The sequence below is a fragment of the Eublepharis macularius genome, chromosome 4, assembly GCF_028583425.1.
Source record: "Eublepharis macularius isolate TG4126 chromosome 4, MPM_Emac_v1.0, whole genome shotgun sequence".
Taxonomy (NCBI): Eukaryota; Metazoa; Chordata; class Lepidosauria; order Squamata; family Eublepharidae; genus Eublepharis; species Eublepharis macularius.
In genome coordinates this window covers 80,540,738-80,656,580 of record NC_072793.1, presented here as the reverse complement: position 1 = coordinate 80,656,580, position 115,843 = coordinate 80,540,738, and the positions used below count along the sequence as shown (strand labels likewise).

Sequence of the window (115,843 nt, the reverse complement as noted above, 5' to 3'; positions counted from 1 at the left end):
CAGATGTTCTAAATTATATAAAGACAAGTGTCCTGACTGACTCATCAATGCCCAGCCCAAACCCCTGGACCTAGAAACATGAAATTTGGGGAGAACGTTCCTTTCATGATGTAAACACCGACTACAAAGAGATTTTAAGAAATCCACCCCATAAGGAGGGTAAAAAGAGGTAAAATGTGTTTTCCCAAAGGGATACAGCTTCCCTGTGTGGCTGGCAGGCTGCTGCCTGCTTGCACCCCCGCCCACTGCCAGCTCAGCCACTCTTCCCTGATTGGACCAGCCTTTCAAGGTCATTTGCATATGTAGGCTGATTGGGGATCACAACATTCCACATCTCAGTCCCGTCCCCCCCGAGACAGTTGGAACACAGAGATCATTTGCGTAAGTGGCCTGATTGGTCCTCACCCCCCACATACTAAACAGTATGTGGTTGCTACTGGGAGTCATTGAATGTGTCCTGAGGTAAAATGCACTTGCCAGCGTATCACCTAAAAGTTCACTAGAGTTGCCAACTCAAAAACACACACACCAAAAACTGTTACATAACCATAAGTATTATAACTGGATTTAAAATAGTTAAATACTATAGCGAAGCATGGGTATTAAGCTAGTATATAAATAAATAAATGTTGGGATAACCAAACACTGCACGTAAGAAGTGTGAACATTTTGTTAGGATGAGATGTGAATTGAATATAGGATTGGCCAGTGGCGCTGGAGGTCTATCTCTTTTTTATTCTGCCCTTCTTACAAGGATCTCACAGTACCATACATGATCCTGTCCTTCATTTTATCTTCTCACCAACCCTGTGACAGTTCATGGCTTAATGAGGGTTTGATCCCAGGTCTCCCCAGTCCCAGCTTACCACTTTAGGTACAAAACCATTCTAAGTCAGGTGCTCAGGATCACCTGTCATATTCAGTACCCCTGCAGCTGGAACCAGGCAGCTGAAGCTCTTGCTGTTGAGGTGATTCTGTCATTTGAACCCAGGGTGGGAAACTGAGAAAGGGAGGTGTTCCTGTTGTAATCTCTCATGAGTCTGGGAACCTGCCTGGCCTTGAGAAGTCCATGAATCACACAGCCTGTTTTTCTGCTTGCAGAGTTAGAGGACTGTTAGGAGAAAGGGAGGGGGGAATTAGAAGTAGGCTACAGTCAATCATCAAGCCAGTCTACTTGATGCTTGACTGTAGCCGCCAGTCCTGGCAAGGATGGCATAAGTGTATGATACTGGCATCTTATCAATAAAGAACTTTTACTCCTTAAGTGAAGTCTCTTGAGAGTTGCCTGGCATCCTTACAGATTGCTGGGACTGCCTTCTTTAACACTCGGACCTGACTCAGAGTAAACTCCTAACTCTTGAGCTATGGCAGCTGAGGGAGGCAAGGGGACCAGTGCAGCAGAGCCTACCGAAGGAAGCCTTAAAGACCCTGCCAAAGAGCGTGGGCCCAACATGTGAGCATTGGCTGGAGCTGGCACAAGACTCCGCACAGGTGTTTCCTGGCAGTCTATTGACTACAGAGCTTGGGTGGAGGGGACCCTGATGGAGTGGACCCTGCAATAGGTGTTGGCCAGGAGGGAACTGGAAATGAGAGATCGCCAAAGAGCTTAGCTCCACAGACGATGTCTGATCCAATGGGATGATTTCCCCGAAGAAGGATGAAGAATCAGGAAGGAAGGGAACGCTGGAAGCACCCTCCGCTGATGAAGTGCAAGAGATCTGAGCTGAGAAAGGTGTGAATTGTATACCTTCATGGAGAATATCCAACAGATGATGCAGGCAGTCTTCCAACCTGGTCCGCCTAGAGGCCAGGGCGGCCAGCTGGATAAAGCTGCCCAAGTGCCACAAGGCCAACCGACCATCCCTCCCCCAGATGGACAAGGAGCCCCAGAGCCAGCTGGCCCACTGGCCCAGCCCATGCGCCCAGCAGGAGTCCCAACTGGGCCAATCCCTGGACCTCCGCTGCAGCCACTGTATGGGCCGTGGAAACTAGAAACCCACTTTGAAGGGGACCTGGAGGAGTGAGCCAGCCAGGTGAGCTACCTGGGCTCTTGGTTGGGGGCAGAAGCGGCCAAATGGTATGGGACTCTACACAGCTTGAGCCTTGGAGCTTCAGCATGTGAGAGCCTTCATGCACACAATGCAGGAGCAGTACAAATATCCCCTTAATGGGGAGAGAGCAAGAACTAAACTAAAGTGCTTGTGGCACGGAAAGTGCCCGGTTGCATAAGTTTGCAGCCGAATTCAGAGGGTGCACTGCCAAAGTTCAAGATTGGACTCAATTGGTGAAGGTGTTTTTCCATACCGGCTTGAATCCAGACTTAGTGGCCAAGGCCATGGTTCAAGATGACCCATACACCCCGCTGGGGTGGATACAATTGGCATGTGAAATTGAAAACAGAGAGGAGATGACCCATGCACCCTGCTGAGATGGATACAATTGGCGTGTGAAATTGAAAACAAAGAGGAGGTTGTAAAGCTACGTCACTTACACCACCAAGCCAGGCAACAGCAGAGAGCTGCCAAGGGGAGAAGAGGAGACAAGCCTCGCATGAGAGGACCAATCCCAATGGGTGAGATGGAGAGGAAGAGGAATCACCGCCTTAAGTGCGGTGGAGCAGGCCACTTCACCACGGAATGCCAGAGGGTGAGAAGAAGCTCCTCTGAGAGAAAGTTGGAACCCTGGAGCAGCCTGGCTGGGAGGCCAAGGCAAGGAGGAGCAGCATCCAAGTGCGCAAGAAAGCAGTGGCAGCCAGGATGGGAGAAGCACCCAAGAGGCCAGGAGATGGATCTCCCTCTAGCAGCGAGGGGGAAGAGCCAGCAGAAAATGGCACAGAACTGCTGTGATAGGCACCCATCAGCGGGTCAAAGAAGAGCAGGTGCCAAGCATGGTGAGAGCAAAGGAAACCTTATTTTTCCTCCCCATTACAATAGTACACCCTAGAAGGGGGATGCATATGAGGGTGAGAGCCCTGATCAATTCAGGGTGCAGCAGGGACCTAATTGCCTCAGTCTTAGTCACAGGTCTGGGACTGGATCTGGTTAAATTAACAGAGCCTATTAGATTTGAGCAAATGGATGGTTCTCCTATGAAAGGGGCTCTCTGCACCTACGAGACTGAACTGACCCAAGTTGGAATGGGGAGTCATTGCGAGGAAAGAGCTTTTGTAGTAGGCCCAACTGCAAAATTTCCAGCAGTTTTAGGGGTCAGATGGCTATATGATCATGGCCCATACATACAATGGAAGATGGGGTGATTATGTTTCCCAGCTGAGGATTGTCAGAAACACATGTGGAACCCCCAATGGGGTGCCGCCACCCCCCTCCCATACCTGAAACTGTATGCCTAACTAGAGAAGAAAATTGACATAATCCCCCCTGAGTATAAAGACTTAAGTTGAGTGTTTGAAGAAGAAGAGGCTGATGAACTACCCCCTCACAGGGCAATCGACTGTGCTATTGAGTGATCCCTAGGCAGAACCTTCCTAAGGGGCAGTTATATTCCACGAGCCCAGCTGAGCGAACAGAGCTTCACAAGTTCAATGACAAAAACCTGGAAAGGGGGTTTATTCAACCTGCAAGTTCCCCTTGTGCTGCCCCAGTGTTGTCTCGCAAAAAAGAAAGATGGGGGTTTATGTTTGTGCACTGATTACCGAGGGATTAATGCAGCGTCAATGTCAAATGCATACCCTCTTCCCTTCATTAGAGATTAGAGTGGTGGCCAAAGGAAAGATTTTAACCAAACTGGACTTAAGAGATGCTTACTTCAGAGTGTGCATCAGGGAGGGGGATAAGTGGAAAACAGCCTTTAACACCCCCCTGGGACAGTTTGAGTACCTAGTCATGCCGTTTGGACTTCAAGCAGCTCCTGGAGTATTCATGAATCTGACTAATGAAGTATTGCGTAAATATCTGTACAAAGGGGTGGTTGTTTATTTAGATGACATTTTAATTTATTCTAATGATTATGACTCACATGTGAAGCTGGTACAAGAAGTTTTGAGCACCCTTTATAAGAACAAACTGTATACAAAATTGTATACAGAGTGTCCAAGGAGGGACTTGGGATGGACCCCCCAAAGTCAGAGATGTGCTGGGAAGGGAGGCTCCTAAAACAAGATGGCACTTACAATCATTTCTGGGCTTTGCAAATTTTTACAGACCATTCATTAAAAACTTTACCCAAACTGCACTACAAACTTGTTTTTAACAAGTTTTAACTGACTTGTTAAAAACAAAGGGGGAAAGACCAGAAGGAATAAAACCAAGTGCTAAGCTGGAGTGGACCAATTAATGCCAGCAGGCATTTGAAAGGTTAAAAACCCTGTTCACCTCTGGACCTGCATTATGCCACCCAGATGAAAACAAGAAGTTCATTGTGCAAGTAGATGCAAGTGATGTAGCGGTGGGAGAGAGTGATTTTACAGTAGGGCTCTAGTGGAGAGCTACACTCCTGCACTTAGGTATCCAAAATGTTTTCAGAGACAGACACTGGTCGGTTTGGGACAAGGAGGCAGCAGCTATTAAGTTAGCCCTCTCCACTTGGCAACATTGGCTGAAAGGGGCAAAAATACCCTTTGAGATTTGGACTGATCGTAAACATCTAGAAGCACTTAGATCACCCTGCCACAGGTTAGGGGCAAAGCAGCTCTGTTGGGTGGAGTTTTCCTCAAAGTTTCAATTCACACTCAAGCACCTCCCTGGGAAATCAGATTTCTTGGCAGACAGTCTGTCCCACCTCTTGTGACACAAAAGTCAGAGGGAGGAAATTGTTGACAGTATATTCACACCCACACAGTTGGGAGGGGCAGTGCTGACACTCCAGCAAGTGCAGAAACTCCTTGCTTCCCCATCGAACTGGAGACAGTCACAACAGGAAAAGGAGAGGGAGGAGGGTTTGCAAGAATCTCTTGAGAAGGGGGAGAATGGATGCTGGTACCGACAGGGCAAATTGTACATACCAGCAGCCTTGAGGAGGGAGGTGTTGAAAAAATTTCATGATGACAAAACGGCAGGACATTTTGGGTTCGTAAAAATTTTGCATTTAACACAGAGGCACTTCTGGTGGCCGGGAATGAGAAAAGACATATCTCAGTATGTGTCAAGTTGCCCCATTTGTTTGATGGGGAAAAGACTGGGGGGAACCTCCAGGTCTCTTACAGCTACTAGAGACACACACACACACCCCGCTGTGACCTTGGTCTACCATCCGCATGGATTTCATCACTGACCTTCTCCCTTCCAAGGGAAAAACTGATTTTAGTAGTTGACTTATTCTCCAAACAAGCACATTTCATCCCCTGCTCCAAACTTCCCACAGCAAAGAAACTAGCCAACCTGTTCATGCAGAACATGGTATGTTTACACACTTTCCCAAACAAGATAATTTCTGATGGGAGCGTGTCAATTTGTTGCCAACTTTTGGTGGGATCATACAAAGGTAACAGGAACAGAGCAGGGGTTAAGCTCCAGTTATAATCCTGAGACAGATGGACAAACAGGACATACTAATCAGATACTAGAACAGTTTCTGAGATGTTATATCAACTATCAACAAGATGACTGGGTGGAGTTCTTGCCATATGCAGAATACTGCTACAATAATAGCCTACACAACTCCACAGGGGAAACATCCTTCCAAGTGACTCAAGGTTTTGAAGGAAAGCCTATGTCAATTCTAGGCACAGACCCAGACATGAAGGGGGGTGATTTGAAAGACTGGTGGACTAGAATTGTATCGCAGTGGGATGTAGTGAAACAAACTTTGGAGAGGGCCAAACATGATTACAAATTCCAAGCAGATAAGAAACATTCACCCCCTTGGGACCTGAAAGTGGGAGACAGGGTTTATATATCCACCAGGAATTTGAAAGAAGCATAACCCAGCAGAAAACTAGGTTGGAAATACCTGGGCCCTTTCAAAGAGAACCGTATGATCAACGATGTTACTGTTGAACTGGAATTGCCAAAAAAAACTTGAGGCATGTGCACCCAGTTTTCCATTTCAGCCTCCTCAAGAAAGAGCTTGGACCTGACAAGTGGCACCCTGACCCCGTGACACCGCCTCTTGTCTTTATAGACGGACAACCCCATCAGGAGGTCAAGCTCATTTTGGACTCCAAATGGTGCTGTACTACCTAATTCATTAGAAACATTTTTCAAAAAGCCAGGCTGAATGGGTTACGTCTACTGATGTGAGAGCTAAGGTTGGTTTGGGCTTTCCATAGAAAATACCCGGAGAAACCAGTGGGAGGATTGATCAGGGGGGCAGGATGTCAGATGCTCAGGATCACTCGTCGTATTCAATACCCCTGCAGCTAGAGCCAGGCAGCTGAAGCTGTTGCTGTTGAGATTATATCATTTGAACCCGGGATGGGAAACTGAGAAAGGGAGGTGTTTGTTCCTGTTGTAATCTCTCCCGAGTCTGGGAGCCTACCTGGCCTTGAAAAGTCCATGAATCACACAGCCTGTTTTCCTGCTTGCAGAGTTAGAGGACTGTTAGGAGAAAGGGGGGAAATTAGGAGTAGCCTTGGGGAACCTATGTCTGCTTGATGCTTCGCTGTAGCTGCCAGTCCTAGCAAGGATGGCGTAAGTATATGATACTGGCATCTTATCAATAAAGAACTTTTACTCCTGAAGTGAGGTCTCTTGAGAGTTGTCTGGCATCCTTACACTCTATCTCTTAGTAATTTACTGTCTTTCTCTAGTGGTGGTTTTTGCTTGTGTGCATTTACAAGCTATTGCTCAAAAGCACATGCTTATTTATTCTTTGAGAGTAAAATATTAACTTGGTATTAAAAATGCACACTGGCCTTGTCATTGAATGCAGAATTGCTGAGCTCTGGTTTTGAGCCAAAAACTAATGTCCAGCTTAATAAGATTGACTATTGAATCAGGCAGACAAAAGGCATAAGTTGACCAAAGCCTGAACCTTTTATGTATTAATTTAATCAAAATGTAACCTACTTTTGAATTTAGGACTCCTTTAATTAAAATATACCAGTTTGTTTTTACAGCTATCAAAAAGAAACCAGTATTCTTATAATAGGATTTGCTTTTTAAGGAATATTGGGGAAAGCTTGGGCACTTTTAGAACTTAGGAAAGCAGCCAAAATCTATATTAAAATAGTAGTTTGATTTGTAGTTGTCAAGAAAGCCTTCGACGGAGAAAGCAGCTTTCATAATTAGAAAGGAAGTACGTAAAGTTTCTGTAACGTAATTGAAATTTTGAAATATTGTGAAATGTTGCAAAATGTGGCAGTGACTGTACTTCAAATTCTTTAAAGAACTTACTAAAGGAAAAAGGAAGCAAAACTCATACAATTTTTCAAAACTGTTTTTGTATTAAAAAATAAGTGATGTTTTCATAATGTTCAATGCACTTCACATACTTTACCTTAGCAATTTGTACTATGATCCTGCAAAACAGGCTGGCATAATTTATTTCTATATTTATAGAAATAGATGGAGATGGTGAGATTGTCGCTTCCTTAAGGGCATCCAGTGAATTCATAGCTGGACCTTGATTTGAAGAAGGAACACCATATTTTTAAAGACAGCATAATGAAGTATAAGGACAGCTTCAGACATTAAGAATAATGGAGGATCAGAAAGTGCAAGCAACTCCCATTACAAAGATGTGTGTGAATACTGAAACTGCATGTACTGCCTATCATGCAGTGAGATGTACAAGAATCATTGTGGAAAGCATTGTATACATTACAGCTTGAAAAAGAGAGAGAGAAAAGAACAGATACATAAAATGGGGGAATTGACTTTCTTTCTTACAAGTCACAGCGTGCAAAACTATTTGATAATACAGCCCAGTGAGTCCACAAAGGATGGCCATTCTGCTCTGAGTAGGGCATCTAGAGATTCCTCCTGGCTGTATGTTAACATATAAATGTTGCTCGCTAGTGTTAAACATAATTTCCAAGGGCATGTGTAGAAACCTAAATATTCCATCCATATTTCTTCCATGGTCTTTGTGTATCACACTGATAGACTTTGCAACTGCATGGAGCTTCAATTTTAGAAATTTCTAGAGCTAGCATTTAGGCTCAAGAACCTCTTGTTCTCAGAGAGACAGAATAGACTGCATATGCCTAAACAGGAGGAGTCGTGCCTGCTGGCTCAGTTCCTTCCAAAACCATAAGCAAGTTTAAGGGTACCTGTTGTGGGGAAGGTGAGCAGGTTGTGTGAAAACACACATGGCCACTCAAAGAACAACCGTTACAGGTAAACAGTCAAGAAATCCTTTGGAACTGTTAACAGAGATTCGCTAAGGATGTGGGTGCCCATGCTTTCCTTCAAATGACCTGCCTTGAGATTGTTTCTGAGGTGGTTGGCTTAAAAGTTAGAGCCATAGAGACCACCTTATGTCAAGCTCAGTTCTTCAAAGCTGGTCTTGTACCAGCTTTGGTACAAGACCAACTGGTCCCTGGTTCCATTGGTCTCTGACAGTTTCTCAGAACCATCTTTTAGAAAATCTCAGGACAAGACTAAACATCTGAAGAGATCAGCCTCCACATCATCATCCTTGCCACAAGAAAAGATGCCACTCTACCTCGGCCCCAACCTTGGTCCCAGTCCCACCTGTTTGTGGGGAGGAGGTGGTTGAACTCTCTCTACTACACCTCTGCCCCCAACACCCTCACTACACGAGGGCAAGGAGAGCCTCTTCTTGGCTGAAGACATCATCCATAACCCAATATTGGCTTCATCCTCAATTCCAAGCACCTCTAACATCACGGGTGTTCAGCCTCAGCAATCGATGACAGCGCCAACTGCTTGGTCCTCTCAACTGGTTCTGCCTACCATGGTTCCATGGCTGTCCTGCATGACTCCATCTTCCACCAAGATGGTTTTGTGGCAGGATTTTATGGGTTGGCTCCAGTCTATGATGACTCCCTTTCTGGATCCGCCACTGGTTTTCGCCATGCCTTCAGTTCCAACATCAGCTCCTGCCCCTTGGATCTACCCTGCCTTAGCTACCTTCTCTGAATCAGAAGAGGAAGAAGTCACTTCTCATTCAGACCTCACTGAACTGGCCTCAGATCCTTTACCAGAGGAGTCCGTAGAAGAACTGACATTATCCTCTCCCACTGACTATTATTGCCTTTTTGTGGAACAAATGATTCGAATGGCCAGAACTCTGTAGTTAGACATCTCTGCATCAACACCTAAACCCAAGAGCAAGGCAGTTCAGGCTTTTTATTCAACCTCACCCTAGCCTGGAAGATGGCTGATCTGGCCACCTGGATCCATGCTATGATAACATCAAGACTTGACTATTGTAATGCACTATATATAGGTCTCCCATCCAAAGTAACCAGGAGACTCCAACTGGTGCAAAATGCTGCAGCGCGACTGCTATCAGGAGTGCGCAGGACCATAAATATCACCCCCATTCTGCAGTCACTCCATCAGCTACCTGTCAGCTACAGTGCTCAGTTCAAGGTATTGGTTATTACATACAAAGCTCTTCATGGCCTTGGCCTGGCATACCTACAGGACCACCTCCCACCCTATGTTCCTCCATGGCAGTTTTGCTCATCTGAACAGGGCCTCCTGTGGCTCCCACCCAGCACATGGGCAAAATCAACAGCAGTCCATACTTTCTCTGTAGTGACCCCTACCCTGTGGAATGGCCTGCCTGAGGTGGTCAGGAGAGCCCCCAGTCTCCTAGCTTTCCACAAACAATGCAAAGCTGAATTATTAAAAAAGGCTTTTATTTGTAGGGAGGGTCTTTCAGATGCATCGCTAATGAGTTAGAGACCATAGACTTCACCACTATGTTGCCTTATGTACTACCTGTTGTCTTAAATATGTACTCCTGTGAGCAACCTGTGCTTCATGTGGTCTAATGGCAGCCCTAGAATTGTTTTTGTTCTTTTTCAGCAATTCTTAAACTCTGTATTGGACTCTTACTAATGCTATGTCTTTTTAAAATTGTGTTTACTTACCCTGTTGCATTGTTTACGGAAATGTCCTTGAAATTGACTGTACTAATCTCACACTGCGTAATCCACCTTGAGTCTCAGTGGGAAAGGCGGACTATAAATGACATAAATAAATAAAATAAAATAAATATCCCTACAACTGGTGCAGGCATGATATCATCAATGGGTCGCAGTCAGCACCTGCTCTCAAGGGGGATGGTAGCTTGACATGTTGGGTAGGAAGGCCTACTCATCAGCAGGCCTCAACTTCTGAATCACCAAATATCAAGCAATCGTGGGATCTTACAGTGTCGTCCTATGGGAACACTTTTCAACTTTCCTCCAACACTTGCCAGGTGACTATCAGGCCTTAGCCAGGGTTCTTCAGGGCGAAGCCTTCCATCTTGCTTTCAGCAGAGGACAGCAGGCAAGTGTATGACAGATTGCTCAGCTAGATCGATGGCCTCCACAATCTCGATGAGGTGCCACACCTGGCTCCATTCCATTGCCCTGACACATGAGGAAAGAGCTGAGATCAAAGATTTCCCATTTGAAGATCACCTCTTATTCTTTGAAAAGGCAGATGAATCACCTGTCACAGATGAAAAACCACCTCCAGGCAACCAGGTCCCTGGGAGTCATCACACTTTCCCAGCAACAGCAAGCCTCCCAGTATCAATACTAAGGCCAGCAATAGCAGCAGCAACAGCACTGCTCTTCTTGCTTGCTTTATACTAGGCACTGTGTTCCTTTAACAACAGTTGGAGATACTGGCTGAAGCTCTGGTCATACAGCAAGGCCCAAAACAGGTTAAGATAACAGAATAAGCTCATGGCAAGCATTTCTTTCCCTCTGTTAATAGAAGCAATAAAGAACAGAGGCTTATTTTATGAGAACATTTTTCATCAATGCACTCAGAGAGTAGGCATAGTTTTCACTGCAAAGTTCAGGGAAATTGGACCAAATTATAGACATGTCAAGAAGCCCATGACCATGTTTTTAATTTTAGCCTATACTGCTGCTTTCTCAGCAGTGAAAAGCAAACCTCTGACAGAAATCAATTCAGATTATCAGTCAACTTCCTGAAGAAGAAATCCCAGAGTCGAAAGGCTCTGGATATCAAGGATTACTTAATAGGTATTGGACATGATGTGTATAGACAGAAGAAATGGAGAGTGTACTTTGTGGGCATATGTAGATCTGTAACCAGATAGTTTGTTAGATAGCAAAAAGTGGACTGAAATTAATTTTTAAAAATGCAGAACCAATGCAAATTGGAGTACTGGCTTTTCATCTAGTATGTTCTGCCATCTCATTAATCTTATGTACTCTCCCCCCCCTAAAATAATACAACTAACACTGTCATTCAAAGCAGTTAACTGTATTCTTTCCATGTCCTTTGCAGGACCTCCTACCCTTTCCTTGTCATACATATTCTTCATAGTTGGTGAGGAAAAGTAAATGTTGGTTTATATGGACAAGATACATGGATACACAGTGCATAGGAGAGGATATGTAAATGCATAACTGAAATTTTTGAAGGAAGTATGTAAGTTCTCCAGTCAAACCTTTTACTGCCCAAAGAAACAGCTTTGCTGGACCAAAGCAGCTCTGAAAAGATGTCTCTTGAAAATCTCAAGCAATATCCTGGGCAGCTTATTCTGTTGCTAAATAGCTTATATCTGCAGCATTGTTTCCCTAAGATTCCATCCTGTAGTTTCTGCACCCTGCTTTGTTCTGTATCTTTGATGGATGGAATGAAGCATTTTCTTCATATATGTACAAAAGATGGCAAAAATAACAGTAGATGCTGTATCAAGCGCCCTTCTGGCTTTCCTGATAGCATTTGCCTTCTAGTCCCTTACCATCTTTTTACCTCTTTTTCAACTTTCTCAAAAGGCTTTGTTGTGTTTTAATTTCTAAAAATTAACAATGGTACTGGGCCAGAAGCCAGCCCTGTTGTTTATCATGGAGCTACATAACCTAAAGAGGATTGGAAGATGCCTAGAAAGATGTCGGCAGAAAATTTGCACTGAAACTGATAGAGCATGCTGCAGAACCCTTTGAAGTGGAAACGAAAGTGGCAAAGAAATGTTATTTCTCAGCAAGCTAGTTCAGCTAGTTCATGACCATCCCAATTGTTAAAGGTATCTTGACATCTTCTAACCACTAGATCTGAACTTTTAGAGCCTCAAGAACAGATAATTAGCTGTGATGCCTTTGCTAACTTTTTTTGCTGATAAAATAGCACACTCTGATCTGGATGCTACCTATAATACAGATGAGATGGAAGAAATGCTTAATACACTGTCTGGCTCACATATGGACCACTTCAAACCAGTTACAATGAGAGATCTTAACAGGATCCTGACATCTGTGAAAGCTACTGCTTGTGCACTGGATCCTTGCCCAGATTGGCTGTTAAAATCAAGCAAAGACTACATAAATGAACTACTGAGGTGTATGGTAAATTGATCGCTAACTCAGGGCATCTTCCTCCAGCTGCTCAAACCGGTGATTATCCATCCACTAATTAAAAAGCATCCCTAGACAAAAATAACATGGCCAATTACTGTCCAGTCTCTAATCTGCCATTTCTGGGCAAAGTGACTGAGAGGGCAGTAGTTGACCAAGTCTCCTTGGATAACTCTAGTGCTCTGGACCCTTTTCCAAGCAGGTCATGGGACAGAGAAGACTCTAGTAGCTTTAGTAGATGATCTCTGTCTGAATATAGAAAAGTCTTTGTTATTGCTCTTCTTGGATCTGTCTGCAGCCTTTGACATAGTAGACCATGTCATACTGTTGACGTGTTCAAAGACAGAAGTGGGCATCAAAGGATATCCCTTGCACAGGTTTAAATCGTTTCTAATGGAACAGACCGAAAGGGTTGCCGTCAGAGATCAACTGTCTCCAGAACGGGAATTATCTTGCAGAGTTCCACGGGGTGCAGTCTTATTTCCCATGTTGTTCAACCTCTACATAAAGCCTTTAGGATAACTCATTCACAGCAATGGAGTTGGATGTCATCAATATGCAGAAGATACTCAATACTATATCTCACTATCCAAATCACCAGAAGATGCAGTAGAAATCTTAGGTCACTGCCTGACAGCTTTGGTCAAATGGCTGAAAATGAACAAATTGAAACTGAACCTAGACAAGATGGAAGTGATGCTTGTTGGGAAGGCAGAGAGCTTGAAGGACATTGCACTCTCCATTTTTGATGGAGTTTGTCTGACCTCTGCAGACTCAATTAAGAGCCTTGGGGTTATACTGGATCCAGCACTACTGCTAGAAAAGTAAGTTAAGGCAGCTGCAAAATGACAACCTCACTCTAGCCCAGAAAATGGCTTTCCACCTCAACATGACCGCTCTGGACACCTGGATCCATGCTATGGTAACATCAAGACTTGACTGTTGTAATGCACTATACATAGGTCTGCTGTCTAAGTCAACTAGGAGACTGTAGTTGGTGCATAACATTGCAGCTCAGTTATTCCTGTGAGCAAGCAGGAGCATGAATATTACTCTGTCTCATTCCTTTGGCTACCAATCGCTTACTAGGCTCACTTCAAGGTATTGGCTATCACATACAAAGCTCTTCACGGCCTTAGTCCAGCATACCTGCAGGACCGCCTCTGTCCCTATTTTTCTCCACTGCAGCTTTGTTCATCTGAACAGAGTCTCCTGTAGGAGCCACCCTGCACATGGGCATAATCAATAGCTGCCCGTACATGTGCATTCTCTTTGGTGACCCCTACCCTATGGAACAGTCTACCAGAAGAGGTCAGGAGAAACCCCACTCTCCTGGCTTTTCACAAACAATGCAAAACTGAATTATTCAAGAGGACTTTTTTACTCAGAAGGGCTGTACTGCAAGGAGGTCGTCTCAAAGCAATGCTTCACTAAAGAGATAGGGACCATAGACTTCGCTACTATGTGCTATTATGTGCTATTTGTTACCTTATGTCCTATCTGTTGCTTTAAGTATGATCCAATTCATTTAATGTCAGTCTTAGAATTGCTTATGTTCTGTCTCAGCATTTCTTCAACTCTTTATTAGATTTTTGCTGATGTTGTGTCTGCAAATTTGCATTTCTATACCCTATGGCATTGTTTATTTAGATGTATTTGATATTAACTGTTCTAATCTCATATTATCTAAGTTGCCTTGAGTCTCAGTAAGAAAAGCAGACTATAAATTACATACATTCATACACACACAACTTGTCTGCTTGTCTGGAATGGAGCCCTCAATTAGCTTTCAAGACCTTGGGAGAGAAGTTTATGCAGCTTAAAATGTTTTATTGATTCCTGTTAATTTAAAATCATAGAATCAGAATCATAGGGTTGGAAGGGGCATGTAGGGTCATCTAGTCCAACCTCCTGCACAAGGCAGGAAATTCACAGTTACCTCCCCCGCATTTCATTGTCTGTTTCAGTTCCACAATAATAATAATATTACAACAACAACATTCAATTTATATACTGCCCTTCAGGACAACTTAACATCCACTCAGAGCAGTTTACAAAGCATGTTATTATTATCCCCACAACAATCACCCTGTGAGGTGAATGGGGCTGAGAGAGCTCTGGAAGAGCTGTGACTGACCCAAGGTCACCCAGCTGGCTTCAAGCGGAGGAGAGGGAAATCAAACCCAGTAGTCCAGATTAGAGTCCCACTGCTGTTAACCACTACACCTAATTTGGAGGTGGTGCTACTACTTGGCAAGATATTCTCATTGCGTGATTTTGTTTTTGCAGTTTTGGTTTGGTTGTCCTGTTTATATTTTTCAGTGCTGAAAGTTACTAGTTGTGATTTGCCCAGCTCTTATGTTTAAAACCATTTTGCTTTTGCTTTCCTTCCCAATTTCATGATTATATGCAAATTAGATAAACATATTTCATACTCCTTTCACTGGAGGAAGACCAATCTAGTTAATGTTCTGGCAGCCTAACTACACAAGAATACAGTAAGAGCAACACTACCAGCAGCCTGCTTGGACAGAGAGTTTCATGTTTTACTAACAGCAAGAGTGACTGGAAGCAGACTAGGATGCTAACCTAAGTGAAAGGTTATTTGTAATGATGATCTGGACAGAAACTCTGCACATGTTGCATAACTTTGACATCAAAAGTATACAAAAGATAGCATGGCAACTATCTATGAGCTGTTTGATCTGTGACCCTTATATTCTCAATCAGCTCTCAGCTCATCTGCACCACCATACAATTCATGTTTTCACGCCATCTTAGTCAGTGTTTCCCAGTTCAATACAGTGAATAGGAAACATGAGCTCCAAAGAAAAAGAATGGTTGTTCAGCCGGTATAGCACACATCTCAGTCATATACATATTATCAAGACACGCGCAAAATCTGGGATGGCAGTCAGAAACGGAGCACCAGTAATTAAAAATTAACTTGTCCTCTGTGCTATTTAACATTTACACGAAACCTCTGGGAGAGATCATCCAGGGTTGAGTCGGTGTAGTGTAGTACTTAAGAGTGCTGGACTAGAATCTGGGAGACCCAGGTTCAAATCCCCTCTCTGCCATGGAAGCTTGCTGGGTGACCTTGGGCCAATCACTCTATCTCATTCTAACCTACCTTACAGTGTTGTGAGGATAAAATGGAGAAGAACAGAATGTTAAAAGCAACTTTAGGTCTCCATTGTGGAGAAAGGCACTAAATAAATAAATTTGGAAATGCAACCAATATGTATATGATACCCAGTTTTACTTCTCCTTAACAGCTGTCAGGTGGGTCTGTTGAAATTCTGCACAGGTGCCTGCAAAAAGTAATGGGGTGGATGAGAGACAATAAATTTAAATTCTAGAAAAGATTGGGGTTGGTCAGTGGAGAAGCTGCCCAGGAAATGTGGAATCAGCTTGTCCTTCAGAGGTTTTCACTTCTACTATAGTAGCAGTTTCATAAATTAGAAGTACTGCTGAGTCCCTGCCATGGTCTCCTCCATGGCACATAGCACCTTTTGTCACCTGTGGATGATAAGCCAGCTGCTGTCCTTCCTCAAAAAGCATGATTGGGTCATGATGGTCCATGTTCTGATGACGACCAGGTTAGCTTACTGTAATGGGGCTGCTTTTGAAAACTGTTTGGAATGTTCAGTTGGTGCAGAATGCAGCAGTAGGTTGTTGTTTTCAGGGACTGGATACAAGGATCATATCAGTCCTGTTGAAAGATGATATGGACTGTCAATCTGTTTCTGGACACAATTTAGAGTGTTAGTTCTTACCTATAAGGCCCTACATGGCTTGGGCCAGAGTACCTGAAAGTCTGCTTCTAGTCCGAGGACTGTGTTTTTAGTGGTGGTTGTTATTGGTGCATGTCTTATTTACTAGTAGCAAAGCGGCTCTGATCTGTGGATTCTTACATATAGAGAGTGGAACTATGAACAGACAAGACAGATCTTCCTACAAACCTGAAAAATGTCCCAGATTTGCAGAAAAATCTGAAATCTAAAAAAAAACCCAAAAGCTTAAAAGTTCCTGTAGCTTTAAACAGAAGCCCTCAGTGGCTGTTGCTAGGCTACCAAGTAATGGGTCAGTATATCAGGCTTGGTTTCTGTCAGGAAAATGCAAAGGGGAAGGGCAGGGTTCTTTCCACTGTTGTTTGGGCCTTTGAGGGAGGACTCATCAGGGCCAGACCCAGAAGCAACTATTGGGCAGCTTGATACCACATAACTCACTCAGGCCTGGCTGCTTGCTACTGCTCAATGGCAGCCCAGCCTAAAGCCAGTGTAGTGTAGAGGTTAGAGTTTCATAGTAGGTTGTGGGTGACCCAGGTTCAAATCACCACCCTGCTGTGGAAGCTCACTGGGTAACTTTGGTCCAATCACACACTCTCAGCATAACCTAACTCTCAGGGTTGTTGTAAAGATAATATGGAGGCAAGAAGCATGATGTAAGCTGCTCTGAGTCCCCACTGTGTAAATGAAGTAAATTAGTAAATATAGATGATGATGGAGGATAGATAAAAGGTAAGTTGTTTAATGGGTTTGAAGGAGAGAAGGACAGGGAAAAGTGAGCATATGGGGGCTGTCAGGAGGAGAGAAAGAAGAAATAGTGTGGGGAAGGGGAAGTACCCCCACATAGGGTTGCCAGCCTCCAGTTGGTGGCTAGAGATCTCCTGGAATTACAACTGATCTCCAGGTGACAGAGATCAGTTCTCCTGGAGAAAATGGCTGCTTTGGAGGATGGACTCTATGGCATTATACCATTCTGAGGCCCCACCCCACCCCCACCCTCTTCAGGCTCCACCCCCCAAATCTCCAGGAATTTCCCAACCTGCACCTGGCAACCCTACCCCCACAAGTCTTTGCAGGCTCCCACCCTGCAACTGGGCCATAGGGGAGGCTTCCTGGGGTGGAAGGAGGAAAGGTGAAAACAGGGGGACAGACAAAGGCAGGTGGAAATGAGAAAAAGAAGCAGAAAAAGAGGAGAGGCTATGGGGGACAAGGAAAGAGGACATGGTGCAGGAAGGGAACATGAGATGCCCCTGAAAGTCCTTGCACGTCCCAACTTGCTTATTACTATTGACTGTTTGTCATGTTTTTACTGTTAACAATTTTTAACACTTTTTTTACTGTACACTTGGTTGTTTTATTGTTATGAACCGCCTTGGGCAGGTCTGGAGAGGCAGCATACAAATTTTCTAAATAAAATAATTAAATGGTATTTTGAAGCTTATTGCATAAGAAGCAATCTGTTTATGCTCAGACATCAAACAACTGTTTCCATGTGATACTTAACAGAAGGAAATTATCAGGGTAATAAATAAAAATAGTTTAATGTGATCCCATTTTGATAATCTCATCTTTAGCTAAATTGTGTTTGTGCATGTATAGACATAACACGATATGTAATATATAACACAATATATATAATTTGCTATCTGTATTGCGAAGATGTGCCAGAGAAATATCTGACTTCCATGTAATTTATATTACCAAATATGTTTTAATTTTTTTTTAGGATTGAATAATTTTCACATTTCTGTGATTTGGGTATGAATAAAAATGAATGGAGAGGCATGGAATAAATTCTTGTCAGGAAGTATCTTGTTTTCTTCCCCCTCATTTCTAATATGATTTTTTATCTTGTTTTGTAGGTGGCCATTTCTTCCACCGTAATTCTCTCTCTCCTCGGAGCCTGGTGTATGAGAATGACTTCTCTTCAATTGAGCCTGTCTTGGACATGTATGATGAGAACAAGACCTGAAGGGGATCTGCATTCTTCTTGCTTTGCTCTCTTTCCCTTTTACTTTTACGTTTCTCATTCCTATTGTTGTGTACTCCTTCCATGGGTGTTCTTTGTCTGAAGAAGAGCTGCCTTTTCCAGAACATGTGCCTGGCTGCCAGGCTGCAAAGGTGAAGCTCAGCTGAGGCAATATTGGAAGATAAACGGATGAAGAATGTGCACCACGAGTCGGCTGTTGGAGGTTGCCGAGTTAAAGTTGTCATTAGCAGTGCCAGCATAATGGTGTCAGTATGCTAGAGGTTTTGCCCTACTCAGTTTTTAATTTTGTACTACAGTTACCTCTATTGAGTAGGCACATGGTATTTCTCTTTTTTACAAAATTGCAGTGTTTTGCCAGCTTAGTTGCCTATTGGAGGTAGTGATGGGATACTGCCCAAAGCACTCCAGCTATTCTTCATTCTGTCCTTAAACTCACATTGAACATCCCAGTTGCAAAGGGATCTATGAGAAATGTATTGACGGTCCAGCTTGCCATTTAATTGGCTGTTGGCGGAACAAGCTAATATTACAGCAGCAGTACAATCATCAGCCTCAGTAGAAGATGTTTGGAGTTTTTCTACTTCATTGCTGAGGATAAATATGGACAAAAGCTGCTTAGAAGGAATGCAAAAAAACAAACAGCCATTTTCCAGCCTTCCTGTTGATGGAATCTCTGACTTAAAGATGCTGCTGAATGCTGATACTTATAAAACCAACATCTGACCTTTAGATCACTAAGACTACTTAAGAAATATTCAGGAATCAAATGTAGGCTATTGCTTGGTTTTTAAAAGATACGTTCTTTTTCACTGATTTTTAAAAAGCTAGTACATTGACTTTATGTACTGTAATGACTGGCAGGTTCCTTCCTACCCATTTTTACATGAGATAACTGTAGTCATAAAGCAACAAACTTATTCTGAATCCATGCCTGCTTCTGAGGACATCGGTTTCATAAATGCAGGGAGGAGGAAGAGAAATGGCAGTTGCTGCTTTGACATCAATTTTTACTACAGTGGGAAAGAAGCGGCTGAAGAAGAAGTTCTGATTTAATGATGCAAACATGGACAGCTAAAAACAAAGATGGTTTTATGCTTTTTTGAAGATCTGTCAACCATGTTGTTTAAGCAAAAAAAAAAACACCACCAGATTTGGACTGTGCAACTAAGGCAGCTTTCCAATGGTTGCTGCGTAAATGTTAGAATTAACGTGTCATTTTCTTCCCCATTGCAATTCTAAGCTGCTGTAGAGTTAGAAATGGTATCATTGTAGTGTGAACAAAAGCTTAATATTCTAGGAATGTTGATTGCAGAAGAGACTGAGAACCAAAACAAGAGGTAAGCAATGTTGAGTGGGTGTCTTGTCACAGGCAGCTTAAGATATAAGCAGGAAGATGGATGGGAGAAGGTTTTTTTTTCCCCTGCAAAACTTGGGCTTTCACAAGATTTTTCCTGCCCTGGAATGCTGTGGCATTAATGTGCTGACTGGAAACTAGCTCTGTGAAGCCAATTGTTAGCAGAATGCTTAGTTTGTATTGCCCAGGTGGCCATATGTTCTGTGATGATTCTGGACTAATGAGCAATGCAGAGCAAAAGAACTTAGTGCTGGTGGACTCTTGTTGTTTATATGTGCCAGGTAAGTTTTAATGTATTCCAGTAACATGAGAAATTCTGAACAGAATCTTCCTAAAAGCACAGTCTACTATTGAGAATTTTAAGTTTGGAAGATTTGATGGAGAATATCCATGATGCAAACAAAAGCCCTATGTTCATATTTTTCCTTTTCCAAGCTGCCAGTATTAGGAAGATACTCAATATGAAAGGCAAATCATTTTATGCTAAGTGATCTCTTTTGGCAAAGTTTAGGGTTGGACACCAGAAGTGATAAGTCAAAAACCTATAAATCCTAAATTGTCCCTTAAGTAATAAATCACACTGTTGGTTTAATGGAAAGTAATTTTAGAACTATAAACTACAGACTCCTGTGGACTTTTCTCATGACAGCCAGAGTTTTAAATGGGGAGAGTGGGGAGATACTCAGAAGTCATTGTTGCTTGAGCAGAACAAGAAATAGAGACAATATTAGAGAAGCAGAAAACCAAACAAAAATCCTTTATGCAGTGAGTCACCCAGAGGAAGTTCTATTGAAATCAAACTCTGATGGGGGAACTTAGATACGATGAGTTTCTTTTGGGCCTGGACCATAAGCAGGGTGGTATAATAGGTTAATTGTTAGTTCATAGATTTCTGTTACCAGCAGGTCTCTATTGTTACCATATTTGTACAGTTTTCAGTAAGGTTCCTGTGTCACGGACCCGGTCCTCCCTGTCTTCATTATATGGCGGTAACTAGTGTAACTTCTATTTTCACTATTTGAATCTTAATTTTATCTAGCAAACAGGGAAGTCCTTCAACAGACAATTGTCCGAGTTCTACTTTCCAAACACTAATGTGATCATATAATCCAACTCTGATAGCAGCTGTCCACTGCTTCAGACAGAGGTCTTTCCTATTTCCCATCCTGCTACCTGAGATCCTTCAGGGACTGGTTTGGCACCGTCTGCATGAAAAGCATATGTTCTGCCACTGAGCTACAGCTCGTCCCTTACCCCCAGTTTATAATAGATGAAGCAGGGTGTTCACATGGCAGGGGGTTTAGACGATTCTGCCACAGGTAATATTTCCATTTGGTGTCTGAGGCATTACGAGCAGTGACTTACCTGATAATATATGAAAAGCGCTGAAAATAGACTATGGAAACTTTTTTAATTAACTGCAGTTTCCTTTCGTGCATGTTGGTCTGCCTCAGTGTTGTATAGTATTGTGTACCTCAAGATGTATTGGCTGATGAAGAGACAGTATATAAAGTAGCCACTCTTGGAGCATGTTCCCTGTTTGGACCAATAGACATGCAGCATTAAAAAAAAATTGTTTAGCTGTCTCCTAGCTTTTCAGATATTAAATTTGCTTTTCTGCTATGCCATAAAATTCAACATCCCCTCTGAGCAATAAAAGCAATATAAGCCTTCAATAAGAAAGCACCCATAGGAAAGGCCTTCTGATTCTTAGAGCTCCATTATGCTACTTCGGATGTCGATGTGAGTGCTGCCTTTTATCTTGTATAAGCACTCCAAAACACTAACTTTTACATTTTGTTATAAAGTTTGAGTGAATACAGTAAGATGAATTAATAACTGAATTATGATTATATGGCTGTTTCAAAATCAAGGGTGCAACTAGGTAGGATGTGGGAGATCTGTGAATGGGTTTCTTGATATCTTTAATTTTATTAAAAATTATCTACTGAGAAAGTGGATTTGGTTTCGAGCAGAGCATTAATCCTTTTCCCCTGCTCCATGTCTTAAGTTGCTATAAACCCCAGTGGGGAGAAAGCTAGATTGTCTATCTACTTTTCACTACCAAGGCTAATAACAACTCAGAGGGGATGGGATTTCTATCATGGAAAGGGGGGCGGAGTAAGCATCTCCTGTTCCCATCCCCCCCCCAGCTACTTTTTAAACAAAATCACATCCAGAGTCTCAGTCAGTGGTTTTACGTGTTTCATCTGGTTTTGTCCCAGATTACAGGCCAGTCATGATGAAAGTAAAATGTACAGTATTCTTAAGACTAGAACGCATGGGCATATTGCCAAAAGCTGGTTGAAAATATTCACTAAAGGGTGGAGGAGTGTGTGTGGATTTAATCTTTTGATTTCATGAATATGTCATGACCTCATAACTGACATCAGCATTGTAGTGTGGATAACAATACCAAAACAAAAAGGTATACAAAATTTGTATTGTATAAAAACCTCCCAAGACCATTTTAGCCCTTGCCACCAAATACATTTCATGCAGAAAGCTCTGGAATCATATTTGTAAGATGCTTGGCTCCTGAAGTTACTCTGTAACTCAGAAGTGCATCAAATACAACAAAATTCAGACTTCGTGAAATATTACACATTTTCCTACATAGCAGTTATTCAATATGTTTTTTAAAGTTATGTATAATGCAGGTCTTCCAAAAATAAGTCAGTTTGCTAAATGTGGACACGCCCCTATGAAAATAAACTCGTATGTTCCTTGTCTTAATCAACTGGACATCCAGTTCAGCATCTTTTGAGGATGTCTGCATTTTATTGGTGTCTGGGCGTGACCACGTCTACATTTTACACATGCCACTAGGACCTAGGGGAAACCATTTTATGGCTCTGCAGAACATCAGTCAGTTTGAAAGACTAGCTAATTGCACACAGCGATTAGTTAAAGTGGCTACCATATATGTGTATATGGTAGCCACTTTAACTATAGTTTCATGTAGGCAGCCATGTTGGTCTGTAGTAGAACAGCAGGACACGAGTCCAGTGGCACCTCAGAGACCTACAAGATTTCAGGATATGTGCTTTTGAAAGTTAATGCTCCCTCCTTCAGAGGAGGAGTATCTGAAAAAGAGAGCTTCGACTCTTAAAAGCTTATACCCTGGAAATCTTGTAGGTATCTAAGGTGCTGCTGGACTCAAATCCTGCCACTTTAACTATGCCAGGTTACATTACAGCAGGAAAAGTGTTTAAGAATTATATTGCTTTCATTATAGAATTCCTTGGATTTTGCATGGGCCTGTGAACCCAGCTGCACAAATCATACAGTGTATAGAATTATAAATAAACTAAATAGTGGCTCAGTAAATGGAAAACATGCCCTCTCCTTTTCCCCATTCTGATGTTTACTGGAAGTAGCATGGTTCATAGATCTGCCATGGTGGAGAGCCTCTTTATGATATGGAAAAGAAAGAAGAGGAGGAGATCTGGACCCCTTCGTTCTACAATACATACAAGTGCTATGTGAAATGGACAGTTTGGGCAGAGACCCATTCACTCATAACTCCAATTCACATGATTCTGTGCCCACTCACCTTTTTTTTTTTTTTTTTGGAGAGTTCCGCAAATTGAGTTTCTGCATGAAGCAGCTGTCTGGTGGATATGTGCAAGGGAGAAGGAATAGGTGCCTGACTGCTCTTCCACTGCATTAACAGTGCAATCCTAAGCAGACCTACTCAGAATTCTTCTAAAGTCTACTTAATGGGGCTTACTCCATGGAAAGTGTTCTTAGGATTGCACTGTAAGATTGCCTGTCTGGTGAGTGTGTATGATTCCAGCCCAGGCTTGCTTCCAGTGTATACAAGCTGGCTTATATTAAGAAATTATTTTACACGTGAACCTTTAGGAGAGTAGCACATGCAAATAAGACAGTCCTGAAAGAATGTGTGATGAAAAAATGTGCTGGACATGAAAAAGAATAGTAACTACACATATTAAATATATCGCAGAGCAACTATGCACATTTTCTGCCCTGCTGCAGTTCATAGAATCATAGAGTTGGAAGGGACCTCCAGGGTCATTTAGTGTCCCCCCTCACCCCCAGTGACCCCTATTCCATGCCCAGAAGATGGCAAAACACCTCCAGGATCCCTAGCCAAACTGGCGTGGAGAAAGTTGCTTCCTGACCAAAGTGGCAATCGACATTATCCTGGGTGTGTAAGAAGGGCCCCTAAGAACTAAACACTGATGTAACCCTTCCTGCCCTCCCTTTCATGATCTGCCTAGGTTCACAGAATAAGCATTGTTGTCAGATGGCCATCTAGCCTCTGCGTAAAAACCTCCAAAGAAGGAGAGCCCACCACCTCCCAAGTTGTCCTTGTGTCCTTTCCTTTTCCTGATACAACCCCTCCTGCCCCAAGTACATAGTAGAAGTGTGAAGAATAGTGCCATTTCGTAGGCAATTGTATGCAATTGTAGAATGTCCTTTACAAAGTTAATCTGTTCATAAGTTTGAAAGAATATATCTGCATATGTAGAAATAGTCTGTTGCTGTTGGAATTGGTCCCAAAAGAAGGGAGAAAGACAGGAAATTGGTAAGATAATAATTTGTTTTTGAACAGATGTTTGGTTATATAGGTGTGTGAAGGTATTTGAGTCTTAATTAGATAGTGTGGAATGGCAACTAGGGTATATGTGCACTACAAACTTACTTTAGTTTTATACCACTTTAATTTTTATAGGTTCTTCCAAAGAATCCTGGGAAATAAAGTCTGTGAATTCTGTTATCAGTCACTTATTTTCCCCAACATAATACAATTCTCAGGATTCCCTGGGAAGAGAGAATAAACCAGTATATGATTGTATTATACATATGCCCTAATTCTTCAGTGTACATAAAAACAAAAGCTGATTAGAAAGATTTCAGGCAAAAAAATGATTAGATTTAAAAAATAGTACTTCAAGCTCATCCATTTTTTTTGCATTTATATCTAGTTTTACTCTGCACAAGACAGAGATTTAATTATGCTTGCATTCTGTGTTTCTGTGGGGCCTACCCTCCCGCCCTTCCTTTAAAAGTTCCTTTTAAAATCTGTAAAGGCTTCAGCCTTTACATTTATCTGAAAACTAATCACCTCTTAACCAGCTCTACTATCTTGTCTTAGGGAACAAGAGGGGGATAAAATATTTAAAATAAATATTAATCTAGCCTGACCTAAAGGTAATCACTGATTAATTCAGGCAGTCAGCATAATTGTGAAATAACAATCATAAGGAAGTGGTTTTAAAGATAAGAATCATTCTGGCTGTTCTTGGACTTGAGGAAGCTGCTGTTTTCTGACAGCTGCCTCAAATCACATCTTCCTTGGGGAAAGGCTGTCCACTGGCATCTGTTCTGATTTTGATTGTGATGTGATCAACCAGAAATGGCTCAGTAGGCATCCTCTGTACAATTTTAGAACAGAATCGCTTTTAGCTATATAGTCCATCTGCCTACCCCAAACAAGGCTATTTATTCAAAAGTCCTCCCTGAAAACATCACTATAACCCCTTTGGGAAAGTGCCCAGTAAGGAACTTAACAATTCCTTTTAGTTGCTTGTAGATGCCTCATAATCATGCTAGATATTTTTTCCACTGGAAATCATCATGTCCTAATCTGCTTAACTCTCATCCAGCAGGTCATTTTATTCCTCATATTAGTTATTGGAACTCCAGCTCTCTCTAAAGAGCAGAATGCCGTCTTTATAACTGGCATGCACACAATGGCTGCTTTTAGTATCATAGAGAGACTGCATTTATGAATTTACCAAGATAAGACAAAGGAATAAAGAGGCATCTGCATCATCCTGCAGTTCCATAATTCTCTGTTATTTATAGCGACATCTAATGAGAGGAACAGCAAATCTCCTCCCCCAATAATTCCTCCACAATAAAGGCTTCACCTGCTTGCTTAGACTTACACTTGGCCTACTCAGAAAAGAAAATCAAATGCTTAGAATGCCTGACAGAGTCTTCAAGCAGATAATTCCCTTTCATCCACCATTTTAATAGAAGTGTCTTCTTTTGGTTCATCTTCTCTAACTCCTTCATTCATCTGCCCTATTTCTTTTTAAAGCAGCATTTTGCTGGTGTGTGTTTATGGCCTAGAGGAACTTTCTGTTAGACGCTATTGAGCTAAATAAAGTAGGCATAGTTTTGTCACTCCCAAAGAACTTGGTGTTTAACAAGAAAACAGTTTGGTTTTATTGTTCCTTTTCAAAGCTGTACTTTTGTAGTAAAACATTTGAAGCAAAGGCTTTGTATACTCTCCTGCAGTCAGACTTGTTCTGTGATGTTTTAATAAGGGCCTGTACAGATTTTGTATCCAACTTCAATCCGTACCTACTTCCAGATAAGGAGTAAACTCCATCACTTGCACAGCACTGGGTTATCCTGTGCCAGAAAAGGCTGGGCTGTGGTCTGGCTTGAACTGATGTATTGTCCTTTGATTTATTTTTGTTGAGTGATGCAGTCACTGTTGTGTATTCTAACCATACTGAAACAGCACAACTGTACAAATGGATGACATAGACTTGCTCAGCTGCACAGGGAATGAAATGAACAAAAAAATGTCCTAGATGGAAAACTTGATGATGCAGCACATTTTGTGTTGGGTAAAGAAAGAAAGAATAGTGGGAAAGATGGGAGTGCCCATGCATAGATCAGTTAGGAGGACCACACATCATAGTCACAGTGTCAGACCAACAGCTTCACTCAGGATTTCTGTCCACACATTTTTGCTGCATGTTCAGTTTTAAATGGGACATTCTTCATACCGCGCAACTCGGACTATGATTGCTTGGATGGCACTCGACTTGTAAAGCTTGGCTTGAAAGCATAGATTGCCTGATATTTCTGTTTAGATGTCACAGGGGCAATTCAGTTTCAAAACTCAAAACTGACCTGCAGCAAACTATTAATATGCAAGCCCAGCTTTTACTGTGTTCTGATTTTACTGTATTCTGAAACCATCACAATTAGCAGAACATACACTGATACATTGTTGTTAGCATACCAGTAAATTTTCTGCAGGAGGGGCATTAGCTTACTTTCCTATAAGAATACTAGAACAAAGGAAGTTGACCTGGAGTGTGACTAACATACCAGACTGGAAACTAGGAATTCTTGAACAGGAGGTACTTAGTTCCATCAAACATCCTAAGTAAGTTATGTTCAATGCCTCTGTTTTCTCATACATAGTATGGGGAAAGTACCTACCTCACAGGACTTGTGTGAGGTTTCTTTCATTCATTAATATTTATGAAAAATGCCAAGCTTCTTGCATGGATGGTGCTTTTGTAAATACATATGTTTGTCTGCTTGTTCTGAAGGTCGCAGCTTGTTTGCTTGTATCTCCACATGCCTGCAGTTTTTCTTATAGGTGCCAGCTACTCCAGAGTGCCAGACCGTGTTGGCTAAAGCTTTTGTAATCTGTTTTTTGTATATTGACTCAGATTGCCTGCCTTTTCCCTTAGTCTTTTAGTGTGTTCGTTCACTAATGCTTTCTTGGCCCTGCTTGTAGCTCTTTAACTGTTATTTCTTTTGGCATATATAGACAATAGAATACAGTGGAAAATCATTTAAGAGGATATTTGCTGACTAATTAAGATAGTGTAGTCCTAGTGACTCCAGATGGTCTACACTGTCAGAGATCAGTGAGTTACTCCCATAGAACTGCCAGTCGTGTCAATCATTGCATTTCAGCAATAACTAACATTGAAAATTTGATTGCTAAAATCGTATGTTCTTGTTACCTTGGAGGTAGTGGTAGCTTGCTAATGACTCCAGTTAGAGGTTATAAGAACCTCAAAATGACTAGCTATCACATTTATCAATAAGCTAATGAGGTTGCTCTGCTTTAATAAAGAGCACATATAAAATAGCTTGTCCCTTACCCAGCTCAGTAGCTTGGTGGATAGCTGCCATTTTCCCAGTGTTCCCACAAATCTGATTTGGAATGGATTTATTTGGCTGTCCCATTTCCAAGGTCCAAGAGATTTTATTCAGTTATCACAATTTGAGAAGAAAGGAGTCCTTATGCTCCAGTTAAACAACTGTCTCAGGGTGGAACATCTGAGAGAGCATTATGACGTTCATTTCATGAAGAATGACTCGCCTCTGGGACTATCTAGGTGCTGCATATCAAAGTTTCTCCCCACTGCAGTGGGGCTCCTGTGCCCTTAGTAGCTTCGTGACAGGCTAAAACTCCTTTTTCTAATGTTAAACCTGGCATAAAGCTGTTATGGGGAAAGCCTATACCTGCTGAGTTCCTTCCTGTCATGAATCCTTTAAAAGCATAGGATCCTTGCCTGTTTTGTGTCTTTTTAAATAAAAAAGAGAAGAAATCCTATGGATATTTATGGAAACCCTTGTTTCTGGATTTGAGAAATACCACCATTAAAATGAAACTGTTTGCCATGCATTATTGTTCTTTATCTGTCTGTACATTGCTTGCTGTGGTACTATCACTACACTAAGCCTTATGGGCAGAAAGAAATTTCTTTCCAAACTGCACAAAGCTAGTGAGTGTTGCAATTATTTCATCAAGTTTGCATCAACTGAGATTAATATAAAACAGATGCCCTTGCTGGTGCCACTCACGGGCTACTCATGCAACCCTTCCCTTTCTGGCTATCCATAGCAAACATTTTGTATGGGCATCCTGCTTCAGATGCAAACTGTGCTTTAGGGTGCCAGTGCCCAATGCAGTGGGTCTGCTGAATCATGACTGGAGCTGCTGAGACTATCATGAGCACTCTTGAATCCAAACTGCCAGCCCAGAAAGAGAATAAAATAAATAGCTATAAGCCTAAGGGTGATGTGTAGTGTGACCTTGTGTCTGCTCAGGATCCCTTAGTTCAGGCTAAGACTAACTATGCACAGAATGCAATGAGTAGCTTGTAGCAGAAAAGGGTCTTCTGAATTTGGAGAGTGAGAGATTAAAATATCAAAGATTAGATTACATGTCTGAAAACATACTGGCAGAGAGTATTATTTGACTCCTTCATTGCCATGTAGTGAATAATATCAGTGTAAACAAAGAGCTGAAAAATACAGAACAGCTACCAGAGGCCTGGCAAGGTACAAAGGACTATTTGCCTTGTTTCTAATCTAGGCATGTGCAGGCAGTATGCCATCCTCTTGACAATCGAAATTTTCAAGCCTGTGTGATAAGCTGTAGCTTGGCAGCCACAAATTCTTAGTCTATATATTTTGATGTCATGTTGTAGCTATGTGGTATATGCTGATATGTTTATAGTGTATACCTTTACGTTAGGGTTTGCTAATGTAATACATTTCAATAAAAAGCTATCTAAAAACAATTTGTGTCTGCTTAGTGTTGTTCAGTGGGTTCTGCATTTTGGTGGTAACCTCACAGTCTCACTAACTGTGCAGTGAAATGGGCCATTTTGAAAGACCTATATTCAAGTCCCTGAGCAGAGTGGATGTCATTTATACACAGAGGAAATTATACTGCAGAAGTTCCATAGCTTGGTTGGAGTTCAGTTGTGCATAATACTATATAAATTTAGATTACACTATATTATATACTGTACTTGGATGTCATTTGACCAGATGGCAGATATCAGTGACAAGTTAAAAATAACCACATCTGCCCGATTTTCTTATCTTGTAAACTCCATTTACATGTATTTTTCCTTTTGTATTCTGCTTACAAAATTTACTGTCAACATAGCTAAAATGGTGATCCAGTAGTAAATAGTATGAACCACTGCTCTGTGATTTTGTGGAATGAGCGCTAACATTCATGCACTTCTCACCTATTTGTCAGGCATAAAGTAGATTGTATGGCACCACACCTTTGTTGTGCCATTCCACTGCTAAATTTCAGCACCAGAATTTGCCAGGCTGTTTCCAAACAGAAGCATGAAACGGTGGGTGTGGCTGCTACAGAAGCAGCAGGGAGTGGGATAGAAGCAGGTAGGGGACAGCATCCGTTTCCATGCCACTCACTACTTGTGAGTTTTTCTTTGAACATGTTTAAAAGTCCCTGAAGCGCCATAAGTTATGCTTACAATGAGTACATCAGGTGGAAGTTTCCAAAAATGCAGGGCATGCTGCTCCTCATTGCAGGGGGGTGGGGGGTGGATCTCTGTGTGGACCTGCCAAACTCCCTCAAAAGGGCAGCTAGGTACATCCTGGCCAGCATTCCTATTATTATTATAAGTTATTAGGGAAGATATTGAAAAAGAAACTATTGTAATGCCCTTGTATGAAGCTCTGGTGCTTCCTACTTTGGAATACTGTGTGCAATTCTAGTCACTGTATCTCAAAAAGGATATTACAGAGCTGGAAAAAGGACAGAAGAGGGGAACCAAGGTGATTAGGGGGTTGGAACACCTTTCCCATGAAGAAAGCCTGGAGATCCTGGGACTTTTCAGTCTAGGAAAAAGACAGCTAAGGTGAGACATGACAGAGGTTTATAAAATTATACATGGAGTGGGGAAAGTGAACAGAGGGAACTTTTTCTCCCTCTCCAATTATTCTAAAACTCAGGAGCTTCCAATGAAATTTTGGGGACAGAGGTTCAGGATAGACCAAAGGAGAGTCTTCTTTGTATTGTCGAAGGCTTTCTGAGAGATCTCTGTCTTTTGGTGCTACACCTCTGAAGATGCCAGCCACAGCTGCTGGCGAAACGTCAGGAACTACAATGCCAAGACCACAGCAATACAGCCCGGAAAACCCACAACAACCATCGAGAGTCTTCTTTACTGCCATGGAGAGGTAATGATGGCCACATGCATCGATAGCTTTCAAAGTGGGTTAGACAGATTTATGGAGGAGAGTTCCATCAATGGCTGCTAGCTGTGGTGACTGAAAGGAGCCTTCATTTGCAGAGGCAGCAAACCTGTGAATACCAGTGCAGGGAGGCAGCAGCAGGGGAGGGCCTTAGCCTTTATGACCTGCCTATTTGGGTCTCAACTGGTTGGCCACTGTGCGCAGGACCACTGGTCAGGTCCTGCTGGCTCTACTTACGGTCTTATGTTCACGTTGCATTTCATTCCACTAGCCTTAAAACAACTTGAGTTTCTTGAGGAACCAGAGCTGAGTAGAAGTAGAAAAAGACACACACACACCCCAAAAAAACAGATAATGTATCTGGAACAAATAACAGGATGGAGCAGGACCAGGATTGCTTATAAAGCTGAAGATTTATTGCAATTCCCAATATGTGCTGCACTGTGTATAAAAGAACAGAAACTATTTAAATAACCAGTAATAGTTAATAATAGCTTCTCTGGGGAGCTACAAAGGAAGATGTTTAATCCATCTACTATCTTGTTATACATACCGCTCTGACAAACTGCTGTCACTCTGGCAAAGTGAACACACGGCATTTTTCAGCTGATGGGCTTGTAGCTTTTATCAATTAGTTTCATGAAGACAACAAGGGGTAAGGAAACACTTGGTATTTCAGGAATTATAACAAAGAAGTTTAAAAGTCCAGCTCTGAAGCAGCTGTTTTTTGTTCCCTTAGAAATTCATGGTGACATTCTAGATAGGTGCTGCTTTGTCCAGTTATCACAGCCACAGCAACCTTTACTGGCATAAATAATACAGACAAAACAGGAGAAATGTTGTGAAATAAATTCATAGGGCAGTTATCAATAGACAGGGCTTTTTTTCTGGGAAAAGGGGTGGTGGAACTCAGTGGGTTGCCAGCACAGGGGGCAACTCTTGGTGGGAGGTAGTGCCCCTGGTACCATATGTGCACGCCCAAAGTGCATGCATGCTCCCAGGGCCAATAATGTCACTTTGGGTCAGCTGGAACAAGGGGGGGAGTTTTTAAAAGTTTAAGTCACCCTTGGCGAAAATGGTCACGTGGCTGGTGGCCCCACCCCCGATCTCCAGACAGAGGGGAGTTTAGATTGCCTTCCGCGCCGCTCCAGCAGCGCGAAGAGCAATCTAAACTCCCCTCTGTCTGGAGATCAGGGGGCGGGGCCATCAGCCATGTGGCCATTTTCAAGAGGTTCTGGAACTCCATTCCACTGCGTTCCAGCTTTAAAAAAGCCCTGTCAATAGATATTACAGAACTCCCAAATGTGCCCTGGTAAAAGCATCAGACTCCTCAGCAGCCTAACAGGGAAATGCTTCAAATATGCTATCATTTGCTTGATATGTACTCTTACAGGTTGGCCATAAGGAAAAGACTGACCAACATGCATACACACATCCTGGGTTCTTCAGCTGCTGGGCCTTTTCTATTACTCATTTCAGGTTTTGGTTGGATGATGCTTATTGTTGCATGGCAAAGATCACCAACATGCCCCTGACACAACATGTCCCTGAGGCAACGCTATATTGAGTGACAGATTGTGTTTATTTGTGGACTTTCCCCTAAAAATTTAAAAGTCCCTCATCAAAGTCCCTCAGAATAAACTTGGCCATCATGGCATTGGTTACTGCTTAAATAACAGGAAGCAGAAGGTAGGAAAAAAGGGGCAGTTATTGTAATGGAAGACAGTGGAGTCTCTGAAGGATCTGTATTGGGACCTGTATTATCTAACTTTCCAGTTTGCAGGATCTGAGCAAGTTTGTTAATGATAGGACATTTTGGAGGTCTTTCCTTCATAGGGTCTCCATAAGTAGAAGGTGACTTGATGGCACATAACACTCATTTGGGAGAAGGGTGAGCAGAACCATGTGTAGATAATGCCCAATAATTCAGGCTAGAAAAGCCTGGTAAATGAGGTTCAGCATAAGTAAAATGGATGCAGTCCTAACTTCACATATGCACTGGTGGGGTCAGTATTCTGAATATACACTAACACATGAAGCTGCCTTACCGTGAATTAGACCACTGGTCCTTCAAGGTCAGTGTGGTGTACTTAGACTGGCAGCAGCTCTCCAGGGTCCAAGATAAAGATCTTTCACATTACCCACTAACTGATCTTCTTAACTGAAGATTGGACCTGGAACATTCTGCCTGCCAAGCAGATAGTTTTAGATGGGTAGCCATATTAGTCTGTAGTAGAAGTAAGGTACTACTGGATCAGAATCTTGCCTGCCAAGCAGATGCTCTATAGCTGAGCTACAGCTCCAATAACTTCGAGTCATTCAGAAATCTCCAAATGGCTGACATTGTTGCTGTTGCTGCTGGGGCTGTAGCTGGCGCTGTGGCCACAGCTGCTTTCCCAGCAGTTGCTGGGGTACTGGGTTTTACTGGAGCTGGAATTACAGCTGGATCTACAGCTGCAAGTATGATGTCAGCCTCTGCTCTTGCTAATGCTGGAGGAGTGGCTGCTGGAAGCCTCGTTGCTACATTGCAATCAGTTGGTGCTGCAGGTGTGTCAGTTGTTACCAATGTTTCAGGCGCAGCTGGAGGAGCACTGCTGGGTGCCTTGAGTTCCCTGTTTTAAGAAAACAGGAAAAGATGGCTCTGGCCTTTGGAAGAGGAGGAGATGTTCTTTATGCTTCAAGATGACACTTTGCCATTAGCTAAGCAAAGCTAGCTCCACACAGGGAACTGAATGGTTTGCCTTAGAAATAAGAAGTATACGCTACTTATCAATCCTATTATGTTTTTTCATAGCTTTGAGGATCCATTTTTTTCCAGCAAGCTTTTAACTTCAAGTTTTAAAAAGGTGTGTCTGTATGGGAATTTCTGCTGCTTTGTTAGTTTTGTGTGCGTGGAAGAAATTCTCCCTTGCCTTGCTGTATTAATGATGTTTTTATTATAATGTAATCCCTACCATTGTTTTATTTTGTTATGTATATTACTGTGTTGTGCTCCGTTCTGAGCCCACTTGCAGGGAGAGTGAACTAACTAACTAACTAAATATATATATATATAATAAAATAAAAATTTAGTCTGCTAGGAATGATTAGCCAGGAGAGAAATCCTGGGATCATGACGAATGAAAATATCAACACACTAAAGATGGTGCATTCTGTATTGGGAATTGTTGGGAATGTAACTGAAAATAAAGTGCCCCTGTAATGCATTACTGTACATCTATGTTGCAGCCACATTTGGAACACTATGTATAATGTGAATACCTAATCTTTTTTTAAAAAAAGGCTATTAGAGAGCTTTTAAAAGTGCAGAAAAGGGCAACCGGATTATCTAAGAAATTAACCACCTTCCGTACAAATGTTTTGGTCTTTTCAGCTTTAAAAAAGTTTATTGACATGATAGAAGTTTACAAAGCAATGTATGGTGTGAGGAAAGCAAATGTTTTAAAGTCCCCTCTCCCATCATGCTACAACACACCATCATCTAATACAGTTAATTAACAATAGATTAATTATAGACCCCAAAAAAGAATTTCACATGATGCGTAATCAATGTATGGAATGAATCTGGTACTGGTTTAAATATTGTTAAAAGGAGATTAGACAAATTCACAGAGGATAAATCTATCAATGGCTAATAGCCAGATAGAACTATGCCACTGAATACCAGTTGCTAGGGTAGGGATAGCGAGGAAGGGCTATTTCCTTTATGTGCTCCTTATATCAACTCCTCTCCTCTGCCAGATACACTCATCTCAGCAGCTCTTGCATGTTGTACCATCTTTTAGAATTATGTGATCTTCTTTAGCCTGACCCCTGGTATGGTTTACCAGAGAACAGTTAGGGTGCTGGATTTCAGAATTGTTTTAGAAGGCGTTTTGCTAAGTTCTGTGCTAGTACATGCACACCACACTTTGTTATGGGACTATTGAGGTTTTGGTTATATTTAGATACTGTTTTATCAAGCAAATTTGTTATTTTATTATTATACTGTTGTATCACATGTCTGTTGGTATAGTCGTATTTAGGGTTTCCAACTCCTGAGTTCAGAAATTCCTGAAAATTTGGGAATGGAATCTGGGGAGGGTGTGGTTTGAGCAGGGGAGGGACCTCAGTCCACCCTCCAAAGTAAGCCATTTTCTTCAGGGGAACTGATATCTGTGGTCTGGAGATAATTCTGGAAGATCTAGAGGCAGCACCTGGAAGTTGGCAACCCAGACTTGAAAATTCCTGGAGATTTGATGGCAGAGCCTGGAGAGGGTGGGGTTTGGGACCCCAACTCTCCAGGAATTTCTCAAGCAGAAGCTGGCAACCCTGTCTTGTGTATGTTTCCATGACTGTTTCCACTTGCACAGTATGTGAGGGAACAGATGGTTTGTGCTGTACATTCACTCCACCCCGAAACTCTAAAATTCAGCTGTGAGATTCGTTTTCAGCGTCCGAGGTCTGCCAGGGACCACAAAAGAAGCCCGAAATTTGGATGTGTATCTTTCGTTTACTTGTCTAGGGCCTTTGTCTCACTACGAACTCACCACAGGCCACTTCCACATAGCTGAGGTAGAGCAGCTCCAGCCAGTGCAGGTTTATCCTGAGAGGGGATAGGAAAGCCAATTTGGCCTAGGTTTCAGGACTTCCAGTAGTTACATGTTTTGCATTCGTTATGTTTTTCAACTTGTTTTTATGTACGTCGTATGTTGTAATTTTCTATTTTTACTGGAGACATGGAAGTTGGAAGCGGATAGGCCCGGTTATAGTGTCGGGCCGGCTCCATTCCCTCCTAAGCAAGGGCAGGACTGCAGCAGCGGAGGGGAGGGACTAGGAGTGACTGCGGAAGGTCGGAGAATCCTGCAAGCGACGAGGCGGATTGACTGGAAGACGCGAAGAGCCGTCGTGCGCCAGCCGAAACGCCAGGGGGCGCAACAGGCAAGCGCTGCTTGGCTCGGGCCGCGACGTAGGCAGCCCCCGTGACCCACCTATGACTGCGGGCCCGGCCCGAAGTGGGGAGCCGGGCCGGGTGGCGGCGGCGCCGCAGCAGCGAGGACGACGGCCTCATCATGTGGCTGGCCCCCGAGGAAGTGCTGCTGGCGAACGCGCTGTGGGTCACCGAGCGGGCCAACCCCTTCTTCCTCCTGCAGCGGCGGCGGGGCCACGGCAAGGGGGGCGGCCTGACGGGTGAGCGAGCGAAGGAGTCGGTCGTTGCGGGGCAGGGAGTGGCAGCAGCTCCCAGGACGCCCATCCCCAGTCCCGTACGTGTGGAGGCGGCTTTCACGGGGAAGGGCCGGGACTCGCCCCTGGGTCCAGGTGGCGCCTTGTCTGGTCACGACCCTTCTTAGCTATCCCAAACTGTCAGCAGTTGCGGGACGGAGGCGTCTGCTTGCCTTGTATTAAATCAGTGTGTGTGCTGGAGGGGTGGGGGGGAGTATCTTTAAAAGCAACGGAGCCTGTTTCTCTCGAGGCTTGCAGGAGGGCCATCCCTTCCGATGGCCTTTTGTGCCTCAGTGGCTAATAACGGCGCCAGTTTCCGTGCCCTCCGCGGAAGAGAGGATGTAATCACCAAGGATATAGAGAGGCTGTGGAGTAAGGCCCGTTGAACGCCTTGGGGCTTGCTTCGCAGGGGACATAGGTAGTCGTGGGCTTGAGATTATCATCATTTGTTGTCTTCCGGAGGCTTCAAGTGCGTAGGAAGCGATAGATGTGACGTCTGCTCTTTCCAGACTTCGGAGCGTTTGGGTGCATCTTTGGGCCGCCCCACAAGGGTGATGTCAGCTAGCTTTTAGCTTCTGAGCAGCTTGCATTACATACAGACTTTGAGAAATCGGAATGTTTGTGTGTGTGTGTTTGGACATGCATCTCATATTTGCCAAAATGCAGAGCGTAGGTTCTGTGGATGTATATGTGCGCATTTGAGATACAGTGTTTCGTGTGAAGGGAAAAATTAAACATTGTTCAACCTTTTATCATCATGCTAGTAATCATATGTATTAACTTGGAAAGTAATAAAGAAATGCGCAGTGGTTGTTAAAAATTGGACTCCAAAATCAGGGGTTGTGTGCTACTTTTAATAGTTTTCTATGTACACATGGGAGTTGAACATTTTTGAGTGAATAATGGGAGTCTGAAGGAATCACTTGGCATCAGCAACTTTCTTTAACTTGGTGTTAAAGAAAACTTGTGAGCTGTGCAGTAAATTTGCAGAAGTTGTAAACCATGAAATCTCATCTCGGCTGTATTAACTGTAGTGTCATAAGCTTTTAGCAGATCCTATTTTACTTATAAGCAAGGTAAATATTGATTTTGTTGAACCCATATTTTCGTACTTATGTCATGTCAACATCTGCAGATCTGTGACTGTCTGGTGCAGATCACATCTGCTCATTTCTCTGCACCTGTTCAGCATGTGTTTGTGCTACAGATAGGTTAGGACATGGCATCAAGACAATAGATAATGCCTCCATTGTCCAAGGAATTGTGTTATCTAAATTCCTATTTAAAGAGGTACATTTTTGTGCGCTTGTCTTACTTAGGGAAAGCGCAACATTAGAAGACAATGAATAGAGGATAGGCCTTGGACTTGTCCGTACCTATCACTTTTGCATTGTTGAGAGTGCCTGCACTTTAAGCTTTGATCTTGCAATTTGTTCCATATAATGGAGGTCAGCAAGTATACATTTATGAAATGTATACATGTTTATTTTGTAAATTTCTTTCAAAAAGCATAGATACTGTGTTTCTGCTTGGCCCAATGTTAGAGCTTTTGTACTTTTTGTATAAGAAGGAAGAGTTTGGCAAGTGCTCTGTGTCTTGTCATGATGCTTCATGGTAAGTAGTTTGAGAAGTTATGCCTGCCAGATTCCGTCATCTAAAGAGCTATTAAATGTGCAGGACTCCTAGTATGGAAGAGTGAGCTTCCTTTCAAACGTGTGTGCAAAATAAAATTAAATACACGATGCTGTTGTCAGAAGAAATGGTTCATATGTGATACTTCAAACTGGATTTTAAAAGTTTCCTAATGCTCCATGTTTTCATCCTACTGACATAAGTGAGGTTTTTAAAGTGATAATTGCATGATCATTATTTGTGATATTGGGGTCCAGATGCCTTCTGCAAAGGAAGTGCTGTGGTAGGGAAAGCACATGTTCCCAGTACTCAAAAGTACAAGTATGATTTCCTTCAGTTCATTGTGTTAGCTAGTGTACTGTTGGCATATAATTATTCAGTTGTCATAAACACCTATTGTTGAATAGTACCGGTGACAACACTGGAGACAAACATGCCAACGTCACTTTGTGACAATTTAAATATCATTTATTTAAGTTCTTGTTTAGAGGCCAAACACTCCCCTACTCTAATGCATGACCCAAACAGATGCTGTATTCCCCATTCTTTTAACACTGGTTAAGAACAGGAAGGTTGCACACCGCTTCTGCTTCTCTGTGCAAATCTCCCTTCCCCTTCTTACAGTATTTTCTCTGCATTAATGGAACTGCTAACCATAGTTAGCTTAAAATCTATTTGAATCCAGTGTTTTAATTGGTTTATAAAGTCTGGTTAAAGTTGCCCATGGTTAATGTTGGTCTCTTTACAGATATAACTCTACTCCATAATTAAGCCTTGAAAAAGTGCAAGACAGGAGAGTTCATTTAGGAGAGGAGAAAGGACTTGGTGGGGTGCTCTCTATCTGTTAATTATGGTTAAGATCAGAAGGCATGATGTCTGTTCTGGGCCTTTATTGTGCAGAAGTGCTCTAACTGAGATTTAACAGCAATTTTAAATAGCTAACACTGTCAAAACTGATCTTGTCAACAGTATGCTCTGCACTGTGAGGAACCAGTTTATTTTCTTAAACTTTTGAGTTGTGTGCCTCTCCATCCAATATTGGTGAATATAGCCTGCAATACAGTTGTTTTTGAAATGTCTCACGTGACACCCCCTCTTCAGCTATTACACACAGTACTGTGCTTTGTGGAACTATTCTGCAGTTCCTATAATTCAGCTGGGAAAGATTTTGACTGACAGTTTGGGATGGCCAGGAGTCAAGTATGCTTGAGCAAAGTGATCCTATGATCACTAGCCTAGACTGCAGTTCAGAGTACTACTGCAAGTGGTCCTACAATAAATAAGCAAAGGTATGCTGAATCACAGTTTGTGGTTATTCGTGTCATAAAATTGCTGTGCAACAACCTATTTTCAGACTAAACCAGAGAAGATTGCCAGCAGGCTCATCTCCACGCTGTCAAGCAGTGGGCACACAGTGAGTTGCTGGTTGAGACTGGATCTCCAGTCTCAGGGAGGGGCTTCACTTGAACCAAAAAGAAACCATGCTGCTAACAGTTAGTGTCAAAAATAAGGCAGAGCAGCTTTTTAACTAAGTCCTAGAAGAAAGCCGACAGGAGCTAGGAAGATTTTGGTTATTGATAATTCATGGAAAACACTTGGGGTTATACTGCTGCGCTAAAGAATGAGAATAGAGCAGTAAATGAGAGCCATATGAGGAGACCAAAGCCAAGGGAGGTAAGGCATTTGGAGAGAGAAATCAGGTACAGATACCTATGTACTAGTGCTTGAAGAATCCAAGCGGGAGCTGAAATGTGTGGTACTAAATGACAATTTAGATGTAGCAGGGATTTTAGAAACCTGATACAGTGAGATAAATCAATGGGATACAGTTATAGCTGAATATAAACACTATGGACAGGACAGAGAAGAAAATGTTGAGGGCAGTGTTGCTATGTATATTAAAGGGGGCATAGAGTCAAGTAACCTAGATAACATAATGGGAATAAACTGCTTCATGGAATCATTATGGATAGAGATTCTGGACCCTAAAAGTGGCAGTGTAGTGTCACCTACTTAACCAAAATTGAGAGGGGGACTTTAATATTGAAATAAAGGAGGCAAATAGTGATAGCACAGATGGCTTCAAAAAGAGATTAGACAGAGTCATAGAGGATATGCCTGTCAATGGCTGTTACAGTGACTAGTTATGGTGAACCTCTGTATTCAGAGGCAGCAAACTTCTGAATACCCATGCTAGGAGACAGCATCAGCTGAAGTGCAACTGAAGTGCAACCTGAAGCCTCAGGGCAACTAGTTGACCTCATGTGAAACAGTATACTTGAGTAGGTGGACCACGTCTTCAGGGCTGTTCTTTTATGGTATGTGGGGAGAAAGGGTGAAGCTTCCTCCCGTGCTGTTGTCCAGCTTGTAACAACCTGTGATGTTTTTAAGTATGTATGTGACTTTAAATGCTTGGTACGGGACAGATGAAGAGTGGGGGTGAAAGAGAGGGGTGAGTGAGTGAGTGAGATGATTGGTTGATAACAGAGAGTGGATGGAGTGAACCGCAGTTTTTAGTTACTGAGTTGAGAGAGAAGATTCAGTCTGTGCAAAGCAGGCAACCTGAGTGGAAGTCTGAGGGGATATGCATTCTAGTTCAGTTAGGCAGCCTGTGTGGAAGCCTGAAATGGGTGTGTCTGTGAGAGTAAATATTCATTCTGTTTGAAGCAGGCAAACTGTCTGTGCTCCTGAGAGAAAGTCTATGTATATTTAAGTGAGTGATTGATCTGTCTGAAGCAGGCAAACTATGTGTGCACCTGAGAGAGAAAGTTTGTGAAGATCTGTGTAACTGTGCCTATGTAAAGAAACTTTAAGAACTGAGAATTATCTTTGAAACCATCAAGCTTAATTAATTAATTATGAATCCGATGCACTTCTTGTAAAAATAAAAGTTTTTTTAAAAAAATACCAGAACATTGAATACAACATGGAGTCACAATGGATACCAAAAAATAAAAAACAAAAATACCAGAACATCTGTTATTCCTATATCCCATTCCTTTCTTCAGGGCCACATAGTCCCACGAAGGAGCCTGACGCTTGGGCACATTATTAAAAGGGAAATTTAAGTTAACTATTTTGGAATATAATTCCAGGTGAAGCAGTCTACCCAGAGGTTATAAGGAGAGGGTCAAAGGCTAAAACCTAACTGGAAAAGAAAGGGGGTCATAACACAGCCCCAGGAAGCAGGTTTTTGCTCCACTGAAGACTGTACGTGGACTGAATGATAGAAAAATGTAGCCCCTAATGAGGCAAGTAGCAGCTCCCCAGGGCCATTTCAGACTGGGAAAATGGGGGGGGGGCGGCTAAAGCCCCTTTTCCCTTTGATCCCAATCTGAATCAGTCTCTAGATGCATGGGATTTAATTATCACATCTTAATTCCCAGTGCCTGTTGTTTGACAAACCAAGGACATTTGCTGTGATAGTTTCTCTTGCAGAGAGGTTTTTATGTAAATGAAAATTCTTCTGGCTCACATTTCCACAACCTCTTCCATGTGTGAGCCAGGCCCAAGCTGCTTGTGAGAGTTGCTACATGGCCTAAATGCCATTGTATGATAAAAACTCTAATCCTCTCTTTCTCCCTTCCGTTGTTCATTTAGGTGAGTGTTCAGTCATACTAACTGCTGTTGCTTGTGTGATCTGGCCTCAGGCCTCAGAATCCTTTCTGTAAAAGGCCTGATTATGGAGTAGAGGCCTACTGGCTCCTCTCCTCTGTTCGTTTCAGCTGTCACTTCCAATCACCATTTTTGCTGCTGTGAGAAGAAACAGAAGTTACTTTTTGTATTTATTATAAGGTCTTAAACCTTGCATTTAAGGTTCTCTTCCTGTCCTTTTATTCTTGATAGATCTAACTCAAGTCTCTCTACATGAGACATCTTACACGAGGATGCTCAAATGTAAGGAGACACAGGCTGTTTACACACACATTGGATAATGCACTTTCAGTGCTCTTTAGTGATATTTTGGAACTGGATTTTCGTGTGTGAAACAAAAGATCCACTTCCAAAGGATCGCTAAAGTGCACTGAAAGTACATTATCCAATGTGTTTGGAAACGGCCATAATGATAGCTGGGAAGCACAGTTTAAAAAGATAGAGCCAAAGGCTCTGTCAATTTCACCTCTCTACATGGGGGTAGTTTTAAAAGACAGGGCCCACAGAGATGGATCCTAAGAGGGTTTGTTAATTTCATCTTTGCCTCACAGAACCTTCCAGGAGGCAAAGATGAAATTAACAAATCCTCTGAGGAGCAATCGCCAGCCCTGTCTTTTTAAACTACGCTTTCCTGCTAACATTGCATCACCCTACACGCGAGTGTCCTCGTGTAAGATGTCTCGTGTAGAAAGACTCTGTGTTGACATGTGTTTATCCTCTAGAAAACTAGGTCACTTTATAAGAGTATTGCAGCCCTCTCAGAATCATTTATTGTTCCTTTCAGATGCCCCTTTCTATTATTTGAGTCTCTGGTAGTGTTATACAACAATATAAGATTTTAGTGCCACATGCAACTTGCTCCAGTTATCTGGTCACCATTGACACAACCATCCCTTGACAACGTGATATGGATACCCCCAAAACTTTTGTTTCTCATAAGGATAAAAGGATGTCTGTATGTAAAGAAAGTGCTTTTGTTTTAGAAGCCCCATGCAAAACATATCTCCCATCTTCTGTATGGACAGTAAAGTCTAAGAGATGTGAACTGATTTAAAAGTGGGGATAAAATTGTAGTCCAAGTCCTAGATATGTATCATGGGAAGCATTTCTCCTTACTTTCATATGTAAGTTAACAACAGGGCCTCTCAGTCTTTGGAATTTGTAGGTCAAGCAGTGCTACTACTAAGCTTCCTTACTCCCTAGTATGGATATCTTAATAACTTACTGTGTTGGTCCAGTGCTTTTTTTTCTTTAAAAAGTGTTGCTGTACTCCTGATTTTCACCATCTTGGGGGCCCAAGCCTGCCTGCCAACACAGGTGACAGTACTGCAGAAAGAGGTGTGGTATGGTGTCCCAGCACCAGAAAAAAAAGCCCCAGGTTGCCCACACTTCACCTCATGTAGGCATTCGTAAAATGAGAGGACGATCACACTGAATGAGAATGCTGCCTCTGCTGGTAAACAAGTGACCTAATTTTGCCATTCTGTTTTATCAAATTGGCCTTGCAGAAGCGGTGAAAACATAGTGTATTCTTCTGTGCTACTCCTCCCCCTTACCATCATTATTGTGTACTGTTTGGTGCTGACCTTAGTTACATTGTAACATTTGAATATTTTGTCTATAGATGAATGACAGTGCTTCCATGTTTTGCCCAAATACTTAATCCATAGATGATCTAAACTTGTCTTCAGTTAGTTTTTGAGACAGGTTGCATTTTGGTATTGATTTTCTCTAAAACTAATTCTCCATTGTTAATCAAAAGCAAACTGATATAGGAATTTCCTGAAAGAAACAAAAACATGTGTGTATCTTTTAATTGTATTGAATAAATATTTAATTAATTTTTTAAAAAGAAACAAAAACACAAGGGTATGAAAACGAAATATAATCTAATTATTTAGAATCTTAGCTATGGAATTGTCAATGGTAGTTCTATACAGCCTGCATCCCACTGGAGTGGATGTGCTTCTGTTTTTTAGATTAAGAAATATGGTCTTTTGGAAGTATATTCAGGATGCACCATCTTTCCTCTCCCTTGGCCAATCAAACTCAACCTGTTTTTCTCTGCATCTTTGTCTTTTTAGGTTTGCTTGTGGGAACCCTTGATGTGGTTTTGGACTCAAGTGCTAGAGTTGCTCCCTATAGAATCTTGCACCAGACACTGGACTCTCAGATATATTGGACAGTGGCATGTGGTAAGTACTGTTGTACCTGAAAACATGCAACAGGTTTTTTTTTTAAAAGACAAATACCATTGATGGAGGTCTGCTGTTGTCCTCATTTTGCTTTAAAAATGCATGCAGTGATTCCTCCACTGCTTTTTGAACAATGAAATTCTTTAGAGGCATTTGGGGCTTTAGGGGTACTTTCTGAAAGGCTAATTCCGTGAAAAAATCTGGGTATGTGTATGAATCACATTTGTGTGTGTGTGAATTCCTGTCTGACTTTTAGTAATGTTCTCATAGTGACTCACAATAAAAAGTAAAACATATTGTGTAAAAAAATACGAAATCCAGCCTTAAGAAAACAAAGTCAATAGCAGAATATCTCCACCAATAACAGTGCAGATCCAAAGTCTGTCAAATGACAATGGTCTTTCTTTGTCTTCTGAAGCTAAAATAAGATTGGGCCAAATTACACCCAGGGGAGAGAAGTTCTAAAGTCTTGGCGCTACTCTTATGAAGTCTGTATCTCATGTTCTACCATATGCGGGATGGCAGTGGAATACAAAGCAGTGGTTGTTTAGCTGCCTTTGGTGTACAAGATGATTCATGGTGGAGAAGGTTGTCTTTGAGGTACCTCATTTCAAAACTATTTAGAGCTTTGAAGGACAAAACAAGAACACTAGATTGGGCAGAAACAAATTGGAAGCCAGTTAAGTTGGGTCAAAACTTGGTATGATCAAAGTGACTTGCTCCAGTCAGCAAATCAGTAGCTGCATTCTGGATCATCGACATTTCTGAGACTGATACAATGGCAGCCCCAAACAAAGCATATTCCAATAGTCCAGCCTGGAAGTTACCAAGGCATGTACAACTGTGACTACATTAGAATTCTCCACGAAGAGCTACATTTGGTAACCCAACAGAGTTGGTAGCTGACATTTCTGGCCATAAACTGCTATCTAGACAACCAGGAGAAGTGCTGGATAAGTACACCCAAATTGCAATCCTGGACCTTCAGCCCCATCCAGCACTGAACGAATCCCACCATGCTGGATTGGCTAATATACCAACCAGCAGCACCCATGTCAGAACCACCACAGCACAGTACTTTCCAATCCTGCCTGAATCTGGCAGTCTAGTGATACCATGATTAATACTATCAAAAACCATGAAGGAGCCAAGAGAACTAGCATAGCTGCATCCCCCATCCACTTCCCAGTGCAAGTTATCAACTAAGATAATCAAGGCACTTTCAGTATCAAAACTGCACCGAGTACACATCTAGAATGTGGTCATTATATCTAGCGTAGAGATGGGCACGAACTGAAATACGAACCAAAGTTCATCACAAACCGGGTTGGTTTTTGGTTCGTGAACCGGTGGTTCTTCTGAGCTCATTTCTGACAAACCACAATGAACCGCTTGTATAACTCTCTCACCTATAAATTTTTATAGATTGTCATATAACAATCCTGTTTTACATGTTGCTAAGAGCCATAACTTTCCCAAAGTCTTGTAGTTGAACAAAGATTTGTACCTGGTTCTTGCTCATCAGAAATTCAACACTGTCTGCTATACCATGCTAATGCAACATGTGCTTTATAATCTGTATGGTATTAAACTTTAAAATAGCACTATGATGTAAGACTCTGATACTGCCAATTTACAGATAGATAAAAATGAATAACTTGCCCTTGTCCATCCAGTGAGTATATGTCAGAGCAGGGAATTGGATCCAGGTCTGACATGGAATTTGTTGCAGTGTAGTGGTACAAACTATGGGTAATCTGTGGGGCTGTGGCCTAGAAAGCCTTTGGGGAAGAAGTGAATTTTGAAAAGAAACTTGTCAAATAGGGAGAAAGTTTTTTTTTTTAACTGTAAGAAATGGCATTTTTTAAAAAACCTAAATACAGTGCTTTTTTTCTAAAAAAAATGTTTAGGGGTACTCTCAGTTTGACTCAAGAAAATCACCATTTTATAGTTCAAATCGGAAAAAATAAATGCAGTCAGTGGACAAAATTACCAAGAACTTGCATTACCTCATATTACACAGCTCACAATAACTTCCAGATTGGCATGAGGTTGTGTTCACTAACATCTTCCCGATTCCTCTGCTTGCTTTTGGTGTCCGTCGCCAGATGTCGTCCTTTCAAAAGAATTTACATACACATATTGGTCGCCACCATCGGGGGTAGCAACAAGACTGAGCAATCACTGTGCTAGATTCCAACTACCAGAGATCCAAGTGGCTTAGAGAAGACTTGTTTGTATTTGTCTGCACCCTAACAATCACCGATTATGCCAGCGATTTCGGTGGCATGTTTGATGCTCAAAGACGTTCCATTTTTTGTAAGATGAACAGCACTCCTAGTGAGTTTAAATATAACTAAACATCTTTGTTGCCAACATACGCTACATAAAACTTCACAAATCACATAAATATCCATAAAACGTTTGGAGTCGGTTTAGCGGGAATTCCAACATTTTAAAATTTTTACTTTCTCCTGTTACATTCACAAAATGTTTAGGGGTATGCGTACCCCTGCGTACCCCCAGAAAAAAAGCACTGGGTAAATATATTATAAAACTCTAGGGAAATGTTTTAAAATCCCAAGCATCTTGTAGTAAGACAGTATTATGACAAAATGTTTGTATTTCTTTATACTAAGATAGCTTTAAAAAGATAGACAATGGTAATAATAATAGGACTGGAAGAAAATAACTGCAGTTTGATAACAAGCAACCTTGTATAGAGCAGGAGGAGTGAGGCAAAGACAGATAAGTAGAAGTAAGATTTAGAGAATATTAAGTGAAAGAATTAGAAGGCTGAAGATTTTTGATGAGTGTTTAGCTGGAAGGTTTCACTGTCACTTGTGTGGTAAAGATCTATAAGCTGTAGTCGTTTGTTCTTTCCTTGGTTGTAAGCCAGCTTTCATAAAGTGGCAGAAGAGGAGAAGGATCACTCTGAGAAGAACATATGTGACATTATTTAAACATTCCATAGGGATGCTTGATTTTGTACCTTGAATTGTAAACTCTCCTGTAGCTGCTAACATCTTATTATCATTTGTTTATTTGCTTTTAGGTTCATCCCGTAAAGAAATAACAAAACACTGGGAATGGCTAGAGAATAACTTGCTCCAGACTCTTGCCATCTTTGATAATGCAGAGGATATCACTACCTTTGTCAAGGGCAAGATACATGTAAGAGGCACCTGTTTTTCTGTAGACTTCCTTTGTCATGGTGCTCAAGACTGCATCTTTGTGTAAAACTCAGTGTGGGACAGATGTCTGCAGTACATCCTGGGTTTGGATCCCATGGATCTGTTCAGCCGATACTGGTGTCTTCCCTTAGCACAAGGCTCACCTCTGGCATCAGGTGACAACTCCTTGCATCAGACAAAAGTGCTGTCATGATCAGAACAGATCCACTGGGTCCAACCCAACATGAGGAAGGGATGGAAGCTTATGATTAACTGGGTATCTAGAAGGTTTATCTTTTTTCCATAAAAATAAAATAAGCTGATTAGTTTAACACTGTACTATATGTTAATTGCCAACAATCGTATATGTTTGTGTAATCAGTTTGAACAGGATTTCAGGAGATTCCCTCTATTCTTGCTTGTAATCAAATTTACTGTTGCTTTGTACCTGGATGTACCTTCACTCCCTTGCAGGTGGCCTCCATCACTTCCTGCATGATTTTCTTTTATCTTCCCATATAGACAATGGAACAACATAAAATGAAGACTTTTTTAAAGGAAGTTCACATAGGAGCATGGGTGGAGGAGTCTGTACGGAAGGCGGTTCCATTGCTTGTCACTTAAAGTATTCAGTGGCACTTATTAAAGTATGTTCCATGGAACAAGCACCATAACAGTGCATAAGCTGTTACATTTTCCCAAGTACAAACTACTGTGCTTTGAGTGCTTAGAAAATTGCAGTACACCCACAACAGAAATACAGCTTCAAGTGATGGGCATGTGGACTGTGTGCAACCAATTAGTTAAGGCCAAACCTTGATTCTGTAGAAGAACATTAATCTGCAGCACTTTTTTTCCTGCAGGGCATTATTGCTGAAGAGAATAAAAATCAACAGCCTCAAGGGGAAGAAGATCCAGGTAAATTTAAGGAAGCAGAACTGAAGATGCGTAAACAGTTTGGAATGCCTGAAGTAGAGAAGCTGGTCAATTACTACTCCTGCAGCTACTGGAAAGGACGTGTCCCGAGACAAGGCTGGCTCTATCTGACTGTTAATCACCTCTGTTTCTATTCCTTCCTTTTGGGCAAAGAAGGTAAGATGTAAGTCTGCTGAATGTTGTGGCCCACACCTCACTTGTTTAACTGACCTGTTCTGATTGCCTGTTTTAAGCTGGGGTCAGATCTGGGGTTAAGCAGTTTACAAAGTCCCACTGTGAGTAATGTTCATACTGAGGTTTAGGGCCAGCAGGTAGAATTCTCATTCTGGAAAGGAGAGGGAGGGAGCTTGTGATTCTGCGGCCTACTTCTAAGTGGTTAATTGTGGTCCAACAGTTGGCATCGTTATATCTGCATTGTCCTTAAGCTTCAGCCATTTTTGTAAAAATGTTCGGGGTTTCTCTATTTTCTTCCTTCTGAGAACTTTGCTGAGTCATGCTATAATTAGAAAAAGAAAATTGGAAAGGTCATACGGATTTCCTCATTTGTTTAAAAAGTCTTTGTTGGAAGTCTGATAGTGATTGCTTGGTTTCCCGTGTTTCTCTAGTAACCTTAATAGTCCAGTGGGTGGATGTAACGCAGCTGGAGAAGAATGCCACTCTGCTGTTCCCTGAATGCATCAAAGTGAGTACCAGGGACAGTGAGCTCTACTTCTCTATGTTCCTCAATATTGGTGAGACCTTCAAGTTGATGGAACAGCTGGCTAACATTGCAATGCGACAACTGCTGGATAATAAAGGTTTCGTGGAGGACATGTTGCTTCCCAAGCCCTGCAAGCCTCTAAAGAATATCTCAGCACTCAAAAGGTGTGTGTGTATATCTTCCAGTGTATGGAGGAAACCGAGTGAAATTAAGGGAAAACTTGTATATTTTCATAAAATATTTATATTCAGTAATATTTTGAAGCCTTGTTTAATTTCCAGTACAAGGAATCGTTTTAAGGGTAAAGTATATGGGCTGTACAGTGTTGATTATGTCATAGGATGCAAAATCTATCTTCTCAGTTCAAAATATTATGCACTCTCAGTTTTGTTTTGCTTTGTTTTTTGGCTGAGCACATTCCTTCCTGATTTAAAGGGGAGAAATCTGGAATCATTTCCTCTTCAAGATGTACTTGGGAGGAGCTTGAGTGTGCAGGTACCCTTGCCCTGCCCTTTCCCAGCAAACCTCAGCATAGAGAGAGCTCTTCCAAAGTCCATCACCTTCTGTGTTTAAGTTCTTGTGACCATCCATGCCTACACTTGGAATTTAGTGGGAACTATACAGCTGTCTTGCTTTTCTTTTTCTTCCTCACATACATTCTTTTAAATCTTTATTTTCAGTTCATCTCTAAACAGATTTCTTGGAAGGAGAATCTTGGATGAAACTATATTGATAAAGGGCAATTCTTTTAGTACTTAAAGATTATGCTGTACTGGAAGAACAGTGGTGTTTTACTCTGTGGATTGGATAGTAGAATGCATTGTTTTCCTAATATGTTCATATTATATTTGCTCTCTGTTTCTTCAGAGATCTGGATGCTCGAGCCAAAAATGAGTGGTACTGTGCTACTTTCCGACTGCCCAAGGATGAACGTCTTGATGGACACACAGATTGTACTTTGTGGACCCCGTTCAATAAAATCCACATCCTGGGCCAGATGTTTGTTTCCAACAACTATATTTGTTTTGCTAGCAAAGCAGAAGAGGCCTGTCATCTCATAATACCGCTTAGGGAGGTAGGAACCTGTTTCTGGTGATGAGTCATCTCAGCATCAGAACTAGTAACTCATTTGTGTTTTGTTTAACATGCTGAATTTGTAGAAAGTTGTTAGAGGTTGGTTTTGTCTCTCAGTGGGTTGAAGAAATAATTTCCCTGGCTGATGGCAGCAAGTTCCAGTTTGCAGATTTGATATGCAGATTTTTGGGGTGTCAGAAAAATTACAAGTATTTACATGACAGGGAATAATGCTATTTTTGTCACAACAGCTTCCAGAGCCTGAAAGCTAAAGCACTATTTAGTTTAAGCATGAGAAGCTAAGGAGAAAGGTATCTTATCTTAGCTCTCTGAATCATAGCTATCAAGATGGGCAGGAAACATGATGTTTAAAGCAAAATTCATCATCGCACAGATTACAAGATTGTAATTTCCCATTTTTCATGAATATGCCAACACGTTCCTGCCTGTAAGAAAAAGCTTCACAGTAGATTTTTTATGGTTGTAATCATCATATGTAGTAATGATGAAAATGTAAACTAGTTAAAATTCAAGGTGGTAGTGTCCGGCGGCGACACTGTCCTTCTGTCCGCCCACCCCACCAGCCCTGCAGCAGCAGACACCATCTTCAGGCCCTGCAGCACAGCCTCTGGCAGTACCTCAGCTTCAGGAGCCTCTACAGGCCCCCAGGCCTCCCTCACCCTTTGGCCAGTCGCAGCCGATGCCCAGGCACAACTCTGGGGAACAGCTTGCAGCCACTCAGCAGACTCACCCTTCTCCTGCAGTTGCCCAGACAGCTCCACCTCATCCAGGCCCAGATTGCCATCAGCACAAGCCAGGCCAGGCCCAGGCAACAAGCTGCCAGGAGAGCCCCGGGGGAGGGTTCAGAAGCAGCAGGGGCGAGCCAGGCAGAGAGCAGACCAAATGCCTAGCCTTAGGCTGGGATGGAGTGGGTGGGGCCAGGAGACTGCAGAGTCTACCCAACCCTCCTATCAGATAGGCTGGGAGCAGGGCCAGTCAGGGAGACTGGGTGGTAATTGGGAGCAGAGCCAGGGAGGTGGGGCAAGGGGAGGCCTTTAAATTCAGGTTCCTGTGAAGACTGAGAAAGATTTTGGAGGGAGAGACAGCTGGAGCATGTTGTTACTCCCAGGGCAGGAGAAGGAACAAGGTGGTGCAACCCCCTTCCTTGCCCGTCTGAGGCCGGAGGACACCTTCCTGGAGAGCTGGTAGGATGGCAAGCTGTCAAGTGGGGGCGCCAGTGAGGGAGGAGCCTCACAGGTAGATTATCCATAACACGCTGAGTATCAGTTTCTGAACTATTCTAATTTTGAAGAAGCCTGATATATCCAAATTTATCCCGTTTTGTATTTTTAGGTCACCATTGTTGAGAAAGCTGATAGTTCCAGTGTCTTACCCAGTCCACTCTCGATCAGTACCAAAAGCAAAATGACCTTCTTGTTTGCCAACCTGAAAGACCGAGATTTTTTGGTACAGAGAATTTCGGACTTTCTGCAGAAAACTTCATCCAAGAAATCACGCAGCAATGGTGGAGCACGGAAGAAAAGCTTTGGTGATCAAGCATGTGAGGTACTAGAATTGAACTCTGGAGGGACCCTGTCAGCATCCCATAAGAGCTTTGTGGGATTTTCTGTACATTTTGATATGCAGCCCCTTCAGTTAGTCTCAGTTTCTGAAGCTAAAAACACTAAATCTAAGTGCTTTTTTTGCTTACTGTATGTAAGAATGAAAATAACTTTTTTGTTCAATTTATTGCAAGAGATTTGGAAAATCATTAGAATCCCTTAACCCAGATTTGATGTATTTACCACTGATTTAAACAGTTAAAGGAGGTCATGCTGTTGTGGGTTGCAGTATACCTATATTAAAAAAAATCTTTTCTGAACAGCTTTTCTTCACATTAAATGTTCTTTAAATTGCAATAGAAGCTTCTTTGTGCTTTTGCAGTTCTATGTCTGTGGAAGAGGGTATCCTTGTGAGAGCTAATGTACTGGCTTTGGGGGGCAGGGCTGTCCTAAATAGGAAAATTGTTCCCCTCTTCCATTGGGAGAAGTTTCCCCAGTTCAGCCCTTTCTGCTGTGTAGAAGCCAGTGCAGAGCTCTGCTACTCAATAGCATCTCAGGAAAAGTCCATCTCCTCCCCACCCCCTATAAATTAGCTAGGGAAATGAGGCAGCTTCATGTCCAGCCTTGTAAATCCACTTTATTCTCTGCATTATGTTGTCTTTTTAGCAAGTTGTTCTCTAACTTTGCCTTTATGTGTGGCTGTGATGGAGGTGCTGTTCCTGCTGCCATCTGGCTGGGGCAGGTTGTTCTTGAACTGAGTTCTGTCCAGAAAGCCTTCAAGGGACTTATGAGGGTTCTCATGGGGTTACTAAAGGATGTGCCTGCTATGCCTTCACAGACCACATTCTCTCCTCAGCTTGCTGAGGTGACTTCTGCCATGCCCACAGAACCATCACCTCTTCAAGGGACAAGTAGCAGAGTCAAGCTATGAAGTGGCTGAGGATGTGGCAAGCCTCTTTATTTATAAGCTTCATTTGTAGTCCACCTTCCTCGCTGAGACTCAAGAACTACAACAAAAGGTATAATACATATAACCAACAACGTTAGAGAGCAACTTGCTAAAAATACAGTATAATATATACTGTAGGTATACAGTATACATTATAGGTATACATTATAGGTCTCTCTTTCTCCCTGTAGCCTAGTTAGAACAAAAACTAAAAAGAAGGCTCCTCTCGGGGCTAAATGTAGCTGTTTAGTGACAGCAAGATACCTTCAGGGAGTTGTCCCCTCCACCCCATCTCCAGGGGAAGTTCCCAGCCTGCATCTGTACAGACTAGTATCCTTGATTCTGGAGGAGTTCATTACCCAAAACTCTGATCCAGAGATAGATAAGCCTGGGGTATTCTTGGGCATGGGATTTCATATTTTTGACAAGGATCCAATTTCATCCAAATCCAAAGTGGTTTCTATCCACTTAAAGGGTGAAATGAGGATTCAAGCATTCTCCAGCTATTTACAAGTAGTAAATAAAACCTTATTTGCATCCAGCAGGACTCCAACAACAGGTAGTACAAAGCAACATGGAAGGCCTTCCTCACATGATGTTACCACGAACTCTTCCTTGGTAGATATAAAAGAGGTCCTCTGCTTTCTGCGCTCTGGACTGGAGAAGTGGCCCTGCCCTAATACTTTTTTTTTTTTTATAATAAATTTTTATTAAAGTTTTGTAACATATAACATATAACAAAGGGAACAACAGTTGCATAAACATAATACGGTGTTATACATAATTATAGTAAGGCAAAAGAGAGAGAACAGTGGTGTAACCCACGAATAGAGAGGCAGGGTGCATCAATAACAGCGTTTAAATACAGTATAAGGTAGACATCAGTTTTGTAAGAAGAGTGATAACCAAGTAAATCCATTGCGTCACATAGCAAGCCTACGAATTAAACCTCAGGGTTTATAATCGTGTAATAAGATAATTTAGAGACCAGCCATGAATTCTGGGATAGATAATCCAAAAAAGGACACCATTTCGCGTAAAATTGTGTAGTTTTAGAGGGGTTCTGCAACAATCTGATTCTGTCTGCTATCTTTTCCATCATAAGGTGATCCCACACCATTCTGTACCATATATCCAGTTTGGGCGGAAAGTGCGATTTCCACCTAAGTGCGATCGCATTTTTTGCAGCTACCAAGAGAGTTCTGATCAAGTCTTTCCTTAGTTGGGGAATTGCTAAATCTTTCCAGAGATCCAGGAAAACAAGTTCCGGACGTAAAGGTATCTTATAAGTTGTGATACGAGAGATTTCATGGAAAATCATCTGCCAGAAATCAGCTATATATTTACACTCCCACCAGCAATGCAGGAAAGTACCTTGCCCTCCACACCTCTTCCAGCAAAGGGAAGACCTGCTAGGATATATTTTCGCTAGCTTTTGGGGAGTGAGGTACCACCTGTGGACAAGCTTAAAGGTTTGGAGTCGCACACTGGTGACAGGGGAATTAAACAAAGCAAATGCCCAGACTTGCTCTCTATCTTCCTGCGAAATTTCTGTCCCGCAATCCTGTTGCCACTTGTCAAACAGTGCCTCAGTGTGCGGCTTTTTGGCATTAATCAGTGTGTGATGGAGTTTTGACAGGAGACCTTTACGGATAAGTGATTGGGAGTCTAGAAGAGTTTCAAGTTTAGTCATCGGTTTGGCTATTATGCTTTTTATATCCAGGTCCTTCAAGAGATATCCCAGTTGAAAATAGAAGAACCAGGGGATTTCCCTGCCCACTTTATTGTTCAGTTCCACCCTGCTTACGATACCGTCCTTAGTAGCTATGTCTAGTAACCTTAAATCTCTTAGTTCATTCCAAGAGCGTAGTGCTGTTATATTATGTTGTTGAGGCATGCCTTTATGAGACGTGAGTACCGAAAATCGAGATATAACTGGGAGGAGGACCTTCTTGTATCTGGCCCAAAGTTTTAGAAGAGCCTTAAGGAATAGGTTGTGATGTACTGTGGGGGGACGTAGGCTTGGCGTGGACCAAAACGTTTCCCTCAATGTTTTTGGCTGAGAAAAGACACACAATATGCTGGCCCAATCAGAATGCCCGGAAGGATGAAGGATTTGAAGGACATCTGACAGCCTGGCCGCATCATAATAGAGCCCTATGTCTGGATAAGTAAAGCCTCCCGCCGCCCTAGGGGCACACAGGACCTTGAAGGCTATCCTGGGGCGTTTATTCTGCCACAAAAAGCAGTTAAAGGTCGTCTGCCAGTGGCCCACAATTTTGCTAGGGACATCAATTGGAATCGTTCGGAATAAGAAGATCAGTTTCGGGAGGACAAAGGATTTTATCAAGTGGTATCTTTCATACCACGCTAAATTTTGCTTGTTCCACTTGAACAAGAGGTGTTTAATTTCTTTCATTTTTTGGACATGATTCACTTGGAGAAGCTGAGCCAGATTAGACGGAATATTTATACCCAAATAGTGAAGATGTGTTTTGGCCCACTGGAAATCAAATTGCCGTTTTATGTTACTACATGTCGTCTCGGGTAAATTTATAGACAGAATGGTAGACTTGCTTTGGTTTATTTTCAAGCCTGATATTTGCCCGAATCGAGAGAGTTCGTCATTCAGAAACTTTAGAGATTCAAGAGGCTTTGTGATGAACAGTAAGATGTCGTCGGCAAATAAACATAGTTTAAAGCTACGGTTATTAACTTCAATGCCTTGAATTCCCCTATCCGTCCTTATTGCCTCTGCCAGAGGCTCTATAGCCAGAGCAAAAAGGATAGGGGATAGGGGACAGCCTTGACACGTGCCTCGGTGGAGGGTGAAGGAGTCGGACGTTATATCATTTAATCTAATTTTCGCATGGGGGCCCTCGTATATTGCTTTAATTATTTGTAAGAATTTAGGACCGAAATTCATTTGGGAGAAAAGTGTTTGCAGGTATGGGATCTCTAGGGTGTCGAAGGCTTTTTCTACGTCCAAAGAGAGGAACATGGTCTGTACATTATAATGTCTACTGAATGCCAGAATATTCAGTGCCTTATAGATATTATCTGAGATGTCTCTATTGGGGATGAAGCCAATCTGATCCGTGCAAACATAATTTCCAATAAAGGAGTTAAGACGGTGTGCAAATATTGAGGTAAAGATTTTGTAATCAACATTTAACAGGGAAATGGGTCTGTAAGATCCAGGGTTCGAAGGATCTTTACCCTCCTTGGGAAGCACGGTGATTATTGCCTCAGACCAGGTTCTAGGGAGGGACCCTGTGGAAAATACATCATTACAGGCCTGCAGTAAGGGTGGGGCTAATACCAGGGCAAATTTTTTATAGAATTCGGCCGGGTATCCGTCCGGTCCCGAGGCCTTGTTCTCCTTTAATTTTTTAATAGAGTCTAATAACTATGTAGTAGAGACTGGGTTATCCATTATTTGGCTATGCGCCAGTGCCAATTTCCGGATGTTTTTGTGGTTTGACAGATAGTTTCTAATTGCCATGTTATCAGGTTTAGTTGAAGTGTATAAGTTCGCATAGAATGTCTTAAACACTCGTAGTATTTCAGGGGATTTAGAGAATACTTGTCCTTTGGAATCTTTTATGAGCCTGATATGCCTATTGATCCTTTTCTCCTTAACCTTCCAGGATATACAGCGTAGCGTCCTAGGGGAGTGATTCCAGTGTTTCTGTTTCAGATACAGAAGGTTTTTCTGAATTTGGTGAGTCTCTAGAGACTCCAAAGCTTTACGCTCGTTTAACAGTTGTTTATAGATTTTTTTGCCACCACTTTCTTTGTGCAGACGTTCCAGTTGGCTGATTTTATCCATTATAAGTTGTTTTTGAAGTCTTTTCTTTTTATTTAGGGCAGCCGACAGGGCTATTAATTGTCCCCTCAGTACAGCCTTTAGAGCATCCCACACTATTTGGGGCGATGTCGTGCCTATCTGGTTGTCTATAAGATATTGAGTGATGTGTTGTTCAATTTTTAATACATTGTCTTCATTTAATATTAGGTTTTTGTTAAAAGTCCAGTGCCTCTCTCTTTCCTGAGGTCTTTCAAGGGATAGTTTACATTCTACCCACGCATGATCCAAGTAGTCTATGTTCCCTATATTAGATAGTTGTACTCTATCAGTTAAGTCTGATGACACCAGAATATAATCAATCCTGGTGTAAATATCGTGGCGGGCCGAGTAATACGTATAGTCTTTGACCAGCTTGTTCATTTCCCTCCAAATATCTACCAGATGGAATTGAGTGAATAGCGCAAGCAGTTTCGTATCCTGATTGGGATTTTGGGGAGTTCTCAGCGGTCTAGAAGTTTTATTGTGGATAGAAGAGGATTTGTCTAAGCTGTAGTTTGCTACATAATTAAAATCCCCCCCCACTACTGCCGGTCCCTCCTGGAAGGTCCTTAATTTTTTCAGAACTTCTTCAGTGAAGTCCAGTTGCTGTGCGTTTGGCGTGTAGATTGTAGCCAGGGTGATTAAGTGCCCATTTAAGTGGCCCTTAACAAACAAGAACCGGCCCCTGGGATCTTTAAGCGAGGCTTTATACACAAATTGAGTCTTTTTGGTCAATAGGATGGCCACCCCTCGCGACTTTGAGGAACCCTTTGCATGGTATTGCATCTGTATCCACGGGGCCCTAAGCTCTGCCTCAAAATTTGCATGCAGGTGGGTTTCCTGGAGTAGGACTATATCTGCATTAAGCTTCGCTAAGTTTGACAGAACTCTCTTCCTCTTCACTAAATTATTTAGTCCCCTCACATTTTGAGAGACAATGTGTAGACCTGGTTGCAATGCCATCTTAAGAAGGAAAAGTCAGATTAGCAGGGGTGATCCTTGGAGAGATGTCGAATATTATCGATCAGGGATTGTATACGTCTAGCCCTCTAGGAGGTGTGTTGGAAGTTCTTGCCCAGTATCCTATGGAAGGTTGGAGTAGGACGGATAGAAATGTCCTAAGTACCAAGTAAGGAGTCGATATGCAGGTGCACTAAGATTCAGATATGGAAATCACTGTCTAGTACAAATCAATTAATCAAACAATCAGAAGTTCATTACCTTAAAAGCATTCATACAATGAGTTCATGGTTAAAAATAAGAGCCCTAGCATACAACATAAATTCAGCAGGGTACTGAGGGTGAAAATCAAGTTGATATGGTAACAATATATAGTAGTTAATCAAACCTCTTTGTCTCTTTGAGAGCGTTGACAATCAGACTGTCAGTGAGCAGAATCTAGAACTGTGTAACTCAAATATGCTGCTATGTTACCTCTCCCTGATGATCGATGCACTGGATATCAGTTAATCCTGGGTATTCAATAAGTTATTTAGTTGATCAGAAATTAATTAAGATTCTCCCTTTTATTAATCTAAATAGAAGCGAATTGACCCAATGGATTTATCTCTAATTCCTAACCACTAACTTGCCTTAACCGTCTATATCAACTATATACAACAAGCACCTAGCACTTTACTAAACTATTTATTTTTCTAAAGGGTTGTAAAGAGAAAATTTTTTTATACACACACACACACACACACACACACACACACACACACACACACACACACACACACACACACACACGTATAACAAGCTTGCCTGACAAGAGATGCACTGGGTTTCAATAAATCTTGGGTATTCAATAGATTATTCAATTGATTAGAAATTAATTAAGATTCTCTGTTTTATTAGCCTAAGTAGGAGCGAACCGACCTAATGAATTTATCTCTAATATCTAACCACTAACTTGCCTTAGCTGTTTATATTAACTATATATAACAAGCGCCGAGCACTTTACTATTGTATTTATTTTCCTAAAGGATTTTGAGAAAAAAGAAAATTATATTTATATACAAGTATAACAAGTTTGCACTAATCAAGTAGTTAGTTCTTCAACGTATTGAGAACAAGTAAGAGCTAAACAGTCCTAAGCAGCCTCGCAGATGGATTCTGTAACGAGGCTGCTGCAATAAAACAGTAAGGAGGACTGTCTGTGGAAAGGGCAAATAGGGAAGCAGCCCTTTCAATCCCACCTCAACCACCCCCATCTGTTTGGAGAACAATAAGATAGGGACGTTCTAACACAGCATACTAAGCCACCTATCTTATATATGGAATCAGATGTCCTGAACGGGTATTTTACTGTTTTTCTGAGGAGACATCGGAGGGCTCCGCTTTCTCTTTTGAGAGCCGGTATCTGTCTCCATGGCAACCTCTATGCCCAGATCATGAAGGAGGCGAAGGCCGTCCTCAGGAGTGGAGATCAACTGTTGCTTGTCGTTCACCTTGAGTCGCAGCATCGAATATCGGGTCCAACCGTACTCTATACGGGCATTTCTAAGTTCTTCAGTTACGCGCTTGAACTGCCTTCTCTGTTCTAGGATCTCCGTCGGCAGATCTGTGTAAACGCTAATCCGCCCTCCCTTGTAGGATAGGAATTTTCGCGCCCTTGCCGTCTCAAGCGTTATCTTCCTTATTCTCCAGTCTGCAAAGACAGCCACAACGTCCCTGGGACCTTTTCTCTTTTCCGGATTTCTGGGGCCCACTCTATAGGCTTTGGTTAGAGACATTACAGGGAATTCCTTCAGTTGCAGCTCTGCCGCCAGCCAGCCCGCCAAAAAGCTAGGGAGATCCGTATCTATAGCGGCATTCTCCTCTATCCCCCTAAATTTCAAGTTAGAGCCCCGCATTTGGATTTCCATGTCTAGAATCTTGTTTTGGATACGGTTATTTTCTCATTGCAGGGAGCGGACCTCCTCCCTCAAGGCAGCATTTTGATGAAGAGCCTGGTCTGATTTTAAGACGGCAGAGTCCATAACTATCTTAAGGTCACTTATCTGCTGAGATAGTGGCTCCATCAAGTGAGAAATTTTGTCAGAAAAGCTCAGTTCAAGCTCTTGCAGTAGGGCTTTCAACGCTGGGTCGTATGAGATTGTTTGCGTTTTTCGCGCCTCAGCATTAGTCACAGCGGCCGCCATGTTATTGCTTGCTCCTTCCCCCTCTCCCTCCGCACCTTCAGACTGCGATGTTGGGAAGTAGCTCTGCAAACTTTTCACTGCCTTATTACTCTGCTTCTTTGAGGATAAGTCATGCTTACCCTTCATGCTAAGGTGTGTAGAACGTTTTTTGGAACCGATTAATGGGGTTTTGAGGCGGGAGTGAAGCGGAGCTCCGGCTTCAGGCGTCCATTCCTCTCGGTGCCGACGCCACGCCCCCTGCCCTAATACTTTTGATGAGGCAGGTAGTGGCTGTCTGTACAGTGCTAGGAAAAAGGAACACCTGACAGCTATCATCCCACCTACACATTAAGTGCAGTGGGACCTCAGTCATCAAGCCATCCACTGTAAATTCCAGCATGGTATTTATATAAGTTCTTTGGAGTTCTGCATGAGGAACTTTTTGAACTCCTTTAAAGGTTTTAAATCAGGATCCTATCCTTGCAGCAATTACAACAGCCAGATGAGTGCTAAATACCATAAAAACCAAGTTGCATCTTGAAGGTCAATACAGTGTTCTGCAGAAATTAGGTGCTGGTACTGCCTTCTGTGTGGTATAATTATAATGAGACCAAGAAATAGGAATAGCACAAATGAGATGTGCATAGAACACAACTACTGCTGTTCAGAAGCTTTCCATACTTCACATGCCCTATTTGTCTCCTATCACTCTCGTTCCTTAGGGAATATTCTCCCAAAGCAGTATAAGTAGATGCTTCAAGATATGCATATTTCTCATGTATGGGGACCAGCATCTTTCTCTGCATTCCAAGGTAGTTGCCCCTTCTACTAAGATACCAGCACATTATGCAGCCTTCTTTACTAGTGCTCCTCTGAAAGAAGTCTACAGGACTGCCACATTGGCTTCAGTTCCCTCCTTCGTAAGAATGCAAGCACTTTGTCCAAAACAGTATTCAGAATGTGGGTGCTTCAACAAATCCTCCTTCCTCCATAACAGAGATATCTCTCCAGGAGAGTTACAGCTATTCTACATCCCTCACAAGGATATATATTTTCATTGATGTAGAGCAAAACATTGGACCTCTTGTGAGGATTTCTTCCTGTCAATAAAATGGAGGATATCCTCACCCACCAGTGATTTCTGTAGAGTGGTTCTTTGCTTACTCCCATTTCAAGACAGAGTTCCTTGGGGAAGTCCTCTGTTACCTTTTTTCTTTCTACGCCAAAACGGTTTTTTTTTACTAAGTAATACCCTGTACAAGTCTGTGCTGTTCCATATTTGACTTGGAGGAGCTTTTCCCAACAAAAGAGGAAAGACTCTGCCTAATTAGCCTAGCTCTGCCTGTGAAGCCAACAGCAGGATTAACTCTCAAGGTTACCTTTCATTTGACCAGTGAGAAGAAACCCTCACAGTGATCACAATGTTTTGTTTTCAGTTTGTATTTCTGTTTTTTAGGAAACTCCAGAGCTATCTCCCAGCAGTCCTCTTGAACTCAGTCCTGCCTCTCCTTTTGATAATCAGCTGGCTAATTTTTGCACAGATAAAGTGCCAACTGCGTCCCAGGGATTACTTAAACTGTTTGGGACCAACCCCGAGAATATCTCTGCATCGCACTGGGTAAATTATCAGCTCTTTTTATCAATTGGGAAAAAATGACTTTTTATTGTTTGTTGTTTCATTAAATATTAACATGAACAATAAAAATACTATGTAAAACTGCATCTTATAGAAACCAACTGATAATTATTAGATAATATACCATTGCATATAATTAAACAGCAATTGTTTAGTTGCAATAATTCCACTGATCCTTAGGTATCTTTAAAGGCTAATTTCAGATAGTTCATGTGTTGTGCTATGTTGGTGTCTTGCATGCCATTCTTTACTAAAGTTGCCCATGCAAAGCAAAACACATTTTAAATGCAAACTAATAGAAGAGATTCCTGTTAATATATTATTTACAAGGCAAAGCATACTACATGGGAGTAGACTTAAAATCCTGAGACTTAATCAACAGATGTTTCCAGTAATTTGATTCTAATAATGTTTTCCTCTCTAGGCAAAGGAGAAGATGAAGGAGGAATCATGGAATATTCATTTCTTTGAATATGGGAGAGGAATGTGTATGTATCGCACAGCCAAGACCCGTGAACTAGTGCTAAAGGGGATCCCAGAAAATCTTCGTGGAGAGCTCTGGCTCCTGTTTTCAGGTGAGCAGTCATGTTGTGCATTTCTAAATGATAAGTAATTGTAGTTTTTTATATACTTTATTTATTTTCTTTACAAAATGTATATTCTGCCTATTATAGGCCTTTGATGGTTGTTAACAAAATTGAAAAGTATACATCATTAAAACACATACCACCAAATACATAAAAGCTACCCAAAAGGCCCACAGAGACAGTGCGAGTCTTACCTTTTGAGGGATGGAGTTCCAGAATCTGGGAACAGTGGCAAGAAAAGCCCTCCTGAAGGTCCCATTCAATGCACATTTGTTAATATTTGTTTCGACAGGAAGATGCCATTCTTTGGTCTCAAGAGTTGAGCAGGTTGATAAAGGTGGAGGCAGTCCTTTAGGTACTCTGGACCTTTGTAGAACTTCGTCATTGCAACATACTGGTTTTAAAGGTTCATTCTGGCATGTCTTAATAAACAGCAAGGGGGCAGTCCCCCCAGATCATGGGACATTAATAAGAAAGCTATTTTTTTTGTATCTTTGTAGGGGCCTGGAATGAGATGGTCACTCATCCTGGATACTATGCAGACTTGGTGGAACAGTCAGTGGGAAAGTACAGTCTTGCTACAGAGGAAATTGAAAGAGACCTGCATCGTTCCATGCCAGAGCATCCTGCCTTCCAGAATGAGCTGGGAATTGCTGCTCTTCGAAGGGTATTAACAGCATATGCTTTTCGGAATCCCACCATTGGATATTGCCAGGTAAGAAAGAAAAATCAGACTATTTACTGGTGTGATGGCATGAGGAATCCTGGTTGAAAAGTCATTTCTGAATAATCCTGTTAACAGACCTTAGTTATTTAGATTAGGGATGTTTGCTTCAGGTTACAGATCCAGGTTTTTAACCTATATTGGGCCTGATTCGGGATGTTTTGGCATTCCTGAATCAGCCTCAGCATTGCTGAAGTGATTCAAGAATGCCGAAGCAAAGCTTACTGACGCATTTCGGAACCTTTTGTTAAGCTTCGGGTAACGCAGAAGCAGTCTTTCTCTTGCCGTTCCTAAGGAGCGCCAAGAGGAAATAGTGCTTCCGCTGCTAGTGGAGCTATCTAGGTGGCTGGGGATGGTACTTCGCAAGCAAAATGCACCATATTTGCAGGGGACCTACTCCTACCTGTCCACTCAAGACCCCCCAAGTTTCAGGAAGATTGGACTTCAGGGGGGCCATGTTATCGCCCTCTGAAGAAGGTGCCCCTATCCATCACCGATCTCCATTGTTCTCTCTTGGGAAAATTGGGGGAGGTTCCTAGGTAGCTGGGGGTGGCATTTTGCAAGCAAAATGTACCAAACCTGCAGGGGACCCTCTCCTAACCCTCCTCTGACGACCACCCAAGTTTCAGGAAGATTGGACTTCAGGAGGCCATGTTATGGCCCCCAAAGAAGGTGCCTCTATCCACCACCAATCTCCATTGTTCCCTATGAGGACCAACCTTCACATCAGAAAATCACACTAAGAGAAATTTAATTTAAAATATGCAAAACCAATATGAAGCAAGGGACACTCTTGCAACTAGAAGTAAACTGAAGACCCCCACTAGATAACCAAACTGATGCAAGGGGAACAACTTCACACCAGAGAATCACCAGAGAATCATAATAAGAAAAATTCCTCCTCCCTCCAAAGAGAAAAAAATCACTCTCAAACAAGTCTCCATTGTTCCCTATGGGGTCCCCTAGGGGGGCTTTATAGGTGGCTGGGGTTGGCATTTTGCAAGCAAAATGGACCTGGACTTGACTGGACCTGATGACTGTACCTGGAGGAGACTGGTTTAAGAGTGATTTTTTTTCTCTTTGGGGGGAGGGGGAATTTTTCTTAGTGTGGTTCTCTGTTGTGAAGTGGTGCCGCTTTGAGATTTGGGTTTTCCTGGATTTTTTTCCTGCTTCGGGGTTACACACCCCTAATTTAGATGTTACACCTACACATTGGGTTGGATCCAGACTAAATTTTCCAATAACACAATGGAACTTGCTTGCCTCTCCTGGCCCATTGAAGCCAATTGATCTCAATAAAATGCTGCTATGGGTATTAGGGGACCCTGAGGGATAACATGCAAGGCAGGCTGTAGAAAGAAGGAAGAACTGGTAGAAATTGCCAGTTTAGTCTAAATCTAGCCCATCCCCTGCACTTTGAACATCTTTCCCTCAGCTGGGCCCTGCACATCCTTATTTAATAAGTTTTGGCAAGGGCGCACACAAGAGAAGTTTTCTGTCTCTTTAGTTTCTACAGACCATTGTAACCAGATTGTTTCTTTCTATATTGAGTGTGTTCATCTGTTGACTTCTCCCTAATGCATGCCTGTCTACATATTTTAAGCCACTAGCAAGATCACACTAGCATGTGAGGGAGAAACAGAAGCTGATGATCTGGTTTTGGGAATGGCTGGTATTTATTTATTTAAAATATTTCTATGCCGCCTCTTCAGAGTCCTGTTCGAGGAGGGTTACAATTTAAAAACACAGTATAAAACACAAGCAATTAAAAAAAACACAACCCATTAAACATAAGCAACACAAAAACTATCCATAAAACAGCAGACTATTACAAAGGTGACAGATAAACCCCTAATTAAAACCTAGGTAAAAAGATTTATTTTAGCCTGGCACCAAAAAGAAAGTAAAATAGGTGCCATCCAAGCCTGAAAGGGGGGTGGCATTCCAAAGGCAAGGTGCTGCCACATAAAATTGTCTCTAGTTACCACTTGCCTCACATCTGAAGGTGGGGGCACAGAGTAGGACTTGAGAGGCAGAACTCATCTTGCAGGCTGGATAATGTGGGAGGAGATGGTTCTTCGGGTACCCTGGCTCCAAGCTGTTTATAGCTTTAAAAGCCCAGATTGTGCCTGCAGACAGATGAGTATCCAGTGTAGATCTTTCAGCAGCCCTCAACCATCCCATTACTTTCTTCAGGTACCTATTCAGGATATTTACAGACCCATCTGGCTTAGCTGTTAAGGAGAAATACAGCTGGATGTCATCTGCATATCGGAGGCACCTCACTCCAAATCCCCAGATGATCTCTCCCAGAGCTTCCACGTAGATGTTAAATAGCATGAGGAATAAAATGGAATCCTGTGGGACCCCATAGCATAAATGACTTGGGGTCAAACAGCATTTCCCCACACCGCTTGGTTTCTGGGTTGTCAGAGAAGTTACTTGGGTAGAGAGCCTTGCTTGGCAGAAATATGCACTGCCTCTCACCCTGCCCCTTTTCCCAAAGCCAGTGTGGTATAGAAGTTAGAGTGTTGGACTAGGATCTTGGAAACCCAAGCGCAAATCTTCACTCTGCTATGGAAGCTTGCATGGTGACTTTGGGCCAGTCACACACTCTCAGCCTAATCTACCTCAGAGGATTGTTGTGAGGATGAAATGAAGGAGAGAGGGATTATGTAAGACACTTTGTGTCCCCATTGGGGAGAAAGGCAGGGTATAAATGAAGTAAATAAATAAATAAATAAATAAATAAAGCCAATTTCTGGGTTGGTAGGGGAATTGCTGGGTGGAGACTCCCAGTTAGCACAGATAAGGGCCATCATCATATTCTGGTAAGATGCTCAGTTTTCTTCTTTTTTTCAGCATTCTGGGAAGCTCTAGAAGAGAGGGAGGAAGTGGTGGCACCGTGAGTTAGGAGTGAGGGCCTCCCCTTTCTTGTTGCAGCTTAAATGTGAAATTTCATAGGCATTTTCTAATAAAAGCACAATATGAGATGTGTGAAGTGGAGGGTGTGGTTCTGACTAAAATATTTGCTTCTATCCTTTATAATTTGACTGATGAATCTATGACAAGCTAAATTATAGTGAATTATTGCTTTCTTAAATGTGTTTCTGACCTACTATGGATTCCTCTCTTTCTACATGTGTTGTGTGTATGTGCCTGACTTCCTGCTGGCAGGCCATGAACATTGTGACGTCAGTATTACTTCTGTACTGTAATGAGGAAGAAGCTTTCTGGCTTCTTGTGGCCTTGTGTGAGAGGATGCTACCAGATTACTACAACACCAGAGTGGTTGGTAAGCTTTCACCTGTTTATCCTTGGAAGCTAGGATTAGTTAGTGCAAAGCATTGAAAGAGAGAAGAAAATATTTATGAACTACTGAACAGCTAATACTGTCCTTTGAATAGAAAGTATAAACATGTTGGAAGCTTTGGACTTATAAAATCACCATAATTTTGTGTAAGATTTTGTTCAGATATTATAGAGTGATAGGGAATCAAACAAGTCTTGTCCATGGCTTTGTGATGAATATAGGACTGTAGTTGAATATTACTAAACGGTATACAGAATACCCTTAGAATTAAGTCTTTGTTTCAGTTTCTTATGGCATTATTTATTGCTGACAAACACACTTCTGGACAGCTGCACATAATGCTTTTGCTCCCAGATAAATCTAAAACCAATTATTTAAGTAACGGAACTAGACAATAATTGTAAATTAAAAAACCTTAAGAAATTTTCTTTGGTTCTAGAAGCTAGCCCAGAAATTTAGGAGCCAGATGCATTTTTCAGGCTTCAGAGTTTAATATTTTAATGATCATATTTTATAATAATTGCTACCCACAAAACCTAATCCTAATCTTTTCACAGTTTTCCATAATTTTATTAAACCTATGACAAAAGTGTTGTATTAAAACTATGACTAAAGTGCGCGTAACCCTGATTGTCGTCTACAGAAGAAACATCTAATCCTAGCCAAATTTCTCCTCAATTTCTCATAATTCCATTATTGGTTTTAAAAGTCCCATTTGATTGAATATTAAACCAGTATAGAAAGCAGCCAGAAATGACTTCATCTACCATTACTGCATGGTGTAAAGTTAACATATAAACAAGCAATGACAAGGACTTTGTGTGCATTCATTTTATATCATATAGCAAAACAATCTGATATGAAATGATAAATAAGATTTGTTCTTCCGTTGCTGAGAGATGTAACAATAAAATCACTCCTGAAAATACTAGGGTTTACAGTGAAATTTCTAGGTGTAGTGATAATCTGGCAGTTGGGATTTGCCAGGCACTGAAATAAAACAATGTGTGAATCCCTTTTGAAAGCAAACTAGTGCAGAGGGATGAATTCACAGATACTTGTCCATCACTTTCTGATGACAACCTCAACTGGCTTCAGTGAGCAAAGTAATCATGCCAACTAAACATTGCAGCCAGAGCATTTAAGTTTTATGTCACCCAAAATCACTTCCTGAAGAAGAATAACTTACAATAGAGATATCTTGAAACATTTATATGTAAACTCATCCCAAGACAAACCAGTTTTTACCTGAAGCTTGTTTAACTCTAGCCTTCCCCACCTCTGTAATATGAGTGTGTTTTGTACTGTAACATCCATAATGCTGTTCCTCTGTCTCTGTTATTCGTTCAGGTGCATTGGTAGACCAGGGCATCTTTGAGGAGCTCACGCGGGACTGTCTCCCCCAGTTGTCTGAGAAGATGCAGGATCTAGGCGTCATTTCTAGCATATCGCTTTCTTGGTTTCTCACCCTCTTCCTCAGTGTTATGCCTTTTGAAAGTGCTGTTGTCATTGTTGACTGCTTCTTCTATGAAGGCATTAAGGTCATCTTGCAGGTATCTCTGGCCATCTTGGATGCCAACATGGAGAAGCTGCTAAACTGTTGTGATGAAGGCGAGGCTATGACTGTGCTCGGCCGGTAATCTTTGTTGTTGTTCTTCAGTGTTAAATTTATTGCAAGAGTTTTGTTAATTATTGCTATTAACTCTTCCTTCTTAACTCTGGCTAGTAACTGTAGCTTCTAGCTTCCTCAATATCAGTTGCGTGGGAGGAAGGAACTACATACATTACTAGGGCAATAAACTTAATTCTGCCAAAGATACTGTGCTTCAGTGTATTCATGGAATATATCAACATAGGAAGTCAAGTGCAGAGAGATCTGTTGTAATTGCAGTTCCATTAGCAGAACTGAATTTTACCACCTCATACAACAGCCTGCTAAACCCCCCAAAATGGCTGCTCCTGGAGGTGAGGGGATTCTCAGAAGCAGCATGGAAAGTGAAGTGGTAGGAGTCTGCAGTGAGAGGAAGAAATCAACAAAATGATCCCTCCTCCCCCTGAAATGATCTTTGGATCCAACCTTGTTTTCTTGTCAAAAATAGGCAACTTAAATTTCATCATACTGTGGCTTGTTTGTGGTTTCTTTAGAGCACAAATGCACCTAATTTTTTGGTTGGGAAAGAGCTAGTCTGGGCACTGGAGATTCACCCTGAGCCATGACCTGGGCACTATCTCCTCAAGGCATATGTGAATATGACACTGATGCTTGGCAGGAGCAAGGGGGCGCTTAAAATGGTCTGCCCATGGAGACAAATGGATTTGGCTGGCCTTCAGAATGCCTTGTGTGACTTTAAGATCCCAGCTGATGACCTTGTTGAGACCACAGTAGATGCCCAGAATAAGAAGCTCCTGGAAACTATTGAGATAGTGGCCTCCTATCAGTCTCTCTGACCCTCAAGATGGAATCTAGCACCTTGGTTTACTATGGAACTGGGTGCCTTGAAGAAGGTAGGGAGACATCTGGAACACTGCTGGTGCAAAATACTCACTGACTCCTACAGACAATGCTGCGGAACTTACAGTTAGACCTGTGAGGTGGTGATTACTGTGGCAAAGAAATCCTACTATGATGCTACTGTTGCAGCACCCACCTTGCACCCAGCTCTGCTGTTTAAAGTAGCTCACCACTTGTTGACTCCAAAGTATGAACCTTTAAACTCTGAGGAATTGACAATTAGTAGTGACACCTTTGCAAAGTTCCTTGCAGAGGTGGTGGTGGACAGTACCCTCAAGTCATAGCTGGCTTATGGCGACCCCTGGTGGAGTTTTCATGGCAAGAGACTAACAGAGGTGGTTTGACATTGCCTGCCTCTGCAACCCTGGTCTTCTTTGGAGGTCTCCCATTCAATTACTAACCGAGGCCAACAGTCTCCCAGTCTCCAATGTGCCCTTCATGTGCAAAATGATAGAAGAAGTGGCTGCAGGGCAACCTTCATGGATAAATCATCAGCCCTAGACCCCTTTCAGATTTGTTTCTGGCCAGGCTATGGGATGGAGACAGTACTAGTGCCCTAGTAGATTACCTCCATCCAAATGTAATCAAAGGCTGTGCTGCTTTTACTAGGTTTATTGGCAGCCTATGACATCCCATTGAGATGCTTGGAAGTAGATATAAGGATTAAGGAATATACTTCGGATTGGCTTCAATCATTCCTTATGGACCGAACTCAAAAGTTTGCTGTAGGGGACAAGCTGTTTACAGTGTAGGACCTGCCTTTGGGGTTCCACAAGGTTCAATCTTGTCCTCCATTCTGTTCAATTTCTACATGAAGCCCTTAGGAGATATCATTTGAGGTTTTCGAATAAGTTACCATCAATATGCTGATGATGCTCAACTCTACATTTTTTTAAATTGAAATTACCTGGTGCAATATAGGGTCTCTGAACCAATGGGGTCCAGTTGTCTCTCTACAGGACTGATTCTGTATCTAGTTTTATTGTTGGAGAAGCAAGCTGATGCAGCTACAAAAAAGGCTTCTACCAACTTCACTTAACTCAGAAGTGACTCAGCTGACCTGGCCATGTGGATCCATGCTAGGTTTATCTTGAGGCTACAATACTAAAATGCATTCTATATGGGTCTGCCCTGAAGGACAACTCAGAAACTACAATTCATACAAAACACCACAGTGTAGCTACTATCAGATGTTAAACAGGGTCTGCAGATTACTTCTACTCTGCAGTCACTCTGTTGTTTACCGATCAGTCACTAGGCTCAGTTCAAGGCTTTCACTATCACTAGGCCTTTCATGGCCTTGGACCCAAGTAACTACAGAAGTGCCTCTCCTGCTATGTTCTGGTACGACAGCTTCAACCATCAAAGCAAAGCCTTCTGAAGGTGCTACCTACAAACATGAAAAATCAGCAACTGACCATTCATAGCATTCTCTGTGGTGGTTCCCACATTATGGAATGGTCTGCCTGAGACTATTAGGAAGGCCCCTGTGCTTCTGTCATTTTGTGAAATGTACAAAACAGAATTGTTCGGTTGGATATTCTTGTAGATGAGTAGAGCTGCGATGTAAGGGGTCAGGTCAGGAGGTGACTTCTATTAGGGATACTGTATTTTTCTTCCAGTTCTTCTCAGCCCCACTGCATTCTGTTGTTTTATTAGGAATCTTCACTGTTAGACTCAAATGTTATCATATTTTGTAATCCACTTGCTGATCAACTGAATAGCTTTTTTTACTAGGAAGCTTTGTTGTTAGATTCAAATATTGTTATAATTCAAATGTTATATTTTGTAATATTTCTACCGTACCTGTAATTCTATCATACTTGTAATTCACCTTGAGTCTGAGTGAGAAAGGTGGCCTATAAAGGAAAATAAATGAACAAATAAATCTAATTCGAGGGAGCTGAAATTAATCAAAGAGTTTGTGAAAGGGATGAATTATAAAATTGATTATTCTCAAGAGAATGTATCATCAGAGGAATTAGGCAGGCTTGGTAGAAGGATGTAAACTATTCAGAATGATGTTAACACTTCTCGCCCTAATTGTCAGATTATATATTAGTCCAAGATTTTGTTTTCACTCTTGATTTTGCTGTAGGTATCTGGATAATGTAGTCAATCGACATAGTGTTTCTCCACCTATCCCGCATCTCCATGCCTTATTGACAAGCGGAGATGAGCCACCAGTGGAAATCGATATCTTTGAACTTATAAAAACTACATATGAGGTGAGGAGCTGTTTATTTTTAAATTGTATGATATTTTCTGCTTAAGAGTCGGTCTTGCATCCTTTGTTAATCCAAAGCACAGTCTTCAGTGTAAGTTTGAAGCATGCACACATTCAGGATATGGGTTCTTCATCCAGTTTTAATTTCCCCTTGACTTCCTTGTGAAGCTTCTTGTTAGTTCTGATTTCTCTTTTTCTGAAATGTTTGTGTATGGTTAATGCTACAGATGGAGCATCATGTACTTGAGTTGTGGAAGAATGGTTTCGGGACCCTGGCTTCCTACACTTGATGGGGCAGTGTTTACACTGGCCTGGAGAGTTAGGAGCTTGGGGGTGATTCTTCCTCCCTCCCTGAAGATGGAGGATCAGATCACTGTGGTTGCCAGGTCTTCTTTTTACTATCTTCGACAAGCCAGGCAACTTGCCCCCTATCTGTCATCCCGCGACTTGACTACAGTGGTCCAAGCAATGGTCACCTCTAGGTTGGGCTACTGTAACGCACTCTACGCTGGGCTTCCTCTGAACCTGATCCGGCGGTTACAGCTGGTACAGAATGCAGCGGCGCGGGTCATCATCAGAGCACCGGTGTGGGGGCATATTACACAGGTGTTTCGCCAGCTGCGTTGGTTGCCGGTGGAGTACCGAATCAGATTCAAGGTTTTGGTATTAACTTATAAAGCCCTACGCGGACTGGGACCAATGTATCTGCAGGACCGTCTCTCCCCATATGAGCCCCAGAGGACCCTTCGCTCATGCGATAAACATCTATTAAAGGACCCTGGCCCTAGGGAGGCCTGCCTGGCATCGACCAGGGCCAGGGCTTTTTCGGTCCTGGCCCCAGCCTGGTGGAACGCTCTGTCTCATGAGACCAGGGCCTGGCAGGACTTGTTAACATTTCCCCGGGCCCGTAAGACGGAGTTGTTCCACCAGGCATATGGTTGATGGTAGGCCGTGCCCCGCCTAGTCGGGGGGGGGGGATAAAACAGATGCCCTCCCATGCAATGTCCATCTTTCACTTTTTGTTCTGGGAAGAATTGCTGTATGGAGCGTCCAAACCAATTATGTGCTGCGTTGTTTCCTTGCTCTGTGTGTGTGTGTGTGTGTGTGTGTGTGTGTGTGTGTGTGTGTGTATTTATATAGATGTAATTTTTTGATGATAAGATGTAGTATTTTATAATTTTAATGATAGCTAAATGTGTTTTTAAGTTGTGTTGTGATCCGCCCTGAACCCGCTGATGTGGGGAGGGCGGAGTATAAATCCAATAAATTAAATTAAATTAAAATTACAGAAGGAAAGCTTTTCTGTGCTGCCCCTTTTTGTGTTCAGAAAGTGATTCTAACTGAATAGTTACTAATGTACCTCTTTCTTTCCTCTCCCCCCCCCCCCCCCGCCACTAGTGTTTCTGTCCATAGCTTTGGTCAGTAGCTGATCATCAGTCATTTCATACACAGTTTTCTTTCTCCTAATTGAAAACAGTTGTTTTAGTTAATTATTTGCCAGTTTCCAGCGTGCCATTGAGTGCATGCAATATGTCATTGAGTGCTTTGACTTTAAAGATGAACCTGATCTACTTTTCTGGCTATAGAAATTCAGCCATTTGAAGGCAGATGATATTGAGCAGATGCGCTTTAAGCAAAGATTGAAAGTAATCCATTCTTTGGAGGACACAGCCAAGAGGAGCGTTGTAAGTGAAACCCAGTTTTTTAAAAATATATATTTTACGTGCTTTGATCATGTATTTTCATTAGCTGTCTTGAAAGCTTACACTGAAAATCTTGTTGGTCTCGAAGGTGTCACTGGACTCAGATTCTGCTGTTGTACCTTAGTCTTGCTCCCGCATTACCAAAGAGTTGTACTTTTTGTATTATTAACGTTACTTTAGTTAAGGAGCATTGTCTTGATTCCTCTTGCATGTTCCAACTGCTCGCCTGCTCTGCCACATAACCCCAGGCAGCTGCTCAGTCACAATGGGAGGTCCCTAGACACAGGGGACAAATATCCAGGGCTGGTGGCAAGTGATGAAAAGAGACTCCAGCATCCCTCCTTGCAGGGATGTTGGAGGGAAAAGGGCTCTCCAGTGAGAGAGAGGAGGTCTTGCTGCTGGGCTGGGGTGAGGAAGAGTGCGGTCTTGGTGATGCATAGCTAAAACTTCAAAGAAAGAAATAGCAGCTAAGCAACCCAGGTAGCTTATCTGTGAAAAACATATTTCTCTGGGCCCTTGTACAGAGAAGTATTCTGTGGCCAATCTGGGTTGAGGCAAATTAGGGAATTGCAAGTGATGGTTTCAGCTTGTATCTGTAGGTTTGAGCAGCTGCCATAGCAAGTTGGGATGGGAAGCAGATGGAAAGAATTCACAGTTGTAATTTTTACCAGGAGGGAGCCTTATGTGGTCTTGTCACAAATCGCTGCTAGGTAGCTCTCTTCTTTTCACTTCGTCTCCCCCAACAAGTGACGATGAGGGGGGTGGCAGTGACAGGAGAAACTGACCTTTCTCATCACCAGGGCTGTTCTGCTTAGTGCTCTCAAGGGAAGGGTAGCTTTCATATCTTCTCATTCCTGCTTTTTTCTGTTGTCTGTCACAGTGTTCATTCCCTCCAGATAGCATCAGATGTCTCTGGCAGACATCGCCAATGCCCTTGTAAATGTTTGACACTGAGTGGATTAAAGAGATAAAAGCTGAAAGGAAGGAGGAGTTGACATATTTCCTGTTCCCACTTCCAATTACAAGAACAGAGAGCAGGAAGTGCATTTAGCGTGTTGGCCAGCTTTTTGTTATGTTTGCTTGAGTTCAAGGGAATAGAGCTATTCTTTTCTAGCTGTCATCAGATTTTTTGGTTCACTTTTTTTTCTTTTGCATCTTCCTGTCTTAGAGATCAATAACTCCTCCTGATGAATGTTTTTGTATTCTGCTCAAAATAATTATACACTCTTTCCTTTCTCCAGTCAAGTTCCCTGTCCTTGAAAAACATTTTGTCATGCTTGGTAGTACCCTGTTATTGTCAAATGTAACTTTCATACAACTAATAGAAATAAAAAGCCTTGTGTTCCTGCCTTTCTGTAGGTCCGAGCTGTATCTGGTGATATCGGATTTTCAATGCAAGAGTTAGAAGACCTTTATGTAGTATTTAAGGTACGACCCCTGTAAAATATTCTCTTGTAGCTATCAATAACTGCCCAGCTGTGCAGTTCTCACTCACAGCAGACTTGCCTGAGTGCTATTAGCTGTTTGGGGTGGTTTTGGGGCTCGGGTCTGAAATATGGAAGAATTGGGAATGAGATACAAATTGTTGTGGGGATAGTGATTGTTGTGGAGATAATAATAATATCAACATATTTGTAAACCACTCTCTGTGGGGTGTTAAGTTGTCCTGAAGGGCAGTATATAAATTGAATGTTGTTGTTGTTGTTACTTTAAGTTGCTGATTTTGCTTCCTACTCTTCAGTTTTCAAGACAGGAAGCTCTGTATTCAGTTGTTGTCTTGAATAAGGATGTGCAAGATTGATGAGCAGATATAGAGTGTACATATATACTAGCTCATACAAGGTTACATGCTTTATAAAGAAATGCTATTGCCCAAAAGTAGATCCAGGATTTTAAGGGAGAGAGCGGAACCAACTTCTTCTGAGATTAGGCAGGTAGCCCAGGAAGACAGCCTTGTTGGTCATGGCACCAAAACACTGAAACTCTCTCCCCCGGGAAACTCATTTCTCCCTTTCTGTTGCAATCTTCTATCAGTGGGTGATTTTGTTTGTTTCTTTCTTCTGGCACTTTGCCAGTGGTCCCAGTGGAAACTTTTCCTCCCGAAAGTTTCGTTATTTTTATGTTTTGTATGTATTTTATATCTGGTTGTAGTTATTTTGATGAGGAGGTTTTGTTGGTTTTAATGATTTCAAAATGTAATTTTATTATGTATGTTTTAATTTGTTAGCTGCTTTGATGGCTGTAATAACGGCAGAAAGATGGGGTATAAATTTGGTAAAATAAAATGAATATATTACAGAAAAGGCAGTCACTGTAATCCAGCTGGTTGTATGGGAACAGTTTTCTGATGCTTTTCTCTGCTTCAGTGGAGAACCACATATGCATATGCAGGTGATTTAGCACTGGATACTGTATGTGGAACCTTTTTCAGAAGGTAGAATTTGCAACTATTGGCTATTTGGATGGGGGGGAGAGAACACACACAGAGTTAGAGGGTGGGATGGGAAAATTTGACCAGTCTTCCCACTCACCAGCAGATGGGGATAATTACTGTTTTGTGTGCCATGTACACCGTTGGGTTAAGGTCATTAGTCAAAGATGGTTCATTAAAATTGCAGCTATTTGTCCAGATTGATGGGCAAGGATAGAATTCTATTTAGCAACTAACAGCAGTGCCATAGTCTTGTCTGGATAGCTAGTTTTATGTTTGTATTTGTAACTGTGGAGTTTGGAAGCTATCAACCAAAGCCTTACAGAAGTCATCTAGTGAACTGAATGTTCATCTACCGTCTACAGTGCAGGCCCACATTGGGAACTGCAGTTGTGCAGGCCAGCCATCCGGAGCAGGTTTCCAAAGCTTTCAGGCTAAACTGGGGGGGACTCCCCCGCGGACAACTCCAAGCCGGCTTTTCTCGCCCAAATGGTCATGCAGTGAGAAGGCCACCCTGCCTTCTCCCTCAGTTCGCTTTCTGCTGCCACAAGCAGCAGATGGATTTCGGCGAGGCTTAGTGTCGGTAGTGAGTTTGTTAGAGTCTATAGTAGTTGTTATAGTTGTTCAAAGTAGTTAGTTATAGTTGTTGGTTAATGGTTAGTATTTAGATAGTTTTAAATAGTTTTTGACTAGTTTTTCTGTAGTTTAAAGTAACCCTAGACTTCTGAGGGTTGGTTTTCCTTCCCCCTTCCTTTTTGTCTGCAGCTGCTTGAGTTTTTCTACAGCCGTTTTCATGGCAGACAAATCCCTTTTTAAGAACTGTGAGGGTTGTGGAATGAAGATGGCTAGGACGGATGGCCACTCATTATGTCTATCCTGCCTAGGGGAAGGACATGTAGTTGAACGATGCAAACATTGCCAATTGTTCACCCCCAAGCACGAGGAGATTGAGCTTCAAGGTTGAAGGTAATGCTGTAGAATAAGGCAATGTCTGTCTCCGTGAGCCCGGCAGCAAAGAAATCTGCCCTGGCAGAGTGAGCGAAACATTTTGATCCCAGAACTGTGATGGAGGCATCAGCGTCAGATCCGACACTGTCCGATCAGCCATCGGATTCATCAGTTCCGAAGGATTGGAGCCGTCTGCAATCTTGATCCCAAGATACTACAGCCTCCAACCATTCCTGGGCCAGTGTGATATGACTGGGTGGAGAGATTTCAACTCTGGCAAGTGGAAGGTCTAAATCTCCAGTTCCGGCTGGAACGAAGGAAACAGCCTGAAGGCCACGCAAACATAAAGACAAGACCAAGCGTAAGTCTCACAAGCGAGCAGCTTTGCCGGTTCCAACACCTTTATCAGAGACACCCAGGCAAACATTGTCCCCAGCATCGAAACGGAGATCGAGCTCGGTGTCGGCAGCCTTGACCGATGGTTCTGAGAGGACCAAGCATCAGAGGCAATGGTCCAGTTCTGATGAACGATCTCGGTACTAGAAGCCACCTTGGTATCCGCCTTATCCTGTACCTGGCTACCCACATGACTGGGACTATTTTCCACCATACTCATTACCAAGAGTGCCCAGATCTACCCAGAGCAGATCTTGCGACTTGGACCCAGTGTGGTACCCACAGGCCCGACCTTTGACGCCGAGATGAGGTTCTGAGTCAGAGTCAGAGGTAGAGCCTTTCGGATCCGGGCGGAGCCCTAGATTCACCTCTGAACTGCCTCCTGAAGAAATATTGGGAGCGTCTGAGAGGCGATTACCTGCCATTGATTACAAGCTCTATGCTGAGCAGATTATGTGCATGGCAAAATCATTGGACACTGATGTCTCAGCACCCCAACCAAAATACAGGGACAGTATCCAAAAGCATATATACTCTGATACTCCAGAAGTGGTGGCCTTCCCAATGATAGAAGGTTTCATTGAAATCATGGATGATCTGTGCCAAAAGCCTGCATCCATTCCTGCCACTGCGAAGAAAGTGGAAGCCCTTTATAAGATTAAGAAGGACAAATGCTCTTACTTGTTTGTTCATCCTCCAGCATTGTCCATGATAGCTAAGGAACTCCACGCGAGACAGAGACAAGGTAGTCTCTCCACGCCAGCTGACAAAGAAGGTCGTAAACTGGATACATTGGGTAGAAAGTGTTACTCTGGTGCCGCTCTTACGATTAAGATGGCAATTTTTTTAGCTATCATGAATGGCTATCAGATAGTTCTGTGGGACAAGGTAGCCACGTACCTGGAAGGTTTGCCTGAAGAGAAAAAGGTACTTGCCAAGCTCATTCGTGATGAAGCTTTGGTCCTATCCAAGCAGCAGATTAGTACCAGCAGACATATCTTGGATACTGCTGCTAGAGGGCTGAATTTGGCTGTTGCTCTGAGGAGGCATGCTTGGTTAAGAGCGATTGCCTTACCAGTGGAAACAAGGAATAAGATAGAAGACATGCCATTCAAAGGGAATACTTTATTCTCGGAAGCCACGGATGACTACTTAGCAAAAAAGTGGAAAGATAGGCAGACTGCGAAGTCTTATTCTTCCTCAGTCATCAGGCTGTACTTTCTTCTTTCACAGCCCAGTCAGGAAGAATTACCAACCCTAAAGGGAATACCCCTCTTACCAGTTCCAGCCTTATAGAAGCCAGTGTCCATACCGAGCACCATATGTATCTCAGAACCAATCCTGTAGACAGCCGTCGGGGAAGGCTAAGGCGAATCAAACGCTAATGCAAAAAGATCAATCACAGGGTAGAAGGGAGCAGCTATGACTAGGAGAGTCACCATCGTCTACCCAGATGCTGTTCTTCGACAAATTGTCACAATTTTTTGAGGCCTGGAAGGCTATCTGTGAGGACATTTTGGTGTTGTCTATCATTAAAGAAGGTTAGAAGTTGGAGTTTGATACCTTGCCTCCTATTTATTTACCTGGGCAAGCTCCTGTAAATGAGTTGCTGGAATCGCAACAAGAGATTGAGTCTTTATTAAGCAAGGGGGCCTTGCAGAGGGTTCCCTCTTGGGATAACCCCTTTGGGTATTTCGTTTCTTCTTAGTAGATAAGAAGGACGAGGGGAAGAGGCCTATTCTAGAACTGAATGAGTACCTAAGAATAGCAAAATTTAAGATGGTCACATTACTTTGGGTCATCAGTATGGTCCCAGTGGATTCATGGTTCACCCTTATTGATTTGCAGGACGCATATTTTCATATTGCAATTTGCCCCAAACATAGAAGGCTTCTGCATTTTAACTTTAGGGGTGAGAATTTTCAGTACACTGCGCTGCCTTTTGGATTGGCTGCAGCCCTAAGGGTATTCACCAAGTGTATAGCGGTGGTAATAGCCCACCTGAGGTCATTGGGGTGTGCAGTCTACCCTTATTTAGACAATTGGTTGGTGACTGCATTCACCAGAGGAACTGCAGTCACATGTGGACCTGATACTTATCACCTGCAATAACTTAGGACTAGTGGTTAACAGGAAAAAGTTCAATTTAGAACCAAACAGGGTCGTTCAGTTCATTGGGGCAGTGCTAGATGCTGCCACTAATAGGGCATATTTACTGGTGGAGCGTGGTAAGAGGCCTTGGTACACTTGTTTCAAAGATGTAGATACCAGTCAGCTCACCTGATTCAGGTCCTCTTGGGGTTTATGGCCTCCACTACGGCAGTAGTGCCCTTAGCACATCTAAAGATGAGACCATTACAATTGTTCTTTCTCAGAACATTTGATCCACAGTCCCAGTCTCCTCACATTAAGTTCTCGATTCTGAGGAAGGTTCTATGTTCTCTAAATTGGTGGAAGGACCTTACTAATCTGAATAAAGGGATACAATTTAGTTTAGTATCTCATGACATCACAATCACAACTGAGGTCTCCCTGGAGGGTTGTGGGGGCTACTGTGAGGATACATTGGTTAATGGAATGCGGTAGGAAAGTGAGAAGGGGCATCATATTAATTTTTTAGAGTTAAGAGTGGTTTACTACTCTCTTAACTCACTTGCAGTTACGTTGATGGGGAAAAGGGTCCAGGTGCTGTCAGGCAATATAACGATGGTTTTTTATATAAACAAACAAGGAGGGACAGCATTGTCAAAGCTCTGCTTGGAAGCCATCAAATTATGGTACTGGGCTATTTCCCGAAATATTACACTTTCTGCACTCCATATTGCAGGTTCCCAAAACATAAAAGCAAACTGCCTAAGCTGGTTAGGAAGTTCTTATCACGAGTGGGTGCTACGGGACGAATACACTCATCAGATATTCCAAAAGTGGGGGTACCCAGAGACAGACCTCTTTGCCACACAAGAGAACGTGAAGGTGCCACAGTTTTGTTCGGGAGGGGGACTTGGCAGGAATTCGAGAGAGGATGCATTCCAGATACATTGGGAGGGAGGTTTCTTTTTTGCCTTCCCCCAATTTCCTTGATTCAGAGAACTGTCCTGTTTGTACCCATACATCCATGCCATTGTCTAGTGCTGACCTGATATTTTCCATTGCTGTTGCTGTACCCCGATGTCATATTGCTAATACCATAACTTGCTTTCACAGGCTCTCTGAACCTGCAGGTGTCTTATCTAACGCTTTGAAGCTCTCAGTGCTTCTGACCTTGTACACTGCTCGTTCCCATGAATTACTGTGTTTCAGCTTTAATCTCATGCCTTCTTAGTGTCTAGACTTGATAGGTAAAATATGTGAGCAGTTCTTGCGACAGGTTTGCGCCAAAAGTTATGTTTTACTATTGGGAGGCGGAAAGGAGTAATTGTGCTCTATAATAGAATGATTTTCACACGTCTTGAGTATTCCTGTCAACCTGCTGTTACTGCTTAGTTGCTTACCCTGCTTCTGAGTAATCCTATGGACATATCTGTGGAAATGATCTGATTCCTGAATAAAACCTTTTAACCAAGAACCTGGATTCTTGCTGTAATGGTACAGGGGTCTATCTGCCATAGCCTGACACCCATTATGTACATCTTCCAGCAGTACTGTACTTACTGTACTTTGGCAAGACATGGCACCATGATCTGAACAGATTGCATCTGACGACATGGCTCATAAGGCATTAAACTCTCAGTTTTCAGAGGAGGTGGCAAATATTATTTTGAATGCTTGAAAGCCTTCTACTAGGAGTTCATATGCATTGAAATGGAACAGATTTGTGTTATGGGCTGAACCGCAGGGAATATCCCCTAAGACGTGTCCTCTGACTATCATTTTTGATTATTTAATGTCACTGCATAAGGCTGGCCTTGCCTCCTCTTCTATCAAAGTTCATTTGGCAGCTATATCTGCATTTCATGCCAGTGTAGATAATAAGACAGTTTTTCCCCATTCTCTCTCCAAGTTATTTCTCAAAGGTTTGTATAATTTATTTCCCCCATGGATCCAGATAATGCCTCAGTGGTCTAGTCTTATTATCCAGACCCTTTGAATCACTAGCAACATGCAGCTTAGCATTACTGTCGGCTAAAGTGGCTCTTTTGTTGGCAATTACTTCATCCAGGAGAGTCAGCGCCAGTGAGTTACAGGCATTAAGGATAGATCCACCTTTCTTGCAGATCTTCCCAGATAAAGTGGTGATGCGTACCAGCCTGGAATTCTTGCCAAAGGTGGTTTCCAAGTTTCATGTGTCACAATGTTTATCGCTGCCAGTGTTTTTCCCTAACCCTACTTCCTCAAAGGAACAGACACTCCATACTTTAGATGTTAAGAGAGCAGTTTTATTTTATGTAGACAGGACGAAAGCATTTCGCAAGAGTCAAGCTTTTTTTATTTGCCAAACGGGTCACAATAAAGGCAAAGCTGCATCGGCTCAGACCATCTCTAGATGGATAGTTTTAGCAATTAAACTCAGTTATAAAACAGCAAAAGTCCCATGTCCGTTTAGTTTAAGGGCATATTCGACCAGGAGTCAAGCAACATCAGCTGCTTTTCTGCGTGGTGTGCCGCTGGGGGATATCTGCAGGGCAGCAACTTGGTCCTCAGAAGAGACGTTTGTCAAACACTGCAGTGGATGTCAACGCTAGAAGGGAGACTGTGGTAGGGCAATTAGTCCTTCAATTGCTTTTCGCCTGAGAGCATCACTCCGCCTCCTCGGTAAGTAGCTTGGTAGTCTCCCAATGGGGGACTGCACTGAAGACCGTAGATGAAAACAGAATTGCACTTACCTGTAACTTCTGTTCATCTAGGTCTTCGTGCAGGAACACATTTCCTCCCTCCTAACCCACTGTGAGCTCTCTGATGGTTGTATTACCTGAGGCTTGGGGCAGCACAGGAGACATGAGGGAGAAGGGGGGTGGCCTCCTCACCGCATGACCATTTGGGCAGGAAAAGCTGTCTTGGAGCGGTCCACGGGGGAGTTCCTCCCCCCTCCGTTTAGCCTGAAAGCTTTAGAATCCTGCTTCAGATGGCTGGCAGTCCCCAGTGTGTTCCTGCATGAAGACCTAGATGAACAGAAGTTACAGGTAAGTGCAACTCTGTTTAATCAGTACACTTAGAATAGTGAGTATTGGCTACAGCATTGGTATTAGTTATTTCAGCTGTCTACATGCCAGAGGCATTCAGTGATCCTGTTGTGATGCCATCTTCTTTGGAGAGTTCAAGGGCTTCAGAGCTGTGAGTAAAATGCCATTTACTCACAAGTTCTGCACTGAGGTATTTCTGTCTGCACCCCAGGTTGGTGATGGTCTTCTTTGTAATGATTGATTTCACTCCACCATTTTGTCTAGGCTCTTCTTCATGTTGTAAAGTTGTGCCCAAACTTGAAAAGTGTAAAAATAAACAAATTCCATAAAACCCACAGTAGCCTTCTGCTCAAAGTTGCTGGTGGGTTTTTCCCCCTCCTAGGAGCTCTAGATAGGATGAAAATTAAATGATGGAATATGTTGTTAATGTCTGACCTAGTCACCTCTTCTCTTCACAGGCCAAACACCTTATGAGCTGTTACTGGGGAAATCGCATGGCTGCTTCCCACCGAGATCAGAGCCTGCCGTACTTAGAGCAGTACCGCATCAACGTAGAGCAGTTCCGAGAGTTATTTGCTTCCCTTACGCCTTGGTCTTGTGGCCTTCACACACCAGTGCTAGCAGAAAGAATGTTCCGCCTCCTGGATGAGAACAGAGATGCGCTCATTAACTTCAAGGAGTTTGCAACGGGGATGAGTATGTAACTTTTTAAAAGATTCTGTTAAAAGTTAAAAGTAGAAGTTTTTGTCCTTCCCTGTGCACTGGTCAGTGATGACACAGTGCAGAAGCAGCATTTGGAAAGGCATCCTAACAAAGAGCTTGAGAAGAATAGGAAATGCAATCTCATTAGCTCCTCATTGTTGAGTAAGGCAAAAATCGAGGATTGGAAATTCTCATGGTGTGGTCTTCTACAAAGAATTAATGGCCAAAGCTCCTTAAGGCATATCATTGCTTGTGTAGGACCTAAATCTGGTTAATGGAAGTTTGATCCACTGTAGTCTTGTGAACAGAAGGTTTAACTTGGACCTGGGAACTCTGGGTTCAAATTCAGCTTCCAAATGGACACAGTGTGGCCTTGGACAGGCTGCTGTCTTTCAGCCTCAGTTCCCATCAGTAAAATTGCAATATTAACCTTCTTCATATGTCTGTTATCGGGGGGGGGGAATAAAAGCAAACTAGCATGGATTCCTAACATGGAGATGAAATCATCCAAGTCTCACCTGCTAAACTTCTGTATGCCAGACAACTCATAAAGCAACCCAACATAGAATAATCACGGGAAACGAAAAAGGCTAAAGAGCCCATATAACAAAGTGAATTCTTTAAAGTGCAAGTGCTATAAAATGTGCAATGCTGATGCAACAATTTGATACAGTAATTAATACAACAATTAATCCAGTGATTTAGTACAGAAATATTTCATAATCAGTTCATAAGCAATTGTACAAATTATACACGAATTACTTTTTGCCAACAGCAGAGTCATTAACTCTGGGTGAAATAAAGATCTTTGATAGTCATGAGTCCATTTTTAACTGATTATGAAATATTTCTGTTCTAAATCGCTGGATTAATTGTTGTATTAATTACTGTATCAAATTGTTGCATCAGCATTGCACATTTTATAGCACTTGCACTTTAAAGAATTCACTTTGTTATATGGGCTCTTTAGCCTTTTTCGTTTCCCGTGATTATTCTATGTTGGGTTGCTGAATCATAACAGGAATGGTCATTGTCTCTGGATTGTAGACAACTCATAAAGGCTAGAAAGCATTTGCCATTAGCATGTTCCATAATGTTGTTCTTTTCATTTTGGACAGGTGGAACGTATCATGGCGATCTGACTGAGAAATTAAAACTTCTTTACAAACTACATTTACCCCCAGGTATGTGACTTCTTTCTTTGAAACGTCAATTGGTCTACACACTTGGCGTTAGGGTCGTTTTAAATGTTATTTCAGATATGCTAGGCAGTTGTAAAGATTCTAAAATCCCATGCCCACTGACGCATTATTTACTTAAGCACCCTTCAGTAGCAGTTCTCAGAATGGCAGCCTGTGAATCACACTGGGGGCACTTTCAGTGTAAATGTAATTCCAGCTAATCATTCCTAGCTGTTTAACTATATTGTGAGACAGCTTTAAAACACATTTATTAGAGCTACAATTTTTAACAGATTTCATTGGGATGATTAATTGGTGAAATCATTAATCCGATCTTTAAATTTCCTCTCTGATTATCTTATTATCTTTAGTGACATGTAGGGTGCTCTTCCCTCTCCTCCCTGCATCATTTTAGAATGCTCTTCGAGAAGCTTTTATATTTTTGTTAGCAGCTTTGGAAAATTCTGTCTCTGATTGCTCCATGGCAGGTCTTGATTTTAAGTGATGGCCACTCCCCATCTTTTTAGAATAATAGGGTGTGCCTAACAAAATAACAGTAGAGCAAAAAAAGGTGACCTGGTTTAACCTTGCCAATCTGCCTGTTGATGAACTTAATACATGTATCTATTTATGGCAGATTTTTGTTCAATAAAAATATACGAACTCAACTAATGTCTTGTTATCTAGAATCAGCATGACAACAAATGTTTATACAAATCTAATTACATGCTGTTATTGAAATATACTCTCATATGATGGGTAAAACTATTGTGTTCCTATTACATGGAGGAAATTGTTCAGTATACTACCTGGGAGAGTTATCTCTGAGGACCAAACTAGACATTAAGGTCTCCATATGGATGCTGTAATGTCTAACATGGTCCTGAATCCCAAGATGTGTGTGTTTAAGCTGCCTTGGGTTCATCTGATAAAACAAGGCATAACGTAAATAAATCACAACAAAGGATTGATTTTACTTTATTTTTTCCCGACTTCTCTTTGTATAGCTCTGAGTCCAGAAGAAGCAGAGTCTGCTCTGGAGGCCACAAATTACTTCACAGATGATAACACTACAGAAGGTAATAGCAGCAATTGTCACTACAGAAGGTAATAGCAGCAATTGAGAGAAATGAGCACTATAAATGGTCTGAAGACATGCCCAGTGGTTTTCATGGTCCACTGCAGCCGGAGAGTGACCCAGAAAAGCTAGTATTTGTCAAGGCCTGAGGGCAAAAAGATCGATTTAGCCCAATATGAGTAGTATGGTTAGGAGGTAGCCTAATGCTGCTTGTTCATATAAGCAGACCACTTATCCTATCCAAGGCTCTTGCTTAGATCTTATTGTATCTTGTTTCCTTTATTGCCTCCCTCACTCAGTTCTCAGCTTACTCTCTTGTTGTGCCTTAAATTTCTTCCCTAGTTTCAAACCCAGTTTCTCTCTCTCTCTCTCTATTATCTTTCCTTCTCCAGTATCTCCTTTTGTCTCAGAACTGGATCTCTTCCTGCAATGTGATTCTCAAGGTTAGTCTGAGTTGCCTATACATCTCTGGGCCCACTATTTGTTTGCTATAATTATCTACCTTCTAAATGTTGTGAAAGCCCAAATAAAATTAAATTGCTTAGTACCATTTCTGAGGTACAGAGCAGTTAGATGCAATATTTTATGTTTTTAATCTGTAATACATTTTAGATACATTCAATTATTATTGTTCAGATTCTGCGTTTGCTGATTTTAAATTATCTGTTCAGGCCCTAATGTAGAAAAGATATGAGTTCTAATAATTAACCTTGCAGTTCATTCCACTAATGATAATAGTTACTTAGTATCTGTAGCCCCGTGTAACAGAGTGGTAAGCTGCAGTACTGCAGCCCAAGCTCTGCTCATGACCTGAGTTCGATCCTGGCAGAAGCCGGGTTCAAGTTGCCAGCTCAAGGTTGACTCAGCCTTCCATCCTTTTGAGGTTGGTAAAATGAGTACCCAGTTTCCTGGGGGTAAAGTGTAGATGACTGGGGAAGCCAATGGCAAACCACCCCGTAAAAAGTCTGCCAAGAAAATGTTGTCGGTGACGTCCCCCCATGGGTCAGTAATGACTTGGTGCTTGCACAGGGGACTACCTTTACCTTTTTACTTAGTATCTAAGAAACCTGAAAACCATTAAATATTGTATCAAAACCAGACAAAATCCAAAATTCTTTTCTGTACTCTTGTAACATGAAGAGAAGTCGTGCCTTGTTCAAGGTGTTGGTCATATAAATACATTTGCTGTGGATTTCATTCTTAAGATTTATTGCCTCTTTATGGTTTGTCAGAGTTTATTAATATATATATATATACTGGTTTTGATAAATATGGGAATTTATTGGAAAATATTAAATATTTCAAGTTATCCAATGTACATTTTGGTATACTTTTGTCCAAATGTATGTAATGTAACTCTAAATAACAAAAGGTCTTATTTTATTGTCTCTTCAACACCACCTCACTCACATTCTAGTTAACATATGGCTCTTTCCTTTTCCCCCCCAGTAGGCCATGATACATTTCATTCAGAACTTGCTTTCATTTCTTACTCCCCTTATCTTTTTGTGTTGTGCACTGAAACATATATTGCTTCAATGTGCTGTTTTATTTTAATCCTTCCCTATAGATCATGTACCTGCAACGGAATTTCTTCTTCTTAATCTTTCCTTGTTACTTTTTTCTTTGGATATGAATTCTCTTGCTGGATTAAACCCAAGATCCATCTTGTCCAGGATTGTTTTCAGAAGTAGCCAGAGCAGGTTGTTGGAAAGTGTGGACAGGAAGGTGTAGATTTCTGTAGCTACCTGTCCACATCTGGTGCCATTGCTCCCTCCTTAGATAGACTAACACTGGGCTCTTTGTTGTCTCTTAAAAAAATATTGATAGTAAACACATCACAACATTGTTAAAACACTATATCAATATGCAAAGTATCAATTTTTTTAAAAGCCAGCAAAGAGCCCATTGGAGGAAACGGCGGGAGGAAAATGGCAAGTGGGAGGAGAAAGGACATTGTGTAGAGGCTTCATGCTGCTGTGAATGAGATCAAACCAGGAACTGGAGAATCGCCCCTGTGTGGAATTAAGCCACGAGTATGCTCTACAGAAGACTTGCTGCTCAAATGATGTACATCTCTGTATACATTATTTGTTCCAGTTATGTTAAATGCACTTTAGTGTGTGCCTATAAGGATAGACATTGTGCTGTCCTATTTCATGCAGTACTCTAAATACAGAGTATATTATTTTCTTCTCTCTTTTTTGTTAGAAGCAGCTATGCAGGAAGACAGAGCATCAGGAGAGAAGAACTCCAAAGAACAAGGTGATCATTCTTTCCTAGTGCTGGCAAATTGCCCTAGTATTTCCTTACTTGTCACTCATGCAGCCATTTTCACCTTTTCCAGATTCCTAGGCTCAAATCTTATTTTGCAGAGAATAAAGTGCCTTGACTAAAACAGTGAGCATCAATAGTTCTCTCAAGAGTAAGAACGTCATATTTAGCCTGTTGGAGGGTATGTAACTGTCTGCCAAGCCACAAAATATTTTATTGTAGCTGCCATTTTTATGCAGCATGTTTCATGTTAGCCATGCTGGATGACATTTCTAAAAAGAGCAGGCCTTTGACCAAAAGAAATCCAAATATCTTACAGTTTTGCATGGTCAATACCCTTAGTTAATACAAGAGCCTTAGCCCGATACATGGGGCTGCTTTTGAAGATAGCCTAGACACTTTAGCTGGTTTAGAATGCAAAATCCCATTTACTGTCCATCTTTTCACATCTGGAACACATTGCACCAGTCCTGAAATCCCTTCAGTTGCTGCCTGTTGTTTCTGCTGGTGCTTACCATTAAAGCCCTTCATAACCTGGTATCTACATACATAAATGACCATCCCTCCTGATATGTACCCATGTGGCAATTATGCTCTCTACACACCAGGGTCTCCTAAAAATCCTCTTGAGTGTTCTCCACTCAAGAACAGTCTTCTTTAGTTGCCCTTTTGCTGCTGCCACTGCCAATATGGTGCAGCAGCAGCAAGGCTTCCACTTGTCAGGTTTCTCTGTAGTTTCAGTCCCACAAAATCTGTAATTGAATATCATTATAAAGATACAATAATCTGTGCATCGGGTTCTCCAAATTCCCAGTTTTCACTTTTCAGAAAAATAAATCTTTAGTTTCTTTCCTTGCAGATATGTCTTTCCGTTTGTATCTCTGCAACAAAGGAGGCTAGAAACTTACTTTTCTAAAAACTAAAAGTTGAAAATCTGATACACAGATTATAATAATAATATTCAATTGATTTTTTTTAAAAAAAACAGAGGCTGCAGGGAGGAAATGGCCACCATAGGGTAGCATCAGGGATAGTTGCTGCCATGCGGGCAAGACCAGGAAAAGCCACACTTTCCCACCCACTCAGCAGCTATCCTGGCTTTGCTGTCATCTTTCCCAAAACTTCACAGCAAAGCAGGTTTGGGAAGACCAGAGAAATTCTGTGGAAATCCTGGGGGGTGCACAAATGTGCAACAGTGCGGTGGGGGAGCAGAGAAAAAAAACACTTCCTAACAGCCTCTAACCCAGGGCAAATAACTTGTGTGGGAACTGCCTTGCCCTAGGCCTTTTCCTGTACTGCCTTTCTTTTAAATGATAGAACAGCTTCTTGGAAGTCTTGAGCCAAGCACGTAGCCATAGAGCGATCAAGCAATGTTGTCATTATTATTACAGAATTATTTAAAAGAAGGGACAGCTTGAAGTCCTCTGGCTTAACTGTTTTAATTGTGTTTTAATTATATTTTAATTGCTTGTTTTAAATACATGTTTTAATTAATATTAATATTCTATTTATTGTAATGCACATTGAGTCCTGAGTGTATTGGGAGAAAAACAGTGTATATAAATGCTCCAAATAAATATAATGGCATGATTTTCTTTGCAGAAGAGAAGGGTACCAGTCTACAAGATTACAGATATCATCTACGAATGTGGGCCAAGGAAAAAGATTCCAAGAAAGAAACTATCAAGGATCTCCCTAAAATGAGTCAGGTGGGAATTTGAGAATGCATTTTTAAAAATTAATCTTTCTAATATTTAGGTTCACTTTAGACATAATATGAAACCAGGTTTATTTTAACCATGGCTCAACATCATATCTTCTGTGCAGTCCCATGTGGGATCTGTGCATGCACAGGCCAGCCAGTTGTTCCAAAGCTCCTAGAGGCATGAGACGCTCTCCTAGCCTTTTCACACGCTGAAAGGATATTCTACCCCTGTTGAAAGTTCAGGTTTGGTTCATTACTGTCAATTTAAAAGATGCATACTTTCATGTTCCAATAAATGTTTACTTCAGAAAGTTCCTTTGCTTCCAATGTGGCTCTGAAAAATACTAATACAAGAGTTCTTCCCTTTGGTCTCTTCTCTGCCCCTCATATCTTTACAAAAGTCATGGCAGTAGTGGTGAGCCACCTCAGTAATTGGCTCAGTGATTGGCTTCTAGTGGACTAAACTAGAGAATCTCTGTCGTAGCACATATTTCTGGTTTTAACTGTCCTCGACCAACTGGGCTTCAAGGTCAGTCTGGAGAAGTCATCTCTGGTTCCCCTGCAGAAGATGGTATTTGTGAAGGTAATCCTAAACTTCTCCCAAGCCCTTGACTTCTGCACTCCAGACAGGATAACAAAATTTCATCAGATGCTATGCATCTGACTAAGAGAACTGTGGTTCTCGAAAGCTTGTGCTACAGTAAAGTTGGTTAGTCTTAAAGATGCTACTGGACTCTACTATTTTGCTACTACAGACTACAGACTACAGACTACAGAGGCTAACTCCTCTGGATCCAAAATTTCTCCTCACTCTGAACAAGGTCCTTTCATACAGGCACCAAAGTGCAAAACAAATTCAAAGACTGTTAGGTTTTATGGCTTCTCTGACTCTGATAGTTCCATTCGCCAGGCTGATGCTTTGTCCCCTTCAATTCTGGTTTGCCAGAGTGTTCCGTCCGCACTGCCAGAACCTGTACAAGCAGTTCTCTATACTGAGACTCATCCACAGGTCCCTAATGTGGTGGAGCGACAAACAGAACCTCTTAGTGGATCTTCCCCGATATAAATCTTGATCAACACAGATGCCTCTCTATCAGATTGGGGGCTTGTTCTGGGACTACTCAAATAAAGGGAGAATAGTCCACTCAGGAATCATCTATGCATATTAGCCTCCTCATTCTCAAGACAATATATGCTCTGAAGGCTCTGGTTTGCCTAGTAGAAGGCAAAAATTTACAGATAGGCATGGACAATACAACTGCCATGCATTACTGAGCCCGCTTGTAGGGAGAGCAGAATATAAATTGAATAAAATAAATAAAATAAACAGATGGGGGACACAGCCTCCCTAGCTCACTCCTAGGAATCCTCATTAATATGGGAATGGGCTATCCAACTTCAAGTCAGACTTTTTACCATACACATAGCAGGCGAGGACAATGTTCTTGTAGATGCCCTGAGTTGGTCCCAAAGTCAGAACTATGAATGGTCTATCCATAGGGAGTTCCTCCACCCTATTTTTGCAAAATGGGGGCATACGACCATAGACCTTTTGCCACACACCTCAACAGGAAATGTGCATGGTATTGCTCAAGGGCCGGGAAGGAAAGGCCTCTCTTGGAGACACTTTTCAGATTCCTTGGTCAGGCACTCTCCTGTATGCATTCCCCCCTCTACCTCTTATGATGCTAACACTCAGCAAGATGATGAGGGAAGGTTCCTTAGCAATCGTAATAGCCCCTTACTGGCTGAGGCAAGCCTTGTTCGCCACTGAGGCGATCGTTAAAAAATTAACGATCCAGCTGATCGTGGATCGGCACCAGCGACAATCCCGAATTAACGATCCACACCGATCATCTCCCGTTCCCAAACCGTGGATCGTGGATGCCGAAGCGGGGCACGCTGGTATTCCCAGCTATGTGGGAAGGTGGGTTGTGGCAGCGCTCTCTCTCTCTCTCTCTCTCTCTCTCTCTCTCGGCTAGCAAGGAGCAAGCAACAGCTCTGTCCCACTCCACTGTTTGCAGAAACCCAGCCTGGCACCTGAGTGTCTGGAACTGAGCCCGATCGCCCCGATCCGGGCCTCTCCCAACCGCTGGATCGTTGGTCGTGGACAATCACGTTCTGCTGGGTCACAATTGCACGATTGCCATTATCGTAGGGTTTTTTCGTTCGTAATGCGGATCGTGCCCATCTCTAATCTGAACCCTGCCTCTGCCTCATCGCCTTGTGTTTTACGCTATTTGGTCCAGTTAAAGGACCAAGATTTGGCTAATTCCTCCATTAAATTTCACCTAGTGGACATTTCAACCTACCATGACAACATAAGTGGGAAGTCTCTCTTTGCTCAGCCATAATTCAAGTCTTTCCTTAGATGTCTAGCTAATGTGTATCCTCCAGCATTCAGGCCGATTCTCCAGTCGAATCTCTCCTTGGCTCTCACTTCAGTCATGCATAAGCCTTTCAGACACCTAGCTACCTGCTCCCTTGAGATACTGGCAGCTAAAACAGCTTTTTCTGGTGACCATAACCTCGGATAGGAGGGTGAGTGAATTGCAAGCCCTGAGATACAGTCCTCCTTTCATTAAGATGTTCACAGATATGGTTATTCTGTGTCCGAGCCTCCCTTTTCTACCAAAGGTTGTCTCCGCTTGTCACTTGAACCAAGACATTGTCTTACCAGTATTCTTCCGTACACCTATAGATGCTGTAGAGAGATTTTTGCATACCCTAGATGTTAAACGTGCATTATGCGTCTGCTTGGACAGGACAGCTCTTTTCCAAAAGGTCCTTAATCTCTTTGTCTTGTTTAAAGGGCCCCAAAAGGGCCATAAAGTCTCCACACAGACTATTTTGAATTGGATAGTGTGACTCATTAAGGCTTGTTATAAACCGTCTAAACAACCATGCCAGTTGTACATAAGAGCACGTTCTACTAGGGCTCAGTCCAGCTCGTAAGCCTTCAAATTAGGCATCCCTCTAGTCAGATTGTGTAAGGCAGCCGCCTGGTCTATGCTGTCCACATTTATCAAGCATTATGTCATTGACAGACTCCAGAAGGGACACGGCTATTCGCAAGGCCGTCCTGAAGTGTCTCTTCCGTTAAAGAGCTTCACACCTACCTCCTGGATAAGTTAACTCACTAATCTCTCATTCTGGACTGCACAGAAGACATGATGATGAAAAAAGGGCTGTGCTTACCTGTAACTGTTGTTCATCAAGTGGTCTTCTTTGTAGACATACATCCCTCTTTTCTTCCCCACAGTGAGCTCTTTTTCCTTACCTTCCTTCTGCACTGGCGACTTAGAGAACTGAGGGAGGGAGTCTCTCACCCCATATTTTATAACACACCTGTGAGAAAAGCTCACAAAAAGGCTAGGCAAGCATCTCACTCCTCTAGGAGCTTTGGAACCTTAGCAGCTGGCCTGTGCATGTGCAGATTCCATGTATGCCTGCACAGAAGCCCACTTGATGAGCAACAGTTAAAGGTAAGTACAACCCTGATCTATTTTGCGTAACAAGGACTTGGCTTACAGATGATTGCTCAAATCTTGATTTGCATCCACAAATGCTACTTTCATTGCCTTTCCTCTGACCAAGGGAGTGTTCAAGGGTAATGTTGAGGAACAAGCCAAATTTATGCCAGGATATCAACGTTGTTATCTCACATGTATTAAGTATAAATATGATTAATAAACCAACTTCTTTGTTATTCTTCCCAAGGAACAATTTATAGAGCTGTGCAAGACCCTTTACAATATGTTTAGTGAAGACCCTGTGGAACAAGAGCTGTACCATGCCATTGCCACCGTTGCCAGCCTTCTCTTGCGCATTGGGGAGGTAGGGAAAAAGTTCTCCCACCAGCCTTCTAAGAAAGCTGATGACTGCAAAGCAAACAGCTCCCAGGATGCAGCAAGTGAAGAAGAGTCGCCAACATCTGAACAAAGTCAGAATTCCACTGTGGAACGTTATCCCCAGGCTAATGCAGAAGATAAAGCTTCTGGAGATGTTCAGCCTGAGAAACACCAACAAGAAAATCAGATTTTTGTAGATGGAGGTGGTGAGGGTCCAGGATCTCCCATACAGATGCTTTCAGATGATGAAACCAAAGACGATATGTCCATGTCTTCATACTCCATGGTCAGCACAGGCTCCTTGCAGTGTGAAGATATTGCAGATGATACGGTGCTCGTTGGCTGTGAAGCTAGCAGTTCAGTTGCACGATATGGCAGCACCATTGACACAGACTGGTCCATCTCCTTTGAACAGATCTTGGCCTCCATGCTTACAGAGACTGCCTTGGTAAACTACTTTGAGAAGAAAGTCGACATTACACAAAAGATCAAGGAACAAAAGAAAGTAGAAAGGCAGTACAGTTCATCTAGCGATCATGAACTTTCTTCAGTGTCAGGTTGAACTCAAGGCAAAGGGCAGGCTTGGGTAATAGAAGCTGGAAATCTAGAAACCTGTTGAATGCCTAGACATGGCTTTTTTAAACCAACAGCTATACTCACCCAACAAATAAAGTAGCTTCAGCTGAGTAAGGGGCTTATCACAATGACTATTTAATATAGGCACCTCCCTGGAGGATGCCTTGCTTGCTGGGCTTGTGTTACATTCTTAAGAGCATGAAGGCCATTAGAACCTAATAGCCTCTGTGGCTTAGAGATACTACAGTTAAATTATGCATGCCTGGCTCTGGCTATCTTTCTTGAATGGAGCTTGATTTCAGTCACACTCTGCTCTACCTTCATGTACTTTTAGGTTCTTTGGTAATTGTTCTCAAGAAATGCAGCCTAGTTTGAAGTCCTTCCTTCTATCTTTGGCTGCCTCCTTGTGACCTAACACTATGTATTAAAATGCTGTAGCAGTTGGCTTGCCTAAGGGACAAGCTTGTTAGGAACCTAAATGCTATGCAGTCATTTGTCAGATACAAAGAAGTTACATTCCACTGCACTTGTCACCCTGCAGCTAGAATGCACTAGTGTCTTGGGACAGCAGGTTTCTATCCCAAGGGATTTACCATCCCAGCAGTAGCGTGTGGTTTTTGACACCTCACAAGAAAGATGTACACGAGTATATTTTGAATTGCTTTTAATTCTTCAGTGCCATGTATCCGTTTTTAATTGTCCTGAAAGAAAGAAAACCACTGAGAATCACTGGAACTGGGGACCGGATTGAGCTGGGGTGAATATCAGCATCCCAAGACAGTAAAAGGTCTTGCTGAGATACCTCTTGCTGCTTTGAGCATTAAATTGCTCTCTTTATAATTTTAAAGGGTACATTGTAGGGTATGGATTCCAGTAAACCAGTTATCACAGCAGAGACTGCTTAACAGATTTGTTTCTTATTAGGGTTAGAAACAGATCTTCAGGTTGTTCTGTGTACTAGACCTACCCAGTGCTCCATGCATGTGTAGAAACTGTAGTTTTTTTCTTTTGATTTGTTTTTTAGTTAGGCATCCATCCTCTTCAAAGGAAACAACTAAGTGGCTGCAGGGTAGTCCAGTGCCTCACATCATAGGGACAATCCTGTTGGACTACAATTAAAAGAGGAGTTGTAACAATTTAATATTGTATTTTTTAACAACCCTTTCTCTTACGTAGGCATACAGCATGCAGTTATGGGATCTGCCCTCTGCAAATCATTTGTAGACCAGAGGAAAGTTGGAGCTCCATGTTGGGATTGATAGCTTCCCTATGGGAAGGCCTTCACATGCACCGTTATATTTGTTTCTACATACATACCCATCTCATTACACAAGTATCTTATTCAATCACCATACGCTTCATTAAAAGTGAGTGAATGTTAATGTGTGGCTGTGGCCTAGCCAGCAATGAGTATGGGTTATAGTGGAAGTTCAGAAAGAGAAAATTCTGAAGCCCTTAGGAGGCTGCATCCATGGAACACACCACATGGTGCAATACCCAGTGTTATTATGTTTCTGTGGTGTATTCTGTGTGTATTCTCAACCAATACATGTTTCTTAAGTCCCTGCCTCTTTCGTCGTGTACCTCTGGACCGATCATAGAAAAATGTGCTTTTACTAATTCTTCAGTAATTTATTGTATTTTTTAAATACAGGTATATGTGATTTTACATTATGTCTGATCAATCACATATTCAATAAATGGAAAGAATCTCACACAGCCACAGGTTTGCTTTTGCTTTATTTAAGTAGCAACAGTCTTTAAAGATGTCTACCATTCATTTTCACAATTACACTTTTCACAAGCACATTTGGGAAGATGTTTGGGATAAATGAGCAGGTGATCAGTATGTTTTGAATGCTGTGCCTCATGTATAGAGTATGCCATGCCTTAGGCATGTATAGAGTATTTCTATTTCACTCTCACATCACTGCATGTCTTGTTCCGCACATGCATGAAAGCACTTCAGTCTGGCAGGTTACTATGTATGACATGAATTCTTGTACACTGCAGGGTTAAAATGGCCTTTATAAGAAACATACCATAGGGGCCATTACCATTTCACAACAATGCAGACTAGGGTATGTGTAACTTTGGGTATGACTGCAAAACACTGAAATCACCAGCTAGATCAGGCCAATTAGATGCACAGACTCTAATTGGCCTGATCTAGCTGGTGATTTCAGTGTTTTGCAGTCATACCCAAAGTAACACATAACCTAGGATCATGCACAGACTCCATGATCCTCCACAAAAAAAGCTAGCAATCCTAGCTGTTCCACCACACTGGAATCTGTTTCCATATATTCTTGCTGGTGTTACTCTGTTCTGTACTGATATGGAGAAAAATATGTAGCCCATCTGTGGCATGAACTAGTGCACGAGTGGCTTACAGCAAATTGTAGTCTGAGGGTCCTCTCTAGAATAGGGGTCCCCAATATGGTGCTGATAGGTGCTGTGGCACCCGCCGATACCTTTCCTAGCACACACCAAGTGTTTTAGGAATTGGGCATGGCCTCTGATTGGTCGCTGGAGATTTGATTGGCTGTACAGATTTTAAAACATACTGCTGTTGCAGCAGCTGCCACCACTGTGTGACTGAAGGTAAGCAATATATTCATTTTAAGTCATTCTGTTAAACAGAGCTTCTGCTTGAAATATTGAGTTATTCATTAAAATTATTCATAACCTCACTCTGACATTTGGTGGGCTCCACCTCCTATGGCAGCCATTTTACAGTTGGCTTCACCTTCCATGGCAGCCATTTTGTAGCTGTATATGTCAACGTGTGTCAGAACTCCAAATGTGCCCACAGGCTCAAAAAAGTTGGGGACCTTTGCTATAGAGTAACTGAAATATTGGTCTATAAATCACCATTGAAGGGCAGGCACATAGTGATATACTTCAACTGGTAGGTTTATGCTTAAAACCCTTTAAAAATTAGTCCCATTTTAAAATCACACATTATGAGGCTTGGAGATCAACACGAGTTGCCTAGGTGAATAGACCACCACAGATGTCACACCACATTTAGAACTTGCATGTCACTTTAGAAGCAATGTTTCCAATAGAGTTAGTTCACACATTCAGCTTCCTGACAAATAAAATGTGCTCCTATTTGAACCAATTCATAATTTCAGACACCAGATACTGAATGTAGGCAAACTGCAAACATTTAGTATCTGCCCACTAGATGGCACATAAGTGAAACATAAAGGGAGGCCAGGATCTGAATAAATTTAATGAAACTTTATGCCCATAGTGTTTCAATGGATGAAAATGTTTTCTTTGTACAAGTATTTTCCTTGCCCTTCTTGGCTTAAATCTGGCTAGGCACTAACACTGTCAGATTCTGAAAAGGCTTTCCTTAGCTAAGGAGGGGTGACAAACTATTAACCAATGCAGTAGTTCACAAACTTTTAAAAGTGGAACCCAGTTCCTAACTTTTCTGCTTTTCAGAACCCACTTGAAAAATATCTTCACAGTACTTTATGTATTTACAAAATGCCCTATGAAGTAGGTTAGACAAGCTTCCATAGAAAAGTGGGTATTCAAAACTGAGTCTCCTAAATCCTTGTTCCAGAGGAGTTAGCCGTGTTAGTCTGTAGTAGCAAAATCAAAAAGAGTCCAGTAGCACCTTTAAGACTAACCAATTTTATTATAGCATAAGCTTTCGAGAATCAAGTTCTCTTCGTCAGATGCCTGATCAAAATCCTTGTCTAACACTCTAAACTCTAGCCCAGACTACTGTAAAATGCTGTGCGTGGGTCGGCCATTGAAGGTCTCACAGAAACTTCAGTTAGAGCAATCCAGGCTGAATCCTGGAGAAAATGGCTGCTTTGGAAGGTGGATTTTAAGGCATTATACCCCTCTGAGATCTCCCCTCGCCAAACCCATCCGCCTTCAGGTTCTTTCCTTTTCCCCACGATGATGATACCACTGGGCTACCACCTTGTCTCAGCCTTGGCTCTCAGGAGCAGGATATTTGTCAACTACCCTCCTCCCCTGCAATATGGGGGTGATAATACGGGTGAGCGAAATATGGAATGTTTTATCTCCCCTTTCTCAGAGTTGGAAACTTTCGAAACAATTGTTTAAAACTCCCATTTTTCCCTAGCGCCCCCCCCCCCACACACACACACGGTTTTCCAATGTGAACTGTTATGGGAGAAGGAGGGGAGCTGCTTCCAAATCAGTGTAAAGACGCCGTCCGGAATTTCTTCATTACCTCTTACAACCAGCTAATGAGCCGAGGTGGAGAGAGCGCCGGAGGCTTCAAAAATAGCCAGGAAAACTGTCTAGCTCTCCCGCGTTTCTGACTGGCTCTTTTGGAAGCCTCGTTCCTCTCATCCAATGACTTCACGCAGTCTGAATCTTTTGACCCCGTACCGACCACATTTGGACCAATAGGGTTTGCATAGGGAACGGCTTGTGTTTGGGGGCGGGCGCGCATTCCCGCCAACTGCTCTGTTTGTAAGGGTTAGGAGGAACGCAGAGGTTGAGCTGTAGTAGAAACATTCTCTGTCCTGCCGGAGCCCTTCGCAGATATTTTGTTAGATGATAATTTGAAGCCGCTTGCCTACCAGAGGGCGTAATCGGCTGCCTCCAACTTCTGGCCCCTTATGGCTCAGCAGTTTCAAGTACTGCGATGCTGCTTCTGTCATATATTTCAAGTCCAGCAGGTAAGGCAACCTTGGGATGAGGAAGCCTAAGGGGCAGGCTTTTGGGCCTTGGCGGAAGAGGCAGCTGTTGCTTTCATATTCTGGTAGGGCTAAAGCAGATTCGAAAGCCCCCCTAAAGAAGGGGGATTCGTGCATTTGGGACATACTAAAACTAAGGACAGCGATTGCCCATAGACAATATATGATTGCCCATAGAGAATGCGTGATTGCCAATAGGGAATAATTGTGGGCATGCTTGCCTGTAGAGAATAACAGAGAATTTGCTTGCCCATAGAGAATAATGGAAACCATGCTTTCCCATAGGGAACAATGGGGACAGGAACTGCCCATAGAGAACAATGGAAAGCAAGCTTTCACATAGGATATACAGGGCACAACAATTGATTATTAGGAATAATTGGCACAGGGATTGCCCATAGGGAATACTGGACAACATACTTGCTCATAGAGAACAATGGGTACAGCTATTGCCCATTATGGGAATAATGAAGACAACGATTGCCCATAGGGAAAAATGGCAAGCATGCTTCCCATAGAGAATAATGGGGACAGCAATAGCTCATAGGGAATAATGGAAACCATGCTTGCCCATAGGGAATAATGAAAACAGCGATTGCCCATAGGGAATAATGGAAAGTATGCTTGCCCATAGGGCATAATGAAAGCAGTGATTGTCCATAGAGAATAATGGAGACAGCGATTGCTCATAGGGAATAATGGAAAGCATGCTTGACCATAGGGAATGATGCGAATAATGGAAATCATTCTTGCTCATAGGGAATGGAAAGCATGCTTGCCCATAGGGAATAATGAAAACAGTGATTGCTCACAGGGAATAATGGAGATAGCAATTGCCCATAGGGAATAATGGAAATCATGATTGCCTGCAGGGAATAATGAAAACAGCGATTGCCCATAGGGAATAATGGAAAGCATGCTTGCCCATAGGGCATAATGGAGACAGTGATTGCCCATGGGGAATAATGGAAATCATGCTTGCCCTCAGGGAATAATGGAAAGCACAGTTGCCCGTAGGGAATAATGGGAACAGCGATTGCCCATAGGGCGTAATGCAGAGAGCGATTGCCCATAGGGAATAATGGAAATCATGCTTGCCCATAGGGAATAATGGGAACAGTGATTGACTATGATCATATCCTTTATTCCCTAAGGGTAATCACTGCCTCCATTATTCCCTATGGAAAATCACTCTTTTCATTATTCCCTATAGGCAAGCATGCTTTCCATTATTCCCTATGGATAATCACTGTTTTCATTATTCCTTATGCGCAATTGATATCTCCATTATTCCCTATGGGCAATCGCTGTTTTCATTTTTCCCTATGGGTAAACATGCTTTCCATTATTCCCTATGGGCAATCGCTGTCTCCATTTTCCCTATGGGTAAGAATGGTTTCCATTATTCCCTATGGGCAAGCATGCTTTCCATTATTCCCTATGGACAATCACTGTCTCCATTATTTCCTATGAGCAAGCATCATTTCCATTATTCCCTATGGGTCACTGTCTCCATTATTCCCTATGGGCAATCGCTGTTTTCATTATTCCCTGTGGGCAATCACTGTCTTCATTATTCCCTAAGGGCCAAAATATGATAGCGTCGGTTTTGTCATTTTACCTTCTAGAAAGAATTTCGGTTTGATTTGATCTCGAAATCTGGACCTATAAATGATGTATGTAGATGGTACTCTGCAGCTGTGTCATGTTCAGATATCATTGTACTAACTTCTGTGGGAACTGAAACTGGGTTCAGATAAGCTAAGCAGATGGAATACTTCGGCCTTGGTTTCCTCTGCCTCCCACCATATCAGTTTCAAGACTTGCACCTGGACAAATAACAAGTGTGTGCATGTCTCTGGCATTCAGTATTAAAAATGCTAGTCCAGTAGGATAATTTTAAGATCAATGCCAAGATTGATACAAACAGCTTATAGTCATTATTTAATAGTGATATTGGCCTGTAGTTTCTTGCCAACGTGTGATCTTGTCCCTCTTTTGGAATAAGTGTTATGTTGGCCTCCGTCCATGAGTCCAGCATTTTCCCAGCCTCTAAAACAGAGTTCATTGTCTTTTGTAAAGGCTGAAGAAGTTCATCCTCAAAACACTTATAGTAGCTACTTGGGAGGCCATCTGGTCCAGGAGCGTTTCCCAACTTACTCTTTTTTATGGCTTCTCCCACTTCTGTTCCTGTTATAGGTCCATTCATAATTTGTCTTTGTTTTGTGATCTTAGGTAACTTCTGTTTATTAATATATCAAACCAAAAAATCAACCAAATGAACCATCCTAAAGATCACAGCAGTTTGTCATGGTTCGTCAAAAATGCACCCCGAGAACAGCCAGTTCGCAAACCAAAAAATGGCTCAGTCTAATCTACCCCGTAGAGTTGTTGTGAGGATAAAATGGAAGAGGAGAGAATGATATGAATTGCTTTGAGTTCCTGTTGGAGAGAAAAGTGAGGTATAAATATTTGTAATAATGAACATTGACTACATGAGAAGTAATATGTAGACTGATTTCTGGGAGGCTCTGGAATGAGGTACAGTTGCTTTTTAATAATATGGTCTACCGAATGCTTCATCAGCCGAATCCCTCACCAGTAACCAAGTGTAATTGAACCAGGGATTCATGGATTCTAAGCTTGACTAGACGAGGGGCTTCATGCCCTGAGCCATCTTTCTCTCCCCCAACTTTTTAAACTTAACATCCAATTTGGTTAACAGTTCTGGTGGATTTGAGAGGTTGCTTGATATTTTGTTATGTTTTCATTATGTGTACTTTCATTAAGAAGGTACTGTAGAACTATAGTTGTTTTGTTTTCTATGAACCAGTATAGCTGCCTACAGTTTTTCTCCCCCTTTTGGAAAGGAGAAGAGTCATTCTTGTTGTGGGTGGGTGTTTTTTGTTTATTTGTTTGGAGGGGTGAGAGATTGAGAATCAAGCACTGAATATATGTGTCCCCCCCCCCCCCCCTTGGCTCTTGCATGTAATCATTCATATGATGCCAAATGCACACTGTCAATGGATGTTACAGCACAGTAGATCTAAATGTCTGAACAGGGCCTGACTGTATTCTGGATAGGGAAAAGAGGAGGAAAAGTCTCTTTCCTTTTTAGATACCAATGATCTTCAAGTATAAAATTAGAATATAAAAAACAGCCTCTGGGTAACTTGAATAAAAGTAAATTGTGTGCTATTAACGGACTAGAGAACTCAGTATGTGCTTGAAGGTTTTTTCCCCCCAGTCATGTTGAGTGTGCTTTGCCTTGAAACCCTTGGAAGTATTTTACCACTGTCTTTCAATGGTACATCTGCTTGTAGCATAGTGTAGTCTGCATTGCACATATCCTGACCCGTGGAATGACCTGTGTTGCTTTTGGATAGGGTTTAGGAATGAAAAACTTAGTTCCTTTCATTTCTGAATCTGTGGATTACAATTTAATTATGGACATACCTACTGTGAATGCTCCAGTATCATTATTGTGCTGTACAAATATGGCATTTAGTAATAGGTAGAATATTCAGCATCATAAGAATCTTGCCTTTTAGAAAGGCAAGATGCTAGCCTTGATCATTATTAATATAGGCTTTAAATCATGTGTGAAATCTTACAAATTGGCTCAGGACATATTCAGTACTGTTCGTAGTACAGGCAGAACAAATTATGCAAGAAATACTCATTTATTGGTTCTCTAATTCAGACAGGATGAATATTGTATACTTAATAGTAGAGATTATATGCTGCTCTAATGACTGTATTAGACTTAGTCAAGAGGCAGGATTACCCAGAGTTGAATTAAAAGTATGGGAACAGGCAGTATTCCTCTGGCTGAAAATTCATTATAATCCAAAGGGAATGATAACCCATCTCCTAGCTGCGGACCCTTATCCACCTTGGTTCACACAAATCTTTAACAAGATCAAGCAAATTGGCCTAAATCCTGAAGATCTTTATAATGGAACCCTGAATATGGCAAAAACAGCTATTACTCAGAGGCTTCTTGATATTGAACTTCAAAATGAAGAAGCTGTACTTCCCAAGAACTTCAGGTGTTTAAAATCTTGGCCTAATTTTTCAGCTGCCCCATATTTATCCAGTATTACCCATGAGTCCTACAGATGGGCATTTTCTAGAGCCCAGTTTGAGGCATTGCCTTCAGCTGTATTGTACGGCAAATTCTGGTGGATACCAATGCATGAGCGCTTATGTCCATGCATGTCCAATATGGTGGAATCTGTTACTCACATACTTTTATTCTGTGATTTTTATTGTGAAGAACGGTCTCGCATACTACCTCTTTTGTCTAAATTTATCCCCTTGCAATCCTATTTGGAATTTAGACCAGAAGTTCTGCGCAAATTTCTTTTAGAAGATTCTCAGAGCTCAGTAACCTATGCTGTGGCCAAATTCTGCTCTTTAGCTATCAGAAAACGTAAACTTCTCTTAGTGGAAAAAACATAATTTTTTTTCCTATTTTCATTACTGTTATTCCATTTTAACTCTTATCCCTTTTATGCCTTTGGTTTTCCTGTACTGATAATATTAATTTATTGCTTGTAATCGTATTGTTTTATATTGCTGGCTTTTGCTGTAATAAATTGGATTTGGATTTGGAATGACTGTATTAGAGTTGTTGCTGAACTTTGAAATATTTTGCTGTCATTGAAAATCACTAAAACATTTATTCACATGTATCTAGTGAGAGTGTGATGTGGGTAGGCTGTGCAGCTAACTGATTACTTGTAATTCTATCTTAGGTTAAAAAGAGCAAAAAATGGAATTGCAAAATATGTAATGAAAAGCAGTCAGTTCTAAAGGTAAGTACTAAGAGTTTGGTTCTTTGGGCTATGCAGTAGAATGTAGTCCTTCCTTTTCTCTCAGGCTGTTGTAGTATTTGTGATCTTCGTTATATGTTTTGCCACCTTTCCTAAACAAGAAATAGCAAAAACAGCAATTCACTTCTTTCTTCAGATTGCAGTGCGCATTTTCTTACTTAATAAGGGGAAACAATGGGATTCTTCAAGTCCATCTTTAACTAGCAGAGATGTTAATGTGTGACAACAATTACTGGAAACATGTAATCCAAAATAGCAGGTAGTATTGTGAGAGTCCTGCTATAAATCATGCCTCAGAAGAAGAAAAAACCCAATCTTTCTATTAATCATTTGATTGTGAACATGATGGTTAATGTTAAGTAAATGTTTTCTCTCTTAAAATGGGATGATGCCCAGACTGATTGCCTCTGTCAGATCTGGAGGCAGGACTTTGTTTAAACTTCCTGTCTCCTTGGTTTGGAGGGAATCCTTAATCAGCTCTGTTGTCCTGATTTTTTTTTGCCTCCTGAATTTTCTTTCCAGAATTGGTGCAGAGCTCCTAAGGTAGTGCCAGGCAATAATTCTTAACATAACAATGGTAGGACAGTTAGTCTTTGTGAGATACTGTAGAAGTACTACAAGTCCCCAAGAAAATAAATGAGTGGAGAAAGTTTGGTGCAGTCGTGAGAGCCTCTGTGGCAATGGTGGCCAGCTACCAACACAAAAGCAGCACTGCTGGTCCATTTCCTATAGATGTTCTGTAAGGAGAAAAAAACCAACATGCACCTCTCTGCAAGATACAGACAGCATAGCAAGCAGGCTGGAGTCCTCCATAACCATGCCAATACCCACCAAACAGATGACAGTTGCATACAGGCTTATCCAGTCACCACCTGCCAATCCAGCCACTGCCCATCAATGCCACTCTTCCCCCATTCCCCCATGAAGAGCCAGCAGACAGGGAGGAAAGACTTAACAGTGCAACCCCAAGAGATGCCCATGGCCCAAGCACCTCCCCCAAGCCCATTCAGGAAGAGCTCCCATGTTACCAAGATGGCCACCCTTCTCCAGCATGGGCCTGACTGGCAGCACAAAGTCTGCCTACACACAACCATCTCTGCTATGAGCCACACACACCCTTCCCTTGAAAAGGGACAAAAGATAGAAGCTGGACTTGAACCCTTAACCCCCACCCCCAATAACTCTATCTTAACCACTGAACCAAGAGGATAGGTTCAATGGAGGCATGCCATCAGACAGTAGGCACTCCACTGCAGCTCTGATATCACCACCAGTCAAATGGGGCCAGGCAGAGATCATTGTACAGGCAGACATGGCTCAGTGGAGAAACATTGGGATAGCATGACCATTGGCTAGGGTTTCTGGTTTGATCCACACATGGAGAGAAGCCAGTGGCAGCAAAAACCTTTGAGCTGATGTTTTGCCCGTGCAAACCACATAAGGGGAAACAGGATGGCCCAGCTGATGGGCTACGCTGCAGATCCTTCGCTTTGCCAGGACACTGCTCCACAACCCCTTTATGCTCCACCTTTATGCTCCATGGCAGCAGCTCCCTTACAGCCACCCTGATCCCCTGCTCCTGCACCACCAAGCTGCACAGCATATCACATGGCAACAGTGCTGTGGGAGACCCAAAGACTGTCATCTCTCCCAGGTGCCAGAGCAACTCTTGAACCCCCAGCAGCCTGGTCACAGTGCAGACTGCACTTAGCAGCCAGCAGAATGTGTGTGTGGCAAGGAAGTGAGGACCACTATGTGAGTTCAGCCTTCAAGGTGCCACTGGACCTCTGCTATGATTTACAGCTGAACAAAATAGAAGTCAGGTGGCTCATGAAAGACCAACAACAATGATTACAGCTTGAGCATTTCTGAGTCAGAGACTACCCTCTCAGACGTGTGAAAGGGCAGCCCTAAGGGGAGGTCACAGATGGGGGGAGAGGAAATGGGACAGGGAAGGGTATGGAACTAGTTTTATCTGCTCATAAACAAACAGCTAGGGGCAGATTTGTAGGACTCCCCAGACTTCACTGAACAGGCAATCATGAAGAGGTCTGATGAACTGGGTTCCCAACTCCCTCTGTCCAGTATGGCTCCTGTGCCTTGGTGAGCCACTTCCTGGGGCCACAGAGAGACAGGCAGGCATGGAGTTGCTGTTTGGAAGGCTGCCTAAGGCAGGGTGCTCCAGGAGCCAGCTGGAACTGGTGACCAGCAGAGTAGCAGGGAGTGCACCAGTCATGCTCTCAGGTCCCCCTGTTGAATCACTGTCTACACAAACATACAGTGATGTCAAAAAGCACAGACAGCATGCCAGCCACAGCCATGTCTGTGGGGCCCAGCAAGGTATGTGGGTCTCCACTGCCATGTGGGGATTCCATCTGTCAGGATGCGTGCTGTAGCCATCCAAATGATATGCACTGATCCTATGAGGAAGTGCTTTGCAACTGTTCCATCCACTGCTGTTGCATAGAGCTCCAGTTCTGCATTGCAATGGGTCACATGGTTGCCTGACTATCTAATCCACATTGCACAGTAGGGCAGCTGCCAGGCGTAGAAACATAGAAAATAATCCCCCACTGGGAGATAATCCCAAACCACAGCTGTACCTGGTCTCTTGCCTGGGGGAGGAGGGCTAGCAAAGGAGTATGCCAACATCCTGGTAGGGGCTGCCTGTGTCCCTGTCCTCCTTCAGAGGCAGCTGTCCTGGATACAGTGCATGACATGAGGCATGATGCCCGGTAGGATTGGCTCCAGTCACTCCTAGTCTCGGGTGTGGGAGCTAGCATTGTTGGGGCAGGGCTTGGGGGTCAGGGGAGGTAGGTGCAGACTCTCAGGTGAGGAAAGCTGGATTCCCATCCCTGCTCACCTGTCAACAGGGACGGCACCACCATTGAGGCGGTGAGGTGGGTGCTGGAGGGGGCGCCGGAGGGGCTGCTGGTGGCGGAGGCGTGCGCCACAGAGGTGGCATGCCTGCCCCGCGGCTGCTTCAAGCCGGCCAGCCCCGCGCTGCTGCCACACGCCCCTGGCCAGGCGCAGCAGCCGTGTGCCAGGCACAGCAGGTGGCCAGGGTGGCGTGCGGAGCACTGGCAACCTCCATGCACTGCCCCCACCGGCCAATGGGCCTGGCTTTGCCGCGTGATGATGTCATCACTCAGGCTGGGGCATGTGGGCGCGTGCATGTGGAGCTGGCCACGGGCGCCAGAAACCCTGGCGCCAGTGGTGCCTGTCAATATGGTTCCCCCTTTGGGTCGAACCTCTAGAGATGGGGTTCTGTTAGGGCTCTGAAATGAGATACATCAGCCACACAGCATGGACTTTTTTCTCTCTCCCTCTTGGATGGTGATGCTAATTGCTCCCCCAGTGGTGCTAAATACCCTCTTTGTGCCTCTTCCACCACCAGAGCACAATACTGTGTACTCTTTAAGTGTGCATGGCAGAGACCTCTGAGACAGTGTCTTTTTTCCCCTTCTGTTTCCCCAAAGCATCATTTTGCATTTGTGTACCTCCCAGGGTCTCCCAGTTTTTCTCCTACCTTTTTCAAACCTGTTTTCCTGAGAATTTTTGGGAGAGATCACATTAAAACCTGGAAAGCTGCCATGTGGGTGGAAAAGTCCAGGTTTTCTTACCTACATGGCAACCATCATCCCTGTGATGGCCATTTCCTCCTCTCCCCAGCCCCATAGGGGGATTATTGGCAACTGAATATTAATATAATTTTATCACAATATATTTAATGGTTTTTTTGGATTCCCAGCTTTCATTTTTTTAAAAAAGAGTACATCTCTACTCCTTTTATTGCAGCGATATAAGGGGAAAGTTATATTACTGCAAGGAAAGGAGCTACATTATAACAACAGTCAGTTACTGTTTAAAAAAAAACAAAAAAACCTGAAACGGCTCCAGTGGCTTGGGGGCAGGGGAATGACAGCTGCTGGGAAACAGAAACAGGGAAGCTATAGGGAAATACGCCATGTGGAAGCCCTATTGCTGCTCTGCCTTATTGGCAGCTGCAGCAGTGACAGGGAAACTCCATATGCCAGTCCCCATGTGGTAAGATGGCCAAACACAAAAGAAAAAGATATTTCCAAGGTTAAATGCAGCCTGGGGCTTCCTGCTCCCAGAACTTTTTGAGATGAAAAAGAGTAGGCCTCCCACCATGGCTATGAGACTTTCAGGACAGCCACAGCTCAGCCAGTTCGCCTGAGTGCTGTGCTCGCCCACTGGTGTATTCAGCAGAGGCTGGCAGCACATGTGAACTGGCAGTCTGGAAGAACCAGATTAGATCCCCAGGACTCTGTCAAAAGAGGCCTTTCTGTTCCTCTCCTAGGCAGAAAATCATTTGCTGTCAGTCTCTACAGGTAACATCGGTTGGAGACTGAATGTGCAGGCCAACTGGCTGAGTTGGCAGATAGTTGATCATGGAGAATTCCTTCCCACTGAAAGAAACGGGAAGTTTGAGCTTCAGATGTTAATGGAGGGATCACCCCTTAGTTAGGATGTCTTAAAAACTCTGAGTAGAAGCAGCACTTACAGTAAATCCAGTGTTTCATTTTAGATCACCTTTATGTCCATTAAAATTCTAAACATTTATAAATATGTGTACAAGTGTCACTTAACCTCTTCTTGTAAACTGAATAAAAGAAGTTGCGTTTATTTCAGATTAACTACAAGTGGAAGAGCATAAACTTAAATGAATGCCCCTAAACAGAAGGCTATGCAGAGATTCAGTTTTGATGCTCTTTTTTTGCCAAGGCAGCACTGAAGAGCTTTGGAAAGTATGCTTTAATAGAACTTTTAACTTGTTTTTAGGTTTTTGGCCAGGGTTCTGGATCTGATTGCAGGCACCACGTACAAACATTAAACTTGCTGCTAGGAGAGAGAGAGCAAGCACCTGTCAATATGCCTTGGTATGGTATTAGCAGTTTCTTACTCATTCCTTTGTTTCTACTTAGTGTTTTTATTAAAACTAACTATAAATTGTATACATCTGAACTGGAAACATGACCATTCTGCAGCATCCATGGATATAGTGAAATCTTAGAGTTAAATTATGCTCCTACCATTTTGTTAATTTCAGTGTGTTGGCAAAATTGAGGGAACGTATTTGTCCAAGATCTTAATTACATTTGGAGGACAATGAAATTATAGAAGTGTCCTGGCTCTTTTTGACACTGAGTTCAATATATGCTAAAACGTTCTATCACTGGGACAACTTACTCCTTTATGGCTGGGAAGTGAAACCATTGACCCCAATGCCTTTAGACCAGCTCCCTGAAATTGCTGTAAATTGAGGTTTTGTTCACATTAAGACCACTGTATTATCTAGTAGGATTTTACCACACCATCTTTACATGAATCTTTCTTTGTTGCATTAAACAGACTCCTTTTTCATTCCCTACTAAAAATGCTAGCTTAATATTTTTTCCCCAAAGTTTCACTTCAGGATTTGTGTTAATGGCATCTGCATTCTTCTGTTATGTCCTTTTTTGTAGTTCGCTGCATCTTGTATTCATGTTTTAGTGTGAAGGTGTACAGACACACTCACAAAATGATAGATTTATTACACTTTAAATATATTTACTTGTTTTTAGGTATACAGAAGAACCAGAAGAGAGAGAGAATAAGAACACAGTTGGTCAGCTGGAAGAGAATTTGGATTGGCAGGCAAGCCCCTTTAGAGCATATGAATTCTATCTGAAAGCCAAAATCAAAGAATAGCCTATCATAAACCCTTAAATCAAGTTAGAGGAGTTGATGACAACTACTCTGACACTGTTTTGTTCAGTTATTCTGCAAAAGGGCTATGCAGCATATTGAGTTTATGAGCCAGGCAGCTTGATGAGTAGAGTAACTGGAGATAGGTCTGCAGCAGCTGCTTATGAAAACTTCCATTTGTGCAGGTTGGTGAGGATCATTTTCCATGCTATGCTGGACAGCTTCTGTTTCTGCTGAAACTAACTGCATATTAGTAAGACTGTGCATGTCACAGGAAACGTGCCATTGGGAGCATAATTTAAGCTGTCTGAGAATATCTGCTTTCATTAAAAAAAATTCTACATGGTTATGAGAACATGATTGAAAGTATGCACACCATGCCTGCCTAAAATTCAGAAGTATGGGGAGGTGCCAACTAAGACTTCATAAATCTCTTTCCCCATGGCAAACAGAACTAAAATATAGTAAATTTTTTTATTTGCATATATAATACACAACATAGTTAAGCTTTTCTAAGCACCAAGTTTGAGACTGCAGGACACAGATTTTTTTTTTAAAGTGCAGAATATACACAGCTTTTATCAAACTGTCATTGAAAAAAATAATTGTAACAGAGAGCCTCTTTGAGACTTCGCTGTAACTTTGCAGGAAGAAAAGGCCAGCCGTTGGAATAAATATCTGGACAAAAGCTGTGAAGATGAAGAGAAAATGTTGCATACAGAAAAACAGACCTACTCTTCTTTTAAGAACATAGCAGAAGATTCAAGGTGCGTCCACTCTGTTTTCCTGTTATTTTTATGTTTGTTGACATGCCAGAAAAATTGCTATTATATATGAATAATTATAAAGTGACTCAAGAGCTATAGGCTGTAAATAAATGAATGACAAAACAAAACTGGTTTTAAGATCTATTTGTTATCATCACTACCCCGTGTTTTGTTCAAATTGTTCAAATTAATTAGTTCATTTTCTATACCTACAGGAAACATAAGAAAACCAGCTTAGACAAAACTGATGCCCAGAGGGCTAAAGAAAATAGAGTTCCTCAATTTGGAAGTAACGTGAGTTTTAAACTATTACACTTCATGTTCTCCCTCTGAGGCAGGAGGACATCTTGGGTGTTTCCTTTCGCCCAATCAGGGAGGCAGGAAGTTGAAATTTTCTTCCTCTTCCTGTTGGTGCCTGGAACACCCTGCTCTCCAGTTCTTTCCTGCCTCCAGGGAGAGCAGTCACTTAGGCAGATTCTCTGTCTACCTTCCTTTGACTGATCTTACTCTTTTACCCTCGATTCTCCTTAGATCACTTTCTTTCTTCCTCTCTTCTTAATCTTCTTTTAATTTACTGCTTCAGTGTTCTTTTTCTGTCCACTCTCCACTCTCTCCCTTCTGATCACAACGTCGGAGGTCATGGACCCCAGGGACTCAGAAGGGAGCTTTATGGATGCCGAGGAGGAAGCCCCGGCAGCGGTGGTCCCGGCCGATGGAACAGCGACCCTATCCGGTACCGTCCTGCCCCTGGGGCTGGATCGGTCTCCCGGCACCTTTCCGGCCGGCGAGCCGTGTAATCCCCCCAAGAAACATCGCGGATCGTCGCTGGAGCCGGGAGCCGTTTCGCGCCATCGCACGGAGGCTGAAAAAGGCACCAAATGCAAAGCCGCAGAAAGAGCGGGAAAAGCCGGCGGAGCTCGCGTCTCTTCCCGCGCGGCTCAAAAAGACGTGCTAGCCATCCTCCCGCCGGGAGAAATGGCAGAAATAGTTTCTGGGCCAGATGCCACCATTCTAGCCACAGATGACACCACAGAAGGAGCAGGTAATGTGCCCAACGAAGTTGAACAGTTCCTGCAAGGAAGCATCTGATCCTTCTTAAGGCAGGCTGTACGGGAGGAGGTTGGGAAGGTCTGTCAACCATCCTCCAGGGCTTATAGCAACCATGCCCTTTCTCCTTCCCCACCCCCCAGTAAGCAGCGTCGGACTGCATCCTCCTGGCCCACTAAGGCGGCCCAGAAGTCGGCTCGGGTCTACCCCAGGGAACTGGAACAGTCGTGGGGGGGGGATTCGTCCTCAGAAAGCGAGGACGAGGCTGAAGGGGAATTCCTCTCTGAGGAAGAGGATGAGGACACCATCATTCCAGAACAGTCCAATAGACTCTTTAAATTAGAGGACTATCAATATCTGCTTTCCAAAACCTTGGCAGCATTAGAACTTCAAGAGTCTACAAAAGGGGGGGAGGAGGACCCAGACCCAGGCAAGGGATCATCCAGACCCAAGGGAAACAGAGAGTTTTTCCCTAGAGATAGCACTCCTGAAAGGGTCTTCCCCTTCCCGGAATACTTTGAAAGGCAGTTAAGGGCTGAATAGAGGGCCCCAACATCCTCTAAACAGTACCACAGTTCTGTCAAAAAGCTGTACGCCTTACCTTCTTTTACCAATGAGTTTTTGCAGATTCCCAAGGTTGACGCACCTGTGGCCGCCCTTCAATCCTCTGGCCTACTGACGGAGGATGGTCAAGGATCCGTCAGAGACAACCTGGACAAGAAAGCAGAGACTGCACTCAGAAGGGCGCACGAAGCCTCGGCAGTGGCAATCAAGGCTGCCTCATCTGCTTCCATCGTCTCCCGAGCAGCAGTGGTCTGGATTCGGAAGCTCACACAGCTGTTACCAGGCAACCGCAGGCGATTAATGGAGGGCGCTAACAGGATCCTGAAAGCAAGCTCCTTTACGGCGGATGCAACCTTGGACGCACTGACATTTTCCGCCAGAGCCATAGCCTCCACGGCGGCTGCCAGGAGACTCCTATGGCTGAGAGCCTGGCCAGCCGACTTGCACTCAAAATTCATACTTATGGCTTATCCCTTCCAAGGGGACAAGCTCTTTGGCGAGGCTCTAGAAAAGGTACTGGTGGAGACACGCGACAAGAAAAAGGCCCTTCCGAAGACGATCAAGAGGGTGGACCGACGTGTTTACAACTCTCAGTCCTTTCGTTCCCAACATGTGCTACCCAGATACCGACAGGACAATAAAAGATCTTCCTGGAACTCCCCAAAGGCGAGTCACAGAAAAAACCCCTTTGGCAACAGATCCTACAAGGCACCTCAGCAAAGGGGTGACCGACAGGGCTTTGAGTCCAAAGCCCAGAAGTCCTGACTCTCAAAGCATACCGGTGGGAGGGAGACTACAGCACTTTGTACGGACATGGGAGGAGACCCAAGCGGATGCGTGGGCCATCAAAGTAGTTTCTCAAGGGTACGTTATAGAGTTCAAGTCCATCCCACCGGACCGTTTCCTCAGATCTCCCCTTCGAAAAGATTCAAAGAGAAATCAGATTACGTTCAAAGCCATACAACACCTCTTAGAGATTCAAGCAATAGAACCAGTCAGTCATCAAGAGTCAGGATCAGGGGTCTACTCCATCTTCTTTACAGTTCCCAAAAGGAACGGAGACTGGAGTGCGATCTTGGATCTAAAGTTTGTCAACCGATTCATTTATCTGAAACACTTCAGGATGGAGACGCTTCGGTCCATTTCGGAGGCTCTTCGCAGCGGGGAATTCCTGACTTCGATAGATCTCACCGAGGCGTATCTACACATACCTATCCATCCCTCACACAGACGTTTCTTGAGATTCTGCGTCGCCGGTCATCATTTTCAATTCAGAGCCCTTCCCTTCGGCCTGGCCACGGCCCCCAGGGTATTTTCCAAGATCTTAATCAATCCCATCATGCGTCTGCAAGAAGCCGGGATTCATGCACATCCGTATCTGGACGACATCCTCCTGACAGCAAGTTCCAAGGACCAAGCAACCCAGGACACCCAGTTAGCAATCCGGTGTCTTCAGTTGTACGGATTCCTGGTCAACCTGGACAAATGTTCCTTGAACCCATCCCAGTCGATACATCACCTGGGCATGATACTAGATACCAAAAGGGGTCTCATCCTGCTGCCCCAAGAAAAAGTTCTGAAAACCAAAGAGCTGGTCAAGTCGGTGATTCAGGAGCAGTCGACATCCATCTTGAGACTGGCCAAGCTGATGGGCACACTGGTGGCGGCCTGCGAAGCAATATATTGGGGCCGATTTCACTCCCGGGCCCTGCTCAATTTTCTTCGTCCACATCAACATCTAATCATGACCAAAACAGACCGCCTCATCAAGGTGCCGTGGAAGGTGAAAGAAAATCTCCGATGGTGGACGGTGACAGCCAACCTGCGCCAAGGCAAGTCATTCCTCCATCCCCAGAGGATCCAGTTGTTCACAGACGCCAGCCTGTCGGGTTGGGGAGCGGCCCTGAACGGCCGTCCGGCTCAAGGGACTTGGTCCGCGGAGGAGTCTCAACTCCCCATCAACATACTGGAAGCCAGGGCGATCCACCTGGCCCTGGCGCACTTCTCCGACTCGATCCACGGCAAACACGTCTTGATCAGGACAGACAATGTGTCCGCCAAGTCGTACCTAAACAAACAGGGCGGCTCGAAGTCTTCCAGGTTACACAAAGAGACAGTGAAGATTATTTCGTGGGCAGAGGCACACTTAGCATCAATCCAGGCGGAACACATAAAGGGGACAGACAACCTACAAGCAGATTGGCTGAGCCGACAGACCATCCAACCAGGGGAGTGGTCACTCAAGCAGGAAATTTTTCACCTGGTCACGAGCAGGTTCGGCCGACCAGTGATGGACCTATTCGCGACTCACTTGAACTGTCAGACCCCACGTTTCCTGTCTCGATTTTTTCATCCCCTAGCAGAGGGGATAGACGCCTTGTCATCGCCGTGGCCGGAGGGTCTTCTATACGCCTTCCCTCCACTCCCGATCCTTCCAAAGTTACTGCGGAAGATAGCAGACTCATCGGCGGAAGTGATCGTGATCGCCCCATGGTGGCCCAGGAGACCTTGGTTTTCGTCCCTTCAATCGCTAGCTGTTCTTCCGCCCTTCCGACTGCCAGTCACTCCAGACTTGCTTCACCAGGGTCCGATTCTACACCCCGACCCGGACTGGATGCGTCTGACCGCCTGGAAATTGAGAGGCTCTCTCTCTCCAAGCTAGGATATTCGACACAGGTAATTAAGACTATGCTCTCTTCTAGAAAGAAATCTACAGCGAGGATTTATAATACCTCATGGAAAGCCTTTGTTCGCTGGGCCAGAAGGAAAAAGGTCGATCATCTACGTCCACACCTGAATGATATTCTGAACTTCCTACAAGATGGACTGGATGCAGGGTTGAAACCAGCCACATTACGCAGACAAGTAGCGGCCTTGTCTTCGGTACTCTTCTTTCCTGATGGACTTAGTGTCTCTAAACATCCACATGTTCGACGTTTTTTGCGAGGGGCTACCCTCTTGAGTCCTCCAACAGTGCACCGCTTCCCCACGTGGAGACTACACGTAGTTCTATCAGCGCTGACTAGGAAACCCTTTGAGCCCTTGAGAGAGGTCCCCTTGAAATGGCTAAAGCTAAAGACTATTTTCCTAGTAGCCATTACATCAGCGAGACGGATTTCTGAACTAGGGGCCCTCTCTGTCAAACCGGGACTTTGTGATTTTCATATGGATAAAGTAGTCCTGCGTACAGATCCTACCTTCCTTCCGAAAGCTGTCTCCTCATTTCACAGGTCACAGGAGCTGAACTTGCCTTCCTTCTGTCCCAAGCCAACACACCCCAGGGAGAAGGAGTGGCACACATTGGATGTACGCAGAGCCCTCAAGATCTACCTGGTCAGAACCGAACCTTCTAGGAGGTCAGATTCTTTATTCGTCAACACGTGCCCACCAAATGTGGGCAAGAAAATGTCAAACGCTACGATAGGTAGGAACATTCGTCTGTGCATTGCAGAGGCCTACCAAGCTTGCGGCAGAGACTTACCTCAGGGCATCACCGCTCACTCGGTCAGAAGTGCAGCGACTAACGCAGCTCTCCACAACAACGCCTCCGTGGAAGAAATCTGCAGAGCCGCAACTTGGTCGAACATCTCTACCTTTGTTAGGCATTACAAGTTGAACCTTTATGATTCCGCTGACGCTGCCTTCGGAAGAAGAGTTTTACAACATGTAATGCAAGACGAGGACCTTGCCCCACCCGTTAGAGAGTAACTGCTTTGGGAGCACCCAAGATGTCCTCCTGCCTCAGAGGGAGAACGGACCTTTGGACACTTACCGTGAAGGGTCCTTCTCCTCTGGGGACAGGAGGACATCTTGCCCTCCCTAGGTCTCTCGTCATTGCTGATCTGTTCACCTTTTTTCTTCCCTGGTTTTTTTTACTTCGTTCCCACTGATTTCATTGTTCAATGTTATCTTGTGGTTGTGTATGCTATTCATACCTGTTCGTTTTTTCTTCTAAGCTCTTAATGTTTGTGTTCCCTCTCAGTAGGGTCTTCCAGTGCTAGTTTGTTGAGGTTTTTAACTTTTTTCTACTGCTGTTTGGAGTCACCCGAACTGGAGAGCAGGGTGTTCCAGGCACCAACAGGAAGAGGAAGAAAATTTCAACTTCCTGCCTCCCTGATTGGGCGAAAGGAAACACCCAAGATGTCCTCCTGTCCCCAGAGGAGAAGGACCCTTCACGGTAAGTGTCCAAAGGTCCGTTCTGTAAGGAGTAAAGTTTGCATAATTAACATGGCTCCAGTTCACACAACCTCTTGCCAAATGCATAAATATATAAAAACGTGACAGTCTCAGCTTTGCAACTTTGACATTACCAATCAGCTGTTTCTTGCTAGTGAACTGGCTTATTATTATAGCTGACTACTGCTCTCCCTTTTGGTTGCTCATGTTTTGTGGTCACTGATACTTTTAATACTTGTTCTTTCTCTCCATGAGTCTGGCTTGCATCTACATGGGATGCACTGCTTAATCTTGCTATGGAAGAGTTGAGTCATCAGCCAGCATTAGCATTGATAGAAGCTGCTTTTGAGAATTTTGCTTGAGAACAATGTGTATTCTCTCTTAAACACTCAGACAAACAAAACTAACCTTTTAAAAAAAAGAATTAATGATCTACAGCTCTGATCTTTCTAGCTCCACTGCAAGTCCCTTGATAGCTCACTGACTCCATTCCTGAATGCATTGTTTGGAAGAAGGTTCCATCAACTAATAAGATGTAAAAGATAAGCTGATATAGTTGGTAACTTGATCTTGGAAGAGAATGAATGAGCAAGTGCAAGTTTTCATTTTTGTGCCTGTTAATATTGCATCCAAACTCCTGCAAAATAGCAGACCACCTTCTTACCAGCTGCTTACCCCAGAACAGATCAATTCATGCAATTTAGAACTGGATGTTGCACAAGCACAAAGCAGAAAAGTACACAAAAGAGCTCCAGGTGCATGATACAAAATAAAGGGAAACAAAACCCCAGGGTTATTTTACGAATATAGTAACCTAGTAAAGTCTTCCAAAGAAAATAACATTGGGGTGCAAGCTCGTGCCACCTTTGAGGGCATCCCTTGATGTGCCATACCAGATTGTAGTTGGGTATGCCATACCAGGTTGTTGGGTATGACTGCAATTTTTTTCTGTCCTCCTATAGCCCGGAAGAAATTCATTCAAAGAGACACAAGCCAGTGAAAATGCTGTGCATGGAAACATGGGAATTCTTGTTGTTGAAGAACTTCCGGTACATGGAAAGAATGAAGACCCGGGGTTAAGAAATTCTGTGATTTCTAACTGGAAGACATCTTTTTTGTCAGAGACTTTTAAAGAGAGTATGGTTTCCACTGAATTGGAGGGTCAGGTGTCTATAGTCCAAAGTTCATCTGCTGCTGCTGCTAGTGATAAAATAGCCAACTTCATTGACAGCCCCCCAAACTGGCAGCATATTCCAAGACAGACTGCCTGTGTCTTCCAAGATAATATACAGAAGGCTAGTGAGCGTACTGAAGCAGCCAACATACCAAATGAAAAAAACAGAGATTCTTCTCTTTTGCCTAGTGCTAATCTTCAAAGGATGTTATCAAAGGTACCTACCACCATTCCTTCAGTACATCCTTCTGCTTTCTCTAGTGCAACAGGTCGATATAGTAGCCTCTTTTCTACTGGAGATGATTTTGATGACTACCTTTGAAGAATAGCTAGGCATTCTGCTGGTTTCATATGATTACTGGCTTTGTTTACTCATTATTTGCAATGGCTTAAAAGAACCTTACTTCAAAAACATCTTTAAAAGATGTGTGTTCAAAAATGGGCGTAGGCACATACTAGGTTGTCTTGCTGTTCTGATACAGTGGACTACCGCAATAATGCAGCTTTACACACAGGGACCATCAGCTAGTATTGGTCTGGTCTGAAATTGTCAGTCATTTAGATTCCCACTCACCTACGGAAGTATTTCCATCAGCAGAATGTGGACTTTGCCTTTCCCCTCCCACTACAGCTTGGGGAGGGTGAATAGAAATCTTCCTTAAGATCAAACCGAGTTGGTTTACTGGTAGGAACAGGTAGACCAGATAGAAGCAGTTGCTTTTCTCTGGCATTTTCTCTACTCCAAGTTTGATTTTTTTTTTGTTTCCCCGTCATGTGCCTTTCCCTACTCCTTTTCACTTCCATTCTTTGCTGGACCTGGTATGTTGGGTGACTGTGCCTGGGAGATGTAAAAGTTGACAAATTGCATCATTGTATATAAGTGAGGTACTTTTGCAACTAATTACTGTCAGCAGTTATTGTCTTCATTCAGTTCCTATTGTCAATTCATACTTACTATTAAAGGCTGAAAAATCTTTGAAGCGCAGGACGACCCCTTCATAGATTAGGTTATGGATTGCCTTATTAAGAGTGCAAAAAACAATAGTGTTGGGGTGATGATCCTTTACCCCTCTCCCCGTTCACTTGTATGTAAGCCCAGCATCAGAAAAGTGATTTCATTGTACAGCAAAGCAGCCCCTTCCCACTTTAAATATGGATCTGCCTTTTACAGCGTGTGTGTAATCTAAAGGAATATAATTTATTGCCGTCAACAAAAGTTAATCTTAAATCATACTATAGTTACAAGCAGGGGACCCCAAAGGATTGTCAGAGGGCATCTCATTTTTCCCATTTCCTTTTGCTTCCCTAAAAGCCTCTGTAGCCTCTTTTTTCCTGCTTCCTTTTCTGCTTCCCACTAACAGCCAACCTAACTTTTATCTGCCTTGCCTTCTCCTAGGAAAAGTCTGGTCAAAATGTGTCGTCATAGTTGTGCAGTTTTGGCCATGACAAACCCTGTTATGTGCTGGGGAACCTTCAAAGGGACCTTTTGCTTATATCTCTTCCTCACCGTTTCCTCTGTCCATCATCCGGGCAGCTTC

The 115,843-nt window shown here is 42.7% G+C and overlaps 2 protein-coding genes across 3 annotated transcripts; both read left to right on the top strand.

The window, feature by feature from the left end:
• The first annotated feature begins 35,306 nt into the window (after positions 1-35,306).
• Positions 35,307-93,035, top strand: TBC1D9B (TBC1 domain family member 9B). Of its 2 annotated transcripts, XM_054975812.1 has the most exons (22): positions 35,307-35,480; positions 42,884-42,994; positions 46,050-46,168; positions 47,031-47,259; positions 47,709-47,967; positions 48,671-48,878; positions 50,231-50,443; positions 59,820-59,981; positions 60,424-60,574; positions 61,087-61,301; positions 64,488-64,605; positions 65,974-66,259; positions 69,234-69,363; positions 70,949-71,047; positions 72,425-72,493; positions 80,419-80,656; positions 81,781-81,846; positions 82,851-82,922; positions 83,314-83,364; positions 85,133-85,186; positions 86,798-86,904; positions 90,621-93,035. In XM_054975812.1, the coding sequence occupies exons 1-22, from the start codon at positions 35,363-35,365 to the stop codon at positions 91,311-91,313; spliced, it is 3,768 nt and encodes a 1,255-aa protein (XP_054831787.1). In that variant the 5' UTR covers positions 35,307-35,362; the 3' UTR covers positions 91,314-93,035. The 2 variants fall into 2 exon arrangements, with proteins under 2 accessions (XP_054831787.1, XP_054831788.1); XM_054975813.1 differs by lacking the exon at positions 83,314-83,364.
• A 2,801-nt stretch (positions 93,036-95,836) lies between these two features.
• Positions 95,837-115,524, top strand: MRNIP (MRN complex interacting protein). The gene is made up of 7 exons (XM_054975179.1): positions 95,837-96,009; positions 100,788-100,847; positions 105,672-105,769; positions 106,454-106,526; positions 107,226-107,344; positions 107,560-107,638; positions 114,094-115,524. Exons 1-7 carry the CDS (start codon positions 95,950-95,952, stop codon positions 114,625-114,627), a joined length of 1,023 nt encoding a protein of 340 aa, XP_054831154.1. The 5' UTR covers positions 95,837-95,949; the 3' UTR covers positions 114,628-115,524.
• The last annotated feature ends 319 nt before the right edge of the window (positions 115,525-115,843 follow it).

Coding starts and splice junctions, on each gene's coding strand:
- TBC1D9B (XM_054975812.1), top strand. CDS start 35,363: ATGTGGCTGGCCCCCGAGGAAGTGCTGCTGGCGAACGCGCTGTGGGTC. Junction 47,260..47,708: donor CTTCCTTTTGGGCAAAGAAG/GTAAGATGTAAG, acceptor GTGTTTCTCTAG/TAACCTTAATAGTCCAGTGG. Junction 59,982..60,423: donor ATATCTCTGCATCGCACTGG/GTAAATTATCAG, acceptor TTTCCTCTCTAG/GCAAAGGAGAAGATGAAGGA.
- MRNIP (XM_054975179.1), top strand. CDS start 95,950: ATGGCTCAGCAGTTTCAAGTACTGCGATGCTGCTTCTGTCATATATTT. Junction 100,848..105,671: donor AAAAGCAGTCAGTTCTAAAG/GTAAGTACTAAG, acceptor ACTTGTTTTTAG/GTTTTTGGCCAGGGTTCTGG. Junction 107,345..107,559: donor AACATAGCAGAAGATTCAAG/GTGCGTCCACTC, acceptor CTATACCTACAG/GAAACATAAGAAAACCAGCT.